The 107,252-nt window shown below is 40.0% G+C and overlaps 3 protein-coding genes and 1 long non-coding RNA gene across 6 annotated transcripts; all 4 read left to right on the plus strand.

The window, feature by feature from the left end:
- Window positions 1-13,829: 13,829 nt before the first annotated feature.
- Window positions 13,830-59,029, plus strand: bcor (BCL6 corepressor). Of its 2 annotated transcripts, XM_028435279.1 has the most exons (14): window positions 13,830-14,622; window positions 28,718-28,799; window positions 28,951-32,136; window positions 33,418-33,474; window positions 33,991-34,156; window positions 35,764-36,051; window positions 37,371-37,658; window positions 39,020-39,327; window positions 41,376-41,660; window positions 51,548-51,714; window positions 52,954-53,099; window positions 56,343-56,420; window positions 56,584-56,737; window positions 57,888-59,029. In XM_028435279.1, the coding sequence occupies exons 2-14, from the start codon at window positions 28,797-28,799 to the stop codon at window positions 58,216-58,218; spliced, it is 5,457 nt and encodes a 1,818-aa protein (XP_028291080.1). In that variant the 5' UTR covers window positions 13,830-14,622; window positions 28,718-28,796; the 3' UTR covers window positions 58,219-59,029. The 2 variants fall into 2 exon arrangements, with proteins under 2 accessions (XP_028291080.1, XP_028291081.1); XM_028435280.1 differs by lacking the exon at window positions 33,418-33,474.
- A 1,701-nt stretch (window positions 59,030-60,730) lies between these two features.
- Window positions 60,731-69,814, plus strand: atp6ap2 (ATPase H+ transporting accessory protein 2). The gene is made up of 9 exons (XM_028436162.1): window positions 60,731-60,865; window positions 64,456-64,586; window positions 64,691-64,819; window positions 64,921-65,016; window positions 65,095-65,232; window positions 67,843-67,896; window positions 67,980-68,129; window positions 68,215-68,334; window positions 69,055-69,814. Exons 1-9 carry the CDS (start codon window positions 60,790-60,792, stop codon window positions 69,247-69,249), a joined length of 1,089 nt encoding a protein of 362 aa, XP_028291963.1. The 5' UTR covers window positions 60,731-60,789; the 3' UTR covers window positions 69,250-69,814.
- Window positions 69,815-70,965: 1,151 nt separating this feature from the next.
- LOC114455490 (uncharacterized) lies at window positions 70,966-72,741 on the plus strand. The gene is made up of 3 exons (XR_003672685.1): window positions 70,966-71,088; window positions 71,979-72,068; window positions 72,312-72,741. It is a non-coding gene; the product is annotated as an uncharacterized LOC114455490 (long non-coding RNA).
- Window positions 72,742-75,244: 2,503 nt separating this feature from the next.
- On the plus strand, window positions 75,245-96,090 carry LOC114455141 (uncharacterized). Of its 2 annotated transcripts, none has more exons than XM_028436191.1 (23): window positions 75,245-75,409; window positions 77,487-77,569; window positions 78,794-78,859; window positions 78,966-79,072; window positions 79,711-79,992; window positions 82,112-82,233; window positions 83,081-83,199; window positions 84,199-84,499; window positions 85,692-85,807; window positions 86,138-86,278; window positions 86,366-86,399; window positions 86,492-86,716; window positions 87,797-88,251; window positions 89,250-89,380; window positions 89,866-89,982; window positions 90,064-90,180; window positions 92,231-92,326; window positions 92,398-92,591; window positions 92,683-92,723; window positions 92,804-92,847; window positions 94,390-94,458; window positions 94,534-94,684; window positions 94,996-96,090. In XM_028436191.1, exons 2-23 carry the CDS (start codon window positions 77,519-77,521, stop codon window positions 95,149-95,151), a joined length of 3,135 nt encoding a protein of 1,044 aa, XP_028291992.1. In that variant the 5' UTR covers window positions 75,245-75,409; window positions 77,487-77,518; the 3' UTR covers window positions 95,152-96,090. The 2 variants fall into 2 exon arrangements, with proteins under 2 accessions (XP_028291992.1, XP_028291993.1); XM_028436192.1 differs by having other exon boundaries at window positions 89,253-89,380.
- Window positions 96,091-107,252: the final 11,162 nt, after the last annotated feature.

The raw sequence follows: 107,252 nt of genomic DNA on the forward strand, positions 1-107,252 counted from the left end.
CTGCTTAAAAAGAAGACAATATGTCATATAAAGGTTGCTCCTTGGTATAATTCTGAATTGCGTCTTAAAACAGGCATCGCGAAACATGGTAGAAGTTCATATTGCCTGGAGAAAGAGTTTGTTAGCTTCGCAAAGCTAGAGCTTCCTATTACTCAACTTTAAGGTATTGTAGACGATGTTTAGCTTCCGGGTGGATCATCAAGACTATTAGTCCTCCTAATTGTCAATCATGTTTACGAAAGGCCGTTGTACGTGCTCGTGCCCGGTGCGCACCAGGTCCTTTGAAATTGGATTTTCACTTACCGGTGGCGAGTCTGACATAGTGGGAAAAGTGCAAATCTTCTTTTGTAAGGTAAGCTTGTATGACCGATGTCCACACCAACTTGTAAACAGAGCTGTGCACGAGGAAAATGGGGCTCGTGCACACTCTCCCGCACACGTAGGCGTGTTCCGCATGCGCGTTTTTTTTTCAAAATGTGGAGAGGGCGTTTCTTTTTTAAACATCATCCACAATACCTTTAATAGAGGAAAACAAGAATAATCCTTGATTTTTATTCAACACTGTATAGCCAGGCTCACCAAAAGCTTCAGCTCTGTTGAACCCTCTATTCCTGTCAACCTGAGCGGTGATGACTTAAGTTGAATTGAATCGCCATAGTTGCCGTTTACCCATAGAAGGCAGTCAGAAATATTTCACAACTAAAAATGCTAAATTTAAATACTTGGACTAAAATGTGAAGAGTGGAACTAGGATCAATAAACAAAATACATTACTTCATACCATATGTATTCAGCAAAAGTGGTTTTAGGATGTACTTACACTTGAAAACATCACAAGATGTCTCATTGAGGGTCAAAGTTCTATCGCAGAAAAGGTCGTATAACCACAAATCTCTTAAGATTCTGACATACTGACTCTCTCTAGCCTCTGTTTTTGTTTAGATGAGGCATGAATTTTTAATCTGGCAGCGGCACTTTTATGTTTTTCACTTTAAAAAGGAAAACTTAATCTTTTTTATATATACAGTATATTTAGTATAAAACTTGAACATCTCATACAGAGTTCAAAATCAAATTTATTTCAATTTAAAGAACAATAATTAAAAAATAATAATGTTTTGACTTTTTCCCATTTTAAAACATTGTACAGCATCCCGTGGAATTGTATTGTGTGTGCACCGTTAACCATAATATAATCTGCTCAGACCTCCTTCAGTTGTTAAAACTATTAATGTACTTTCCCTTTAATGGTAATATTTGATAACTGATAAGGAGGAGATGTTTGTCATGACATGTTGCAGCTTAGAGTGCCATTACGTTAGAACCAGCTGCTCCGTAGGCGGGCACGATAGCTGCCGACACATACGTCATCACATGGCACACAGCCCTTTGTTTTTAAAAAAATACTGACATATTTGTAAATATTTGTAAGCTAACCTGTTTCCAGGCAATAAAAAATCCAGTTTATTGCGCAAAGCCATTTATTCCACTGACAGAGACATTTTAGTGACTGAATAGTGTAAATATTTTTTTATCTTTTTCCTTACCAAATATTTGCTTTGGTAGGTCTTGGTAACTGAGTTAACAAATTCACAGTGAATTGTCTAAACTGGGTTTTTTCTTAGAGGCAGCAAGATACATAGCTCAATAAACACCCAGATATTGCAATCGCGTTATAGTTTGACTTGGATCCGACATCGCATTCTGCGCATGTAGCACTCGTGAACGTCACCAGAAGAAGAAGAAACTTAATGGTGGGTGAGAAGCTGAAGACGCACTTTGGACGAACAATTTTAAAATTTAACTCACTTATGTCAGGTTGGTTCCTCGATTACCCTAAGTATCATCCAAATCGGATACAGATTGAAAAAATTGGAGTGCCCATATATTTAGACCTACTATATCGTCATATATAGTTATATATGCTGGCGCTCCCTGGGGGTATCCCCATGCACAAATTTACAAACTACTATTACTATTTATTGATTTTAGGACTTTTATTTTTATTTCTTACTCTCCGTTTAATATTCTCTGCACTTTTTTTTTTTTTTTTTTTTGCAAATTGACCCTTTTATGCAAGTTATAGAAAACCGTAAAGCCTTAAAATGCTGCAACTTTTGCTGCAATTTCTTTTTTAAAAGCTGCCACAAAATCAGCCATTTTAGGTCGCAATAGACATACAAATTGGCCACGAAACGCCAATCCAGATAACTGAATATCTGACAAAGCGGATGTTTGGCGCTTTACGGAGTTTTGCACTCTCTAAATGCTGTTGCGATATCTGTTTTTCCAAAAACTTAGCGACCTAAATAACCCATTTTCACATATTACGGGGTACTTAAATTGCAATATGTCAATATAATAAACATTTGATAAAAAAAAAAATTGTTGTGGGAGGATGGCCCCTAATTAACCGTAGGTCATGCAATAGGTTTTTACTGTTTGTCATGTTGTCTTGGAAGTTCATTGATAATTGTTTTCGTAGGCTCAGAGTACATGCATAGACATATAGACAGTCTGCATATATATCTCAGTGCTGGTTGGTAATCATCTTCATCATGCTTTGGGGTCGTGACCAAAATATGAGCATCAGCTGTTCAAAGCGACTCGTGACTGTGAAATCATCTCCAGATTTGCAGAAAAACTTCACCAAGGACGTGACCTCTGCGGCTCCGGGCCTGCCTGTATTTACGGCCCTACTTGTTGAGAGCCGTGTGTTTAATGTCCCTGCTGCCTGCCTGTTTCCCGGCGCCGTGTCTGATACGATCCGCTGCTGCTGCTGCTGCTGCTGCTGCCAGAGCGGAGCGGAGCGCAGGCTTCAAACGCTGCGATCCGCTTCTGAAGGGGTTAAATTAATCTCTTTCTCTCCCTTCAGCGAGCACACACACACCACACACACACACGCACACACAAACAGGCTGCCACCGCCCCAGATAACAGAGGGGCGCCTCTCCCCAGCCAGCCAGCCTCCGCTAATCGCAGTGGCAGGAGGAGGAGGAGGGGGAGGGAGTGAGTGCCGGCGGCCTCTCACGGCGCTGGGCTTTTTATTGACGGTGTGTGTGTGTGTGTGTGTGTGTGTGTGTGTGTGTGTGTGTGTGTGTGTGTGTGTGTGTGTGTGTGTGTGTGTGTGTCTTTGCGCACAGGCTGTGCATGCTTACGAGTGCGTGTCAGAGGGAGAGCTATAAAGAGGCGCGCGCGCGTGTGTGTGCGTGCGCGTGTGTTTTTGCTGGGAGGGAGGGAGGGAGGGTGGTGAGGGTTATGAGCGGAACTCGACTGAGGCCGACAGAGGAGGAGGAGGAGGAGGAGGAAGATCCTTCTTGTGCTGCGCTGAGAGCCGCCACCGCTTCTCCTTCCTCTCAGATAAGCCTCGTTTGAAGGTTTTCATCTTTATTCTCTTTATATGTTGTAGAAGAAGAAGAAGAAAAAGCCGCTCGGTTGTTTTTGGCGGATCGGTTGAAAGCAGTGATCCCTCACCAGGGTCCCAAGGTCGGGATCAGACCCAGCTGACTGATTACCCGGTCACATTGTCACCGATTGATTGCATCGACGAATTTAGCACTCGATCGATTTGGGCTTAATCTATAGGTCCGTGCCGCTCCAATTATTGACACGCACGCACACACACACACCCCTCCCCCCACCCCTTCTGCCGATCAGCAGCGCCTGGCTCTGAGCCACACTCTCCCCGCAGAGCCGGGCTGTAATTATCCCCGGTGAGGCCGCGCTAACGCAGCGTGGCGTGCCCGCGGGGAGCCGGAAAGCCCGACAACAGCGGCGGGGGGCGCGGTGGTGCGCTTCTGCGTGTGACTTTTCACCTCAGGGAGACGCTGACGTTGATATTTCAGAGGTTTATAATAAGACTAATTTAAATTGTCACATGAACCTTTTGATTTTTTTTAATTTTTTTTTTTCGACTAATGTCTAACCAATGACGCATCATCAGAGGTATTATCATAGAGTACTAATGATATATCCTACTCAAGTAGAAGTACTGTTACTTGATTGAAATTGTACTCAAGTACAAGTAAGTCATAAATAAAATACTCAAGTACTAGTATTAAAAAAAAAGTAACTCAATTAAATAGTACTCAAAGTAAAAGTTACTAGTTACTTTCAGTTCCCACATTTATTTTTGCTGATAAATCTTCTTGCAAACAGTAAATTTCTCATGTATAAACTTGAAAAGGAAGAAACCAAATCTTGCACAATTGTAAGTTAATTTATTTTCCACAAAGGCATTTATTTAAAATAAAAGGTTTGTCAAAAATGTGTATATATTTTTCAAAATAAGATAACACCATTGAATTCAATTCAAAATAATGCACATTTTTGTGGGTAATAACACAATAGCTAGAAACCCCAAAAACCCAAGAAAGTGGGGCATTGATCAGAAATGTCACTGCTCTTTGGATTATGGTAAATGTACTTGGTTTATAAGCGCTTTATCCCCACACTGAAATGGTATCAAAGCACTTTACAATATCAACTCATTCAAACACCAATAGGACAGTGTCTATGTGTCTTACTCTTGGCCAAGGTATACATGGGATCATCCCCCAACCTCTCGATCAGAAGACAACCTCTCTACCAGAGCCACGGTCGCCTTCAATGTGCCTTCATAAACTGCTGACCTGAGGTCAGACTACAAAGATACACACACACAAAAACTATACAAAACCAACTTAAAGAATAGTCACTACAAATAATACACAAAAAATATTTTTGAAAAACATACAAAATGACAAGAAAAATACATAAACCATGATACAGAAATAATAATAAAAAAATAATCTACTCAGTAATGGTTGGGTGTAGAAATGTAACTAATCACTAAACTTCTCGAGTGCAAGTAAAATTACTGATTTGGAAATGTACTCAAAAAAGTACAAGTACCCATAAAAGTAACTCAATTACAGTTACTTGTACTTATACTTTCACCTCTGCACATCATGCTCAATTTGGCCTCACAGCTATTCTGACCTCCCATCAAAACAAACACACATTATTGAATGACAACTGCAATATACATGTTTAAAACCGGTCTAGTATATAATACAATATAATCTTCAAGATATCTAAGACAACTGGAAATTATGCAAACTATTTTAGAGTTATGAGGAGTCTTCGCCAATTTTGTGATTCCCAAGACTTTTAAATTATACCATTAGTTGGAACAGATTTCAAAATGAACAACTCAAGCTGGTCCAGGCCTTTTCTGAGACCATTAGTGCACATTTATCCACCAACACAAATGTATTTAAACGTGATTATTCAAAAACTTGCTTTGCAATAAGGTAAAAGCTATAACCTTCATCTATTATATGAATTGGATTTGATGACTGTGTTCAATATCTCATAATACCAAAGAACAAGGCAGTACTGAACAATGTTTTCCCCCTTTAAAACAAAGTTAACATGTGAGTTATACATATATAATGAAAAAAAATATAAACAATGGAGACATTCCTTAACATTAAACGATTATCTTGTCTAACATAAATAAATATATGAACAAGTGAAAATGGTTCAAATAAGTTATAAAGAATTTCACCAACTTTGATGCAGAAAGTTACAATTAATGTTTGCATTATGATTGAACTTCTGGATAGTCATGAAACATGTTTTCCCATTGGGCCATTATTGAATCAAAGATGGCATCAACCCAGGAACAGATCCCCCATCAAAGCCATATCTCTGCTATAGAAACGTGAGTCAAAAATGTGTTTTCATTGTAGTTGGGGCATTTTCTGCAATTCTTTGCTGTAACTGGCAACACTTCTTTGCGTTGTACCACTTGAGTGACATGGTGCGTTCGAGAGCCCAGGAGGTCATTCATTTAATGTTATAATTTAATTTTTTTTTTTTACTTCAAAATATTTTCATTTTAAACCTCCTATGAACAATTCTGGGAACAAGACCAATGATCAATGCATTTATAGGCAATAGGTGAATGATTTCCAATATATATACAGTATATATATAACATGATAATAAAAACAAATGTTTGTATGTCGCAAAACATCTATATTGGTGTATGTAACGAGTATGCTTTTCGAGCGGTATATCAGGATTTAGATTGCACCAAACTGGAAACTGAATGTACACACATTTTGTAAATGTAAAAAACACAATGCACAGAAACATTACAGAAGTAGAGACTTCTCTGATGGACAGACAAACAGAAATGAGAAGAAGAGGGTGAAAGACTGGCTGTGTTTGAAATCACATACTAATGTACTACTTATACTAAGTCAAAGTTAGTATGTAGTGTGTTCATTTTAGATAGTATGGAAAGATTGAGTACGCTAGAAATACCTGGATGCATACTCGGAAATTTCCTAAGTATGCACGATGGGCACACTACTCGTACTCCAACGCCCTATGATTCATTGCAAACGGAATGTAAAATCATCCTGGGACCAGTTCCAAGCTAAAAATCAAACATCCCATTTTCAAAACCAAAGCATCTCTTCTTCTCTTCCATTAGTTCTGTAACGCTTTTGTAAATAGGGCTCTTGTTTTGAAGTAAACTGGAAATTTTGTCAGTAGCACAATGGAGAGTCTCCAAAATGTCGGCATGAAATGTTTTTCGGTAAGTTTCATGGATCAAATTTCTACATGTTGATATTCTACTTGGTCACTTTCTCACTTAAATGCTTTCAAAACTTTCAAAGGTGGCAAATCCACTGAGATATTTACCCTCAGTGTGCTTCAGGTTTTTATCGATGTAGGTTTTAAATGTATCTTGGGAAACTTGGAAGTATACCTCAGTGGAAACGGTCATCATCCTAATCATACTTACCATTTTGGACACAGTCACATGGTTGTTCTTGTGTGTCTCGACAAGCATACGTAAGATCTGCTCCTCAGCACAGATGTCGATGAATGCTTTCACCTCCTCGTTGCTCCAAGTTTGTCCCTGCACCATTTCCAACTCTCAATAAATACGTTCTTGTTTCGCACAGTAGCCAGTTATCCTGCCCACCCACAATGCTGTCCGCACTATGTCATCTTTGACACTTCCTGTGTTTGGTCTGACACAAGAGAGTTTTTGTTCACAACTCACCAGAATCGCTCTGGACTTTGATTTGAAACGCTCTGAGTGAGGCCAAAACAAACACTCTAGAATTTATTTGTGTGTTCAATCTGAGCAAACAAATCTTAAAGCACTTTCACGGCTCTAGGATTCACCTGTGTGAACGCGCCCTAAGTGATGGGAGAAAACATGCAACCTACAATGACGCTGCCACCATTGTTAAGGTTTGATTGAGGACCTTTTCACATATGAGGTAATTTCCTCCCTTTTGTCCAATCCCCATATAACATGGCGAATGCACATCTGTCTACGTTTTCAAAGTTTTCATCATGGTGTCAGGGTGCCTCTGCATAACCATGTCATCGCCATCAACATACAAAGAACCCCAATAGCCCACTTTCTATCCTCATTTGATCGAAGACTTAGTCTCTTGGTGAACCTGAAACTATCATCAGTGAGTTGCAAGCATAGATCCGCTGATTGTACGCATGCACATGCCCAAGCTTGTGCGTGCTGTCGAGAGCGTTCAGGCAAGTTCCTGTGTGTGACTTGCAGTAAGCGATCCATAACGATCTGCAGGTGGATTGCACTGATTAGTACCGGCTGCTGAGGACTGAGCTGCGTGCAAAGAGCTTCCTGCAATCTGAGCCTGACTGACTGCGTGTGTATACGTGTGTGCACACTCGCGTGTTGGCAGTCGGCCTCTTCAAAATGTGTGTCGGGACCGTGTGTCTTCTAGCTGTGTGTGTGTATTAACAACACGTGTGTCAGAGGCTTGTATGAACACATGTGGTCCTGCTAACGTGTGTGTTCGTGTTTTTAGCTAGGCAGACGCTTCAGTCTGATTGCAACAGCAGATGGTTGGATCATTGTGACCTCCCAGAGTGCACCACTTTCCATACCAGGGTACATCGCTAGGGAAGCGCATGTGTGTGTGTTCACACTGTTTTGGTTTTTTACAAGAGCGATACTTACACGTACAGACTTCTGATCAAGCAGAAGCTGGCAGCGTGAGGAGAGGATCACAGTTTTCAGGTTGTTATTCATCACCATGATTCGGCATGAGCATTTTCAAAGGCACATGCTGTTCTCAGGCTGGCTTTCGAAACCACAAAGTTCACACACAGTCATAAAAGCGCTGCCATAAAAAGAGAGCTGCACTCGCTCTCCAGACCTGTTTCTGTGTCTCAGTCAGTCTCACAGCAAAGGTGTTTTTCTGCAGCTACAACCATGTGTTTTTGTGTTGAGTGCCAGAAATTTGGTTTGCCCTGCGGTTCCTCAAAGCAATATTCATCCTAATTCAGTTTTCCAGTGAGTGATGGTGAGAGCTGCTTGCCTTTAAACGTCCTCCCAGTCAGAGCAGGCGGGGTTTGGGGAGGTGGGGTTTCTGCCATGATGGTCTTTTCAACATTGCCTGACCTTTCATCAGCATATAGGCTGTGTGTGACATCAGAGGGATTCTGCTTTGACTGCGGCAGACCTGTGCATGGTAGATGTTTGCTGTTTTCAGTTTAAAGCCTTTGTGGCTTGTATTAAACTGTGGCTTCCATCAACCTAAGCTGTTGATCAGGATACATTTCAAAGCCTCTCTGCTGACAGTTCTGAAAAACAGAATGAGAACTCCCTTTTTAGGCAAGTATTTACAAGTAGGATATACACACAAAATACTTCAGTGAAGCTGAAGGCAGATTTGCCAGGAATACGCTTTTTCGTAGTTTTGTCATCAGTCATCATCATGGTATAATTTAGAATCCAGTAGGCCTGTTATACACGAAATGACATCTTTTCAGGTCATTTCTTTAATTTTGGTCAATTTTACACCCAAAAATGTTGGCACGGTTAGCAATTAAAACACTTTACATATTCCCTTGTAAAACCGGTATTTAAACTGATTTTTGTTGTAGCAACAGTAACATTGAAAACATGAGAAAAACAACATAATAAATGTAATATCATGTTGCTTTATTCTCATTGTTTTGCCTTTGGACACTTTCTATAGAATCCCTGCAAGAAAATCTTGAGCCTCTTCTAAGTGGCATGCAGCAAAAGAGATGGTGTCTAAATGCTACAGTAGCTCTTGTTTGTATGCAGAGTTTGCATGTTCTCCTTTGGATATGATGAGTGATGGTCTCTGCTGTGTTGGTGTTGAGATCAATGAGCCACCTGTCCAGGGTATGCCTTGCTTTGCCTCAGGCAGCTAGGAACAACTCCAACAATCTAACACCTAAATACCACCACGGAACAGACTGTCTGTTACAGGCATGGCTCTGTCTGTCCTCAACTCTGTTCTGCTGTGGTATAGAAACTTTTTGGAGGCAGTTTTCCTTCTAGCGCTCTCAGTTACTGTCCCAGGTTTAGTGCTGTGAAGGTCTTAGATGAATCCCTGAATAGAACGACAAGTAAGCAGATGCTAAAAATCATGAAATTTGAGTTAATTGAGTTTAGTAGAAGGCCTTTTCAACACTGCATAGTTTTTAGGGTGTTTTACACCTTTTTACTGAATGTATGCCCTAGAACGTTAGCCCTGTAGTTAGCATCGCTGCTTCGTGGCTAAGATTGATGCCAGTTTTTATAGCTGCTACCACCAATACATTTTTATTAAATGAAATAGTGTATGCCTCATTCATCAATGAATCAAACATAATGTATTCTAAAAAATAAGGAAATGGTCAAATTGCTGTTTAAAGTTTTTTTTTTTTTGAGTGCATTCACACCGGTTTAGTCCCGGACTCGGTCCGAATAGGCGGAGGGCAGGTGATATATTGATCACCTTGGTTTGGCTTGGTTTGCGTTCAGAGCGCAACTTCTGATCTACACCAAACAGCCTCTGGTGCACTTGAAGGAGCTAAACGCTTGAGGGGACCGTTTCTTGAGTAGAGACTTCTCGAGGCAGAAAAACAGAAACCTGAAGAAGAGTCTCTAGCAATGGGTCAAAGGAGGCTTAATAGCGTACAGAAACCTCTTCCACCTTTCTTCATTCTTTCACAACATTTAACAATGGAGAAGCAACGAGTTGCTGTGCTATTGGAGCTTTTAAAGCCCTGTTTAGCATCATCGCTAGCTCTTCTGACCACCCACAATGCTGTGTGCTCTACATCATCGCTGATACTTCCTGTGTTTGATCCGCTCCGAGAGCGGTTGTGTGCACGTCCTAATCACTCTAGACTTCGATTGGAAACGCTTCAAGGCCGAAAAAAACAATCGCTCTAGAATTCGCTGGTTTGATCTGCTCTAGACTTTGTTTGCGTATTCACACCAACCAAACGAGGCAAACTATCTAAGATCCGTCTCCATCGTAAACATGTTGGCAATTTTGCACATTGCGTTGTGGGATGTGGAGTCCCTGAGACAGTAGCGAGTGTTTTTACTTCATCCTGATATCACAAGAACACAAACTACAGCAAAAATTGTGTCAAGCAAATCACTGGCCTCTTTGTCTGACAATAAAAAATCACCCTGAGAATGAAATAAAAACACTTCTATCTGTTTACGGTGATTGCCATAATGTGATAAGCTTGAGGGACTGAGATGTCTACAACTGAATTGTTTTGTAATTTGCACAGTAAATAATGTTTTCTTTGTCATTTTAACTTTTTCCTGTGGGCCGAATCGGATGCTCGAAAGGGATATAGCCCCCAGGCCTCGAGTTTGACACATGGACTAGACGGTAGGTCAAATGATCTGTGGTTATAGTTTTTATCATTTTGTGCTTTATCTTATTGCATATATAGATAAACTTAGCTGTGAGTAGTTAATACGCTTATATTGTATCCTTAATTTGAACACAAAGCCCTCAAAAGGCTGAATAATTATACGAATAGAGCTGACAGATTACGTTGTGTTAGTGAAATGGTATGAAGGAGATGAACTGAGATCACCTGACATACAGCAGACTAACAAACCTCAGAATGTTTCACTTCTTGACAGATGTCGACTGTTATGCATCATTTTACAGTTTGTTAGCCAGAAAGAACAAGTGATTCAACCAGAAACTCTTCAGTGGAAACAGTGCGAGATCTCACGGTTCCACACAAACACTCCTTTCACTCGCTTCAGATATTTTAGAGTTTAGCTGTTGGATATGTATAGAGGTGGAAGATGGTTAAGGCAGGTCAAAAACCCTCTAAGGTATGATTAAGCTTTCTTTAGGTTTCCTTGTAAATTAAGGCAATACCATGTGATTTTGTTCTTTTTTCTTTGCGATCAGTTTGACTTTTAAGAGGAGACCAGTTTTAAAATATATCCATATGTCAGTGAGCACTGCATGTGTTTATTTGTCTATGACTGAAGTCTCGCTCTCATCCTCCTCCTATGCTTCTGGTCGGTCATCTATCCCTCCTTCTGTCTGCTGATCTTTCTCCTCCTTTTTTACATCCCATTTCTCCCCCTCACACACTCACACACACACACACATGCAGGCACATGATGCACACACCTCAGGCTTGATATTCATAGCCTCCTCCTCCTTTACTTGACATGGGAGCCTTAACAGATGTGCCCCAGCCTTGAGCTGCCTCCCCTGCACTCCCCCTCTCTTTTACTGCCTTGTGCCTCACAGATTTACCTCATCTCTAGCCTTGGAAAAAAACACATTTAAACAGACATTTAATTTGTGTACACACACATGTACTAACAGTTTGAAATGGATGAATTTGTGGTACATATGCATTTGTTGATTGTGTCAATGCAAATCCATTTAATGCACAATTTTCTCTAAGCCATGACAATCATCTCCATCATTATCTTTTCACATTTCAATCACAAACAGGTTTAAAGTGTCCCAATACAGTGTTTAGGCCTAATCCGAGCCACACGATCCAACCATCACACGCTTTGAGTGAGCGTGCATGGTGGATGTTGCCAGCTTTTTCTGCCGTAGTTCACATTTAATAGTTACTGACCACTGTAGACTGCAAACATCCCACAAAAAGCTTTTGATGTTGAGTGTGTGAGTGTGTGTGTGTACATTGTCACCATGTTTTGTGTTAAGTATGTAAATCCTGCACAAAGTTCACTATGAGAAGTTCCTCCCTGAAAAATCAAACCCATGATATTCTTGTCATGAAATACTTCATCATGTTTCAGAGCAGACATCTGCAACTGGCAGCCCGGGGGCCATATGCGGCCGTTGGCCCAATTTTGCACGGCCCTCAAAGTAAATGCACAAAAATGACCGAAAAGTACACGAAATCAATCCAAAGCAACAACACATGAAAGTATATGTTATTATGTAGCTACATATGTTTTATTGTATATTTCCTTTCATTTGTATTATTTTAGAGTGACATTTGAACATTCTGCCCAGGGACTACAGATGAAAAATAGTCATCTGGCTAAATCTGGTTCATTTTCTATCTGGATATTAATGTACACTGTACCAGTTAAAAAAACCAATAAATAAACTAAATAAATGAATGAATAAACATACAAAATGAGAAAAATAGAGGACAAAATTCAAACAAACATGAAAACGACCTATTAAATAATACAAAATGACAACAAAATAACACAAAATGAGAGTAAAATATACAAAACACACAAAATGACTCTTAAACAAATGACTTAAAAACATACAAAATAAGAGAAAAATATACAAAATGATGACTTAGATACAGAAATTGAGAGTAAAATTTACAACATGACAACAAAGACACGCAAAATGACTCTCAAATATATACACGTAGGACTTAAAAAACATACAATATAAGAAAAAATATATACAAAATGACAAAGAAACTAAAAACTCTTTGTTTAATTCTGTATTTCTGTGTTGGTACCAAATACCAAATCTAACCTTCAGGTGACGCAATCTGGGTGTGGGTCGGAGGTCTGCGGCTTTCTGAGCGCTTTCTAGTTCTAAATGTTGACATGATTGTTGATAATAGCCCTCAGACGATCCCATTGTGGCCCCCACTGTGATAATAGTTGGCCAACACTACATTTGCTTGGTGCTGCTAAATCACATCCCAGCTGAATTTGGGTCAAGGTGGGGTTCCCGGACTAGAGCAGATGATCTCAACTGGTCTCACCATGGGACCCACATTTTGCCACGGTCATTAAATCGTGACCCACATTTATTATTATTATTATTATTATTATTATTATTATTATTATCAACCAGCCTAATTTAGTTTTTCAAAAACAGCTGTTGAAACCACACAAATGTAATTTTTTCAAAAAACAGAAATCTATTTATTTTCCTGTGCAACAAGCATTTCACAGCATGCCTGTCAAAAGAAAAGTTTCTTTCAAAAATAAAAGACAAGTCCAACATGAGAGACAATAAGTTTTTATTCATTTTTGACCAGCTGTTTGCGACCCACCCAGTACAGGTCCGCGACTTACTTTTGGGTCCTGATCCACCAGTTGCGAATCGCTGTGCATTTCTAAAACAGACGCACTCATTAACACTTACCTACATCCCATTAACGTAGTTACCCTAAAAAAACATCATGTTTTTGGAACATGGAGAACATGCAAACTCCACACAGAAAGGAGAGGGTTCGAACCCAGGACTGCCATGCGGTGAGGAAAAAGTGCCATTAACATCAAATTTCGACACATTCATTATTATTATTATTATTATTATTATTATTATTATTATTATTATTATGTTTCACTGTTATTCAGTCGGTGGCTGCTGTTTTCCCTTGTCTCTTGTTTTGGAGTTTCAGCGGAGCCTGCGTGTGTGTGTGTGTGTGTGTGTGTGTGTGTGTGTGTGTGTGTGTGTGTGTGTGTGTGTGTGTGTGTGTGTGTCGGTGCGTGCGCAGCCAGAGCCGTGCGCTGGAGGCTTATGGTAATTGCGGTCTCCCGACTGGCCTTCTGGGTAGCGTCTGCGCTGGTGGGAGTGGAGCGCGTCTCTCGGTCTCAGCAGCTTCATCCATTCTGCACAACACTCCCCGCTCAGCTCCGCGCGTCTCCGGGCTCCGTCTGCCTGCGATTCTTCCCCGTGAACCGAGCTGCTACGCGGGGTAACCTTCAGAAAACCCTCCTGAGACACGGACCGCACTGTCGGAGAGGACGCGGAGTGACAGAGAGCGGGAGAAAGGGGCTTTTTCCGCGGCACGCCGTGCTGCGCTCATACCCAACATGGCGCTGCTTACGGTCGAGCTGAATTAATATCTCCGTGAATCCGACCTCACCACCTGTGTGTCCGTCTCACGGACAGCCTCTCCCTGGCTTTGCGGATTCTCTTCAGTGGATTTCTCCTTTTTCTTCTCAGCCCAGGATCTTTTTTTTTTGTTTTTTTTTGTTCTTGCGTTACGGAAACCCCAGTGACATTTTCAGCTACAAAAAGTCCGCTTTATTTTTCGGGAAATGTATGAGAGCTGCCGGCAGACAAAAGAATAAAGACCAACAGCTTCAGAAATCCTGCTTTGGTGGGTTTTGACACAAGTGGATAACCTGTTAGACACTTTTTGTTGTTTTTCCTCTGGCCGGTGGATCGCCTGTCTCAGGCAAACAGGACCGTGACCGGGCTTGTCTACGTACGCGCGGATCGCTGCCGTCCTATAACTTGGCAAAACAGGAAAAAGGCGTGCGTCCAGACGCTCGGACTCCGTCTGGGACTGGCACCAATTATCCAGGTGAGACAATCAGTGACAGATGAATTTCTATGCCCTGGGCTTTTAATAGCCTGCTACAGCTGGGAAATATGTTTTTAATGATGCTGTTTTCATGTGTTGCGCTTTGAATGGAAAGTGAGGTGGTTGGACGTGGACGTCAGAGTCCGGTGTTGGTGCGCAGAGGATCGGCCACTTCTAAGAATAGCGCATAGGGTGGTCTTTGTGCGTTTCGGCGGGGCAGTGGCATGTGCTTGATAAACAACACGCGCGCACACACTCGGACACATGTAGGCAGTGTTGTCGTGAGTTTGGACGTCCCGGAGATTAGTGAACTTGGAAGTGACGCCGTGGTTCCACCGAGGCTCCGCGCACGCACCCCCGTTGTGTGGTGATAAAGTGTGTGCGCTCGTGATGAGGCAGAGGGGGATGTGGTTTTGTGTGTGTGTGTGTACGCGTGTGTGTGCGCGCACACGGAGCTTCTGCGCTAAACAAGGTTACGGAATCCAGCCTCGCCCTGCTCGGGGCGAGCGCACGGCACCACACAGTTCAGTTTGGGGGGCGTCCCCGTGGTGTGTGTGTGTGGGTGGGTGACAGCTGAGGGTGAATGTGCGTGTGTGTGTGTTTGCGCTTTGTTTGGACGGGTTGGACGTTAATCAGTCGTCTCCACGGTCCCCGAGGTGGTGTTTGAGGGAAGGGACGGGACGCACAACAGCTCACCTTCCTGTCGAGATGATAGAAGCCGCTTTGGCAGCGTGCCAGCTCCTCCCCCCTCCCTCACCCACTCCCCTAACAGGCGTGTGCACACACACACTCTCACACACATGCTGTGTCTTGCAGGTGCTCTCAGATGTGACTTTGCGCATCAGTGCCTTGGCTCCGACTCTTTACGCACGGAGCTTTGAAGCCAAGTGTCACCCTGACTCACGTCACTTCATGTCAAACTCACAATCTGCTGATTGACGGCTTCCCCCCGCGTTTATGGGCCACATCCGCGTCATCACTACTTCTTTTTAAAGTTGCTGTTTAATTGTAATGAGGCGCTTTGGATCAGAGCCAAACGGGATCATCTTACCTAACGATCCCTCAAAGCTTTACCATATTGTCTCGAGCGCCCCCCCCCCCCCCCCCCCCCCCCCCCCCCCTCTCACACTTAGCACAGAAGTCGTTCTGCTGTTCTATGTGTCGGAGCCACGCATGGCACTAATTAGGGAACGCTCGCTTAGGACGATCGATGAGGCTCACATTGGCTCTCTCCAGCTCATTGACGAGCTCAGTGAGGGAAGCAGAGCCGCTAAAATATCAGCCCAGCCCGGATCCACCGAGGACGATGATCATGATGGGTTGATCGTGAGAGCAGGTTTCGTCGGAGGGAGGAAGACCTCATGTTGGGAGCTTTCGCAAGAAACAGACGATAGGATTAACTGGTTGGGGGTCGAGGCTACTTTGGAGAGCTTTTGAAGCTGAACAAAAGCTTTATTGTATTAAAATTAAACGTCGGTCCTTTGTTTCAGGGCAAAAGACTCCCCGAGGCATAGCATGCATATATATATATATATATATATATATATATATATACCGACAGACCTGGGAAAACCGCTCAAATTACGCATCATGTCTGTTGATTTTTGCTTTCAAAAAAATAGTTCTGTTTTGCCAAATTAAGGTACAGGACATTGGTAAATATCCTGTAAGAATTTAGTTTACAATAGATTGAAATATTTTCTATCTGGAGAATCTATACGTCTAAAGCGTTAAGAATCTGAATTCGTAATTTTCCCCCTTCAATAGATTTAAACTTTAAAAAACTTATGAGGATGCTAAAATTAAACTTTAACATGATAAATATTCACAGGGATTAAGAAAAGAAGAATTATAAGAATAATAATAAAACTAGCTTAGATTTTCAAGGAGACTCTAAAAGCACGTGCAGAAGCCACTTTTCATTCACACCAGTCACTCACATCAGCGATACCAGCGGTGGTAAGCTACAATGTAGCCACAGCTGCCCTGGGGCATATACTGACAGAAGCGTGGCTGCCATTTGGCCACCATCAACATTCATGCACAACTCATACGAGGCACTGTGGGTAAAGTGCCTTGCCTAAGAAAACAATAACAATGACTTGGATAGAGCGGGATTTGAACCCCCAACCCTTTGGTTATTGGACGACCAGCTCTACCACTGAGCCAAGAAAAGTTGGTCCACGGCATGTAGAAATTTACACAAGGTCCCACGCGGTTGGAAAAGTTGACCACATCTTTCTGTACACCAGGTTTCTTTAGTAACTTCTTGTTGTTGTGGTATAGTCTATTTGAGGATGTAAAACAAGTTTAATCATTGGTTGTTGGTTCTCTTTCTATTGATGACTAATGTGTCAACATTGTCAAACCAATCTGAGACAGAAGCCAGATTGATTCTGGTTGGCCTACATGTATAATATAACTTCGCAGTAAGATATTGGCCCACTGACATGGTTTTGGATGTTAAAGGCAGTGGGTGGGGACAAACCCAGCTATGTGAGGCTTGTTTCACGCATTTCTCTCCAAATCTGCATTTTCATGTGTGGTAGTGTAGTATTAAAGATTAACCTTTAAATGAGCAACGCAAATGATTGGAAGAAGTTCTGTTTTCGGTTGCAGTCTTTTAAAGGACCAAAGCTACAGGAAATTGTGTTTAGATAAGCCTGTATTTGAACTGTCCATAAAATGTGATAAGATAAGAGGAAATAATGATTTAAGGACCACAACAAGGAGACTAGAGGCAATGAAGGCATACCTTAACATTCCAGATCAAGGTAGTATAATTTAAGTGGTTACGAGTTAAATAAATTCCAAGCCGTCTGTAAAATTGTCATATATTTCATTTTTAGCAGCAGAAACAATACATGTTATGTTTCTGAAATCCTGCATGCAGACAGAAGGAAGCTCCTTAATATTTTATATATTAAAGAAGGAAGAGTTTCCAATGCAATGGCACAGTTAAAAGCTTCAAATCATGACTTTGTACTGGTGCCTCTTTATTCCCAGTATCAGGCCGAGCTGGTCTGCCAGTAAAGAAGGCAGCTCTGCAGCTGAAGCCTAAACAAACAGGCTACCTCACATTTAGCGTGGGCTGGGTTTATTTATAGTGTGCCCCTTCGGACTGTTTTGCGCATCATTTTTCCACTGCGCGCGCTGTGAAGTCAGCGTGGGACTGATGTGTTTTCCAGGTGCTTGAGCGCAGGAAGGGAGCGATGCATGAACAGATCTGCAGATATTTTCCATTAGACTGTTATCACCAGGGCTTTAAATGAACTTTTTAGATCACAAGCCAGCATGGCTAGTAGATTCTTAAAGTTAACAGCCAACCAGATTTTCCACCAGCCAATTTTTTTTTCCAGCGAAAAAACAAACTACATTATGCGTGCCAGAGAATAGATTTAAGCGTTCATGTTTCTTTAAATTGTTTTTATTCTAGTTGTTTGTAGAAATACATTAAAATAGTATAAAAATATAAACATTTATTTAAAAGCAATGTACTAACAATGCCTATGCAATATGGAACTTTAAGTGAACCTTTTATAGAGTATATTCTGATAACTTAATATACAAACTTAATTCAGATGAAAATTGGATCCCTGGAACACTGAAGTCAGAAAAAATAGAAGTAATCAGTACATTCATAAGAATTACATGTACTGTAGAGAAAAATGTTTTACTAACATGCATGCTGTTCAAATGTAAACAAATTCCACTCCCCACAAACTGTATAGTGCACATTTTAAAGGTGAACAAATGGTCGGATACCAGCCACTCACGACCCGACATCCATTTAGTAATAAAACTCCTCAATTTCTTCTTCATTTTCCCCTGTGTCGGCAGCAGCCTTCCTTTTTTGCAGTTCAGGTTTTTTAACACCCGATAAATATCTCCACGTTTGTTTATTTTTTGCTAATTTTACAACTTAATTTCAGCTCCTATTGTTTTTTTTGCGCTGTTGTGTTAGTCTTCTCCAATACCAAATGTAGCATGTACGCTATCCTATTTAAAGTACAGTTTAGGTACTAACAGTTCCACATTTATTGCATTTAGTTTTGGGATGTTTACTGTTAAATTAAGCGAACAATGATACACCGTGATTGGGCACGCTCTGTCACGTAACGGCGTGACGTCACGTACATATTGTTCATGGGAAATGTAGGATTAGTACAACCACCGGTGTTGCCAGATACATATTACGTTTTAAAATCTAAACACACACAAAAATCCTCAAATGTCTTGGCGGAAAACAGCCCAACCTGGCAACATTGACTTATCGCATCGTTTCTGCTGCTTGTTGATTCAGACGCAGTGGTATCTGTTTTGTTTTTCACCAGCCAAAATGGCTAGTAATGCTGCAATGTTACCCGCCAAAGTAAATTTTACCCGCATTTGGCGGGTGTTCATTTCAGGGATGTCCCGATACAACATTTTCACTTACGATACGATACCGATATTGCAGCCTTGGGTTTTGGCCAAAACCGATATTGATCCTATTCGATATCGGTACAAATCATACATATTTTTATTACTTATTTTGTAGTGTGGAAAGTTAGAAAAGGCTTGATCAAGTGATGTTACTTAAACAGAGAACAATAGTCAGCAAACACTGACCCATTTATTATTAACCAATTAGTTACATAAATTTTAACCTTCAACATAATATCTACAGTATCATACAATTGAATAAAAACGTTGTTGGAGTGTGAACCACAGTCACTTGGATAGAAGTGCTGGAGAGGAGCGCTTATATCTGTGGTTTTAGATGCAAAAATCTGATAGTCATTTTCTGGCTAGTATTGGACCGATATTAATATCGGATCGGGACACCCCTAGTCAATTTAAAGCCCTGGTTATCACTATTTAAAACGAAGCTCAGTCTTTTCTTTCTTTTTTTGTCAACCCATTCGCATGTGCAGGCGGTTAAAATAAAGCACATGTTTGGGTTGCAGCTTGTGATTTAACCCAAACCCTATAGGCAGAGAGTGCAGGAATGAATTTGTTAAAGATTTTGGGGGTGTTGATGGGTAAAAATCCACCTGAAGGCATCAGCAGCCCTACGTATATGGCCTGCTGGGGGCTCATTGTCATTCTGACTGATGTATGACAGCATGGGGCTCCGTGGGGCTGCTGGATGAGCTGCTTTCTAAAGCCGCATCCACACCACCTCTATCTTAAACTCATTAACCCCCCAGTCTGCCCCCTTTTCTGCTGTGGGATCAATAGGAGAACAGGCGGAGGATTGACGCACACGGGGAGCGTGTCAGCACGATCACGAGGTCGCTTTTCGCTTATCAAACCCGAGCGTGCGCGGCTTTGGGAGGAAAAAAAAAACAACAACAAAAAAAACAAACAAAGTGCGTCAAAAGAAATTTCCCGTGCTGAGTTTGATACACAGAAGCACGAGGACTGTTTTATATGATATGAAACAACGGGCTCGTTGCTGCTGGCGCTGCGCTACAAATGCGTGTGAACAAAAGCGGAGGCAGCGGCTCAGAGCCGAGGACAGATCGGTTTTCCAGGCGCTGCGAAGCTCCCGGAGGAGACGTCACGGTTTGATTGAAGCTATGCTCCGTGCTGGCCTCCCGGGACCTAGCGATGAAACAGGAGAACCCCCCCCCTCCCTCTCCCTCTCCCTCTCCCTCTCCCTCCACCTCTCCTTCACAAAGCTTTTTGTTTCCACGGGTCACTTCCCCACAGAGAGGCACAGTTTCACCCGCGCACGGACTCGCAGGACGGATCAACTACGTCACATCAACTCAGGCGATGTTTGCATATCTGCACCGATGTTTCTGCTTGGATTTATTTAAAGAGCCACATCTGCTCTATATTATAAAATAATATACATGGAATATTTTAGTGTGGATAATGGATCAGATAGTTCATCAATCAGCTACACAAGTGATTACATTAATTATGTAATAGAGCAGGGCAATATATCAAGATTTCTATTTTGGTGATATAGAAAATAACAATATCGCCTATAACGATGTTTTTTTAAATTTTATACCCTATTTTGTATTAAAATACTCATTTTAGAAGTCGCTGCTTTCACTACTTCTCAGAACAGCATGAAAAGCACAGTTAGATGATTTCTGACTGTGTCCACACTACAGAACTCACTCACACGTGCTGTCCCTTATAGGAGAAAGAGACAAAAGTGGCACATTATTGTGCAGCGGTTTGTTAGTAAATCTATCTATGTGGCATTTTTCAGCAAATATAATCCAGAATTGTCTTTGAGTTTAAAATATTAAGATTTATATAGTATATTGCCATTTTGAGAAAAAATATTGAGATATGAGTTTTGGTCTATCGCCCAGCCCTAGTTCTGAATGTTAGATGTAGAATAGTGTATTGTGCATTTATTTTCCCTTATATGAAAAAGTACCTTGTTTATTGCTTTACTACATCCTGTAGAGACAGAGTGGTCCTGAGAGGGACTACATTTGGATGTGCAGACGCTGATTGGTCAGAGAATAGTCATAAAGTGACCCAACAGCCAGGTTAAAGCTACCTGACATTTTGTTATCAGATAAATCCAAAGTATATAGGCTTCATTGATCAATACCTCTAAGATCACCCGCTTGAAAGTTTGTTTTCATCTCCACCCTAAACACTCCGTTTGTTGACATTTTCTCGTATTGCATGGGATGTGGACTTTCTGAGACCGGCTCATAGAAGAGAAGTGTTTTTACCTTCCCGATATCACAGGGAATACCTGCAGGTACAAACTAGAACAAAAATATCAAGCAAATCACTGTCCGTGTCTGGCAGGAAAAACAAACATGTAATCACGGTAAAGGTGTGTTCACACTAGGGGTGTGTGATGCCATGAATCTGATACGATACACGATTTGCATGTCATGATACGATATATCCCAATATTAAACAATACGATATGCACCATTGAAGTACAAAATGGTTTGAAATACAATTAATTTCATTTTTTTTAAACTTGTGAGAAAAAGTAAATGTAACTAACTGTAATCCAGTATCAAAAACAAGTGGTATGTTCATCAAAATGTCCAATTACATTTTTTAAAAAAGTTTTACATTTTGCTTCTACAACATTGATTCTGATTCTGTTAAGTACTTAAATTATTTTTAAAAGTAACCACATACATCTATAAAAGTGCAATCAACTTCCAAGCTAAAATGTATTGAGGAGTGACATATTTTAATAAGGTCTGATATGGGTCACTGACACCTTGTGACTGGGCGTTTACATGCTATGCACATTAGCGCAATTAAATGTTTTTTTTTTATTTATTAAAAAACATGCTTTAAATAATCAATTTGGACATTTTTTGGATTGATATGATAATTGCACGGTAAAATATTGCAATATATCACCAAATCAATTTTTTCTTACACCATTAGAATGCACCTTAATAAGTAACAACAACCATATTTGTCTACTGGACTCCACATCCCACAATGCAATACTGGGTGGCAATTTTAACCTTTTTCCTTTCTTTTTGGATAATGTGCTATGGTTTTATCGAATCAAAAAATATGGTGGGTTAGCTTTAACTATTAAACGTGAAGTGGTGAAAATGAGTGCAAAAATACAAACCATTCTACCGTTATAGAGATGTCCCTCAGAGGAGTAACCAGTACTAAAGCAGAGCTGTGGTGGAAAGGCGTCATCAGTGACCTATGGGGCTTATTGGGAGATTGATTCACAGCAGAGTGCTGATGGCACACCGCACCTCCTTCCTCCCATTCTCTGCAGGCGCAGTCTTGATCAAGCGTTTGTTTTTAGACGTTGGTGCCTCGGGCATCTCTGGAAAAATTCCCCCAGACGCTTAGCACCAGCAGCAGGGTAACCGTGATAGGATATTTTATTACAGCTCGTATGCCTTCAAAGCAGGAATGCCTTATCTGTTGCCTGCGTGCAACATCACTCAGACTGCGTCGGCTAGCCTCCAGTTTGATCCTCACAAGGCTTTACGTCAACACCACTAATCAAAGTGCATTATTGTAATTATTTAATTTGTTTGTGAACTGGTACATCTGCCATAGTGACCTTTCGTGCACTTTTGGAGCGAGCTGCAGAGGAGAGATAAATGAACAAAGATGAGATGGCCTCTTTCCAAAACCACACCCCTTTACATGCAAATGTATATAATTTATCAGAAACGTTATTTTCCCAGCTTGGTGATTTCTATATAATTATTATTGAATGAGCAGGTTCACCTGGCTGCAGATGAACCCAAACCTTCATTATCTCAACACTTGTGGATCCTCTTCAAAATCACCTTTTCAGTTATTTTTATGTTAAATGTCTCACAGCAAATCTGCAGAAATTAACTACACAAAGTTTGATCTTTTCTACCAAATTGTTGGTTTTCAAGTGCTTATTTTGCCCATAAGTGTAATATCTTAACAACCTTTTTCGGGTCGTGACCCCATTTTGATTACACAAATGTCCGGCCACCCCAGAGACATTTGTTTTTTTTCTAGAATTTGTTTTTGATCATGTTTATTAAAGTGTTCTACAAATACAGAGTAGCCAGGATTAGTAAAGTGTCAAGATGCATCACCTTCAGATATTTTTATTTGAGTTTAAACATAGAAAACAGTTGTTTGATATTTATTGTGTGTGATGTGTGAATTTGAAAAAGAATAACAATTCAAAAAAAATGTTATTTTAAGATACCAATTACTATAATTTCAGGCGACCCCACATGGGGTCTCGACCCAAGGTTGAGAAACCCTGCGTTATTAGTGTTGTAAGGTGATTTGTTTTAATTAAAGCCATGTGCATGTTATCCATCAACATTAGGCTAATTGCCTTTGACCTTTAACCCCATTAGAGTGTTTGATCGCCCTGTTATTGTGTGTATGTTTACTTTTATTTAAAGGCTCACATATTAACAATTGTGTATTAACATCAAAAGTGATGCCATGGTTTAAACGTCAGAAAAACCTCAGCTAAAGAGAGCTGACGCTTACATGCGCATCTGTTACAATCGAGTCCTTTGGTGGTATAAAGGGCCATTTAGTCCTCATTTGGCCCGGGATGAATAGAACCAGTTCAGCAGCCGCTGGCCGGGCCCTGGTGACAGCTCTGGGGGGAGGAGGGCTCACAATATCCCCGTTGTTGACGGCTGTGTTCGCCGAGAGGGATTTTGAACCGTGCACCGACTTGCATGCGGCTGTGCAGCGGCCCGGGAGGACGCACGGGGGCCTCCGCTCGTTAATGGTGTGACAGCTGAAAGGGACGCGGCTCTGATTGCTGATCGGAGGCAGCTGTGCTCGCGCGCTCTGCGATGACAACCAGCACGACAGCTCCGCGCGAGCTTAACGCGGAGATGATCAATTTAAACATTTGGCACACGTCGGCTCGATAATCAATAACAATTAAAACGGGCTGGCGGCCTCATCCTGCATGGCCGCTCCTCATTATGACGCTCGGAGTGTGAGTGTGACCCGAGGATGTGCGTGCGTGCGCGCGTGTTGCTTCTTGCCTTCATTGAAGTTTGTTCCGTCTGATCTTGATTTGATTCACGTGCGCAAAATCCATCCCGCCCACTTTTACGCACGCGCACACACAAAACAGCCTCACGGGAAGTGCGTGCGTGCGTGCGTGCATGCACACCCGCATTTAATCCGTGTTTATCCCCACCCCACCCCCGTCGCTGCGGAGATTATCCTGCGTCACACTGCATTTTTTAGAGCTGATCGGAGCTCTGCGCTTCACGGAGTTTTGGCAAAGCTCCAGGGACAAAGAGCGAGAGGGCGCCTGTGCTCTCAGCTCTGCTCTGGACCCACACAGGCTCGCTCTGGGTCCAAGCAGAGGAGGAGGAGGTGAAACCGACACCGAGAGAGGCCTGAGAAGAATGGACAGTGTTTATGAATAACCAATGCTCTGTCTCTCCACCGTATCTGCGCTCCAAGCCCGCTTACTCATCAACTCTCTGGGTGATAAGGCTGCTGCACGGCTCGACACGGCCTGACTGACGCACACGAAGCCCACATAATGAGTGTCAGAGAGAGAGAGAGGAGGGGGGAGGGGGGAGGGGGGAGGGGGAGGCCTGAGCGACGAGCGGCGCCTGTGCACGTTTAAAAAAAAACAAAAAAAAAAAACCCGCAGGTCACGGAGAGTTCAAGTCGCTGTCATCGCACCAGAAACCAGGAAGGAAGAGCGGATCCACTGTGTTTACACTCTTTCTTTATCTTTGATCAGCCCCATCTCTTCGTCCTTGTTTACTCCCTGCGCTGTGAGGAGCACAGGCCTGGAAACACCCGCTGTTTTTTCAGTTTAATGGTGCGCGTCAGGGCTGCGCTTCAGCGGTCTGCTTTATAAACGCAGCTCCGACCGCTGCGCCTCCCCCACCCCCCCTCCCCTCCGCCTGCTGCCTACCATCGTGATGGATTGGACGGCCGTCAGGAGTTGTTTGTTGCGCAAACTATTCTTAGCAGCGGGGATGGGCGTCAACACGCAGCCTTTTCCATATCTGCTGCCTCAACGTCCTTCCAACACTGACACTAGGTCAGGATTTCCGCATCAAAAGCGCATTGTTAGATTTATAGTGGGATGAAATCAAATAGGCTGCAACCACTGTTATAAAGAAACTATGTAAAACAGAACTGTCAGGACACACATCAGATCATGGCAGCAAAAGTTTGACTTTTCTCTCTTTGTTTTAGGTGCATGAAATGCAATAAGCCTATATTACCTTTAATTTTATTAACCTATGAATAAAGTATAGATTTGCAACTTTTATCAAAGCGGGGGCCATGGACATGTAATTAATCTACAGGGCATTATCAACATTCATGCCAGCATTTACAATAATGATCAATGTGAGCATGAATACTGGAAATAACAAAGGGTTTTGTCTTGATTTGTGTCCTTTTGTTTATGTACATTATCCTAGTTTTTTGTGTTTGTGTTTTTTTTAAATTCATTTTGTGCATTTTTTTGGTACCATTTTTGCATGTTTAGTATATTTTTGTTCTTAGTGTATTTTAGTTGTTTTATATGTTTCTGTTATTTTGTAGTCATATTGTGTGCTTTTGGAGTAATTTTGATTATTTTAATTATGATTTATTTTTCTATAATTGTGTATGTTTTTCTAGTCATTTTGTGCATTTGCTTTGAAGGAACAAAATTGAATGAACAGAATTAAATAAAAAAAAAATCAGAAGACCCTGAAAAATACTATGTTGGAGATTTTTAGATGCGTGCAGGGCCATATAATCCGATACTTGTTTGTTTTTGCTGCTGTTGGACCCGGTTATCCGATATCATTCATCCTCATTGCATGAGCTATAGATTCTATTTCGTTTATAAATTGAGGTCCTTTTTTTTTATTTTTGTGGTTCAATGACATTCATTCCAATTTGATCCTCTCTGGGAGACCATTTCGGGGCTGCAGGCTGCATGTTTGACACCTCTCACTTTTCTGAAAGTGTGTGTGTGATGCAGTTCGATGCCTCGGTGTTAGGTTCAGTCCTACAGCGCACACACTTCACTGAAGGGGATCTCGTGTGTGTGTGTGTGTGTGTGTGTGTGTGTGTGTGTGTGTGTGTGTGTGTGTGTGTGTGTGTGTGTGTGTGTGTGTGTGTGTGTGTGTGTGTGTGTGTGTGTGTGTGTGTGTGTGTGTGTGTGTGTGTCAGAGACAGGAAACGGGGCTGCTGCTAATTTCTCAATGCTGTCCACGCTAAACGCTCACATACACGTGGCCCTGCACACCGCGGCGCTTTTATCGTTTGCACACGCACCGTCTCAGTTCCGTGAGTTGCGGATGTTGTTGAAGCAGGCGGGGGAAGGGGGGGAGGGGCAGCAGGGAGGGAGAGTCGGGAGAAACCGTGTCGAGGGGCCCACAGCAGGCTGATTAATGTGCCCCGGGTCACGGCAATAAAAGTGGCGTGCCAGCGGCGCAGAGGCGTTTCTCTGCAATGATCGAGGAGCCGAGAATGTGTGCTGCTCTCAGCACTGCAAGGCTTTACTTTCCTTCTATTTTAAACCACGTCCCTCTCTCTCTCTCTCTCTCTCTCTGTCCCACTTCGTTCCTGTCCGTCTTGCAAAATCGTCCCCCTTTAATAGTAATTAAGTCATAATTCAAACTTCGACATTTCCTTTTAAATCACTTATCACAGAGACTTGCCTCAGCTTTTTCTATTGTTGCTCCACTTGAAGTTTTTAACGTATCTTTATCATGGACAAATGTTGGGATTGCTGCATCCTTTCAGAAAGATAACCTACGGCAAAAAAATTTACAAATGAAAGCATAAGAAATATAGGGTTCATCGTGTTCATTTTTAGTTAAGTGATGATGCCAACAATAATGATGATGATGATGATGGAAATGACCTTGATTAGAACATGGACTTCAAACACAAGGGTCAGTCTTGGTCCTACACCAGGTGGGAGATAACAGAAAATGATAAAAATGAAATTAAGACAAATATTTTCAGGAGGCACTAATGTTTCTTTCCACTTATTTACTAAATGCTGTACCTTAAAATGTGTTTTATCACTTGTGCATTCCATCATTATGCTCTATAGTTGTTTGTTCAAAGTATTCTGAGCAAAATGTGGTCAGAGAAAAGGGGTACTTTGGAACCACTGACTTACAGAGTGTTATTTCACAAACAAATTATTTCCTCATTAATGCCCTGGCTGTATCATTTTGATTTACTTTCACGGTGACTTGAAGTGCTTAAAGCGACGACCCTTGATCATTTTTCATTAGATAAGATCGTAATGTATGCCTCATAGATCAAAGAATCGAACATCTTTTAGGGCTATTCCAAAAAGTAAGGAAACTGGTTGGAATTGTTTCTTTAAAGTTTGTTTTCATCTCCACCCTCAACACATTTTTGTGCATTGCATTCTGGGATGTGGATCCTAAATACTTGGGTGGAACGTAATGCTCGGAAGCCCGCTCAGCAAGAAGAAATGACAATATAGTGAAAAATCACATAACAGTTTTTGAGATCATGCAAATTGTACTGCGATTACATACTTTTACATAAATAACTTTTGTAACATGGTTATATAACTAACTTTCTACATTTTCCAAAACTGTTGAGTATCACTAATTATTTTAGTGTCTGAATTAAAGATTTTTAAAGGCACTTAATTAGAATCAATTGTTCAATAGCCCTCATCTTGCCATCACGATGCAACATGCTTTGTATTCATAGCTAAGAACAAGCAGGATAAAATAAAAACCAAAGCTGCGGAAAAAAAAAAAAACAACATTTAAGAAAAATCATTGTGGGAAGCTGAGTCTTTGAGTCATGGAAGATGATAACTTAATGAAGTTGAACACCAAAAAAATAGTCTGGCCTCGTCTTGCTTCCTCTATAACCTGCTTCAAAGTACCCATCTGATAGCGACTTGTTCAGTTGTTGTTTGCTAACATGTAAATAATTCCAACTAATTCCACTTTTTCCACATGTAAAATATCAGCAGTGAGAATAAAAGTAGTGCCTGTGCTATTTCACATCCCCATATTTGATCCTACTATTTTATACTTTCAAATTTGTTGCAAGGTGCACTACATTTTCTGCTGTTGTCTCTGTCGTTTGCGAAGCGTTTGTGTGAAATCTGGTGAGTGTTTGTTGGGTGCTAAATGGTCTCCCACTGAATGGTCTGTAATGCATAATCTTTGTATGCTCTGTAGAGAGAGCAGGTCAAAGAGGGTGGAGGTGAAAACCTACACCCCGCAGTGCATAAGCAGTCCACAGGGTGAGTAGGTTGGGGTTTAGAGCTAGAAGGTTACTAGTTTGAACATATTATTAGATGAATCAGTGAGCCCCCGCAGTGCTTTATTGTTCATTGAGTTCCTTGGTTACACATGCTTTCCTATTTCTTAGTTTGATGTTACTGTTTTCATTTATCTACACACCTCTTGCTCCAATGTCATGCTTTGTTCAATCAACCTTAATGAATGAATCTTCTTGAATTAAAATAAATAAATGAAATGTAATAAAATTGTCATTTTCTCTTGAAAAAAATTCTGAAACCAACTTCTTAAGTTGTGGATATTGCGACATAGCTGTGGTGTGTATCTGTATGCGTTGGTCTGTGGCAGAGCCAAAACTCTGGCTGCTAACTGTTTGCTCATCTCCACAGGGCAACATCTGTTCGTGATGTCGATGCTGAGGCACAAACCAACCTGGAACTAAGACAAGGGAACCACATCACACAAAACATGGCAAGTGGCTTAGCTTGTCTTGTCATAACATCACAGATTTAAATGTCTATTGACAGTGTTCAGCAGCAATTTTTTTCATATCATGGTTTAACTGTGAATAATTTAGCATAGAGAAGTGACTTGTTAGTAACCTACTTTTTTCCCTATCCAGGTGGATGCAAGATTGACGCCCCTCGCTGCAATGGGGCTAGACCGTGGCACTTTGATACACGAGGGTCTTCGTCTCCATGGTGGAGTTGTGTACCCTGGGATCAGAGCACTGCCAGCCGACAAGAGCAGAGAGACATCCTCTCTTCCGCTTGCTTATAATAGAGATGGCCTTCCAGAACTCATATACAAACCCGACAACCCTCTGGACAGTCGCAAGTCCACAAATGGATACCTTGGCCTCTATAAAAGCACTCATCCAGGTCTGCACAAGCCTATGTTGGTTTCCGGTGCTGGAGCTGAAGGTCTTGGCTTAGAACGTAGAGTAGGGCCTGGGGAGAAAGCATCAGAATTAGGTTTGGCAAGCGCTGGTGGCTACCTCCGAATGCCGTGGCTCAGCCCCTACCCTGAAGCAAGTATGTATCCCTTCATGGACACATCCAAGTATGCGGCTCTAAACATGTATAAAGCCTCCTTGCTGAGCCAGCCCCCCTATCTTCCCCAGCACCTGGCCTACCCACTGTGTGCAGCCCAGGGGGGCAATGTTACCCCTACTGCTCCGGTCTCTGCTGCTGAAAGGCTCTATTACATGCCTCCCTATCCTCCTTCTGCCATCTCTTCTCCGCTAGTAGGACCCCCTATGAGGATTCCTGCTGTCACGATGGCACCTTCATCACTGGTTCACTGCCAAGATAAAGGTCTTGGTGTTGCATCTCCTTTTGCACAACAACTTCATCAACCCTCTCCTCACCCTCAGCACCATCAGACTGCTTTGGATAGAGACCGCTCCCCGAGCCGGAGCAGCAGGCCAACCAGGCCTCCTTCTAGAAAAGGCTCGAGCACCAACAACAACAGTGCATCAAGCACCAGTGGTACTGGCGGGGGAATTAACAACAGTCTGCCGGCTGATTCTTCTACTCCTGTTTCATCTCGCCTCCACCAACCTCCCGTTTCTTCTGCTTTGCTTGAAAACTCGCTTGATTTACAAAGACCAGTTGCAAGGATAGGACAACCAACCACTTCGTCTGCTTCTTCTATTTCTGCCTCATCTTCATCCACACAGTCTATTCCTCATCCCTTTTCTGTCAGCAGCATAGCATCAGAGCATCCTTCTCCCGCCCGACCCAGCCCCCACAAACACCGATCCAGAGATAGCGTACCTGAGCACAGAGGTCTGGGGGCTGAGAGAAGAGCCAGCAGGTCTCCTTCAAAAGGAAATTTTGAGAGGCCAGCTCATCAGCCTCAAGCAACCAAAGACTTAACTGAGAAGCCATTGGACTTGTCCGGAAGAATAATTGACTTTGGGCTGCCAACCAATGGATTTCCTGTTAAAATTGACACTATATCACCTGGTGCACGTTTTGGACTCCCCACTAACAGAGAGCTACTAAAAGAAAACCTGTCGCTCTCTCCTTCCGCCCTTGCCCATTCAGTGGTCAGCAGCACTTCTTCAAAAGTCTCTGAAAGACCAGAGATGATCAGCACTTTGCACTCTTCTTGGGTTGTACCTAGCCCATCTCCTTCACACTCACAACACACACCAGTCTTACCCTCGTCTCCAAAGCCAAACACTGAGCTGAGCCTTTCTCAGAACAAGGGCTCCTCACCCTCTGTAATCAAAAACAAGAGCCTGGAGAGAGTCCTCCCTCAACAACGTAGCTCCTCCTGTCCAAGAATTGGAGAGTCTAACATTAATGTTCCTTCTTCTCAGCCTTCTGCCTCCATGCATGGTAGCTCTAAGGCTCATTCTCCCAAACCTCATAGCGAGTGGGTAAAACAAAGCGCCAGCCAGCCAGACCAGCCTCAAGTCTTGAGCCACCACAGAGAGGGGACAGAGAAGCTCTCTCAGACTACTAAAAGAAGTGAAACGGCTCCAGAAATGCCATCTTACAAGAGGCCCTGTTTAGAAAATGGTCACCCTTCAGGGCACCTTTACCTTCCACAGAGCGATGCTTTTCTTAACCACAGCTTAGCTTATACCAGCAGATTTCTGCCCTACCCACTCCCTGATGGCATGGCACTGAACTCAGTACCAATTAAAGGGAAGAGCCCAGTCTACCCTCATCCAGTTCTCCTGGGCAGCAACAGTCTCTATCCCACTCACTTGTCTGCAAAGCACCCTTTACCGTACCACAATCTCACAGCGGGTCCGGGAGGAGAATACCTCACCTACAACTCACAGGAGATGGCCCACCCTTTGATGCAGGCACAGTCTGACAATAAGTTGTCAGACAGGGTAGATGGATCCTTAAAACCCAGGGGACTGGAGAAGTCAAGAAGTGGGATTGAAGAATGTGGAAGCCACAAAGACAATAACAGTGTGAAAGAGACATGTGAAGAAAAACAAATTAAATCGGACAGGGAAGCAGGAGTACAAGGACATCATGGCATTCAAAGCAAAACCCATGTCTCCCCTGCAATATCCAGAGAAAAAATTGTCTGCATTGACCTTGTACACTCAGACACAGATATCGAGTCAACGCCTGTAGTTCCTAAACAGCCTCTTGTGGAGCCCAGCTTCAAGGTGAACCAAAAGGAATGTTGTAATATGAACCAAACTTCGATGAAGACTGAACATGACCCAAAACATCAACATCACCTTTCCCATCCTTATCCATTTCACTCGGTGCAGAGCCCAAATCTAAAGCCAAACCATGCTGATAGACAGCCAGAAGCTTCTTTTAGTAGAGCAAGGAATCTACTGGATTCTAGCTGTCCTGAGTTAGCATCAAGGACACCGCTGTCTTCTCCAGGTCAGAATGTTTTTGGAGAAGAGAGTTCAGATGACCAAAGCTCAAGTGCAGAACCAGAAGACCAAGATCAGAGTACGTTGCGCTGTGCTCGCACATCAGGGGAGCGTAGCTCAGGAAAGAACAAAGCAGACAGGATCAACCAGGTTCCCTACCTTTCACACCACCACATAAATATGATAAAAGAACCGGATGAGGAACAAATGTGTGAGGGGGAGGCTGAAAAGGAAGACAGTATCGTTGACCTGGGGGAGTCCCAAGTAGAGGGGGACGAGGATGAAGAGGACGATTGCCACCATTCTTCCAAATGTGCCCGTAGATCCAGTTTGGCCAAGAGGATTGCAAACTCTTCAGGCTACGTTGGTGACCGATTCAAATGCGTGACCACCGAGCTGTACGCTGACTCCAGTAAACTGAGTCGTGAACAGAGAGCTCTTCAGGTAAGACTGCCAACACTTTGATGTCTGTGTGTGTGTGTGTGTGTGTGTGTGTTTGTTTGTGTGCAAACTACAGAAAGGTGTTAATGAACAATATGTGCAGACATTTCAAACAAACTTTTAGTTTTATCATCTACACAGGATTGAATCCCTACAGGCCACTGTCTTCATTCTTTGTGTGCTTTAATCAAAAACTGCCTGTGAAACCAACCCTGCATGAAACTCTGCATCTGCACCACAGTGCAGGATTATATACGTTTAATCTTCCCTTTAGTTTATCATTGTCCCAGTGAGTTGGGTTCAAAGTTCCTTTCCAGGGGTGGGCATTTCAAAGGTTAACTATGGCTGCTGTCTCTGTATGTTGATTAGTGAGCAGCCACTGTAAAGGTCATTTCTGTATGTGCGTGTCTGTGTGCTCATACCTGCTTGTTCTTGTGTGACTGCCTTGGGCCTAAAGCATGCATTAGTGCTGACTGCATAGAAAATTATATATAGTAGTAGGTTGGAAGCATTGCCATGACACCCACACAGTTCACAACGTCCTAGCCTATGCTTAACCTCGAGGTTAGCTGCAGTGGAGGGCTTGCAGTGTGCTAACAATCAGGAGCCGCCCTCTTTATGGCTCACAATAGGCTTTTCCGCATGCACCCTGTCTGCCAGTCACTAGCATCACCCCCTTTAATCCAAATCACTTCCCGCTCACGGCCTGCGCAAGGTCTATCCATCCTACCAAACATCACATGACACCGACTTTATTTTAAGCAGTTATCTCCGGGGTTTCTTCTGCTCAGCCTGGAAACAAAAAGAAATCCTGTGTCATATTATCCACTGAGCCTCAGAGGCAGATATGTTAATTGGTTGCACATGTCTGTCCATGTTGTGAATGCACCCTAGAAAACTGTGGTTTTGTCAATGTCATGCCTGTCAATGTGCAACTGCAACACAAAGCTATCAAACACTGTATTTCTGGACATGTGAAAATATGAAACAACCCTCGAAATGAATGAATTGCAAAGCAATCAATTAGACATTCTGTTTAGTGATTGACATTATCAAATTGATCACATGCAGTTCAGAAACAATTTGATAGTTTTGATGCAGTGTTAGTTGACCTGTTAAGTCAATTTTTTTGGATTATGTACTTGTTTTTTGGATTGTGGCTGCCTGTTGTGTGTTTAAAAAAAAAAAAAAAAAGTTGTGGAGAAATAAAAACTCGTTTAAAAAAAAAAAAAAAGGATGAATTGCTGGACAGATATATTGAGCCCCCCCATTCTAATTGCTTAGATGGAAGTCATATCACGAGAGGGGAGTAATATAAGTCAACCTGCAGCTAACTGGGAGGTCAGTTCTTTACATTTCTTATCACATCTGCCTCTGATGGGTTCTGTCTCCTTTGTACTCTGTATGGCTGCACACTTCTTTCCCCCTCACTCATTCTTTTTCCTCTATTTCATCTCTTCTCCCTGCCTCAAGGCATAGATGTATGTTTCCTAGTCATGTTTATGTTTCAGGAAGGGAGATGCCAGGACTAAAGCCCCAGAGTGCATGGACTCAGTGGCTGCCGTAGTCTCACCTGTGTTTTGATGCCGTGCTTGTGATTTGTCTGTCTTCTTTTGTTGTCTCATGTGTGTGTGCGTGTGTAAAGGGGAGGGGGGGGGGGGGGATTTCTTTGGCATATTCTTTTATTTTAAAATAATTCCATTTCTGATGCAATTTTTCGCTTCTGTAGCTGTTGAGGACAGATTGAGGCTTAGAGGTGTCTGTGTGTGTCTGGTGCGGGCAGATGAGTGGTTTTCATGAGTTTTTTTTTCCCCCCTGCATTTTTGTGTGCGTGCGTGTGTGTGTGTGGACGCACAGCGGGCAATGATGCGGTTCTCGGAGTTGGAGCTGAAGGAGAAGGAGGGCAGCAGTGTGTGTGTGTCTGCCTCAGTAGCGGCAGCAGGACGGGAGCTGGCGGACGGCCAGCGCAGAGAGCGAGCGGTGGAGCACTGCCAACACAGCACCAGGCAGGGAGAGAGGGAGGGTGAGTAACACACATATACACACGCACACACTGGCGCTCAAGAAATTAACAAAAAAAAGGGGGGGACGTGAGGTTGGGTCACCAAATGTTAGTTGCACTTGTCAGAAACGTAGAAATCTGTGTTACTCTGAAAACAAAGAGTGCAAATAAGAACTCACATAGTCAGTCAGTCACACGCACACACGCACGCACACACACACACACACACACACACACACACACACACACACACACACACACACACACACACACACACACACACACACACACACACACACACACACACACACACACACACGTATGCGAACAGTTCACCACAAGCCACGCAGAGTAAGCCGAAGAGACAGAGAGGAGGAGTTTTATTTTCAAGAAGCCCTTTGTGCTTATCTGCACACAGAGAGACAGTGGAGAGGGCGGGAGGGGAAGAGATTGCGTGCGTGAGCGAGAGAGAGTGAAAACGGGGGGAGCTGGAGGGTGAAAGCGGATGGGAGAGTGCAACGGAAAGAGAGGGGGGGAGGAAAGGAGCGTAGTTACATTGGCTGTGAGCCCAGCTGTGTGTTGGAGCGAGGCCCCGGCTGACGTGTGAGCCTAATTATGGCATGGAGAGAGACAGGGAGGGGAGTGGGGGTGGCTGGGGGGGAGTCACGCTCCGTGTGAGAAGGGCGTGGTGCGGTCATGCCGTGGGGAGGACGGAGCAGGAGGAGGAGGGATAGAGTCACTGCGCAGAGCGCTCGCAAGATGTTTTCCCGGCCTCTGATCGCAGGAAGCAGCCACTGGCTCGTCTCAAATCAGATTAAAAAGTCTTTACCCCATCAAAATTTAACTGACCATCTTTAAAGCAGAATAAAACCTGGCTGGTGTTTAACTAGAAATCTCCTCCTGTTTTATTCGCCTCTGCTCGACTTGACTTCCATTTTGAAGTTCGTACTAGAGCTGTAATCGGGCCCTAAACTTTAGACTCCACACAGCCCGAGACAGACAGAATTCTGCTCCAACCAATTTCTTCTAAGCCCAAACTCATTACTGACATTATTCAAATCTGTCCATGCACACATACTCTTTTGTCAAGAACGAGAAGTTTATACATTTTTTAACATCATTTATTCATTCGCGAGAAGCCAGCCACTGATTCACTTCCTCAGCATCCATTTCCGCATCTTTCTCATGCTAATCGAAACACATCACCTGACTGCACATTTACCGTGGAGTGCTCAAGCCTGGCCCGAGCCCATGTAAAATGATAGAAATTAAGACAGAACCCAAACCCAATCCAGTCTATTGGGTCCTATTGGGTAAAGATAATAATAACAATAATGGCCACTTGTGGTGGTAAGCTCCTTGTAGTTGGGGCAGACTGTCAGAAGTGTGGCTGCCACCATCATTTATGCACAATTCATATGAGGCAATGTAGGTAAAGTGCCTTGCCCAAGGAAACAACTACAATGATTTAGATAGAGCAGGATTCCAACTCCCAACCCTTCGGTTATTGGATGACCTACTCTACCACTGAACTACAGTCGCCCCCATGAGATACTAGACCTTCAGTTTTAGTCCGTATACTGTTTCCTTTTCTCTGTGTTTCTAACAATCTGTGTCTTTCTGCTCAGGTGTCCGACAGCCCTACTCAAACAACAGAGTTCCAGTCCTCCAGCGATGCGGAGGCCAAAGGGAGCCTTTGTCTCCAGGCCAAGCTCGGCTAAAGGATGGAGTGAGGAAGGTGATCAGAGACTCTGAAGGTCACTGCCTACCACCCACACTGACACCATCCAAAGGATATGCAGAAGAGCAAGTGTGCCCTGGCTTTGGAATCCTGAGAAAACGCTTCCTGGAGGACTCTGAGGGGGAGGACCTGCAGAGGGAGTCCCTGCCTGAGAAAAGAGCCAAGCCTGCTTTAGGTGAGATTTTCCTCAACTGCTGCTTCTACCTCCAAATGCCTGAGGTCATCTCCATCTCTTCACCGGCTTTTTATGACTTATCTCTTATTCCTGTATGAAATAAATGCACCCTCTCCTTGGTTCCTGATCGATCCCACCTCCAGCTCATTCCATCACATCCTTCGCTCCACTCCCCGCCCCCCCCCAACCTCCCCTTCCTCCGTCCGTCCAGTATTTCGCTCTGTGCGGCAGCCAGCGCTAAGAAGCATTTAATCCTGCCTTTGAGGGGAGTACGAGAGAGAAGCGAGAACGAGGGATAGCCGTCTTCCCTCTCCTTCTCTTCTTTCAGCGTCGCTGTTCTTTCGCTGTGCTCACCCACCCTCCTGAAAGCTGCTCTTTTCTTCGCTTTTCATCTCAGTTTTCTTTTTTTCCTCATCTGTTTGGGTTCCTTTTTTTTTCTTTTTTTGCTGGCATGTGGGATCGTGCCTTTTCTTCTGTGCACTGGCAGATGAGTCAAATACCCATCCCCTGTGAGTTTTAGGGGGGAGAACTCTCCTTCTGCTTCTCTAGGCTTTTTTTTTTTTTGCTCCTTTTCTTTTCTTCACCCAACTCTTGACTCTGCAGTCTTCTTTTATGCTTCAGCTTGTCTGTTGTACATCCTGCTCCCTGCCTTTGTAGTGTGTATTTGATGGTGTTTTTCTAGCCATAACGCGATATAGTAGGAGTTTTTTGTTGCAAACTGAGACTTTTTCCGACATGTCACATGAAGGCCCTGCTGTGACATAAATGGCTTCTCGAGCTTTATCCGAAGGGATTTGAGTGACTGCTTATTATGACTTTTAAAGTAAACTTAAACGTGTGTCTTAAAGCTGAATCCCAATAATTAGTTATTAGATAAAATATTAGTGTAGACCTCATGGATCAGTGAATCAAACATTATTTACTCCAAAAAAAGGAAAAAGGTCCAAATTGCAGCTTGAAAGAATGTTTTCATCTCCACTGTAATCACACCATTTGTTGACATTGTCGTGCATTGCATTGTGGGGTGTGGAGTCCCATAAACAGATACAGGGGCTTAGAAGTTTTTATTAGTGATTTGCTTGACACCATTTTTGTTTCAGTTTGTTTACAAAAATGTCAACAACTGGAGTGTTTTTGGTGGAGATAAAAACAAACTTTCAATTCAATTTCAACTTTTTTTCGTTCTTTTCCAAGTCGATTCAGTGATCTATGAGGCATACGCTATGACTTTTTTTTAATAAAAAATTATCTGGGGTAGCAGTCTTAACATAAAGACATCGCATAGTTCCTTTGAGCATTTGTGACTGTCTTTTCTCCAGATGAGCAAACAAGTGTGGATGAGGACGGCGAAGACGACGATGAGGTGCGGAAGCTCAAAGTCTGCATTGAACTCAAGGGACTGAGACTCAGCAAGCCTGCAGTGGGTACAACTTCACCCGACGGCTCCCAGTTCAAACCGGAGAGAGCATGGACCCAATCCCAACTGCTCGCTCAGGCCCAGCCTTTACGGGATCGCAAGATCAGGCCTGGTGAGCCTGATGACAGGGCCTTACTGCAGCAGCGGGCGGAGATCAACAGGAAATGGGGCTGCGAGAAGCTGCTAAATGGTAAGAACAAACCGCCAGACGTAGAAAAAAAAAACGCTGCCTTTCCTCTGAGTTCAGCCAGGGTAACGGAAATCTATCTTTGGCTCACGTTTCGCTTTCTTGTTGCGCAGCATGTCTTCGGGGGATTTCCCTGGGCTGTTAGTGGGTGATTCTTTGCGAGGCAAAAAAAAAAAGGGTGGGGAATCAGAAGAAGGGACCAGGAGACCAAACATAAAAGTGGTAGCCTTCCCTACTCCTCCCTCAGGGTTTTTTTCTGAACTGCTTCTGCAGTGGAGTCTCAGAGGACAATGAATGTGTGAAAGTGGCTGTTGGAGATATGCGTGGGCAGGTGTAGTGTGGCTAATGTGTCATCACTGATTTTTCTTTCTTTTTCTTTTTTTTTTGGATCACTAGTCAGAGGAAATGTGGACTGAAGTGTGTGTGTGTGTGTTTCGGGATGGGGGGGTCTTATTAAAGCCTGGATTTCCCTTTATTCATTTGCCCACACTGAGGCAGAGGGTGGCTCAGAGGAAGACGAGCGTATGAAAAAGCAGGACGGAGATTAAAGGAGGTGAAAAAAGCTTGAGGAGATTTGTGTTTTTTCACAGAGACTACAAGCCTTGAGTCGCTGTCGCCACCAATTTTCACCGTTTTTTTGATAGCATCACTGTGGCAACAGCTGGTGTTTTTAAAACGACTACGGGTACCCTATCGTGTGTATGTCAAGGCTGTGGTCCCACCTTTTTATTTCAGATTACCTCTGCTCACATAATACACAATAATCGTTAAGAATCTTATTCTCGCAAAGACTTTCCTGAAACCTGGCTTAAATAGAAAGAACAAGTTTATTCAACTCTCTGCAAGATGTGTAATTCACTTTGATTCTCACATATTCCTCAGCCTAGAAATGATTTAGTGGACTTTGAAACTTTTATTCTGAAAGTTGTAATAAACCATAAACTGTAACAGCCCTGTGTCCTTTTTTTAATAACCAGAGTAAATGCCTTTCCAGGAAACTAATGAGCAGCATTTTGTCGTCACTAGATCAAGGACACGTTTTTTTTTGTGAAAATGTGTTGTATACGAGTCTGAAACCAGACAGTGCAACATTAGTTTGAAAATATTTTTTTTTATCGCTGTCCTTGGAGCATGAATAAATGGGCACAAGTTTCTATAGGGATGTGAGTGTGCGTTGTGCATGAAAGTGTGTGCGTGCCTTGTATTCTTCCTGGGCGAGCAGGCATGCTGTGCTCACAGACAGCTCTGTGTGCTCATTAATAAACCAACAGAGGGTGAGAGATGGCCTTGCAATACCTTCCAATCCTCCCTTTCCACTGAAGGCTCCCTCACTCTTCCTCTTCCTCCTCCTCCTCTTCCTCCAGGAGTAGCTGCCTCCTCCCTTCCCCCCGGCCAGCTGAAGGACAGAGCGCACCCGCCGAACCTCTTCTCAGGTGAACGTGGCCTCAAGGAGCCCAGAAGGGCCCCCTCCTCTCCGGGCCCTGAGCCATTCATGGGAGGCACCCCTCCCCTCAAGCCCCGTCGCCATAGTGACACGGACAAACCCAAGGGCAAGCGGCCGTGCAAAACCAAACACACCAGCCAGAGGGAGAGAGAGAGAAGGAAGGAGACCGCACCTAACAGCCCAGGTCAGCGGTGTGTGGCTGAGCTGGGAGCAGCTGAGGATGACAAGGTGAGTGCTGATAGGGCGTCTGGATGTTCGCAGCAGCACAGTCTGCTTCAGTATGCCTGTCGGCGCCTCTGATTATGCAGCTGGGAGAGGGAGGGAGGAAGGAAGTATGTTTACAATGTTTAGAGGGCTGCTGGAGCTTTGACCTCGCCGTGACCTCAGCGACTCCCTGTGGAGCGCCGGCATTCATGTGTGTTCGTCTCCGGCCTTAATTGTCGAACGCGTGTCATCTGTGCTGTTTTTGTGCGTGTGTGTGTGTGTGTGTGTGTGTGTGTGTGTGTGTGTGTGTGTTTAGAGGTGAATGCCAGCAATGTGAGTGTCTGCGTGCCTGACAACAAAGCCCCGGAGCAATTATGCACCACACATACACAGACTCAAATACACACACACACGCGCACGTACACACGCACGCACGCACACACACTGGAATGTGGCAGCTATGGTTAAGCATACGAAACACCAGCGAGTTCAAAAGAAAAGCAGGAAAAAACGAGCACGGGGGAAAAATTCAAAGGAAAAAAAGAAGGCTAGTCGTTTTCCGCTCGCACAGCTCTCCGATCCTCCCCCTTCTGCTCTTCAGCCTGACAGCTGCTTCGACGTGGAATTCCACTGAGAGGGCGAGCGCACACACACACGCTCGCTCTCTCTCTCTCTCTCTCTCTCAACCACACACTAACGTACACACACATTTACACACACACACACACACACACACACACACACACACACACACCCTCGCGCAGGCAACTCCCCGTCTCATGCATTGTGCTCTGAGGACTTTGTTGGTTTAGCGGTTAAAGGAAAGTGGCGTGCCAACCTGCAGCAGTGTTTGGGGCGTGAACGATTGGTGTGAACTGTGCGTTTTTCACTGGCACATGGAGCATCACGCAAACACAATAATCATACATAAACACAGATGTTATGACTAAAAAGCTCCCCTCATCTAAAGCAATGTAAAGGGCTTGTATGAGAACCAGAGGTGGATTTTTACAGCTTTAATTTCATGTTTGGCTTTGAATTGTAAAAAACGCAGGAACTTTTTTCCTCCCAGATTAGCAATTAAACTCTCCAGTTGTTTCAACAAACTAGTCTCATCTTAACTAACTAGAAAAATTGAGTGGTGGAGGGAATCCCAATATACTGTATTTTTAGTTTACTTGAGAGCAAGTAAATCTGTACAAAATGTTATACAAAGGCCAATTTGTAAGGGTGTTAAAAAAAAAGATTCAGCGATATATCGTGATATTTTACCGCACGATTATTGTATCGATCCAAAAAATGTCCAAATCAATTTTTTAATCATGTTTTTCAACGAAAAATAAAAGCCACTTAATTGCGCTAACATGCATAGCACGTAAACTCAAACCTCGTTAAACTACGTCACTCCTCAATGCATTTTAGCTTGGAGGTTGATTGTACTTTATTTTCATAAAACATACTGGGCATTTTTATCGATGCATATGGTCTCTTTTTTAAAAAGAATTTGAAAATTCTTTTTTAAATTGAATCTGTTTTAGAAGCTGCAAAAAGTTTAACTTTGTACTTGAATTCCAGTTAGTTACCAATTACTTGCAAACTTAAAAACACTGAAACAAATTGTTTCATACCATTTTGTATTTGCAAAGGTGAAATTTGTAATTATTGTTATTGTGATGTGTATTGTATTGGGATATATCGTATCGGGACCTGCAAATTGTGACTTGGATTGTATCGTCAGATTCATGGCAATGCACACCCCTACCAATTTGTGACGCCAGCATTCATCTTTCAATAAATTTGATGACAGAATGAACACAAATACTTAAATAACTTTTGCTGTAACTTCACTTTACAGATAAGTTTGAATGATTAGTATTTATTTCTGTAAGTGTGGCTGATTGAATGCGGCTATATCACTCACATACTGTGTGTGCATGCATGTGCGCGCACACATTTGTGATTTGTGTCGGCTCATCCACGTGCCCTGAAGTGCTGTGTGTCTGTCCGAATGTGTGTTCCGTCTGTTACGTGGCAGCGGCTCTAACACTTGTCCTCTCCTGCTTTCTCCTCAGCTGAGTGAGCAGCACAGCGCTCCGAGGAAGAGAGCCGCCTCTCCTAATCATTATCCGTGCTCTCCAGTCAAGCCCTGCTCCCCCGCCACTCTCTGTCCGCCCTCCCTGCTGCCTCAGGCCAACGGCAGAGCAGGCACAGTCCCAGCAGAGATGACGGGGCTGCACAGGACACCCCCTGCCGAGCCGTCCGTGGTGCGCCCGATCCCGCCGGAGGCTCGCAGGCTGATCGTGAACAAGAACGCTGGGGAGACTCTCCTCCAGAGAGCGGCACGGCTCGGCTACGAGGTAATCTGCTTCGCTCTAACTCATCCTTTGTCCTTATCTCCCTCCCTCGGCACATTTTACACTCTAACACTTTGTGTCTTCCAAATCTTCTCTCTCTCTTTCTCTCTCTTCTCAAAGCTGAGCTAATTTTCCCCTCCGACTTTGTTCCTCACTGACTGACAGACATTGCCTGACTTTTTAAAATAATTCCTCAGATCCTCTCTTGCATCTGTCCCATTCTTCCTCTCTTTCCAGCCTCCTCTTTCTCTTTCCGTACCATTTCGTCTATTTCTCCCCTCTGCGCTCTTTCTTCCTCACATGCTCCATCTTTTTCGCTCCTCTCGCCGCCTTCTCTCATTCTCGCTCAGATTTCCGCTCTCTTCCCCTCCCCCTTTCCTCTCAACGCTCTTGTTCTCTTCCTCTCTTTGTGACTCAGATTGTCGTTGGCACCCCTCCTCTTCCTCCTCCCCCAAGCGACACACACACACGCTCTGCCTCCCCGCTCCTCGCTCCGCTCTCACATCTCATTAATTTTCCGTGAGGCGAAGTGTGACACTCGCACACACGCACGCAAGCATGCATGCGCACGCGCGCACACACACAGTTCGCGCAGGCAGCGTGAGGGATCGGTAGGATCATTATACAGAGACTGATGCTCACTGGTTTCTCTCTAGCATCCAGACTTTTTTTTCACCATTCTTCCTTTGGGTGTAGCTGCCGATCATTTGCTTGTAAACCAGGTCTTCTCGTTCTCCGTGCATGCTACAAAAATAAGCGTATCCGTCTGCATCCTCCAACTCTTGCTGTCGCTCATTATTTAAAGCGGGACAGCCCACGTCCTATTCTTTCCTATTCATTAAATCCCATCCCCAATGAAATTATTTTATCCACATAGAATCATGGTGGGCAAACTTCAGCCTGCGGACCACATCTTGGTCATTAAATGTTTAATCCAACCCAACAACAACCTATTGTAACTACAATGTCACGGTAAAACTTAGTTTGTAGGTATATTTTAGTTTTTTTGTCCTGCTGTAAACAGTTAATATATCCACGTGAAGAAGAGCTTCATCGCCAAACCAGTGTTACTAATAATAACAATAATGGCTTGGATTTATATCGCGCTTTTTCAAAGAGACTCAAAGCATGCACAATTCATACCCATTCATTCGAGGCAATGTAGAGTGCCTTGCCCAAGGACACCACGATAATGACTTGGATAGAGCAGGATTCGAACCCCCAACCCTTTGCTTCAACATACTGAACTGAAAAAGTGAGTGTATTGTTCTGTATTTTGTGTTAAACCTGAACAATGTTGAGAGTTATTGTTAATGAGTTGAATAAAGTTTGACTTATCTGACTATTTTATTTCGCTTAATGCGTCTTAAGAATAATAATATTAATAATAACAAACCGGTGCGCCTTATAGTCCGGTGCGCCTTATGTATGAAAATAGACCCAGTCAGACCCATTCATTGCTAGTGCGCCTTATAATCCGGTGCGCCTTATAGTCCGAAAAATACGGTATATAAGTCACCATAGAACATTCTATGGTGTATATTGCACATATGGTGTATGTTTATTTTCCAGCTTTTCACAGCACACACCATCATTCAAAAGTTACAAAATAAAACCTTGTAGACTCACTATAAGCCTTTTTGCACTTTCAGAAATCTGGCTCTCGTTCAGTTCTCGCGCATGAGGTCAAAGATCAAGAGGGATAAACTCTCCATGTCTGAAGGTGTAAGCAGCGAGTCTTACAGAGATTTAGATCATTATTTACCATTGTAGCACTGATTTCTTGAAAGGTCTCCAAAGCAGAAATGCAGTTGTTCCCGGGTAGAGTCCGAATCACTCCCACTGTTGGCCCTGGAAGTCATGGCTCGCCGCTCAGAGACTAAGTGCCTTCTCACATTGGTTTTTGCAAAAGTGCTCGGATATGTGCATCATTCCCGGGTAGAGTCTGTATTCCCCTTTGCTGGAGACCCAGGTAGTTCATGTTTTCATGCACCAGGGGTCACCTGTGTGGAAGCAAGGGGACTTCCCTTGCTTCCATACATCTGCTCCCATCAATTTTTAAAAGTGCTCCGATTAGCCGAAAGTGGCATCAGCGGAAGCCCCGGTCCCCTCCTCGAGTCCAAATATGTGTAATATGAATAATATAAACACTATTAAAACAATACAGATCTCTGGACTGAAATTACAAACGCTGTTAGGTTGGAAATATCAACAGAGCTTGTTGACGTTTATATCCCTCTCGACCTTTGACCCCGCAGGTCGTGCATGCGCAGTTCCAGGCTTATTGGTGGAGGACAGCTGATCATCATCTTGTGTGCTTTCACGAGGCACTTTTTGAATCACTCTAAAGTGACGGGAAAAGTTTGATCGTTACATAGCTGCGTGGTTTTGCTTCTCCTCGGTACGTCACATAGCTGTGTCCATTTGTCCAGAGTATGCCCGCAAACATGTAAAATGTCATTATTCCTGTGAGTTTCTCCAAACATCCACACATGCCTTTCCATCCTCACTGCTCCACGTCTGCAATAAACCGTTTTTAAGATTTTATGGTGTTACATCCAGTCATTTATCTCTACGTCAGAATTACAACCGCTCCAAAACTTAGTAAAACAATCAAAGTAGAATTTTCTTTCCAAATGCGCTTTAGCTTTTGAATGGGGGCTCACATGGACCCAAATGAAGCAGACTTCCCTGGAAACAAAGCCTGTGTGAACACGCCCTGAGATGTTAAAACCAAATGTGGCCCTTAAGAGTAAAAAAGTTTGGCCACCTTGATCCAAGTGGACAAAATGTCACTTGAGTTGCGAATCCTGACACCTGCATGTCCACTTAGTCCCACAATCATCGCTGATGCCGCCTTAGGTTCACAGTTTGATGCTTGTGCGTGTGTCACAATTGTTCATCACTGTATCTTCACAGAAGTGTAAATACAGTTGTGGTCAAAAGTTTACATACACTTGTAAGGCACATAATGTCATGGCCGTCTTGAGTTTCAAATAATTTCTACAACTCTTATTTTTCTGTGATAGAGTGATTGGAACAAATACTTCTTTGTCACAACAAACATCGAGGAAGTTTGGTTCTTTTATGAATTTATTATGGGTTAACTGAAAATGTGACCAAATCTGCTGGGTCAAAAATATTCATACAGTAACATGAATTAGCAATTTTGGTGATTTAGAAAGTTGTCATTGAAATTAGCTTCATAGCATGGCCTCTTAACTTCTTGTGAGTGATTATGAATGACTACAGCTGGTGACTTCTCTGAGTCTATTTAAATAGGGCTCATTTAATACAATCATTAGACCCGCCCACAAATGCTACAATAGGAAAGTCAAAGGAGCTCAGCACGGATCTGAAAAAGCAAATCATTGACTTGAACAAGTCAGGAAAGTCACTTCGAGCTATTTCAAAGTAGCTTCAGGTCCCAAGAGCAACTGTGCAAACAATTGTTTGTAAGTATAAAGTGCATGGCACTGTTGTGTCACTGCCACAATCAGGGAGAAAATGCAAGCTATCATCTGCTGCGGAGAGAAATTTGGTTCAGGAGGGCCAAGAGTCAACCGAGAACCACTTAAAAGCAGATCTGCAAAGAATTAGAAGCTGCTGGAACACAGGTGTCAGTGTCCACAGTCAAGCCTGTTTTACATCGCCATGGACTGCAAGGCTGCTGGGCAAGCAGGAAGCCCTTGCTCCAGAAGCAGCGCCATAAGGCTCGACTGAAGTTTGCTGCTGATCACATAGACAAAGATAAGACCTTCTGGAGGAAGGTTCTGTGGTCAGAAGAAACAAAAATCTAGCTGTGTAGCCACAATACCCAGCAATATGTTTGGAGGAGAAAAGGTGAAGCCTTTAACCCCAAGAACACCGTGCCTACCGTCAAGCATATTGGCGGTAGTATTATGCTCCGGGGCTGTTTTGCTGCCAATGGAACTGGTGCTTTACAGAGAGTAAATGGGATAATTAAGGAGTAGTATTACCTTCAAATTTTTCAGGATAATCTAAAATCATCAGCCCAAAGGTTGGGTCTTGGGCGCAGTTGGGTGTTCCAACTGTACAATGACACCAAACACACATCAAACATGGTCATGGAATGGCTAAATCAGGCTAGAATTAAGGTTTTAGTTTAGAATGGCCTGTCAAGAGGAGTAGTCAAAGCTTGTGGATGGCTTCCAAAAGTGCCTAATTGAAATGAAAATGGCCATGGAACATGCAACCAAATATTAGCATTGCTGTATTTTTTTGACCCAGCAGATTTGGTCACATTTTCAGTTAACCTATAATAAATTCATAAAACAACCAAATCATGAATTTTTTTTTGTGACAAAGAAGTATGTGTTCCAATCACTATCACAGAAAATTAAGAGTTATTGGTAACTCAAGACGGCCATGACATTATGTTCTTTACAAGTGCATGTAAACTTTTGGCCACAACTGTAGATGTGTACGTCTCTTGTTGGTTGTTCTGGTGTTGCTGTGTGTGTGTGTGTGTGTGTGTGTGTGTGTGTGTGTGTGTGTGTGTGTGTGTGTGTGTGTGTGTGTGTGTGTGTGTGTGTGTGTGTGTGTGTGTGTGTGTGTGTGTGTGTGTGTGTGTGTGTGTGTGTGTGTGTGTGTGTGTGTGTGTGTGTTAGTCGGACACGTTGATGATGATGATGAGGCGTGTGCGTCAGTGATTATGTGTGCGAGTCTGAATAGGAGCGAGAGAGTGAGAGTGTGAATGAGAGGTAAGCACTGGGAGTATAATCGCGTTCTAATGGCCCTCTAATGTGCCGTGGTGACTGTGGTTAGCAGTGGCGGCGGCTGTTTTTCTCCCTCGCTCTCTCGCAGACACGTACACGCACGCAGGCACGCACACACAGTGCACAGCACAGCAGCAGGGTTCAGTCAACCGTGCTGGAGAGAAGCTGGCTCGTCTCTCTGATTTATGCATTTCCCTCGAACGTTTTTTTCCCCTCTCTCTCTTTTTTTTTTTTTCACCCCCACTTGCAGTTTTCTCCTTCCTGTGCTCTGCGAGTGGAGAGGGAAAGGGGGAGGAGGGTGGAGAAAACCTGAGACTACACAAACAAGGCGCTGACCGCTGCGCAAACAACACCCCCACCCCTGCCTCCCTCCCACCCTTTCTTTCCTTCTTTCTCTCTCCCTCTTTCTCTCTCCCTCTCAGGAAGCTCGTCTCTCACTGCCTGTGTGTGATAAGCCTGGGGCAGGCCCCTGGGGCTCACACACACACACACACACACACACACACACACAAAAATGTGCACAAAGAGACACAGCAATTTATGCATACTGCCTGACACACACACATACAGACGCGCGCACACGCACACTTGCATACAAGCCCATGGATGCACGGAGCGCTTGTCTCACGCTGGTGTTTTAGTGCCGCAAGCTCTGGGCTTATCACACACAGGCAGCGAGATATGACTGCCTGTGAGACAGACACACACACACACACACAAGCACATAAAGGCCTCGCATACTGATTCTAAGGACGCAAAGGAGGACATCCACACAAACACTTGCGCTGACCCACTAAGCACACACACACACGCAGGCAGCAGTGACGCACTCTCCTCCATATGCTTCACAGGCGAGTCTCACACCCACACAGACCTGCACATGCAAATTCAGAATCACCTCCAGCACACACATCAGGCGGGCTCAGCCCGCACGATGATTGCAAATCCTCACAGTCCACGTTCATCAAGGCGGAGTGACTGTCAGCACACGCACAGGCATCCGGTCCTGTGTGAACCTGCAAGGATGCAGAATCGCCCCGTGCAATGCATGCACCACACAGAGCCGTGCACATCACAGCGCCTGGCCAACACTGTGCATATTTTATGTTCATTTAGTTTGGCAATCCGTGCCTCTGCACATAAAAGCCCACTCTTTCTCTCTCCCTTCCCTTTTATTCCCTCGCTTTTCCCTCGTCTGCCGAAGTCTGTGCATTTGAAATGGTAATGAGGAAAGATTCTGCGGATGTCTTCATCCCTCTCGTATCGTCGTTCGGAGCCCTTTTGCTCTTCCTGTCATAAGCTCAGATAAAGGTGCAATCTGTCATTTACTCTCCTTATTTTCCCTCCTTCACGTTGAGATTAGAGCGACGCTGTTCGGCTTTTTTGCATGTCCGTTGATCTGAGTGTCCATAATGACATTTGGTGTTGAAATAACATTGATAAGTAAATTTTAACACAAAGAAGAAAAGATCTGATTTGACATCGAGCACCTTTACCTAAAATCCCTCAAAGTTTGCACTACTTAAGGTACAAACACAATGTTTCCATAATAACCTTTGTTTCATTGCCAGGAAACAATGTATGTTGCTTTTGCACCGTGTTGGCTTGCTGGCACCAATATTTTTTTATAAACAAGGCTGACTTTTGTAGACTTTCATGGTTTCAAGGATGACACTTGAATTTAAACTTAAAGCATGTTTTTATTTTTGCGCCAGAAACACAAGAAGAGCCGAAAACCCAAACTATCTGATGAAGGATATGTGATCAGGCCAAAAACATGTTTCATACCTTTCTGATTCTTTTGTTCTTGCATTAGGTTTTAATGAGATACTTGAAATGTTTTGGAAGGACTTTCAACTGCATAAAGTTATTAAATATATAGATACAATTTAAACTCCATTACAAAGGCAGAACAAAACTTGCCCTTAAAATAGCATATAGGGCAGGATTTCAGAGAAAATAAACTTTAATTTTAAGTGTTTTAATGCTCATGGGTGATGAAGCGTTCAAAGCCAAAAAGGAATGAGCGCACACACATCTCTCTATTGCCTTGAATAGACTGTGATGCACGTTGTACTGCAATTCCAGGCCCGAATTTCCTGCGTAGTAAAGCAGACGTGACGTGAAATGACGCTGATGCACGTTCTTGAGGGCTTGGAGAGGTGTCCCACTGCCGGAAATAAAGAAGTAGAAGAAGTAGACAGCTTAGAGACTATAAGAAGACTAGCTCGGTGGACCAAACTACCGTTTGGTTCCGCGGAGGCATGTGCAGAAATCTGGCAGTTAGAGTGCAGATCGGGCCACATTTTTCCATACGAGTTTGACCCGAACCCGATAAGAGCAACACCAAACTTGACAGGCATTCAGATATTTATATCTGAGCCCGACCCGAAACTAACGGTTAAAACCTAATTTTTTCCTCGTACGAATGACATATTTACATTTGATTTAGTGGTAAGCCCACTTTTATGAACAAACAACTGTTAATGTCAACATCAGATCAGTGCACGGGTAACAAGCGAACGTCAAACGCAAACAGGCGTGCAGTACTCGCAAGACACCCAATGGTTCTATTTAAATAATCCACGTATCAAAACTAAGGATAATCAATGTTCTTGTGCAGAGAAAGGACTTTAGGAGCGAACCCGAGCACCAGTTCAATATCTGTTCGAACCCGACTTGACCCATCGGGAACCTTCGGGTTCCGGTCGGGTATCCATCATTTACGTGCAGTCACGTGAACGACGAGTAAATAAACAACCGTGTCACAGTATCAGCTGCTCTGGTTTGAAGAGTTCACGTGCACTCCCGCACCGGCTTGGCTGATGACTGCAGTTACACTAACGGCCGTTGTGTCACTATAGAGTTTGATTTCTTGATCCTTCCTTATGCTCCTTTAACAATGGGGACCGACAGTTATTTATTACCAATAAGACTGAGCATTGACAATCAAGCCTTTATAAGCTTTCATAAGTTGTGGCTGAGCTAGTTTTTATTTTTAGACTTTGCGATTTACAAAATTAAGTATGAATTTTCTCATAAACTTGTTTAATTGTAAAGAATTCCAATAATACATGCTCAAACCTTTGCAAAGCGAGAACTTGGCCTTCCCACGGTTTGTGTTCGCTTGCTTGCTAACTTTCTTATTTGCTTGCATCTATTTCTATATAGTTTACATAAGCAATCACACTGAGTGTGTCTTTGATGAGAGCGGCCACATCAAAGCAGCTACAGACGGGGAAAGACTTTGTCCTCATCGTGTATTACCTAATGAGGACACGCCAACTTTTAACTGCTCAGACAGGGTTTGGACGTGTGGAGAAAGCCACTCAGGCATTACGTGCACATTTGCTTGATTCGCTTCCTTTAATGCGCGCACGTATCTGCTGTCCGCAAGGACTCTGAAGGCGATGCTGTGAGGGGTTAAATGTCTGAGTGATGCATTGATTGCAGGCGAGCGCAGGGAAGCGTTCGAGAGGGGGAGATTAGAGGACGGAGGGAAAGAGAGCGAGAGGCAGGGGGAGGGGTGTCTCATTTTACCACGCTCTGTGTGTGTGTGTGTGTGTGTGTGTGTGTGTGTGTGTGTGTGTGTGTGTGTGTGTGTGTGTGTGTGTGTGTGTGTGTGTGTGTGTGTGTGTGTGTGTGTGTGTGTGTGTGTGTGTGTGTGTGTGCGCGCGTGGGTGTGCACGCGTGCACGTCTGGCGGGAAGCTGCGGCTCTCGTGCTAAGCTCCTCACTCTCGCCGAGCGATATTAAACACGGCTCCGGAGGTTTAGCGCTACGCCTCCTTCACCACACAAACACAGACGCGTCAACACTCTACCTGTCAGTGTCTCTCACATACACACAGAGACGCGCACACACACACACACGTAGATGAGTGGAATCCCCCAGAGGGGAGCTTCAGCAGCACAGCACTCCTTAAACTCTCTCCAGCAGGCAGAGTGTTGGCAGTGAGAGGAAACCAGTTGGAGCTTCTTCCCAGAAACCTTCGTTTCTCACTTTTCCTTCTTCACACCCTCTTCCTGCTTCCTTTAAATATCTCCGCCGTTTTTGTCTCGACTGCGCCTCTCGTTTTTTCTTTTTTTTGTGCTCTCCCCAACTCTTCTTTCATCTCGCCTTATTATTCGCCTTGGCACTGAGGACGGTCGCAACACATCTCATCCACACATTCATTTATCTGTCATCTGCTGGGGTGTCGCCTCTCGCCTCGCCCTTCCCTTTGCCCTCTCTCAACCCTCTGCTCATCTTGCCGTCAGTCTGTTTTCTTTCCTTCTCTGAAAAGGGAAAGGGAGAGGCTGAGATAAACACTTGGACTGGATGGCAGCACAGAATTAGCATAGAAATGGAAGTTTGGAGTCATTTCCCAGGTTCAAATGAGCCGCTCTCTTCCCCTTGGAGCAGGACATAGTATGAATACGTGTGGATGGAGGCGTCTCACAGTCGCACTGAGGTATAATAAAATATGTGTGAATGGCAAGGCTCTCTATTTGTTATGGTAAGGCCTCACAAGAGTGTGCCAATACTCACTTGTCAGAATCAGACAGGCCATAGCAACACGCCACCAGGCTGCTCTCTATCTCTGTCTCATCTCTGCTTAATGGGAGCAGACGCCGCTCCAGTCCAATAAAAAACCAGTCCGACCACTTAGTGCAGGACGCCCAACTGTCACAGCACGGGACCGGAGGAAACGCTTCCAGCTCTGGAGCACCGCTATCAAATCTCTTTGTTCCACTTCCATCACGTTGCGTTGGGAGCTCTGTCACAGTCACTAGCTGCCGCTGTGGCGTCCAGGCCAATGGTGACACACACACACACACACGTGCCGTGCACACACAGGCTGAGTCTGGCAGCCTGATTACAGTTGAGTCACACTTTAGTCTCCTCGTCGTGTTTGGCGCCAGCTCCAGTATTATGGAGCATTTGTGTGTGAGCGCGTCTGTTTGTCCGGCACAGGAACACACTCAGTTCCTCCTTTGCCCAATTCCTCTCCCACAGGAACTTAAACATTTTTTTTTTTTTAAAAGCTGGACTTGTTTGCGTTTGCATCTGATCTATCTGGCTTGTGGGTGTTTTGGTCTTTGCAGAGCTCAGTTCACCATGCAGAAAACGCAAACACTCAACTGTGCTCTCGCTCTCTGCGTTTTCCCAGGAGGTGGTGCTGTACTGTCTGGAGAACAGAGTGTGTGAGGTGAATCACAGGGACTACGCCGGTTACTGCGCTCTGCACGAGGCCTGCGCACGTGGCTGGCTCACCATCGTCCAACACCTGCTAGATTACGGAGCCGACATCAACTGCAGTGCACAGGACGGCACCAGGTCAGCACATACCTTTAAACTCATCTTATTCTGTTAACAAAAAAAGTTTGTCATTAATCAAGAAGTTTGAGTTCACTCAAAACTTCTTTGGATTTATTGTCCATTATGAAGAGCTTTATTATTACTACACAGATGATCAGCGGTTTTAAATTGAAAATGCATTGCGTTCATAGCTGCGTTATTAAAATTTTCTGTAGGGGGTCTAAGGGTCCAAGGCAGTCCTGCTTAGATTCTAATAAAGGAGGTAGGCTTGCAGTGAAATATGAGGAGATTTAAAGTATGTTGGAGGAGCACTCACTGTTGTTTTACTTGCATATTAAAGGGTCAGTGTAGGGTTAAATGGAGATTTATGTTTAAAATGTAAACTTGGAGGAATAACCCATGAAAACAAAGCAGTTTTGAAGAAAATACACTCAGAAAACCACTGTTGAATACAGATTATGACCCTCATTTATCAACTGTTGGTCAGTTGAGATCTGACGTGCTGCTTCTGCACTGTCATGGAGAATGAGGTCCTATTTCCTCCATACCGCACATCACCGGGTAAATGTTGTCCCCACTATAAAGAGGGGACAACATTTAGTCATTTTAAAAGCTTTTTTTTTTAAGCGTTTTGATTGTTAATTTCTTTTAATGTTTTATTTATTGCCTAAAGCGTGCAGACAGAGGTCGATATGAATGTCATATTCGTGTGTGTTTCCAAGATCTCTGCTGGAAAGTTGTTCACAGCGCACACAGGGGGGCAGACGTCGCCTGCTTGGTAGCTGATCCTCTTCCACAGAGCGTTTAAATGCGCCTTTTTAATTCCAGTTTTCACACTGTCAAAAAGCACATTTTTGTTTTGATCCACCTCCGATGTGAAATTGCTGATTTTCATCTTGGAAAAGCTTCTCTTCTTGTTTGACCCCCGGGGCCTCCGAAAAACGAGGGCGTAACAAGTTAATGACGATCAAATTCAGCCGCCGCATTTATCAACATCTGATCATTTGTACGCTGGGATTCGTCAAATACAAATGTTTCATAAATCACACGTTGGTCCTGTCGTACGACCAAATGCGCACTCAAATTTATACCCATTCTCACTCAAGGTAGATAAATGAGGGCCTATGTGACTTGTGAGAAGAAAGTTTTTACTTACTTTTAGTGAATTTTCCAAAAGTGACGACCTAAAGTTAAAGACTAATTTATGAGGATAACCTTATTATTGCTTTAAGTGAATTCACCTCTCCTTTTTGTCAGACCGATCCACGATGCAGTGGAAAACGACCACTTGGACGTGGTGCGAGTGCTGCTGTCGTACGGCGCCGACCCAACGCTAGCCACGTACTCGGGCCGTGGGCTGTTGAAGATGACTCACAGCGACTGCATGGAGCGCTTCCTCACCGGTAAGTGACATTTCTAGTGTAACGACAGCATGCTTGGTGTTCGCCATCAGGCTTTGGTGGACAGTGGTTTTAGTTGTGCGAGGAATACAGAACTTCAGCTTTGATAATGTTTCCATGGTAATGATTGGTGAAAAACAAAAAAAGTGGTGGTAATGTCACATTTATGCATTAAACCAGCAGTGTCAAACTCATTTTAGTTCAGAGGCCAAATACAAAGTCGTTTAATCTTAAGTGTGGCCGCAGATTTTAGGCGAGAAGACAAGCAATTTCAACATTAATGTCCCCATGATAATTCCAGCAAGTTCAATTTGTCTTATTCAGATAACTTTTTTTAGGAAATTTACTTTGGCGTGGCCTGCCTGACAGAACTGTTTAGTTGGCCGCACCCAGAAAGAACACATCAAAGCGATAAGCAGACGCCTCTGAGGAAGACTGGCAGTTGGCAGCCAAAACATAACAGACCAAAGTCAATTTCCTAAAATAAATTGTTTGAATAAATGAAACCTTAACTTATTAATGTCCCCGAGTTTTTACTTTACACGACATATAAATCATACGTAACGTATGTAAGGTGTAAACCATATCCAGGCAATAAGTGACAGATATTGGCCCAAGCATTGATTTTGTGACCAATTTTTATTTAATTTGGAGAAATTATGTGAAATAATCCCCACGACCCTGAACAGGATAAAGTGGGTCTGAAAATGAATGAATGAATGTGAAAAAATATGTAGTTCCTGAACAATTTGAAATTTCAAGTTACTGCAGTCATGTGAAAAAAGCGTTGGAAAATTGCGATCCTCAAAATATTGTGAGTTTCATTGAATTTGTGTATTTAGATATCTGAGCAGAGATATCTACAACTGAATTAATTGGTAATTTAGACAAAAATTTGTGTTTTTTTTTTTGGTCTTTTAAACTTTCCTGCAGCGGGCCGAATTAGATGGTCTAAAGCAGTGATTCTCAACTGGTGGGTCGGGACCTACTGAGTAGCTCGTCAAAAATAAGTACATACTGTACTTGGAGTCTCTCGTGTTGGACTTGTCTTTTATTTTGAAAGAAACTTTTCTTTTGACCGGCATGCTGTGAAGTGCATGTTGCACAGGAAATTATATAGATTTATGTTTTTAAAAAAGAGAATGTGTGTTTTCAACAGCTATTTTTGAAAAACGTGGGGCGCGATTTAATGGCCGTGGAAAAATGTGGGCCCCAGGGTGAGACCAGTTGAGAGCCCCTGGTCTAAAGGGCCATATTTGGCCCCCGGGCCTTGAGTTTGACAAATGTGCATTAAACGCTCGATCAATTGTTGTCAATAACATTTGACTGTTAGGTCGACATCTTCGGCAATAATATTGACCAATGAAAGAGTTCCATTCTTATTTCAGCATTTCATGAATCAATGTGACATTTATTGGATACTATATCGCTTGTGTCAAACTCAAGGCCCGGGGGCCAAATCCGGCCCTTTAGAGCATACAATTCGGCCCGCAGCAGAAAGCAACAAAGTCAGAGAAAGCATGAAGGACTGTGTAAGCTATATCTCCAAAATAATACACAAATTCAATGAAACTCCACTATATTAGCAGGGCTCACATTTTCCCCATTCTTAAATCACATGATGGCAGCCATTTTTAATCTCAAGTTGTTAAATTAATAAATTATTTTTCCTGAATCCTGCAAATTTCTGGCAAATTTTTCCACAGAATTTCCCCAAAATACATAAACATGGGTCACAAAATCAAATAAATATAAAGTGAAGATTCTGTCACTTATTGCTTTGGTTTTATCAGTGCTATACATGTTTTATATATTATTTATAGGTGGGAGTGCAAACTATGGCACAATAATGATTAAATTACTTGTTTTCCCACAGTCCACTTAAAATAAACTGCTCTGTATTTGGCTCCTGAACTAAAATGAGTTTGAGACCCCTGTGCGAAATAAAACGATGGTATCCAGTTTGGAGAAATCAGTTTAGTTTTCATTAGGCAGGCAGGAGCTTCTAGCCAGGGCTCCAGTTTTGGACCTCGGTGCAATCTGTTGGCGTGAGTCCCGCCCTCTAAATCCACATCCTAACGGGCGGCTCCACTCGTCCATTGCTGTCATCTCCTCTCCCCTCAGGCGCCCTCCTTCGACCACCTGTTAGACAGGGTGGCTCAGCCCGCCGGGCTGCGTGCTGCTGCCTCTGAGCTCCTCTATCTGGTTACTTAGCAACGGCGCCTGTGTTTTCTCAGCGTACGTGCGGAAACGGGCCTCGCTCAGACTGGAGACTCAGATTTTGTCTCCTCACACGGCAGCCCTCGGGAGCGTGTGACGTGGTTTGTGTTTGTGCGTGTGTGCAGGCTCGTCTGGCTGTTTGTAGTTAAGTTGAGTCAACACGCGCCTGTGTACAGGAGGAGAAGGAAATGAAGGCATGCACAGACGCTTCCTCTGCTGCCAGCTGCTTAATATTACCCAAACACCTAACTAGTTAAAGCCTGCCGCCTGAGGGAGAAGCCGGGGAAATGGGTCTTATTGTGGCGCTGAAAAACAAACAGGTGGCGGGACAAGCTTCGTGCGTAGTCGGGCGTAGAGATGGCGTCAATCTTTGAGGAGAGTGTGGAGGCGCAGATCGATGGCGGGAGGGAAATCGAGCCGCAGGAAGAAGAAAAAAGAATCGAGCGATGGCCGCTCTCCCTCCACCTGGTCTCACTCATCTGTAGGCCGTTAATCCCTCCAAACACACGCCAGACGCCCCACGCCTCAGTGCTGGCACAAAGCCCAGCTCTCTCTCTCTCTCTCTTTCTGTGTGTGTGTGTGTGTGTGTGTGTGTGTGTGTGTGTGTGTGCGTGTGCGTGCGTGCGTGCGTGCGTGCAGGCAGGATGAACACACACTCTGCTCTGGCTGTGTGTGCTTATCCAGCTCCCTCTTGCTTGTTTGTTTCCATCGCTGCTGAGTATGTGTGTGGTTTCCGTCGCCGCTCTTACCCAGCGGAGCAAACCGTGCACACACAACCGCTGGACCTCCACCATCTCCTCCTCCCCCTAAACATTTGCTTTGTTTGCTTTCTCTTTTCTCTCATGACACTCGCTCCTCCTCCTCCTCCTCCTCCTCTTTCTTCTTCTCCTCTCCTCTGTTTTACTTTGCTCTTTACCCATTTTTCTGCTCTAGTCTCCAAGGGCAATTGTATTTGCCTCACTGCTTGTCCCTCAGGGCTCTTGAATAACAGGCTCTGCTCTTTCTCCCCTCTCTCTCTCTCCATAGATTATTTTGCTGACCTTCAGGGCCGCTCGGATGATGACCCGGGGCTTTATTGGGAATTCTATGGCAGCTCTGTGTGTGGTGAGTACTGATCAGCACTCTGTGTGTCCTTTTCTGCTTGCAAAGTGTTTATTTTTAAACGTGGTCACTGTCCACGCATCACCTCCATGAGCCACGGCTGCTTTAAAGCTATAGTGACGCCCACGAAAACTATTCACATTTTTTTTCCCTGCGTGCATTTCAGAGTCCAGCGAAGAGGGCGGCCTCTACGACATCCTGTCAGACCCCCCAGGCCCTGACGAGGAAGACGAAGACGATAAACGGGAGTTGTTTGAGTTTGAGTTCTCTGACCGACCACTGCTGCCTTGCTACAACATCCAGGTGTCTCTCTCCCAAGGGTGAGCTTTGATTTACATAACCTGTAGTGTCAAACTCATCTTAGCTCATAAGCCTTAGCATTTATTTTAAAACCATATTTTTTTTTAATTTAAATAATTTGCAAAACATTTAATAAACTAATATGTTGAGGTTTCATTTATTCCGACTACTTTGAAATTGACTTTAATCTCCTGACATGTTTCGACTGTCAACTGTCAGTCTTCCTCAGAGGCATCTACTGATTATATTGTTTGATAAACTAAACAATATGATCATAAAAAACTTCAAAAAATCCATTCTGCAGGCCAGATTTAATGCTCTGACTGGCCGAATTTGGCCCCCAGACCTCGAGTTGACACAGGCTTACTGCGCTTTAATTCTTGGTTCTTGTTTTTTGATTCATGAAATGCTGAAATATGAATGGAACTCTTTCATTGGTCGATAGTATCGCCAAAGTTGCCAACCTAACACAGTCAAATGTTCCTCGAGAACAACTGGGCCCAAATCTGGCCCTTTAGACCAGGGTCTTCAACTTGGACCCACATTTGAGTCCCGACCTACTAGTTGAGAATCGCTGCTTTAGACCATCCCATTTGGCCCGCAGTAGAAAATTAAAAAGACAGAAAAACAGAATTTATTGTCTAAATCAGTGGTTCTCAAACTTTTTTGGCTCAAATACCCCCTTTCTCTTATTTCTGAATCCAATTACCCCCTTTGTCTGACGACATCATTTTGCTCAGAATACTTTGATAAAACAACTATAAAGCATTATGATGGAACAAATGAGTGATAACACACAATTTAAAGAATCTAACTTTGTAAATAAGTGGAATGAAACAGTATTTATTGCCTTCTGAATAGATTTATTTCTATAGTTTTTATCATTTCTGGTCATCAAAAGACTGACTTTTGTATTTTTATTTCATGTTCTAATCAAGATAATTTTTATCATCATTATTATGATGATCATTTTTAACTAAAACCCATATTTTTAATGCTTTCATTTGTTAATTTTCCACTTTCCCTCTCTCAAGGGGTACATGTTCCCTCATTTGAGAAACACTGGTCTGCTCAGATATCTGAAATATTTAAATACACACATTCAATGAAACTCCACTATATTTGGAGGATCTTGTTTTTTTTAAACTCTTGTTTTCGTCTCTCCTCCAGGCCTAGGAACTGGCTGCTGCTGTCTGACGTGCTCCGGCGGCTGCGTATGTCGGCTCGGGGCTTCCGGCAGGCGTTCCCCCACATGGAGGTGGTGACGGTCGCCGAGGCGGAGTTTTACCGCCAAGCATCTTTGTCCCAACTCTTCTCCTGCCCCGAGGAGCTGGAGGGGTTCCAGCCAGACAGCAAGGAGCTGCTGGACCTGGTGGAGGACAGCGCTGAGCTGGCCGCCCTGCTGGGCTCCACGTTGGAGTGTCTGGACGACCGCTGGGACCAATCAGGGGACAAACTGAAGGAGAAAATGAAGGCGGTGGGCAGGTTGGGCTCATCCTGACCTTTGACCTGATGAGCGCTGACCCTGATCCTTATGGATTGAGGGTTTTGCAGGATTGTGACGCCATGCCTTAGCCTGACCCCGAGTTTCTGCGCTTGGAGCAGCATCATCGACGCACTGGACAGACTTCTCCTCTGTTAAATGAGGATCAACACAATTGTGACTCAAAAGACTTAATAATGGTCTTATTTTTTATAAATTAATATATGTATAAACAAATAGAAGAATAAATATATAACTATAATATCAAGAGATTTTTTTTTTTTTTAGATGTGGCTCCCGACTCCTCTCTAAAAGCTTTGTGATGATACGAGTGTCATCGATTTGAAGGATTGTGTGAGCGCAGCACATTGTGCATGTGTGTAGCTGTACAGATACTGTACGTACTGAAGCCGTCGTGCTGTTTAATCGTGGTCTTTGTGTTTATAGGAAGCACACAATGTCCTGTTTTTATCCCCCCCCCCCCCCCCCCCTATTCTTCAAGACTTCCGCGCTCGCTTGAGCTTCAGGGGCTTCTTTTGTTTTTATTTTTTTTTTTCTGCTTCCTTGTTTAAGTCTGTAAATTAACTTGCAAAAAGGAAAACAAAAAAAACCCTAAAAACTAAAAACTTGTTTGTATAATAAAGTTTTAAGATAATGTTGATATTCACCCTTCGGCACAGAGCTTGTATATAAAGGAAGGCTACTGCAGTAAAGTAATTTTTTGGTGTGTTCATTTTTGTTTTAACTTTGTAATTAAAGTATCTCATAATTTGTATTTATATTTTACAAGAGAAGTTGCTTTAAAATAAATATACAAACTGCAAGTTGAGCTCCGTCTATTGTGCTAATTGTGTCATTATTTAATTGAAGTCATATATTTTTGGCGTGCTGCCTGTCAGGATTCTCCACTTTAATGTGTTTCAGCCTCTTAAGCACTAAAGCGGTCTATTACTGCCATCTATTGATTGACGTTGGTATTGCACGTGTTATGGAGTTCAGTTTTGGCGCGTGACAGCAGCAAATGAGGAGCTGCAGCGCCCCCACGTGTTGAAAATTAAAGTTACATCCTATTCCAAAAGCAAACTGGAAAGACAATGTATTTGTGAAAAATGTGAACTGTTAAATCATTTTATCACAAAACATTTATTTGTTAAATGAAAATAATGGTATATTCTGTCATTGTTCTGTGTAGATCAGTGGTTCCCAAACAGGGGTACATGTACCCCTTGGGGTACAGGAGCACAATGCAAGGAGTTTTAATTTTAGGCTATGTTTTTGGGGACAAATTCCCACAAACTAACGGTACTATTGCTCAATAACATAGTATATTTTCTTGTAATTTATTGAAACAGGTTTTATAATTTAAGCTGTAGATGCCATCTTATCAATAGGAGTCAATAATTAGCTACATGTTACAAAGGAGACAATATTCACTTACTGTTGAAGTAATCACATAAAAGTGCGTGGTATTATTATTTTAAAATAAATTACTCTCATTGTTTTGATGTTGTAGATTTCACAGTTCCAGCATGAACTGGTAAATGTCAAAAAAAAAATATTCAAAAAAAAAAAAAAGAGAGAATTGTTTATAACTGAAAATGCCAGGCGGCTAATGAAATAAATAAAACAAATAAGTAATCATTCTGATTAAGATGTTCAGGTTAAATGTCTATGGGGTAGGGGACTGTCAAAAGTTTGGGAATTACTGTTTTAAATTAAGATAAACAATTTATTTTTCACCTGTCTGCTTTTAAAATTTTAGAGTAACCAAGTACACTTTTTTTAAATTTTTTTAAAAATTATTATTATTTAAATGTGTCAAAAATATTGAGATTTAGTTTGCTCTTACTAGATTTGTTTGGAGAACAAGAAATAATTTTAAAGCAAAGATGTGTAAGTAAGTATACTGCACCGGTTAGGTCGCTTTCAAAGGATAATCAACAGGTAAGTGGAAAACACAAAATTAAAGAATAATAATTAAAAAAAAAAAAAAAGCTAAATGATACCAAGGGTACACAAAAAAGAAAAATAGACAAAATATCAACTAAAACTCATAAAATAATGAACATAATAATATTAATAATAACAATAATAATACCGATTGAGTGGTAATGCTGACGTAAATGATCACAGTTAGGCCCTCCTATCAGACTATCACATTTTTGTGGCCCCAACTGTGATCAGGTCTATTTACCATGTAGAATATTGCAACTTTCCGCCATTAGCTTATCAATAGAACAACGGGTTTTTAAATATGAAAAATGACGCCTGCATTAGTTTCAGTTGTAACTTGTAAAATATACAGCAAAGTCAAGGTAAGAATAAGTGATTATTAAACACTTATAATAACAAGTAACGTATGTGATTTGTTCTTAAATAAGACACAACAAATGAAAGTTGTGAACAAGCAAGTAACTCTTAAAATAATTGAAGTTTTTTGCTCTAAAAAAGAGGAAAAGGTTTAATAAAAGAAGGGAGATATTTAGCCATTAGTAGATCCAGGAAGTTGTAACAGTTTATTCAATCCCAGAGTTCTTTGCGGCATCGTGACGTTTTCATCAGCTGACTGCTACTGTGTGAAGGAGAAAAATGAAACTGTCTAATAGCCGAAGGATGGAGCCTGTTTTAACCTTTGTGTTTGCTTTCTGTCTCGTTACTACCAAAGGTAATACATCTATAAAAAAAACATTTGTTTAGTTTGTACTGGTGCGACTTGTATCTAAGACTACAGCGTCGTTTCGCCCCCGCTTTAGGTAGTGTGCTAACCATTAGCATAGCTGCGTGATAGCTAATATCTCCTTCTACAACAGCCCATATGGTTCGATGTTTGTTTAACGAAATTACAACGTTTACATTCTTAGTGTATTTTATTGTATTTAAACGCGTAATTGTAAATCTGCACATGTTGCTAACCACTGGAAAGCAACACTGGATTGTCTTGCACCATCTGAGCTTGTAATTTTAAATTGTTTTAACTGGATTTACTTTATAGGTCCTTTAAACTCACAGCGGTCTACAGTATGTGACTCTGTTTTTATGTCATAATGGCTGATTAGTGATCCACGCTACAGCAGGTCATGTGACATGGTTCTGGTAGCTAGTTAGTTCCTCTTTTACCATCCACTGCCAGCTGTCTGTCACGAGGTAGTTCATCCATCCATCCGCAGAAGTGATTTTTTTAAATTTATTTATTTATTTTTTAGTTTAAAATCAGTCAAAATCCTGCCATATTACTGAAAAAATACAGAAAGTTTTAACACATGAACATATTGCACTTACTCATTTACATTATACTACATGTCATCATTAGTTATTTATCTGTGAACAGTATTATTTTTACAACAGTCAGTACTAGTGTATTAGATATTTTATCATTTTCCATCTGGTTTGGACGGTCACTAATATTCCCATTTAGCAATGATTGGACCTTACTGATTCAACATATGCATTTGTGTAAAACATTTATGCCAGTGGCTATCTGTACGTAGCTGTATCAATATACCAACATTCTATCATACATAGCACCCCTCATTGGCCAGTTTAGGTCACGTATTTAAGACCCTATGAACTTGTACTTCTGTTTGCTAGTAATTAGGGATGTAACGATTAATCGTAAGGCAGTTAAAAATCGATTCATAGGTATAACGATTCACATCGATGCTGTGAAAATTGAATCGCAGTTTTTAACCAGCAGAGGGCGCTACCCAGAAGTGTTGGCGGCGAGCAAAATCTGCTAATACTTTCTTTCTGGCCGCCTTCTACTCTTAAACATATTCATAAATGATTCATTACCCCTTTAGCACCGAAAGAATATCTGTAATATTACGTGAATATCTGTAAAAGTCACGTTTTTCTATTAGCTCTGTCTGCTAGCATAGCATCTCTTCTTCACTGCAAAATATCTGCATGCCAACCGATCACTGGGTTACCAGCGCCCTCTGCTGGTTCAAACAAATATCTGACCTAAATACAGTAAAATGACTGGGTTTTTTTTGTTTTGTTTTTTTAGTCCAATTGTTAAGGCACAAAATACATTGTCAGTTGCACTTTTAAAAAGAAAAATAACTATTATGCAGTTTTGTATTGTTTACTATAGAACCAGAATTTAAATAATAAGCTTCTTCTTCATTTGTATTATTCCTTTATTTATTTCATTCAAGATTTATTTTTAGTTAAATTGCATTGTTTTGAATAGTTTATCAAGGGATTCTTTTGACAATGAAAAATAGTATAGTATTTTCCCCCAAAAAATAAAGGAATATTTTTCAGTCATTACATACAGTCGCATTTTGTAAAATAAATCGCGAGAGAATCGTATAGTGAACCCAGTATCGTGAATCGAATTGTATCGGGAGTTGAGTGAATCGTTACATCCCTACTAGTAATACGTAGAATTCTAAATTATGTTACGGAATAACTAACCCTAACCCTCTGAAGTGGATTTCAATTTTTTCCCACTGTGAATTTGCTTGCTCAGAGCCATTTTTTCTTCTGATTTGAATGTACGGAATGGTCACATGACTTCCGGTAACATCATTGGCCACGTACGAATATCATCATCATGTTTGATAACGTATTTATTATCTTGTAATTGCAGGCCTGGTATGATTACATTTTAATGGACTGGAGTATATTTTTAATTGTCTGTGACAATAACAACTTCATTTAAAGATGACAATTACTGTCAAATGATGAACCTTTAATACCTGATTTTTATTGAAAAGGAAACAAGTGTAGCATTCAGGGGGAATAAAAAGATTAATGTTAACTTAGAATGAACCTGCAAATGTGACAGGGCAATTTTTTTTTGCTAAACTTTGTAAGGTTTAAAGCAGTCTTTTAGAACTCAATATATTTGTATTTCCTTTCTCAACAAGTAGTTATAAAACATTTTCTCATGTAAATTCTGATGTCAAGATTATACACCAGGGTTTGAATCTTCATGTTGGAATCTTCTTCTTCTTTTCCTTCTCCTGCTTTAGGCTCTGGCAGGCTAGACGTAGCAAAGGTGCATTAATGCCCCCACAGGTCACAAATAGAAGTTTGGATAGCTCACAAAAAAATGGGGAAAAAAACAAAAATTTTGAATTTTTTTTTTAATCTCGCGAGACATTTTTATTGCTACTAGAAATCTCGTCAAGTTTAGATCTTGTCACACTACCAGTGACTTACTGTTAAACTTCCCGAATGCTACCAAACATGCTAAAGGTCAGGGTTAATAGAGTCAACTACTGTTTTTACATTTATGTTTCAGATTGGCTATTGGAATCTGGGAGCATTACGCTCAAATCACGCGTGATTACATTGCGTAAGGTGTACAAAGTTTGTTCATAACACTTTTGACCTTCCGCCACTTGTTTTGTGAAAACATGATTTGGTCCCAAAACATTATTTTATATTTACTTTAATTACCACAAACTAGGTAATCCCCCTCAAATTTGACACGCTGTGTGATCGGAGATGCTTCTGCGGTGACGTTTCTTCAGGTAAATCGACCACCAGCTCAACTAATACACCATTAGCTAAATCTGTCTTTTGTACCAAATTTGAATACAGTTATAATAATTGGAACCACTTGTTCATCACAACACATTAGAAACACACTTCAGAGGAAGCTCTGCATTCATTTTTAGTCACAGGATAACACGATCACTTGTGTAACCGTAACATGTAGCGAGAGATCTTAAATAGTAGTATGGCTGGAATTGGACAAACTTTCTATACAATCAGTCACCCATTCCAGTGATGAATGGAATTTAAATGTGTGATATTGTCCCAAAACATGCATGTGAGGCTTTTCCGTGTCAAGTTGGGGCGCAATTTTATATAAAGAGAGAAAACGGAACAAAATCAGATTGATTTTTCCATTTCAGAACAGGAATTCCATTTTTGCCTTCTGTTTCCCTCGGTCACAGAATATCGGAGGCCCTAAAGGTTGACTTGCTTGAAGACGATTTACCCCCAGTTTTGGAGCCAAACAAGCTTTTTGGATGAGAGTTAAAAAGAATGAGGGTTTGCTGGTGATTTTGTGAGAACATTTACCTTAGCTTCAACATGGTTGTAGGGTTTGAGATCAAAGTGATTTCAGGGTCAAATCCAGCATATAAGAATAAAACTTGAATCTATGGTGTCTGAAAAACAAATGTTTAAGTTCTTTCATAATCAAGTACAATTGTTTTTGTTTTTTTTTAATATATGAAGAATATTTTATTTACTCAAAATTTTACTCACACTATTTAATTTTTTTACATACAGGCGTCTGTGGGGACACCTTGTCGGTGCTTCAGGCTCCAGGGTTTGTTTCCTTTCAGAGGGGAGACTGGCCTGTTTCTGGGGAGAAGATCCCTGACATTGTTGCCCTAACAATGGGCTTCTCTGTTCCAGAGGTGCTTTTTGTTTGGTGCAAACATTAATAATAATAATAATAATAATAAAAAAGAATGTTTATAGTAACGTATCTGAAGCTGATACACTGGTTTTATTTGTACAGGATCTGTCCTGGCCAGGCCTCCTGGCTGGTCCTTTGTTCCAGCGTCCGAGGGCTAACGTGTTGGTGGTAGTGAGGGGAGTGGATGATCTGGACCTGCCTCAGAGTGTGGCTTCTTATCCTTTGGAGAATGTAAGTCACACGTGTGTAATGATATTGATATTAGTTAAGGCTGTGTTGGAATTTAAAGAGGTTTTTTTTTTATTGTTCCTGGGTGGTTGTGTTCCCTGTAGCCGGTTCCTTTCACCCTGGACAGCGTGGCAGAGACTGTTCACTCCCTGTTTGCTGAGGACACTCCTGTGGTGCTGCAGCTGGCTCCCAGTGAGGAGGTAATGATAATACTACACAGAATAGGAGCCAGGAAACGCTCGTCTTTGCTGGTTGTGACCTACTATTGTTTCTGGCAGAGGCTCTACATGCTTGGCAAGGCCAACGCTGTGTTCGAGGACCTTCCTGTCACTCTGCAGCAGATTCGAGCTCGTCTGTCCCAGGACGGCTCAGTGCTGTCCTCTCTGCCACTCAACTCCCTCAGCAGGAATGCAGAGGTCAGTATCTACCATGGATGACCTTCACACACGTTCATGTTTATTTATTTGTTTATTGGATCCCCACTAGCTTCCACCGCAGTGGTTGCTAATCTTCTTTGGGTCCATAAAAAAAAAAATATATATATATATATTCTAGTACATGTAACAAAACAAAAAAAATAAACAGTTCAAAATATACAGAAACATTACATAAAAAGGTACGTTAAGACACGTTTTTATTACACCAACAAATAGAAAAATCCATAACATACACATTAAGATAATAAAAATCTGATTTTAAATATGTGTAAAGTTGACATGTCTTTCAGGTCTCTAGGCAATTTGTTTCATAAGTAAAAAGCTCTAAAGACAGACATTTGTAAATAGTTGGTATTAGGACGATGGGGAACTAAAGCCCTATTCGTACGTGATTAGTTTAACCTATGGACCACATGCGATTTGTAAGAATTGCGGAGAATATCAGTGATGTTAATCCTGTGCAAATTGGCCGTCAGTAATTTGTAAAGTAAAAATTTCCCCCGTAAATGACCTACAATATTTTGTTGAACTCCAAGGTCCTGTGATAACACTAATCCAATGCTAATAGGCATCTCTGTGATTTGGACAGAAATGGGCGGGATCTGATGCGTGATTACGTGTTGTCTTGTTTCCGGTGTCACAGTCTGAGTTTACCTCGTAATGCAGGGGTCTTCAATCCTGGTCCTCAAGGGCCACGATCCAGCATGTTTCCCTCTTCCAACGCACCTGATTGAAATTACCAGGATTATTATCAGGCTTCAGCAGAACTTGATGATGAGTTAATCATTTGAATCAGGTGTGTTGGAAGAGGGAAACATCTAAAACATGCTGGATAGTGGCCCTTGAGGACCAGGGTTGGGTACAGCTGTCGTAATGAGATAGATTATCAGCATATATTTACGGGCAACAGGTGCGTGTGCGCTGGCACATGTGTAAAAACACTGGCTCTGATTGGCTATCATGACACATGACACCGCGTTAGCCAATCATAATCGCTCACCTTGTTTTTAACCCACCTCCTCACTACAGCTGAGTAAGAAGCCAGGGATGCTTTCGGATAACATTTTATTCAATCAATACATGTAACGCACCGCATTTAACGTTCAGTAACGATAACGGTGTAAAAAGTAATTAGTTAGATTACCCCGTTACTGAGAAAAAAAAACGCCGTTATTTTAAACGCCGTTATTCTAAACACTGTCACTAACACAGATTTTGACACATTTGTAAACAATATTTGAGAGAAATATGTATTTTGTGTATTTAGAAAATGTTTTAGATCTTTGAGTTCAGCTCATGAAAAATAGGAGCAGAAGCAAAAGTGTTGCTTTTATATTTTTGTTCAGTGTAATTAACAGAAAAACTGACAAAATTACTGAATAATACAAAAAATGATGTCAAAAATACACAATTATATAAAATGTCAACATAAATACACACAATTACCTAAATGTGGTGCAAGGAAACTAAAAATACTCAAAAATAACAGAGAAACTTACAAAATTATGACAAAAATACACAAATTTACTAAAAATCCACAGAAATAACACAAAAATATATAAAATGACTACAGAAAAACACTAAATTAATTTAAAGTGGCACAGGGCAAAAATAAGACATTTCCAAAATACACTAAATGACTCAAAAAACGTCCAAAATCCCTGAAGAATAAGCAAAAGTACAACAAAATAATTAATTAACACAAAAATATATAAAATGATAGGGATGGTGAAAATCAGTTCACATAATAATTGCGATTCTAATCCACAATTTGAATCAATTCATAAAACTTCAAAAATCAATTTAAAAAAAATTGTTAATAAAAAGTATTAAATTGTCTTAAATTTAGATCAGATAGGTCTTAAATGTGCTTCACTGACTATGACTGTACAATGTTATTTTTTAACTATTGATTAATATTAATTAATTAATATTATAAATAATTTAATTTATTAACAGAAGCTTTATTTTTTGTATGGTTTAATGTATTCTTGTAGTCACTGAGAGTTGAGACTTACTTCTGGAAGAAAGGGGTGGCCTGTTTAAGCTTTTATTTAGGCCATTTAGTTTATGCTGGTTATTTCTTTTACAGTAAATATGTTTTTATTTGTTTAGCATGAATAAATGTTACCTTTTGTCCTAAGTTTGCCTTTGTGTGATTACATCATTGGAATCAGTTTATTTCAAAATCTCTTGTACAAAATGTATTGTTGTGATGCCATCATTTGCCTTAACACACTATGCATTGTATCAATTTTGAGTCGAGAATCAGTTCAAACGAGAATCGATTTTGAATCAAATCGAATCGTGAGACACCCAAAGATTCCCATCCTTATAAAATGACAACCTAAATACACAAAATGTAAGTAGAATTAATTTAAGTCTCACAAGGCAACTAAAAATACATAAATAAAAAAACAAAAATTAATAAAGCAACACTAATACAAAAATCAATTCAAAAACCAAATGAATGCTCAGAAAGGTCGTTATTAAATGCTTGATCAGACGATGACATTTTTGTGGCCCCGCTGTGATAAAAATTGCCCATCTCTGGTTTACACTCTTCTCTCTTTTTTTTGTTTTTTTTAGGCAGATTTACTTTTCCTTTCTGAGGTCCAGGTTCTTCATGACATCACGGCTCTGGTGAGTCAATATCTTTTGGATCTTCTTCTGAAGAGCTTTCAGACAAATCTGATTCTGAAGGCGTGTCTTTGTGCTTCCTGTAGCTGCAGAGACACCGACACTTGGCCAAGGACCACTCCCCTGACCTGTACTCCCTGGAGCTGTCAGGCCTGGAGGAGCTGAGTCGGCTCTATGGCAAAGACTCGCCTCAGTATCGCGACGCCAAAGCTATTCTGGCTTCTGTCCTTCAAAAAGTACGATGCAGATCTAAGTACTTGGTGCAACTCCATGGAAAATGTTTTTTTTAAAACGGATTTCTTTTCTTTCTTTTTTTGGTAGTTTGCAGAAGACATATATGGTCTCTATGGCAACAGCGCCGTAGTAGAGGTGGTTACGGTGAAGACCTTTGAGGCTCCTTTGACCAGGAGGTCACGTTCCATCCTGGAATCCAAACAAATTGTAAGCTAATAGCTGTGTTCAAAATCGCATACTGACGTATTACACACTCACTGACTACTATATACTATTAGTATGATTAGGATGGTGATTGTTATATATACTTCCAAGTTTCCCAAGATGCATTTTGAACCGATGACAAAAACCTGAAACACATTGAGACTAAATATCTTCATTGATTGGCCAACTTTGAGAGTTCTGAAAACATTTTAAGCGATAAAGTCACCAAGTAGAATATCAACATGTGGTTATTTGATCCATAAAACTCACGGAAACACATTAAATGCCGACAGTTCAGAGATTTTCAGAGACCCTCCATTGTGCTACTGACTAAACTTCCAGTTAACTTCAAAACAAGAGCCCTATTTACAAAAGTGTTAAAAAAACTAATGGAAGACAAGAAGAGATGCTTTTGAAACTGGGGTGTTTGATTTTTAGCTTGAAGCTGGTCCCAGGACGATTTTACGTTCTGCTCACAATGCATCCACCATGCATAGTTAAAAAATGTCCCGATATGTATACATCTGTTCTCGTGTACTCAATCTTTCCATATTATCTAATAGGAACACATTGCATACTAATTTTGATGTCAGACTTAGTATGAGTAGTACGTTAGTATGCACACAGCAAATGAGTCCTTATTTAAACAGATCATTTCCTGTCCACCTACAACGGATCCAGTGAGTTGTTAATTGATCATGTGACTGTATTATGTATTTTCAGAGTAACCCAGGCAGCCCCTACAACTTAGCCTACAAGTACAACTTCCAGTATGCTGTGATCTTCAACATTGTGCTGTGGCTGATGATCGCCTTGGCCCTCGCTGTCATCGTGGTCTCCTATAACCTGTGGAACATGGACCCAGGCTACGACAGCATCATCTACAGGATGACCAATCAGAAGATCAGGATGGACTGATGGGCAGAGCTCTCCCTTACATGTTTGTGTTTTGTGTGTGTGTGTGTGTGGTCTAGTTTAGTGATATACTGTAAGTCACCTAGGTAAGAGAAAGATTGTGATTTTTTTCTTTGTTTACAATTCTGATAAAATGACAAACATAAGCACTGCTGTACGTTTGCTCATCACAGGCTGTGCATACACTGTAGACTCAGATGTGAACTATTTCCCTTCAACCTCAAAGCTTCCATCATTCCTTATATTAACTCCTCTTAAACGCATCTGTTTGTTCACCCAAATGATCCCATCTGTATTTTATTGTGAAACTTGTGGTGTTGTGAAAGATTTCAATATGAAGTTGTTGTGCTTGTTTTTAAGTTAAATAAAATCTGTATATATTGGATATACAAATGCAGACATATGACAAAATGCGTTCTCGTGTTGTAAAATTGTGTGTCCAGTGCTTCTCTGGCAGATGACGAAAGTATATGCGTAATCATAATGTGGTTTAAAAGGAAGGATAAATGAAAGTCTGTAAATTGAATTAAATGCCTGACATTAAATTATTACGTTGGTCACCCTGAAACATGTTGCACTATGTTTCCTGTGCAAATTATGTCTCACCCTCAAAGGAACAGAGAGAGGGCAATTATTTGTTACGTATTAAGATTTCATTCATGACTGATCCTCATTTCCTCTGACGCCACTATATAAAAGCAAGAACAAGTAAAGACGTCAAGAAATAATGGATTTTAAAGAAGTAAAATCATTGTGTCTCACTTTATGTGGGAAATAAAGTTGTATTTTAAAGAAAAATCTAATAATTGTGCCAAGTCCCAATTAGCTAGGCTGAGTCATTGTTTAAAAAAAAAAAAAAGACAGTATGAAATTTGTCATTTTCTTTAACTTTTACTTTTTTACAGACGCCCCTCATTACTCCATGTGTTCTGAACTGCAGTAACAAATTAAAGCCATTTACATTAGTCACATCAACATTCATTGATGGCTGGTTGGATGAAATATATGGTGAATGTGTACCTTATTTGAAAAGTGATTAGAAATTGGTTGGTAAATGTTTTCAGGTATCTCTTACACAATGAAGCCTTATTCAATGATCTGCAACCTTTATTCTCAAAGGAGCCATTTTGCCTCCTCTCATCTGGATTTAAGTCCTTCTGAAGCCAAAAAAAAAAAAAAACCTTCTCAATGAAGACAATACAGTGTATAATACCACTGCAATGTGCTCCTGTACCCCTAGGGTCACACGTACCCCTGTTTGGTAACCACTGCCTGAGGAAACCAAGGTTCGAGACACAGTTGGGGGTTTAGGAGAGCCCACTTATGATATAAAGAGGGGGTACACACTACACATGGTTTGACAAAAATGCAAAAAGGATACATGAGACAAAAAAAATGGGAACCATTGTACTATAATGTGTGTTTTTTCCTTCTTTTTTTTAAAAAAAAGTAAAAAATAATAAACTGACGTATTTGTCCCCACTCCCATTTAACATATTATTAGAATGTGTGTATTTACTCTATTTTTAAATCATCTATACCTGGCGTAGCACCTGTTACGTAATAAGCTCCTCAGTTGTTGTCAATCATCCCAATCCTCTTTTCAGTTCCTGTTTCACGACGTTACGTATTCACTGTGCATTGTGTAAGAGCATCGACCAATCACAGTGAACTATGGAGCTTTAAGTCCCTCCTCTTAGAGTTTTTGCGGTACGCGATTGGCTGTTGGGTTTCATAACAGTAAATATTATGCATTGCGGAAACAGAAGCGTTTAGTACCGTCAGCTGATCAACACAGAACATAAAGAGAGGAAAGCACGATGGTCTGACTGCTGATTAAAGGTATGAGATGTTCTAATATTAAAATACTATATATATATAGATAGATAGTAATCTTGTAACAATACGGCGCTGCTGACCCTCAACAACATTGGTGTGTTAATTTAATTATCTCTGTCTATCTATCTATCTATCTATTACAAATTATTTAATGATTCATAACTTAAACAATATATTTTGCTTAATCGTGTTTTAATTAATATACTAATATAAACTATCTTGGCAATTTTTGTGAGACCCCCAAAGCAAACGACAAATTAACATTAATATAATAATGGCAGTGGTTATCAGTATGTAACACGTGTCAATAGACTTGTAGTCTATCCGTACGCAGCGCCCCTCATTGGCCACGGGACTTAAAGTTCCGTCAGTTTTATTTTAGCTCATATTGATTTTTAACTACCCCGCTATCCCTTTTATTTTATCCCTAACCCTAAAATGTTTATTTTTTTGTATATTTATTTTTAAAGGTGGAATTTGCCGTGTGAAAATATGTTAAAATGAATAAAATATATTTGTCAAAAGTGGGATTCAAACCCACAGCAGCAGAAGGAAGAATCCTTAAGTCAGGCGCCTTACATGGGCACATTACGCTTATGTAGAAAAGGTACGGCAAAGTAATCTTTCTTACGGATAGACTGCCGGTATATAGATATGTATTACGTACTAGGAGACACTTCCTATGATAAATAAGAGTACAGGGCTGAGTTTGTCCTTATTTACTGCCCTCTTTCTAAAACTACAATGGATTTGTTATCAGGATAAACTCAGCAGCAGCCTTGGAGTAAATAACACATTAGTGAACAATGACAATATCATGTGTTCATGAATGAAATAACAATAATGTAAATGTGAAATGTAATAATAATAAGAAATATATTTTCTTTGCCCAGCAAGCGTCTACGTGGTGAGGAAGATCCGGGCCTCCATTGCCCAGGGAGAGGACCTGGAGAAGCCCATCATTACACCATGTAGTGCTAATGGTAAGATATCCATCACTTTGGCATTGATGACAAACGTCTACTGTTTATCTCTATCTATCTATCTATCTATCTATCTATCTATCTATCTATCTATCTATCTATCTATCTATCTATCTATCTATGTCATGATCCTCGTCTTTGTGATTTGAAGTATTAGTAATAAAGATGGTGTTTTTTTCCAGTTTGGAGAAGTATTTTTCTACTAATGTCAGTGACTCACATGTGATCCTGTTCCGTATTCAGCTGAAAGGAAAGCTGGGCACCCATCAAGAGGAATATCTGCAGCAGCTGCACTAACATCAGCGTCTGACGATGGCCTGGTTGGAGCAGACGGCTCAGGGATGTCCTCGGACACGGCTGTGGAGAAGTGTGGATCCTGACGTTAGGGCTGGACATTGGTTCAGGGGTATAAACTAATGTCCAGCTCAGGGTGACACACAAATGGACACTCTATCATTAAAACTAAAAACATGACCTCAAATTAAATGGATTTGGACTGAATAAAGAATAAAAAAAAGCCTCATCACCATGTTTCTTTAGTTAAAAATAAAATGGGGCTTTAATATTGTGTACTGCAGTTTGTGAAGGCTGTCTCTTCAACCTCTTTCCAGGGGCAGAGTTGTTCTGATGTTTCTGCTGTTATGTCAATAAATACCTCGTTTTTACAAAGTGATGAATGGATCATTAATCACATCAGATCATTACAGTAAGTAATTATTATTATTACTATTCTTTTTTTTTTTAAATCCCTGTAGCAATTTGAGATTTGGAATCAAATGTAAAGTGCATTACAAATAAAATGTATTATTATTATTATGAGTTCATAACCTGTAGCAAAACGGTGAAATAAAGCAAAAAAACTAAACAATTTTTATACAAAAAGTATACAAAACAACAACAGAAATGCACAAAAATATACAAAAAAGCTCCAGAAACACACAAAAAACATACATTACAGAAAAATACACTAAACAAAAATATGAAAATTAGTCAAAATACACAAAACTAAATATTTATGAACAAAATAACAACAGAAATGCACAAAACTACACCGATTTTTTTATTTTATTTTTTAACAAAAATACACAGACTTTTAGCTGGCAATAATTATTTTTTTGGGAGTTTGTTCATTAAGAGTGCATGGAGTTTATTGCTTTACAATACTGACAGATAGAGATTGTTCTCTATATTCTAATTCTTCAGACTTTCTACTTTTATAGTCCATGTTCTTAGGACTTCTTTGTTACTTTGTCTTTTTCTGTTTTTTTCTTTTAATGCCAGGGGGTTGAGACAGAATATTAAACAAAAAGCTTTATTTTTAATGTCAAAGGAGCAAAAAAAAAAAGACTATTCTTTTTTTTTTTTTTTTCCAGAGACACTTTCTGTTAAGAACAATACACAATATTGGAAAGCACAGTGGGGTGATGTTGTTTTACAGTCTGAAGCTGATCCTAATGGTCATTTCATTATTATTAATGTCAATGATATTATAATCTTGCTTGTTAACTTGTATGGGTACAACTCAAAGTCTGAAAATAACAACTGCTTGATGTTTTAGAATCTCGTTTTCTACATATTTTTTTTCAAAATATCCGAACGCAATGATCGGTTTGATTTTAACATTGCTCTTGAAGGTCTTCAAGATAGATGGCCCTCTCAAGCCAACTGTTCTATGGCCTCAAACTTGATACAATTTATGCATAAATTTAATCTAACTGATATCTGGAGAGAGAAAAAAATCCCAATGTGAGTTCATATGCTTGGAGTAATAAAGCACGTACTTGCTAAAAATAATAATATAAAAAAAGAGAACTCGGACACTCTTTATCATGGCCACCACTTAAACACTTCCGGGGGTGAAGGAACAGTGGATAAGAAAGGAAATAGGAGGGACCATTCGGACGCAGCCATAGTAACCACCACTTCCGGTGCTTATCGTTTTTTTTTTTTTTTGTTGCTGAAAATGTCGTGAACTAAAATCCCACTAAAAATAAAGTACTTAAGTACAATATTTTATTTATTTTATTTTTTATTTTTTTACTTTACATCTTCGGTTATATTTTCCATAGACATTATATACGTAGACGCTGCATCGACTGTGGAGGGACACGTCCACAGCGCCGCCATCTTGGACCAGCGTTGGTGGAGGAAGCGGTGCTTGGACATTACGTCAGAAAGAGATATTTCTCAATCTCTAAGTAGAATTATTCGTTGAATTCTGAACCGATTTCCAAACTGTTTAATTTTTAAAAAACGTCACACATGTAGCTATGATACAAGGTGCTTGGATATTTTTAAAATGCTGGTTTCACCACTGAACACAATCTCCACACCCACAACCTTGAATATTTCAGTTCTTTGGCTACAATAATTAATGATGATGGTATAATAGTAATAGTAATAGTAATAGTAATAGTAATAGTAACAGTAATAGTAATAGTAATAGAAATTGTAATAGTAATAGTGTAATAATAATAATATTATTATTATTATTATTATTATTATTATTATTATTATTATTATTATTATTATTATTATTATCTATCTAACATGTCTGACGTTTGTTACAAACAAGCCCCGTGAAAATTGCACGAGAATTGAGCGATTTATGACAACTTTAATATTGTAAACACATAATTCCTCTATAGATGTAACGCACGGTAGGAGAGATTGCCACTGGTTCAAGATGGCCGCCCTGTTGACGCACCGCTCTCGTCGATGCGGCGTCTATTATGGAAGCCCAAAAGACTCATAATTAAATAAATAAAAACAACATTTTGAAAGAAATACCATTTGATAAATAACAGACAAATATATAATATGGCCATTAAATTGTTAAATAAGGTAATATTATTATGAAATAAAAAATGTAATTTAAATTAAGGGGCTTTTGCCTTTATTGGTCATATATGTTGTTGCACATACATGAAATTTGTCCTATGCATTTTAACCCATTCCCTGGGGAATTCCCTGGGGTGCAGTCGGCTCCCCTATACGTTTTATTATTCCTAAATAGCTATTTCCACAATGGTCTTTTTTTTATTTCATAATGTCCTTTTCCACAATGACCGTTTTGGGCTTCCATAGTTTATGTCTACGATATTTTCTAGTAGAAACCTTTTGGCAGGAGAGAAACGGAACCTTCCTTTCGCTCGGTGTTTTTGTCCGGACAGATTTCTTATGTTGTGCGGATATTGGTCCGCTTGTTTGTTCACAGAAATCAATGTCTGTTGGAATAATGGGACCTTTCTCCGTGTTCCAATGACCGCTGCAGCGCTTTCCATAGGAATAACAGCGTTTCCTGCTCTGGTTTGAAGTGTGGAATATAAAGAAGACCTCAGGTATGCTGCATTTAGCTCCGTTCGCTAGCATAACGATTGTTAAACTGTGCTAACTGTGTGCTAACGAATGCTAGTCATAATCAAACAATACACCATTTAGACCTAACACAAGCATTAAAGTCCACATGTGGTGGACGGTGGGGATTGAATGCACATAGTTTAGACTAAAGCAGCTGCACTGTATATTATAGGTTCAATATTAATCGCAGCTTTGATGACAAAAGGTTCGAGTGTTTGAACCCCGTGTTTTTTTTCCACTGAATGAAACACAGTCACTGCTGGAAGAAGCCTAACATCTGTATCTGTATTATATACACTTATATAGGCAAATAAATCATCTATGAAACAGTTTATCGCACACGTTTAGTTCAATCAACGCACGTCATTGTTTTAGTTGCGCCGTGTGTGTTTTGGTTCTATCACATTATCCTGTTAGTGATCAGAGGTGGGCAAAGTAATCAGTTTATTATGAGTGAAAGTACAGATACTCCTTGTCAAAAACTACTTTAATACAAGTAAAAGTAGCTCAGTCAAAGTACTGAAGTATTTGTATTAAAAGTTACTTTGGTAATTAAAAATCTCTAAAATAATTTTCCTCATACTTGCAAAAAAGAAAGGCCGTGGCTACGGGTACGTTAAACGTATCCCTTGTCTGCCACTCTATGGGTACGTAGCGCCCCTCATTGGCCAGTTTAGGTCACGTGACAGGTGCACCACGTGACTTAAAGTTTTATGTAGCTCATATTTATTTTTAGCTACCCCGCTAACCCTTTTATTTTAACCCTATCCCTAACTGTGACTGTAACTCTATCCCTAATCCTAACCTAACTCTATCCCTAACCCTAAAATGTTTATTTTTGTCGGATATGTAATTTTAAAGGTGGAATTTGTCATGTTAAATATGTTGGAATGAAAAAAATAAATAAAAAATTGTCAAATGTGGGATTCGAACCCACATTAGCCAAACCCACGTTGGTGGTGAGTGCGGTGCCTTAGACCATTGGCACATTCCGCTTATGTAGAGAAGTTCCGGACTATAGCTACGTTTCAATAAGAAAACACTAATGCACAATCTGTTGCATGTTTATAATACTGTAGTATAGTTTCATTAACTACTATAACATTTAGGTTGGGATTAAAATACTGTATTTACGATTATAATTTGACTTATATATTACTCTCATGCTTATGTGGTTGTTGTTGCAGTTGCATTTTGAAAGAAAGTTGTCATTTTCAGACGTTTCTTTAATTTTTCTGTTTTTTTTTTTTTTAACACATTTTTTGCTTAAAAAAAAAAGGTAAATGGATGTGACAGATTACTTTAGTAGATCAATCCATTACAAGAACAAATAATAATAATGCATAAGATTTTATATGGCACTTTATCACAAACACTCAAAGCACTTTACAGAATTAAGGCATTATTTTTTTACTCCACACTTAGTGGTGGTGAGCTACTATTGTAGCCACAACTGCCCTGGAGCAGACTGATGGAAGCGAGGCTGCCATAGTGAGCCATCGGTCCCTCCTACTCACTCACACATTACATTCATACTAAGCAATGTGGATGAAGTGCCTTGCCCAAGGACACATTGACAGATACCACTGGAGTGACTGCCCCCCACTGTGGCTCCTGGAATTCTCAGTGGTCTCCTATTCAACTACTAACCAGGCCCAATAAGTGCAGCTTTATTTATTTATTTTTTTAATGCTGCTCTAATGTGCCTTAATCAACTCCTATTATATACTATTATATAAAAAAAGAGTATTTTAAGGTTCTTCTCATACAAAATGAGAATCACTCTAATTTTTATGCAAAGACAACAAACTCAGCTACAGTCCTGTGTTAGGATATAATACTATAAAAATCTGTTTTCTTTCAAATTATGGACAAACTTCTTTGTATTTTTTTGATTAATCCTTTTTATCACTAATGCGTATGCCCTTGATTTTTAATCTCCATCAGAAGGGAATATGTAATGTATTAAATATGCACTTGTTTTTGTTGTGCATTCTTCTTTAAATAATTTGCACATTGTGAGACAGTCCTTCACTCATTGCATTTCATCTGTTGTAGCGTTTCCATGGTGACTCTCTAATTCGTGGACGATGATGGAGCAAAGAAGAGCCTTAACTTTTACTTTCACGAAGGATAATCGGGTATGTATTGTGTCCGACTCCAGTGTTTGAATGTTTTTGGCATCACACGTGTCGTGTATTTGTAAATGTAATTGTTTTAGTTTAGTTGGAAGTAATCAAAGTAAACGGTTAAAAGTGAAACAAACCAAACAAGCATTGCTAAAAAAATAAACTTGGGAATTTAAACATAATGCAAATGATACATTAAATAAGTTACTCCAGCTAGACTTAGTGATGTCAGATGAGATGTCTATCATTTTTACATGGTGTAACTGTAATTACTAAGCTTTCTATATGCTGTATCTGGTCATTTAATTGCTTACAAAAATTGATGTTTCGAGGCACGGAATTCCATGTAATTGTAAACAATTCAAAACAATAATGTTTTATGTCGATATATGAATAACAATAAAAATGTGAACATAAAAAATGGAAACTTACTGGCATAAATATGAATAACCACTTAAATAAAATAGCAATATTACTTACAAAATAATTTACTGTTATGTACTGTCTCCATGTTTAAATAAGTTATGTTTGTTATTTAATTATTTTGTGCTTGGACAAACCCCTAATAGATATTGGCATTGAAACATACTGTAGCTACAAGCAGAACATTGCTATGGCTAAAAAATGACTTGTTAAGTATAAAATTCTATTGTCTATTATTAAAATTTGGAGTTGTTTTACCTCAGTTTGGGTCTAAAGGCACTGTTTAGAGAAACACTGTGGTTGTGTTTATTCAGGCAAAGTTGTTTATCAGATCTTCTCTTTTTAGTAAATGCCTGTTTAAATGGTCATGTACATTTTTTTGTTTTGTTTTGTGCAACAAAAAGAGCTCGAGGGTTTTTTTGTTTGTGTGACGTTATATCTGTTAGTTATGGCATAAGATCATGAATAATGTAAAAAACAAAAACATGTATTTTCTCTTCTCTCTGCAGCCTTAAAGTAGCATAGGGCAGGACAAAGAAATAAGCCTCCATAGCCTCCATAGGGACATAATGTGCGTGAGCATTGAGGCAACACACCCACACTAAGCTCGTTGTAACGGACATTACTTTCAAACAGCGTTAGACTGGTGCGATCACGGGGAAAAGGAATTTTAAAAATCTCCCAAAATGGAATGATCCAAGAGAGAAATTACATTTATTGTTGTATGTCAATAAAATACTTGAGAGTTTTAACCTGGTTGATTGAGACGTTAATTACACAAATCTTAGTAACTGATTAATCTGTGTATTTTAGATGGAAAACCCACTCATAATTCCAAAGACGTGTCTTTCACCAGAGCTTGAGAAACTACAAAAACGGGTACGGTGATATCTTTGCTTTCTGTTCCCCTGGCATTGTGCTGATGTTTCTGTGTGACTTTAAAGACTAACCTTTCTCTCTCTCTCTCTCCCTTCCTTTGGACAAGGTTTCCTGGACTGTTTTTTCAGATTGCAAACGGAGTCATGAGAATTTGCCACCAAAAAATGGAGTTGATTGCAGTCGTGCTGCTAAGATAAAGTTAGAAATGATGAGGTAAGCGCACACAACCCGGACAGTCGACATAAACTTATTCTGACTGCCGTCGATTGACCATTTTGATAAAAATCTGCATCACGTTTTTGAGGGTAATTTTTCACATTTTTGAACTACAACGCTAAAAGGCTGCACAAAAACAAACAGACAAAATCCAAATAACTCAGTTTTTGGTTATAGTTATAAACATAGTGTTTTACCATGGATGAAAAAAGGAAGGTGAAGCTGAATGGATGACTGTGGAAATGATTATTTAATTATATATAAAGAAAATAAGATTCATGTTATATGTGTATATTGGATTAATTAGTCAATAAGTGACCTGTTATTGCATTTTATGTGAAATTTAAATGACAAAGTCTTAGTCATGTTGTGGAAGTTTGTTAATACCAGTTCATACGTGTGATGTTGCATTTGCTGCATTACTCAAAGCCAAAGTTTATTCTCGAACAGCATGACAAGGCTTATCTTGACTTCCCATGTAGCTTATCTTTCCCACCGCCCCCCCTCACTGCTCGTTTGGTCTATAAAACCTCTCATGCTCTATGACGGCTGGCAATGGACCTCACTGTGGAAAAGAGGAAACACAGTTTGAGGAGTGCTGAGGGTAAAAAGTATTTGTCTGTTTTTTGCTCCAGGAGGGAGCCTCTTCTGGTTCTGACAGACGTGCTGAAGACCAAAATGGGCAGGGATTACATGGAACGGATAAAACGGGGTCAAAGCTGGAGCAGCAGGAGATCGGTGACACAATCTCAAAGGGCAAGTGCTCAAGCTGACCTGCGATCCACGACCAGTAACACGAGCACCAGCACGAGGACTGAGAGAAACGACAGGATTAGAAGATGCAGGAGTGAACCTCTCCAAAACCATTCAAGAGCTGCATCCACACCCACCAAAACTCCTCCATCAGACGTGAAAAGGTGATCTTAACATTGTAATTCAGCAGTACTGAAACAAAGACAACAAAATCCATATCTCACTGTAAATAATTTTGAAATGCCTACTGATTGGATTAAACCAATTTGTGTAGTTATAGTTTGTTATTCCAAAAAATAAATTATTTTTTTCTTTTGTTTTAACAACCAGGTAACCCAGCAATGGTTCAAAACACAAGCTTCCAGTGGTTACTAAACAAAGATCATTAGGGGCCTGACAACAAAACATCATATTGCATTTATGGCAAAAAAAAAAAAAACCTTCTGCTGGAGTTGTCTAGAGTTTTATTTAAATAAGTTTCATAAGTGGCTTTATTCGTCCTCAAACACTAGTTCAGAGTTTATACTCTGACGGATATTAGGGCTGAGCAATATGGACCAAAACTATATGAATCTAAATATTTTTAACTTAATAAAGTCTTGCCAAGTCATTCTGGGTTAAATTTGCTGATTTAAAATGCCACACAGACACATTTATTAACAAATAGCTGCACAATATGTGTTACTTTTGGCTTTTTCTCCAATAAGGGACAGCATGTGTGAGTGAGTTCTGTAGTGTGGCTTGTTTAGGGGAAAGTCTGGGTTAGGACGCACTCAGTAATTCATCTAACTGAGCTTTTTATGCTGTTCTGAGAAATAGCGAAAACAGCAACTACTAAAACACGTATTTTAATCCAAAATAAGCTGTAATGTAAAGTATGTATTGATATAGGTGATAGTGTAATTTTTTATATCCCCAAAATAGAAATCTTGATATATATTGCCCTAACGGAGAAAAATGTAGCATCGTCACTACAACTTTACTGAATTAGTCATGTTTTTTTTTACAGAATTTTATTTTACTTCTTTGGGTACTTCTGTGTATCTAAGGTTACCCTTCCTTTTAAACCAGAGTTCAGGTTATAGGGACAAACACAGGTTTATTATCAGTCAAAATTAGACCAGGCTGAATGTGCTTCATCGATTTCTGGCTCAATTTATTTATTTATCTATAAATGGGACGAGACACATTCATGAACATTTAAGTAAATATGTAAGATTGTAGACTATTGCTCATTTTTATCTCTTGACCCATGGCACGTTGATGTAAAACTGTGCAGACATACAAATATTCAAAACATCAATGCAGAGTCATACAAATACAGGGGTGGACTAGCCATCTGGCATACCCAAAGTCTGGTCTGCTACGTTTTATTTTTGTTCTTTTTTTTAACGTGCGAGTGGAGGCCGACATGTTAACAGGTGACCAAAAATTGTTTAAAAGTGGCAAGAAAAGAGTGAAAAGTGACAAAAAAGGCCCAAAATCAGTCAAGAGTGACCAAAAAATGGGCAAATAAAGAGGAACCAGGTGGTATGTAATAGCAAAGGGTAGCTTTAATGGGCAAAATGTGGCAAACAATAGTGAAAAAGGGCAAATATGTTGAACAAAAAGAGGCAAAATGTAGCGGAAAAGGGAAAAAAGTGGCATTTATTGGGCAAAAGTGAGCTTATTTGGATGAAAAGTGGCCAAAAAAATTAATGATGCGACAAAAAATTGATGTGTCAAAAAGAACGTACAAAACTGGAGAAATAAATTGGGAAAAAAGGGGTATTTATTAGCAAAAGGTTGTTAAAATCTGAAAAAAGTGCCCGAACTTTTTGAAAAGGGACAAAAATGGGATGAAGGAAGTGCAAAATGGCTTAAGAATATAGGTAAAAAGGGGTTAAAAAGTTTTATCCATTTTAATGTTTTCTGGGGGAATAATTATTGACTTATAACAGCTTCTACATGGTGTCACTGGTCTGGACACAAAATGCCAGGGCTGAATTATTATCTCAGTCCACCCCTGTGCAAATATACATCTTGTAAAAAATTATTATGAATTTTGGATAATGGTTAACATTTTCCCCTTCCAGCAACCCTTACTTTCCTCAGATCTGTAGTGAATGATGATAGTGTTGCAACATCCCCTATGTGAAAGAAATGACAGTTGCCCAAATACAGATTTTCGAAATCTCCTCTGGAACCTGCTCTTCTTGCTCTATTATTCCTTTTTACAAAAACGTTTGTTTCATACGTTGGAGGGAATTCAGAGCATTGTGGATTTTTTCTCCATCTCTTCAGGAAAAATGTCCGACTCAGGAAAGAAGAAAGCACTAAAATAGAAGCGGAAAACGACGCAGACGGTGAGGAGGTTGTGCTGAGCACCAACAACCAGGAAGAGGAAGACTTTGCTGAGGTTGTGGGTGAGTTAAAGCATTGATTAAACACTCAATACTGTTTCCTTTACAGTTCATTTATTATGTTTTTTTTCCTTAAAACTGTCAATTAAAGAAAGATTTTCCTGCTTTTTTATATTTGTGTCTGTCAGGGTTGGGGTCAATTATAATTGTCAACGTGTAATTGATAATTCATTACAATTATGGCATAATTGTATATTTTAAAAGTGGTTGCTTTTCTTAATCGGAATTAAATTGTAATTGAGTTTAGATAAGTGACTTTGTAATTGTAATTGCCATGAAAATTCTATAAAAATTGGCAAATTTAATTTATTGCAAAACTGGAGAACCTTGTTACAGTTTTAAGTTCAGTTCTACACATGTGTAGTTAACAATTAAAAGATGTTTCACATCGAGCTTTCCCACATTTTACCATAAAAAAAATAAATAATTGAAATTTAGGGCTTTACTGACACAAACATGTTTTTGAGATTAATTTGAGATTAGATCTTTGTTTTTAGTGTATTTTAGTAATTTAGACTTTCAGACTTGGCACTTACTTAATTGAACTTTAGTAATTCAGAATGTAATTGTAATTGATTTTCAGAGGATAAAAAAAAATTGTAATTAAATTGTAATTGGGAAAAAATTTGATCACTGTAATCGTAATTGAATTGTTATTGAACATGGGTAATTTTTTTAAATTTATTTTTTTAACACATGGGTAATTGAAAACGTAATTGTAACTGAAAAATATAATTGACCCCAACCCTGGTGTCTGTGTACATTTACTACCTGTGTTTTGAGTGTTTTTATGTTGTTAGCGCTAGTTTAACATTCATGTAACCTGGGTTTTTGTCTTAAATTCCTGCAGATTGTGAGTTGTTGGTGAGCTGTGAGCCAGCTGAAGACCCAAAGAGCTGCAAAAAGTTCACTCAAAGCAGAATAACAAAGAAGTGGACAGAGTCGGAGAAAGATGCAAAACACAGTTTGGTGCGTACGTAACAAACGTCGATTCTGCCTGTGTCACAAAACAAAACTCCAGGGTTGTTTTCATTACAGGAATTCAATGAGAAATTTGAATAAGCCTCGACACTGAGTCTAGTTAAATGTGATCAAGTGAAGGAGATGTGAGGGCAGAAGTGGAAGTCATCATTTATAAAATAATATCATCGAAACAGTCATGAAACAATAAAATACATTTTTTTTAAACTTTATTTGCGGCCTGGTACCAAATGGTCCACGGACCAGTACCAGTCCACAGCCCGGTGGTTGGAGATCACTGTTTTAGGTATAAAATCATGCAAAAGAAGTATGTCAAATGTACTTTTGTACTTTTGACTATTATAGGGTAAACCAGGATTTTTCAACCTTGGGGTCGTGACTCCATGTGCGGTTGCCTGAAATGTCTCGTAATAATAAAATAAAAATACTACGATTAAAAAAACAAAACATAATATCACATAAATAGATTTACAGTGCAGGAAGAGGCAGAAAGCTCAAACAGCTGAAATAACGATAATTTCTTTTTTATTAAAGCACCACACACAATCTCATAACTGTATTCTATAATTTCACTTTTTTCAAATATAAATCTAGTTCATATAAATTGCACATATTGTCACTTTGTGCACTAATCCTGGCTACTCTGTATTTGTGACACAGTATAACAAACACGATCAAAAAAATAATTTTAGAGAATAAAATAACGTATGTATAACACGTGTTATACACATTTTCACTACAGGTACCGTTTTAATTTTTAAATGTAAGTTATCGGTGATCTTCAAAAGCATTATATATGATAATGATTCATTAAATTTCAGAACCCAGACTTGAAATGCAAGGACACATCTTTCAAACAAACAAACGACTCACAAACAGAACATAAGTGAGGTGTTTAACAGACGTCTCAAAAACAGATTAGGTTTTACTTCAGTTGAAACCACCTGGCATTTTATTTTGTAAATATATCATGACTTTTCATTCCAGTGCTCTGAGGTGTCCCAGCAGAAGCGTAAAAGAAGGAACTCGGCATCCCTTTGCAATGGATCCATGAGCCATAAACGCCAGCGTGAGAGTGTCCTACGCCTCAGTGGGGAGGACAGACGTGACGCCGGACCTCAGAATGTTTCTTCAGAACACAGTGAAGAGAATCTAGACCCATGTATCGTTCAGTTCACGGTGGGAGGGGACGACCACACAGACGTCGCACTTTCCCTCCTCAACTCGAATTCAGAGGCAGATGATGCTGAGTCCAGCCAAGAAAACACAACTAAGGACTCTGAACCCAGTAAGTGTAATAACAACACACACACGCACACACACTCCAGTGGTGTACCCCTTGAGCCTTTTGTCACACTAGGCGTACCCCATGATTGTATGATGTATTATTGTTAATGTGTGTCAGTAGACTGCACTATTGAGTCTCTTGTCTAAGGATTTGGCTCACTGGCTTCATCCTTTTATCAGTTTTGCTACTGTTTGTTGTTGACAATAATTGTAGGGTATACATGTTAAATGTAGTATAAATCAGCTAAAAAGATGATTTGAAAAGCACTCGGAGGGGCGGATTCACTAAAGGTTTAGGGATGTTAAAACGTGTGCAAACATCACTCCACGTGCTAATAAGGGGTACAAACCCCAGAGAATCAGGACTGTGCGTGTGGGCTCCTGGTCTTTCTCTCCATGTTTTGACTCAAACTTTCGTGTCGCGTTGATGGAAGGAGCGTCAGCCCAGAATCAGCTGACCAGCTGCAGCTGACCAGCTGCACAATTTACGCAGCGATGGCACAAGGTTCACATCTGAGAGTGTGTAACCCTAACCCTAACCCTTGACACAGCACTACTCAGGAGCTCAGACCTGCTGGATGATGATCAGTAGATCATCTTCAAAAGGTGCAGACTGATTTCTCTGTTGCTTCAATAACTCAGGTCAATCAACAGATCAATGGACGGTTTGGGTCTAAAGCTGCTCCTGTTTTCCAAAGTCTGATCAGAGCAAAGTTATAGAACCTGACGGAGCAACCACATTAAAGTAGGGGGGAAAAAATAATTAGGTTTTAAAGTTTATTAAACAGCATTTTTATTTGTTTATTTAGTTTTCTACATTATTACATGTTTGTGCAGCAGACAGAGAAGTCCATCAGCCTCCAATTTAACTTATTCAAATGTCATTTTGTGCTTCTGTGCACTCACCTCCCCGTGTTGAACGAGCTCAATGTTAATTCAAATAGGGCGCTCTCAACCACGTCTACACACGCACCTATTTGCGCCGCAATGTTTGTGAATTCCCCGCCGTAGGTGAGGAAACGGCACCACCAAAGGATTTAGGGACACACCTGGTTTACCACCCTTTATTTCAGATCTTAGTGAATCCACCTCAGAGAGTGCAAACCTCCGCCAAGCACCAAACATCCTCTTTTTATAATAAGCCACAGAAGTCATGATGTCAACCTGCTGCTAACTTTGTGCTGGTGTTTCAGTCGTGCTGTCAAGTGATGAGGAGGAGACTCGCTGCTCTGATCAAGTGGGAGAATCGGTCATTCGAGGAGTGACACCACGGCGACCCAAACACCAGCAAACGCCTGAGCAGATGGAGGTTATTAGCCTGTTTTAAACTTTTTCACCATTAGTGCCTAAAAATCCAATTCAACGAGGTTACTTTTACTTTTGTAAAATGTGTTCTGTTAGGACGTGTTAATTACTTTTACGAAGTGAATTTACTTAATACCAAAAGGCTTTTATTTTGAAAACAATACCATGAACTTATATTGTGATCTCTTGAATCAGCGATGGAGTTGAGGTTAATTTAAAACTACCTTTTATTTAGAGATTCAGAATGACTTTGTTGTTACTAATAATAACTATTAAAACTTTATTTTGTCCCAGCACCAACCGTGTCACAAACCTGTTTGTTTGTTTGTTGTAGATGGTACAAGTGGTTGAGGAAGATGTTCCTCATTCAGCAGCTGATCCTCCTTTGCCAGTATCAGACTATTCCACCCTTCAAGTGTCCTTTTCTACTCTGTACTGTGGGGGTCACCGAGGGAACGCAAATGGAGACTTATTGGTAATAGAGAACAAACTGTCATTTTGTGTCTGTGTGTAAATCAAAGCTTTAATGTGTGGATTTTAACCGACGCCCTTCTTTTCACAGATTAAAGATCAGGAAATCTTTATTCCACTGACAGGTAAAGGTGACTCATACAGCAGTATCCTTTTGATGCTTTATCTCCATTGTTTTTCCATGGAAAGTAATCATTTTTTCCTTCTTTTTCTGCAGACAACAGTGGGGACCAGAATGTAACGATAAGCTTGGGTGATAAAGATCTGAGGAAGTACAGTGTTTGGGAGCAGTCAGAGATGGAGCTGGAGCAGCTTTGCTTCGAGGGTGAAGAAGAGATCTATCCCGTAACTTTACTGCTGTTTGTGTCAGAAAGCGCCGCAGCTGCTCTACAGCGAGACCTTTGTCGGCTCCAAGCCAAAGAAGACGGAGCTTTGATTGAGGGTGAGGCATCTACTTCTTTATCACACTAAGGTTCAAGGGTGGGTAACAGATGGGGATGTCCTAATACAACTTTTTCGCTTTTGATACGATACTGATATTGCAGCCTTGAATATCGGCTGATACCAATATCAATACGTTATATCAGCATGAATCATACATATTTTTATTACTTTTTTTGTAGTGTGGAATGTTACTCAAGCAGAGAACAATAGTCAGCAACAGTAGGTATAAGAAAAACTGACCCATTATTATTAACCAATTATTAACCAAAACCCCATGTGGGGTCTCCCGTGATTAAGGTGGCCTGAAATTTCTAGTAATTGACCGAAAATTTGAAATAAATTCAAATTGAATTTCAACTTTTTCAGTTATTCTTTGTCAATTTAAAACACTACACACTATCTCAAACTGTATTCTATACTTTGACCTTCTCAAATATAAATCTAGTTCAAATATAGTACAGTATAAAAATCTCTGAGCTAGCGTATCTTGTCACTTTGTGCACTAATCCAGGCTACTTCTAACATCACAATATCACAAACTTGATCAAAAACTAACTCCAGAAGAAGAAAAATGTCTCTGGAGTCGCCAGAAATATGTGATATTAAAATGAGGTCACAAAATAAAAAAGCTTGGGAACCTCTGAAATAAAGTTTTACCAGAAAGACAATTCTGGGTTTAATTTGCTGATGCAAAATGCCTCACAGGCAGATTTATTAACAAACCGCTGCACAATATGTGACACGTATCTTTTCCTTCTATATGGGACAGCATGTGTGAGTGAGTTGTGTAGTGTGGCTTGTTTAGGGGAGGATTTGGGTTAGGACGCACTCAGAAATGAATCTACCTGTGCTTTTTATGCTGTTCTGAATGCTCTCCAAAAATGAGTATTTTAATCAATAAAGAAATAAGCTATAAAAGAGAAATATATCGATGTAGGTGATATTGTAATATTTTATATATCGCCCAAACAGAAATGTCAATTCATTTTGAATCCCCATATATTGCCCAGGCCTAGATCCAAGTCTATGCAGGAAATAAGAGTGCAGACGAGTGTTAATTTGATTTTTTGTTGAACAGGGAAGGCCAGTCCCTTCATCCTGCTAACTCTGATAGAACCTCTGGAGGGGGTGAAAGGGGCGTTATTTCGCTCCGTCTTGGACATTAAGTGTCTCGATGCTCCGGGTTATGAAGATACATTTGATGTGATGGACAAATGTAACACGTTGGAAGACCTCCTCTGTCCCGCTCTGTCTCTGGATGAGAGTTTGGCATTGATTCAAAGAAATGGACGAGATAGTCACCTGCTCTCCATGTTGGGCATGGAGAGCACTGACTCCGATAAAGACACAGGCCTCTCAGCGGACGTCCAGCTGCAAGAAGAACCACAGGAAGCGTCGCACGAAGAGCTGCAGGAAGAAGCAGAGAAGACAAAGAACATCGAGCATTCAGTTTCTGAGACGACAGCAAAGCCAGAAACAAAAACCTTTCACACCAGTGAGGATCAGACAGAAGAGGAGCCGCTTCCCTCAGAGGTACATTTAATTTACATTTTAGTTCTCGTATAGTAGAGATACAAACAGAAGTTCTGTATGTGTTTTTGTAACTTCTTGTCCTCTAAGGTCGGTGGTCACACGTTCCCCACATTGAACGAAGGTGAACTTTCTGTGCCCATTGCCTGACAAACACATTTTTTAATTCCAAAAACAGAAAAAAATAACGTCATATTTTATATTGAATCAAAAATCCAAAAACTAAATTCAAATAATCTTCTGCATGAAAAACAAATGTAAAAGTCAAAAATACAGGAAATAAACATCATCTGCAATCTGTGACAAAAAGCTTAAAAAAAAAAAAAAAAAAAGAAATTCAGCGCACGAATGAAATAAACTAACAAGGAACAAATAACATAATGCAACTAACATATTCATGAATACATTCAAACTCAAAAACTAATTTAAACTAATCATCTGCATGAAAATTAGTTAATGACTAATAGTTAATCAGTCAAAAACGAAGGAAATTTAAGAAACTTAAGAAAACCAAAAAGAATCAGAAAAGTTTATATTTGCCAAGTACAGATTAGAAGCAGTACAAGGAATTTAACTTGGTGGTTAGTGTGAAGAACAAAAAACAAACCAGAAACAATAATAATACTAATAATAAATATAAAGTATAAATATATATACATGTACATATATGCAAGTGCTAATATTGTAGAAATAAATGTTTTCAGTCATTTTAAATAATTTTTTAATTTAGTTTTACGTTGCATTTTGTTCTCAGTCATATCTAATGCAGTTTAATAATTAAATACTCTTTTAATTTCTGCTACATTATTAGACTTCTCATTATTGCCGACTTTCTTTGTGTGTAGGCATTTTGTTTAGCGTTAATGATCTCAGAAAGTTTGTTGCACCCCCCCCCCCCGTCATATTTATATTCCCCACTAAGGGGGCGTGCCTCACACTTTGAGAACCACTGCTCTAAGGTGACCCCTCTGATGTAAAGTGTGTGTTTTCTCCCACATAAGCAGAAGCAGAATGAGGAGCCTGGACCAGTGTACACGCTGGCCCATCGTCGACTGAAAAACTCATACTCTGTGTCGCTCTGCCAACCAGATTCACACTGGATGAAATATAAACACCAAGGCCTCCCCCGCAGGCAAGTGGAATACAAAATCACATGATCAGCTTCTTATTCAGGCTCATGCATACCCTGCAATATTTACACTTTTTTATTCAATTGTTTTATGTCTTAGTTTTCAGTTCTAAGAGCACAATTAGGAGGAGGCCAAACTTGCAGTTTCAAAATAAAAGACTTTTCAGGAACTTAATGCCTCGAAACCATCAGCCTTATTGTTCTTTGATGTGGAAATGGCTCGTGACTAAGTCCGGATAAGAAATGTTTAAGTGCAGCTGAACTTAACAGATATGATGGTGACCTGAAAGCACGGACTTAATTTGATGTGGAATCGAGGATTTTATCACCAACGAGTCCATTAAAATGTTATCAAGTAGCTACAGCTGCTGATCATCAGAGCAAAATGAGCTTTTCTCATTTTTGCTCCAAATGTGCGCCTCAGGCAGCTTTTCCACATCCTGTGTGATTTAATGCTAAACGTGCGGATCCTTCTCATCTCTGCTTAGGTTGATTCAGTTCCCTCCTCCACCATTAAAAGGTGGAATCACTGTTACAATGGAGGACCTGCAGTGCCTCGACAACGGGCAGTTTCTCAACGATGTGATCATCGATTTTTACCTCAAGTGAGACTTGTGGAGCAGTGAAGAACAGAGGGAGATAGGAGCACGGTTCTCAGCTAAACGCTGTGATGTGTTTTTAACCAGGTACCTCCTCCAGAAAGCGTCAGCAGCTGTGGCCGAACGTTCCCACATCTTCAGCAGCTTCTTCTACAAGCAGCTGACGAGGAGGGACAACGCCAGCGAGGGCGGCAACAGTGAGGCGTGAGTCAGCTTTTTGGTTCTCGTCCAACACTTAAGAACTGGTTGCAATAGACGGTGGCCCTCAAAGCTCACAACACAACACAAAATGTCCTAAAACAGGGGTGTCAAACTCATTTTAGTTCAGGGGCCAAATGAGGACCAGTTTGATCTCAAGTGGGCCACATATTTTAGGGGTGGGAAAAAAAGAACAAATTTAACATCATTGTGCCTTAGTTTTCAAAATCAGTTCCACTCACATTCACATCTTGAATGTGTCATAATTTTTTGTGATTTTTGTAGAATTGTTTGTGAGAAACTGCAAGATTTGTGGAAAAATTGAGAGTTCTTTCAAAACTTTGCAATTAAAAATGACTGCATTAATGTGTTAAAAACTGCAAGCCCCTAAAATATTGTGGAGTTTCAATAAATTGGTGAATTTGAGATATCTACAACTGGATTATTTGGTAATTTACACAAAGTTCATGTTTTCTCTGCCATTTTTACTTTCTCCTGCGGGCCAAATTGGATGCTCTAACCGGCCGGATTTGGCCCCGGGGCCTTGAGTTTGACACAAAATGCCCTAAAAGCTCACAACACAAGACAAAATGAACTATACAACACTACACAACATGAAGAACCCCACAACCAGTGGCGATTCTGACACAAATGACTCTCTGTGCGGGGCAACCTCATCCTCATACAGTATGTTAGTTTATCACTGCCAAACTGCTTGCTCTTTATTATTATTTAGTGATATAGTTAAATGAATAAATACAATAATAGTTTGGACACATTCGATGACAATTTATCTGATTATTTGTTAAATAAAAATTACATTTATTGCAAAGCTGTAAAATAGAAAATGAAAAAACTATGTATTTATTTGTGGGTTTGATTAAACAAGTTGATAAACCTCATGTAAGACTCATTAGTCACTAGTTAAAATGATCCCCACCTATAACGCAACACCGGTTCTGCAACCGCAGACAGTTGAACATATGATCAAAGCCGACAAAACTTGTAGAAAGGAGATTCACGAAACCCAACATGTCACCAGAAAGAGGCCATAGAAACGTCTGCGTTCAGGAGAAATATGACACAGACGCTGCACAGACTGAGGAAAAAAAGCCTTAAAAGATAAATTCATTTACGTCCATTCCACTTCTCATCGTTATCGACTCCGCTTAACTGTTTTCTGTCAACATTTTACGCACTGTTCTTTGCTAAAGCAACGTTTAAAGCAGATTTGAAATGAATATCTGCAGCAGATGCCACAGCACACGTTCACAGGTATGGAGAAACACATTCCTCCATGATTAATCAGGAAGGATTAACACAGGTGTTAATTATACTGTCAAAGTCTAATAAAAAAAAAAGGTTATTTTCAAAGAGTGAAGCATGTATAATGTAAGAAATAGTGAATTGAGAGGAAAGCACGAGTGTAAAGACTCACTATTGGAGCCGATTTCTTCACTCAGAGCGGAGGATCACTGAGAATCATTTAACTCACGCACGGTGCAGTGAATAACCTTAAATCCGGGGCTCTGGTTGCCTACGCTCGTGGCTGCAAACAAAGCGTGTTCCAGCCCGTCCACGCGCTCTGACGTCTCCAGATGTTTGGACACCTTTGGATGACGTGGCGGTGAATGTCGAGGTGTGTTTTTGTGTTTCAAACACACCTCGACATCCTCATTGTTTATGAGGATGGGCGCTCAGGCAGCCCAGCCTCATCTTAGCAGCGCTATATAAAAGTAATGTTTTATTTTTATTTTTCTCGTGCCTCCCCGTAGAGATTGCCGCCCTGGGAGGCTGCCCATGCTGCCCATATCAAAAACCTCTACTGCCCACAACACAAATACAAACCCCACAACACAAAAATTACTCCTCTTCGTGGTTTTTTACTTCCGTTGTTGGTGTTTCCTGGGCTGCTTTTGTTTTGTGTTGCATTATGGCGTTTGTCATTCTGTGTTGTGTAGTGAGCTTTTAGAGCCACTGTACCAATGTGTGTTTGAACTTGGTGAAACTAAGTGTTTATTGTTTATTAAGCTTCTCTATTTGTGTTTGTGCACAGCTGTCAGAGGCAGAGGCGGCACCAGAGGGTGAAAACGTGGACGCGACACGTTGACATTTTCAAAAAAGACTTCCTCTTCGTCCCCGTCAACCAAGAGTAAGCTGCATGCTGACAAGTGTTTGTCCTGTGACGGTGCTGGAAACACTCGTGTGTGTGTGTGTGTGTAGGGCTCACTGGTATTTAGTCGTCATCTGCTTCCCTGGACTGGATGAGCCAATGGTTGAGGAGTTAGGAGGTGACCGTGAGACGGGAGCATCACTACAGGGTGAAGAGGAGGAGACACGGGGATGTACCAACAGGACTGATGTTGCTGAGTCACCTCCTGCACCGACCCACAGCGATGGTGCAGACACACAGAGTGGTATGGTTCCTTCTTCTGACACTAATTCTAATAAACATGTGGGGGTTAGACCTGTAACATGTAACCTTTGTTTTATGTTTTCCAAAAAAAGCTAAGGAGGACTCCACCAAAGACTCCATACCTGGTCCAGTAGTGAGTAAAAAACACAGAAACAGTTTTATGAGAAGGTAAAAGATGTTTACTCAGTCTAACTACTTCCTGTTTGTTTACAGGATTGCACTGAGCTGACATGCCAGAGGAAGACGGTTTGTAAAAGGTGAGTCAATGTTTGACTTTTTGAAACTTCCTGAAGTTACATTTTATTTTTTTTGTAGTTTTCCAATATTAGTTTTAGCTTGTTAACCTAATTCAATCTCTTGTTATAATATTGTTATATTTGTATATTTCAGCTTAGGGAACCTTCATCTTTTTTTAACAAGCTGCTGCACAAAATGTATTTGATGAACGGTGTTTTGTATATTACTAGAAGTTAGGACTGGGCAATTTTGCCTAAAAAAAAAAAATCGATTTTTCAAAGAAAATTTTGAAGTACTTATGTACTTAAAAATGACTGCAGACATCAGATATATTGTCAAAAGTGCAACTTTATTGCTGTGATTGTCCTCAAGAGTTAAAATGCATAGAACAATTCCAAAATAAAAAGTAAATGAGGCTGTCATTCAACTATTTCAACCTTTAACCCAGGTTTAAGCAAAAGTGCAACAGCGCCTTCACAGTAGCTTCAATTTTCTGATTAAGAAATCAGATAACTACATATTTTATAACATATAACATTACAATTAGAAAAAATAATAAACTCTACTCTTAGCATTTCAGCATAGTGTGAATAAAACATTAAATAGCCTACTCAGAGGGTAAGCACATGTAAACAAAGAGGGGGCTGGCTCATATCGCGCTTCGGTAACCCACAAGGATGGAACGCAAAAAAGTCTGAAAAAAACCGGGATTGGAAAAAAATAAAAATAAAAAAATTGAAAACTCGTATTTGCTAAATAAAAATCGTTTTCGTCTACAAATTTGATAAATCGATTAAATCGATTTTTTGCCCAGCCCTACCAAAAGTCCAAACAGACTAGGAAGCAATATGTTCAAATTGTATAATTAAGAAATGAGCGTGGGATTTAATTTAAAGTATTGCTTCTTCTCACTCTTTTTCAAGCAAACATATGCTTTGCTATCATAAGTGTACATGGATCTCATATATTGTTTAGAACATTTTTGTCTGTTTTCTCTGTTGGGGTTTCCTTGTACACAAAGAGTTTTTCTTTTTCTTTTTTGTCGCTGCTCGAAACGAATGAATGAATGAATGAATGAATGAAATGAATTGTACCATGTGATCCTCTGAGTGGAATAGCCCATTTTCCATCTTTACATTCTTCTATGGAACAGTGCAATGTGCAAAATCTTTCTGGAATTCAAGTCACATGACCATTTGTCAACAAACCCAATATTTATGATGGAGTTGATAATAAACTTTAAAGTAGCATTTTCAACCTTTGTGAGGAAATTCTCCAATTTTTCAAAAGAAATACCTTAGATTTATTGATCTATGAGGCCTACGCTATGTCTTTATCTGTATTATATATTGATAAAAGTAGTTATCGTCCAGCTTTACAGTGTTTGTATCTTTTACTGATTAGTCATTTACGTCCAGTCAAGGGAACATCAGCATATGAACACTTCCCCAAACTGAGTGGGATCCATTAAAATAAACCTTTTTATTTGTATAGATTTATGAGCTGGTGCTAATAATTTTTCCTTTGATATTTGACGATTATGCCTCTTTTTGTGTCTACAGGCCGTGTATTCTCATCATGGACTCCCTGAAACTCTCTCTTCATGAGCGAGTTTTCAAACTCCTACGGGAGTGAGTATTCCTCGTCCTGCTGCAGGTGTGTGAGCTCCTGTGTGAGCGTGAAGGTAACTCTAGTTTATATCTTAGATACCTTCAGTCAGAGTGGGAGGTTCGCCGCGGCTCACAGAGGGAGTTTGGCCCCGATCAGATGAAGAGTTCCCACTGCAGAGTTCCTCTTCAGGACAACAGCAGCGACTGTGGCCTCTATCTGCTCCAATATGTCGAGTGTTTCCTGAAGGTAAAGATCTTTTATTACTGTAATTTAATGTTAACAATTTCATTGTGCCACCTGGTCTATTGTGACGGAGCTTAGTTTTGTGGCGGCATGAAGCTTATAAAACCGGGAAAAATCCACAATTTAGCCGCGTCATTGTTTAAGCCGCAGGGTTCTAAGTGTGAGAAAAAAGTAGTGCCTTATAGTTTGGAAATTACGGTACTTTGTTCCAATATTTCTGTCTCAAATGGAGTTTGAAGAACGAAAGCGTTGAAAGGAACGTTTTTCTTCCAGACCTGTTTAACAGATGTGATCACACCTGTTTATTCCAACAGGATCCAGTGGCTCACTTTGAGCTCCCGCTAAGCCTTGAAAAATGGTTCCCACGCCAACAGGTCCGAAGGAAACGAGAAGAAATCAGGGATCTCATCCTTTACCTCTATCGCCACCAGAACCTGGAGAACCCACGCATTAAACCACTCCTTTACTGAGCGCCTCTAATTCACACTTTTGCCATAAACTGAGCGACACATTTCAGTGTAAACTGAAAACACAAACTAATGGAAGAGACGATAAAACCTTTCTTTGTGGATTCTGTGGATAAAATCGATCTTAATCTATTTGCTCTTCTAACTGGAAACTTATTGGAAGACCCAAGACTTTGTCCTTGTACTTATTTTATACTTATATGTTGTAAAAACAAATATTGTTCTGTAGTGTTTTTTTTAACCTTGTCATTGTGCGACGATCAGTCTTTATTTTTAAACCTTTGCTGCAGGTGTTTTGCGGCCGATTGTTGACGTCAGCTCTCATTTAGGTTTGTTACAATAGCTGACACAAGGTATTGAATATGTAGGAATTATTTTTAGCAGAATAAAGTGTATGATCCAAAATGTGCCTGACTGCAAAGCAAAGCTACGTGTTTCAGCTAACAGAGACACACTGCCATGGCAGCTGGAGAAAAGGTTATTTTCCATGAGGTTTCAGCCTTAGATCATTTTTTTACTCATTCATGCCATTGTGCTTACGATGATTCATTACATTTTTAGGTTTTTTATTTTGCACTTTGTTTGTTTACCTGCTAGAAAGTGAAGTCAAAGCTTTAGCATTAACACCATATTTTAGGTTCCTAGAAAGGAATTACTTGCATAATAATGTGGGGGAAAAAACCTTCATTCCCAGTTTTAAATAGTCTGATATTTTATAGTATATTTTTTTTTAAAAATGGTGAATTTCCAACCTGTAACAGAATCACGTATTAGGTAATTTGTGAATCAACACAGTGACTTCCATCAGGTTTCAGGATTCACACACAGGCATGTGCTTTTATCTTTTGAAAATCAGACCTGCTTCTCACCGTGTTTTCACATTTTGTTGTTTCTTTGGTTAGATATGAACCTTTTAATTTAGCTCAATGGGTCCGGATGATTGTACAGTCGCTGAATTCAAAACCCATTTCGTCAATAATGTATTAAAAAAAACCTGTTGAATGAAATTATTTTGGTTTTCTTTTATTAGTAGTTCTGACAGATCGGCACTGTGGGGACTCTTACTGTTTGTAACGAGTACTTTTTAGTTTATATGAGACATTAGTCTGTTAGGACGAATTATCCTCACTAAAACCATTCCAAACTAAATTCCAATTTTATTTAGAGAAAAATGCAAAGATAAAGGCTTCCAAGACTTTAACAAAATAAATGGGACTTTTGAAACAGATTGGTTTAAATCCGCTATAAACTCCAACCCTCTCATGGTTTCACAAATGTTTTCCCAGAAAATTGGTCGAATAGATTTTGTTCTTAGATGTGCCATCAATACCCTCACTTTCACCAACAAGCAATATTATACTGGAAGGTTCTCTATTGTCACAACTTCCCTCCAAATAATACTCCACAATGGAACAGCAGATAACAAAATGCATCACTATATAACAACACACTTAGAATATATCACTATATACTGTAACAATGACTGGATTGAAAAAGCTACTTGGTTGTGGTGTAAAATTATAATATCGGAGGACATCCTGCTTTTAACATACAATAAAAGCTTTACCCAAATCTATTATCCAATCAGTAATCGACTAAATCAGCTCATATTAATCACATCCTCCACAGCCCTTTTGTAGGAGATTGTAACTTCAAACATTCAGATCATTAAAAACATATTTGATTATACAGCATATCCTCTTATATCTTACAGTAACTCAATATAGTTTTTATTTAAAAAAAAAAAAAAAAAAAGTGATTGAGATTTTTCGCACTACATACTAATAATTGTGTGTGTTTTGTGATCGTGATATTCAGTATATGTAAAGTCTGTGGACTGCTATACAGGACTGGATTTCCCCTAAAAGCCAAAACCTCAAGGACTTTGTACAAAATGACATCAACTTATGGACTGATTTTGGAGATCAATGAAAATGAATTATTCATAAAAACAAATAAAAAAAAAAAACAAAAACATCAAAAAGATTTCCTGCTTTTATTTTGTTAATTTCAGTAAAACCCATGATATAGTCAAATCTAAAAGAGCAAATAAACTGCTTACTTTTACAAAACATTATATATATATATATATATATATATATATATATATATATATATATATATATATATATTGCACAGGCGTAGTTACAATGTCTCAAATAAAGTGAGTGTGATTTTTGGAGGAAACAGGATAGAAGATGGTGTGTTTGGTAATTACAACTTCACTTGAAGAAGTAATAATGCAGTAATATGTATTCACCAGCAGAGGGCAGTGTGAAATGTTCTGTAACTGAAGAATTGAAATTCACCAGGGGGCAGCAGAGTACTATTATATTATACTATATATACTACTATTAAAAAAAAAGTTTGTCTCGTTAAAAAGAATTAAATAACGTAACTGAGGATAATAATAATAATGTAAATACATAGAAATAACATTCCCAAATTGAGATAAAAATTTCATTTCGTTCAAATTCATAAATTCAACAAAACTACAATATTTGAAGCTGTCATTTCTAACCACAAATAGTTGAAACAACAACTCAATTTCTTTAAAATACTGCACTTTCTGTAAATTACGCATAAGTGTGCCACAAAATCAAGGGACTTGAAGTGAAAGCCCTGCAGGGACTAATAACTGTCACTTATCAGTGGCTCACATACTGGCCTGTGTCTTAAAAAAGAGGAAATGAAAAAAGACACAATAATGTTAGAACCGCTGTTTTTTTTTTTTGGCCCACTTGAAATCAAACTTTGTATTTGGCTCCTGAATGAAAACTAATGTGACACTCCTGCTATAGAGACTATTACACAATCTAAACGTAGTTCAACCTGTGCGTCTCAAACTCATTTCCTGGAGGGTTTCAGTCACTCAGAGGTTCCCAACTGGAGGGTTTGCATGAGGAAAAAGTAAAGAAAGCCATCTGCGCTTTCATATTTCTGAAGAAAATCTAGTTTTGATAGTATTCATAGTGGTTAACTCTGGCAAGGAGGTGATATTTTCCCTGGAGTTTGTGTACTTATTTGTTTTTTGTTGTTGTCTGAAAGCAGGATTACATCAAAAGTTTTTCACAGATTTTGACACAATTGGTATCATATCCTGATTCTGGATTAGTTTAAAAAATGTAAACATCCTATCTCTCATCATTTGTGAAATTTAAGTTAAGTTATGTTACACAACCAAGTTTCATCCCGATCAATTTCTCGAAAATATACTGAGGCCCATTCATTTGGACCTTCTGTATTGTTATTAATTTCTTCCAAGCCTTTAAAGTGTGAACGATCATGTTACTATGGTGATAATCTCTGATCCAGATAACTGTTAATGTCTGGCAAAGAGGATATTTGGCTCTGGGAGGAGGTTTGCTCTCTTGCTTTTTTAATTTAGTTTCAGAATGTCTTTTACTGTAGCTCTCATCAAATTGCACCATTTGTTTGTGGTTTCCGGATAGAAAATCAATTCAAGACTTCCTTTTTTTTCTCCAACTACATTTGATGTGTGCAGCGCAGAAGCAACAGAAACACAAAACAATGGAAGATCTGTCACATTTCAACTTCAATCAGCCTGTTGTGTGTGTGTGTGATCAGACACCTGCACCATTAGACAGGTCACCACTGTGTATCTCTGTGTGTGTGTGTGTGTGTGTGTGTGTGTGAGACTAATGCCATCACACACAGACAGGAATAAGTCTCACTAAACAAGGGTCCTAAGAACTGGACCGAGAATAACAACCATTTCATTTGCTGCTTAAATTGAATGCATATTATGCTGTTGCTTTCATTAGTTTCACACTGTCCTCACTGGTGATGATGCATAGAAATTACACCCATCAAACCAGTGAACCACCAACCAGTGGACCTCATTGGAAATATTGTTGTATTCTATTATCAAAGTGCATGTTTCATTATTTCAGAAGGAAAATTAGCCCTCAGCCAAAGGCGGGGTTTGAGATTCTTGCCTGGGGGGAGGGGGGGTGGCGCAAAATAATAAACAGAATTAAATATATAGACCGTCGCGAGAATCATGTCAACCACCATGTGTGTAACTAGGGGTGTTGAAAAATAAATAAATTAGGCAATATATCGCGATATAACGTCGCACGATTCTCGGATCAATTTTTCACTTTAATTACATTTATATATATGATTTTTTTTTACATTTTTTTAACCAGAAAAGTCTTTTCCAGTGCAGGACACATTGTAACTGCACAAAGAAGTGCTCTGAAACATGAGCATGTTGACCAGCTTGTGTTTTTTCAAAAAAATCTAAAAAGAAAGTACAAACTTTCTGCATTTATTTGTTGTTCTAGGCATATACCTCAGTTAAGTTACACTAAAGTCATGTTGCACTAAAGTCAAAGTTGGTTTAAAAGCCACAGGCAGATTGTATGTTATTTTTTTATTTTAAGTTGTTGGCACATGGCATGTTAAAGCCAATGTTTAAAATATGCCAATAAAATATATTTCATACATAATGTTCTCATGAAGGTGTAACCATTTACAGATTAGTTGTTTCTTAAGTCATATATAAAAAAAATCGCAATAATTGCCTTATACTTTAATATCGAGATATATTGTATTGTATTGTGACCTATGTATCGGGATAATAATCATATCGCCAGATGCCAAGCAATACACACTCCTCTATGTAACATATAATAATAAAAAAAAAAATTAGTAACATAATTGATAAAGTTGACAACAAAAATTTGCATCGACGCATCGTTTAATGTTGTAAATTCATGATAAAAACAGGCCGGCAGCTGCTTTCTGCTTCATTTTTGCTGCAGTACCATATATAAACTGCTGGGTGCAGTGTTGCTTCACCATTTACATTGTGAAGAAGAATTGCACAAAAACAAGAAGAACCAACCTAAAATCTCAAAAGTTTGGGACCATTTCACTGCAAACTTATACTACACACCTGAAGTAGAACTAACATCTGTGACATGAAACTAATGTTAGAATTCATTTATATTAAGGAAGTTTGGGATCACGGGAATAATTTTAAATAACCATGAAATATCAAATAACCATGAAATATGAACTTAAATAACTTTTAGCAGTACAAAAACACTGTGACACAGTGATGTCATGAACTCGGAATTGGAAGTAGCGCGCTCAATACGAGAGCCGAGAGTGCCGTAAAATTAACGTTTTGAATGTTTTGCAACTCCAAATTACTCCAAAAAAAAAAATCGGATGCACACACTTGGGGTATTTGGAAGCCGTGGACAAAGTTTCAGGTCAAACAGACTCCGAGTCGGGGAGATATTGGCTCCACACGCACATACACACACACACACACACACACACACACAGAACATTCTTGCTTTTATAGGTAGATTGTTATTTATATACATTATATTAAGAATTGTATTTTTTTTCAAATGAATTTGGGAAAACTGTAATGAAAACCTTTGACCACAACTCCGTGTATGCCCTATAACAAGATTCTTAACTCAATAAAACAATATATGCAATTGTTAAAAAGGTGTAAATGCAATTAAAGGATAGCAATAGGAACACTGTTAATCAGAGTCAGAAGTACTTTATTTATTCCAGGGGGAAATTACTTGTGTTACAGCCGCTCAGAAAATTATTACAAATAAAAAGAATAAAAACTAAACAAAGAAAGAAAGAAAAAAAAAAGAGAAAAACCTACATAATTAAGTATAAGAATGTTAATGAAATAAGGATTAAATACTAGTACACACATTGTAGTCATTAAAAAAATAAAATATAATAAAATAAGATAAGTAATAATAATGATGCAAATATAATACAGATATATACAATCATCGAAGCTGTTGGGTTACAGAGATGCATTGTAGAGTTTGATCGTTCTGTGGAGCACCGTGGTGGGATCACCCTGGTGATGAAGGTGCTTCTGTGACTGACCAGCATATCATGGAGTGGGTGGGACTCATTGACCAAGATGGCCTTCACCTTGGACAGGCTCCTCCTCTCTGTTACCACTGTCAGAGAGTCCAGTTTTACCCCCACAACGTCTATTGAGTCTGTTGGCGTCTGCGACCCTCAGTCTGCTACCCCAACAAACAACAGCGTAGAGCAGGGGTGCCCAACCTTGATCCTCAAGGGCCCCTATCCAGCATGTTTTAGATGTTTCCCTCTTCCAACACACCTGATTGAAATGACCAGGATCATTATCAGGCTTCTGCAGAGCTTGATGATGAGTTCATCATTTGAATCAGGTGTGTTGGATAGGTGCCCTTGACGACCAGGGTTGGGCACCCCTGGCGTAGAGGACTGCACGCGCCACCACAGACTCATAAAACAGCAGAGGAGATCTTTACAGTGTTGCAAAATATCTTATTTGACGTAATAAATGTCAATATTTTGACTCGTTCCTTCGTGTCAGGCTTTTACAAAGTTGTTTATTGTTGAATGAAACACTTGGACATCTTTTACAGGAACTAAACAAGTTGAATATGGAGCAGTGAATGTGTCCCTGTCTCAGCTGGGATCACGTGAACTCAGATCTTCTTCTGCTGCTCGACTTCACCTGTGAGCTGAATATTAAAGCCCTGCTCCAGAGCCAACATCCAAGACGCGTGTCATATTAATATTCAGCCTGATTGTGAAAGAGAAGGGAGTTGGTCTTTGACGTGTGAGCTGAACAGATAGACACGGAACCAACCCAGCTTATACTTACACTGCAGAATAACACTGACGATTCTCATTATTCTCGCGTCTTATTTCAGAAGATGGGAGCTGATTGGACGTGGAGCTCTTTTTGGTTCGTAGAATTTGATCAGATTCTGTGTGAAATGTGAGGAAAATGTGGATTCCCTGTGCATTCGCCTGCTCCTCTAATACAACTGTAATAATAATAATCTAATATATTTGTAGACATGTGTGGGCAGCGGAGGCCTCAGGGTCAGAGGAGAGTTAGGTATGATGTACAAGCCGTAACACAATCAAAGTATGAAGTCTTGTCGGTAAACGTGCGTTTCTAGGCCTGAAGGAGTTCTGCTTTAACATTCTTCGGTGAGTGGATCATTGTGTTCCACACTCGTAGATTTAGGTCATGTTTGTTTGCCTAAACTCTGAATCTACTGAGATTACATTTTACAACAACTCTTAGATGGCTGCCGCTATATAACAGAATCATTGATTTATCGAGTGCATTAATTATGATTACTGAGTTATGATGACTAGTCACAACTTCAAAATTAATCCAGTGTTTGAAACTTTCAGCAATTCAGCTTTCTTGATAATTTATTGTGTATACTACATATTCTCTTTTGTAAGAAACCTCAATGATAAAAGATGCAAACGTGTAGCATTACCCAAAACTACAAAAGCTAGGGCTCATTTTGATGGAGAAAATCATTTTGGTTCAAATCAAGAAAATATCAAGAATGAAGTAAAAATTGAGAGAATAAAGTTGAAATATAATGTTGAGACTAAAGTTGGAATTTCAAGAATAAAGACGAATGAAGTCAACTCTACAGAAGCCGACGAGGGCCAATTCACCATGACAACAAGCAGCAGATCTTAACCGTCTACAAAATGCTGTGTATTGATGAATGCGCCGCTAAACTATGCTTCAAAGTTGGGTTTAATAACAAAGAGATTCTTTGGCCACACTTTATTTGAAGTTTTTTACATAAGGAAGACGTTATGCTGTCGTTATGACATGACACCTGTCATTAGCATGAATGAGGTTTCACGAAGGCTGTCGTTAAGTGTATATAATATTCCGATATTAAAGTATAAGGTGATTATTGTGGTTTTTAAAAAATATATGACTTAAGAAACAACTAATCTGTAAATCTGCACACCTTCATAAGAACATTATATATGAAATATATTTTATTGGCATATTTTACAGTCAAAACATTGGCTTTAACATGCCATGTGCCAACAACTTAAAATTAAAAAACAACATACAATCTGCCTGTGGCTTTTAAACCAACTTTGGCTTTAGTGCAACTTAACTGAGGTATATGCCTAGAACAACAACTACATTCAGAAAGTTCGTACTTTCTTTTTATATTTTATTGAAAAAACACAAGCTGGTCAACATGCCCAGGTTTTAGTTACAATGTCTCCTGCAGTGGGAAAGACTTTCCTGGTTTAATAAAGGTAAAAAAAAATAATAATAATTTTTTTTTAAAATAAATAAAAAATCGCTATGGATGCATTTTGAATCGATCCGAGAATCGCGCGACGTAATATTGCGATATATCGCCGAATCAATTTTTTTACAACACCGTCATAATTTAGCAAAAGGTGTCATAATTTAGCGAATGACAGTTTAATGACAGCCTTCATGACACCTTATTCATGCTAATGACAGACAATGACAGCGTATTGTCAGCCATGTATAAAACTGCAAGTAAAGTGTTACAGATTCTTTCTATTTTATGTAACAAACACACCGTTGTAACGTCTTTAAGGACTTTGAAGAGATGTTGCCAAAATCTTAATCTGTTCAAAAGGAAAAAAACAGTTGAGTTTGGAAGAGGTGGAGCATTTAGTCACGTCTGTGGATATTGAGGAGCTGTACGGAAACATATTAGGGCCAGTTTTGATGGAGACTTATTGTCATTTATGGTGAATTGACCTTTGTCAGCTTCGACTTTTAACTTAAATCTCGACATTTCAACTTAAATCTCAACATTATGTTTCACCTTTATTCTCAAGATGTCGACTTTAATTTCGACATTTCAACTTGATTCTCGACTTTATTCTTGTCTTATTCCTGTTTCCGTATCTGTTTCCGTATATGAAACAGAAGAGTCATCCATTCGACTGCTCCCTCTGTGTGTTTGAACAACAGCCTGGATGATTGCAGAGGGATCAGTGCTAAATATTTAATGTGGCATTCAGCACATTTCCCTTTTTTACAGCAGCGCTAGTGGCTATGAAATAGACTTTAATCAGGGACGTCTCAGCAGAAGTACAACCTTTCATCTTCAGGGTTACTTCAATATTTCTTCTTAATTATCACATCATCATCACATTCATCCACAATATTCACACATGTGTCCTGCAGGATTTCACCTGTTTCTAATCTGTGCTACAGTGGATAAAAGGACTAAACCAAACATCACCTCCATGACGTGCCAGGGTTATACAGTTCGTCTTGTAGCATCTGTAAGGCTTCTGCTGAAAATGACTTGAGTGCTCTCAGACTCCTACATCATTGTTATTGTGAGGTTATATTGGCTGCAAAACATCTTTGGGTTCACACTGCAGTTAAGGTTTTCTCTTCACTCTCTGAATGGTCACATGCACAGTCAAGCATAGAAGCTGCTGCTGCAATATCTGCTCATCACACTTATCTGCTTCTAGAGCAAGATCTATTAATGTCCCGTCTACACTACACGTGTCGCTGCACTGGAAGGTGGAGAACACCACGGGCAGGGTGCCAGTTCACCACAGGACAAAGACATTTCAGCATTCAAAGAGTGGTGGGAGACCATCGAAACTCAGCTCAGAACTATTTTTGAGTCTGATCACAAGTTTAGGCTTTAACGTCACCATCCTTTGATATATGAATGCATATTAACTGTTTCTCTATGGATGATAGATATTAAAACAGGCGGCCCTTGGTCTAATCGTATCTGGCCTCAAAGTAAACAAACACAATTATTACAAAAAAGCCAAAAAACATCTGAAATAACGAATAAAAAAAAAAAAAAATCATGCAGGATCAGAATCCTTCAGTTTATTATAATAATACTTTTTATTTATATAGCACTTTTCACACACAGGGTGACAGAGTGCTTTACAGATAGTAAAGACATTAAAAAGACAATGAATGAGAAAATAAAGTGAGAAATAAAAAAATGTGAAATGTGAGCAAAACGATTAAATGTCAAATAAAACAAAGTGAAATTAAAACCATCAGCCAATAAAGATAAATAAAAATGACAGTCCTGTCTGTGACACTGCCGAGATTAAAAAGCGTATCGATAAAAATTTAGATTTAAATTAGGATAAACAACTAGCAGATCTGATTAATGACATTATACCAAGTAAAAGTAGAATAAAATTGGGTGCAATCCCATTTAGTACAATTAGAAACTATAAATATAAATTAACAAATTGTAAAATATAAAAACAAGACATTTGTAGGACCCCGAGATGTATATATACAAAATAAAAATAAGTGATACTAGGTATAAAATTGTATTAAAATGTGAGATATGTAAGAATACTTGTGGTAGATTGCACCTGAATATGATATATGCAACTGAGAGAACACTTTGTGGAAATGATGTGTCAGTGCTTGTGTGAGTTCAGAGTGGTTATGGCTTGGAGGAAGAAATGTTCTTTTAGTCTGTTGGTTTCGTGATATACACGAAAAGACAAGAAAAACATCAGAAGCTTGTATATAAAATGACAACCAAAGATACAAAGGAATAATAAAAAGTTGCACAAGATGACTAAAATTAAACAAAAACTCCAGAGAAATTGACAAAATGACAACAATAACATAAATAATAACCCAAGAATGTATAAAATGACAACAGAAATGCATAAAATTGACCAAAAGTCTTACAAGATGACTAGAAATACCCCCAAATAACAGAAAATATTACAAAATGACAACAAAAAATCCAAAAGAAAATAATAAAAAGTTGCACCAGATGATTAAAAATCAACATAAATAACAGAGAAATTTACAAAATGACAACAAAAATATAAAAAATTTATGAAATGACAACAGAAATACATAAAATTGACCAAAAGCCTTACAAGATGACGAGAGCTACCCCAAAATAACAGAAAAGACTACAAAATGAATACAAAAATAATAAAAAGTTGCACAAGATGTTTAAAAATAAACATAAATAACAGAGAAATTTACAAAATGACAACAAAAATTATAAAAAAATAACCCAAGAATGTATAAAATGACAACAGAAATACATAAAATTGACCAAAAGTCTGACAAGATGACTAGAACTACCCCAAAATAACAGAAAATATTACAAAATGACAACAAAAAATACAAAAAAATAATAAAAAAGTTGCACCAGATGATTAAAAATCAACATAAATAACAGAGAAATTTACAAAATGACAACAAAAATATAAAAAATTTATGAAATGACAACAGAAATACATAAAATTGACCAAAAGCCTTACAAGATGACGAGAGCTACCCCAAAATAACAGAAAAGACTACAAAATGAATACAAAAATAATAAAAAGTTGCACAAGATGTTTAAAAATAAACATAAATAACAGAGAAATTTACAAAATGACAACAAAAATTATAAAAAAATAACCCAAGAATGTATAAAATGACAACAGAAATACATAAAATTGACCAAAAGTCTGACAAGATGACTAGAACTACCCCAAAATAACAGAAAATATTACAAAATGACAACAAAAAATACAAAAAAATAATAAAAAAGTTGCACCAGATGATTAAAAATCAACATAAATAACAGAGAAATTTACAAAATGACAACAAAAATATAAAAAATTTATGAAATGACAACAGAAATACATAAAATTGACCAAAAGCCTTACAAGATGACGAGAGCTACCCCAAAATAACAGAAAAGACTACAAAATGAATACAAAAATAATAAAAAGTTGCACAAGATGTTTAAAAATAAACATAAATAACACAGAAATTTACAAAATGACAACAAAAATTATAAAAAAATAACCCAAGAATGTATAAAATGACAACAGAAATACATAAAATTGACCAAAAGTCTGACAAGGTGACTAGAACTACCCCAAAATAACAGAAAATATTACAAAATGACAACAAAAAATACAAAAAAATTATAAAAAAGTTGCACCAGATGATTAAAAATCAACATAAATAACAGAGAAATTTACAAAATGACAACAAAAATATAAAAAATTTATGAAATGACAACAGAAATACATAAAATTGACCAAAAGCCTTACAAGATGACGAGAGCTACCCCAAAATAACAGAAAAGACTACAAAATGAATACAAAAATAATAAAAAGTTGCACAAGATGTTTAAAAATAAACATAAATAACAGAGAAATTTACAAAATGACAACAAAAATAAAAAAAAAATAACACAAGAATGTATAAAATGACAACAGAAATACATAAAATTGACCAAAAG

Source organism: Gouania willdenowi, chromosome 21 (genome assembly GCF_900634775.1).
Source record: "Gouania willdenowi chromosome 21, fGouWil2.1, whole genome shotgun sequence".
Lineage (NCBI taxonomy): Eukaryota > Metazoa > Chordata > Actinopteri > Blenniiformes > Gobiesocidae > Gouania > Gouania willdenowi.

Excerpts from the sequence above, each read along its gene's own strand:
- LOC114455141 (XM_028436191.1), top strand. The coding sequence starts at position 77,519 with ATGATGGAGCAAAGAAGAGCCTTAACTTTTACTTTCACGAAGGATAAT. Across the intron at positions 89,983-90,063 it reads ATCATCGATTTTTACCTCAA|GTACCTCCTCCAGAAAGCGT; the intron begins GTGAGACTTGTG and ends GTTTTTAACCAG. Across the intron at positions 92,848-94,389 it reads AGGAAGACGGTTTGTAAAAG|GCCGTGTATTCTCATCATGG; the intron begins GTGAGTCAATGT and ends TTGTGTCTACAG.
- bcor (XM_028435279.1), top strand. Across the intron at positions 34,157-35,763 it reads CAGGCAGGGAGAGAGGGAGG|GTGTCCGACAGCCCTACTCA; the intron begins GTGAGTAACACA and ends CTTTCTGCTCAG. Across the intron at positions 39,328-41,375 it reads GAGCAGCTGAGGATGACAAG|CTGAGTGAGCAGCACAGCGC; the intron begins GTGAGTGCTGAT and ends CTTTCTCCTCAG.
- atp6ap2 (XM_028436162.1), top strand. The coding sequence starts at position 60,790 with ATGAAACTGTCTAATAGCCGAAGGATGGAGCCTGTTTTAACCTTTGTG. Across the intron at positions 64,587-64,690 it reads TGGGCTTCTCTGTTCCAGAG|GATCTGTCCTGGCCAGGCCT; the intron begins GTGCTTTTTGTT and ends TTATTTGTACAG. Across the intron at positions 64,820-64,920 it reads CTTCTTATCCTTTGGAGAAT|CCGGTTCCTTTCACCCTGGA; the intron begins GTAAGTCACACG and ends TGTTCCCTGTAG.